This window comes from Passer domesticus, chromosome 2, assembly GCF_036417665.1.
Source record: "Passer domesticus isolate bPasDom1 chromosome 2, bPasDom1.hap1, whole genome shotgun sequence".
NCBI lineage: Eukaryota > Metazoa > Chordata > Aves > Passeriformes > Passeridae > Passer > Passer domesticus.
Genome location: NC_087475.1, coordinates 107,786,376 through 107,928,946, shown reverse-complemented (window position 1 = coordinate 107,928,946; position 142,571 = coordinate 107,786,376). Strand labels below are relative to the sequence as shown.

Here is a 142,571-nt window from a genome sequence, read left to right as displayed (position 1 = left end):
GGATATCAGAACAGATGTCAGTTCCCAGAGACAAAGATGATTTTAGAGATAGATAATGAGAACTTTTGCCTTTGAACAGTACCCCATATGCTGACACAGCCCATAAACACAGCTGTGGAAAGCTTGCAGAAAATAGGAAAGACTTCACAATGGAAGGGTTCCCCAGGCGGCTGCTATTTGTGAGAAAATTGAGAGCCACGAGAGAACTGGATTTTTTATTGTGGAGAAGTCTCCATAACATTAAAAAGAATGACTTCTCTTCAGTTCTAAGTGAACTGAAGAAAGACTATTCTAGAAGTACTAAACTGACTGAAATGTTAGGTTTTGTTTCTTTAGTTTGTCAATGGGTAAGAAAACGTTGTGGGAGGAAGAGAAGTATTCTTTGTTCTGATTCTTATTACTCTTTCTTTAGTTACTGTTAACAAATCTTTCTTTATACCCTTTTAAAGTTTTGAGCCTACTTTGCCTTTTTCCTAATCCTACCTCACAAGAGGAAGTGAGTGCACTGGTGATTAGCCAACACTGAACTCACCACACTGCTTAGTGCATTAATCGAGAAATCTCAAATTAACTAGCCAAAACTACTACACTGGGCTTGTACATATTAAATGGCTCTAGGTGGGTGAATCAGCAGCAAATTCTGTGAAGAGATAGGAAAGAACCAGTCTCATGCTCTCACAAATTATCTACATCAATCTGACCTCTAGTATGTCTTGGGAAAAAGCAAAAGGAAGAAAAACATTATGATAGTATGACAGAAAGGGCAAATGCATGCGGGTAAGTGCAAGGCTAGCAGATCTGATCTCTAGCAGTTGAAATAATCCTTCTTGGCTCAAGCAGAAGATTTTACTTGCAGGTTTAAGTACTGAAATTATTTGTCAAATTTAGGAGTCTTTACATTACGTTCAGGTTGCTGTTAGCAAGTTTCTTGAGCTAGGCTTTCTAGGGGGAGCACTGTTGCTTATAGTTTAAAATTTTGCCCTTGTAAAAGGTCAGTAATTAACAAACATTTTGCAATGTAATGTTAATACTTCTATGCTAGGTTTATATATATAAAATAAGAATGTGCTAAGGGATGTAAAGCTGTAAAGTCATACGAATTTAGGGATTACACACAGCATGCTGGTGGAGGTACCTTATGAATCAGTCTCTAATTGATTATTTGCATTTTTTTTCTTTCCCAGGACTGAGGAAAACAGGCAATGCCACTATTCTTTTTTGCTATTGATACTTTCCTTGCCAAATGTGTGCTCTTAGGTCTCATTTCTTTTAAAAACTACCTAAGTTCCGCAACTCACCTGGAATAATTTATTTCTGCAGATGTCCCTGGTGGTCTTACAAGAGTAGCAGAAAATTTTGCAAATATTAGTGAACTTCCAAATTTTCTGTTCAGTTGGAGAACTTAGATAGCTTTCATTACAGCTGGGTATAAAAATAAAGCTGTAATACTACCTCATTCCAGGTTACTTGCCTGTTTTTCTCTGAATTATATATAGTGTTTTGCCTATACTGGATATAAAATTATCTAGCTAAATTGGAGATGAAATGGAGTGTGACCATTTCATACAATTCAATAGAGGTCCTATCAGCAACATTTAAAATAAAATATGTATATGTGTATTTATAATACACATAACTCGCATTAGAAGCCTGTTGTAGCTGTCAGATGTTGTGAGTTTGATATAAGTATTTTTGTTTCTGCTGCCTATTTATTCAACTTATTCTTGTTTATATTCAGCTGGCTTCTGATTTTTTAGTCCCTTACTCACATGAAAAAGCTGTTTGGTTTGGCTAGCTCTTTCCCTGGATTGTCAAAAGATAAATAGCATATGTTCCTATAGTAAATTAGATCTGTAAACTGAAGCATAAGTCTTAGATAAATTCTTATTTAGTCAGTCATGGGTAATCCTGCAGGGAATATACATTGTATGGTCTGAGAACTGAAAGCCTTTCTCAGCATCTGCATTCATGCTACAGACATGCTGACTCTTTGAGGCAGGTCCCCAACAGTTAGAAAAAGGGAGCCCAGCTTGATTGTGGTTGGAGAGGGGTTCTGAAGGGTTGGCTGAGGTTTTCTGGGGGAACAGCTTTATTAGTAAAAGTGCTGAGAAATAGTTCAGACCAGCAGTCATGAGAGAGGACAAATGTGACTGTCATTAAAATGAGAACACAGATTTTCTTTTCTTTCTTTCCATAGTTTCACTTAGCACTTTGCAGAGAAACTGCATGAACTGTTGCAGGGCTGTCATGCTCACGAAGTGGTCAAACCAAATACAGAAATGCCTCTAAAAAGCAAACACTTCAAACAGAAGGGATGAAATGCAGACATAGGGATGTATAGGAAGAAGGAAAGCGTCAATAAATTAATTACAGAGGAATCAGCAGAGTCTCAGAAAAATGGTAGAGTCTGCAATGTTTTCTCCCAGCAGCTGCTGTTAAGAGCTCAAGTTTGTGTTTCCTTCTTTGCATACATGAAACTAAGACTGCCTTCTGTCTGAATTTACTTCAAACCAAAGGGCTGAGAGACGGGGCAGTGGTTACCCATTTCTGTCCCTGACACTTCCTGGGCAGAGGTAATGGGATGCTGCTGGTAACGTCATATAGACACCCACAGAACCACTTTAATACAGGCTGATGCTGATTCCAGAAATATGAAGCTCCTCTGACCTGCTGTGGGGCATGACATCATCAGTCTTCAGGAGGGAGGGCCTCAGGGCTGCTGCTGTTGTCTCTGTCTAACTTGGTGTCAAGAGGTTGCTGGTCCAGAAAGAGCTGGACCTTCTCCAAAAACATCCAATTCTTGCCTGACTCCTTAAACTCACCACCTCTGACACAAAACTGCCAAACTCTCAAAACTCCCTGTATGCAACCAAATAAAAAGCGCCGTCCTTGCTCTGTGGCTGGCTGCTTGGCAAAGAAAGCCCAATGTCTCTTCAGTGCATTTTAATTCCTGCCACCCCTGTAACTGACTCTGGAGCCTCCTCCCTTGGACTCCACCAGACATGGCTGGTCCTCACCTACCCTGACCAACATGTGCACTAATTAATCTGACGAACTTTGCCTGTCTGTCTCACTGGACTGATAATTTTGGATATTTCTTCCAACTGACTGCCAATTTTCCCAAGATTTATAGGCACTCCCTCACCTGTAGGTGCCCATCTACTTTGATTTTTTTTTTTTCAGCATCTAGTTAAAGTTACTCAGGAGAGATGCTGACAGCTGGATGATGCAAATGCATGAGCCTCATTCCTTAGAAAATTTATATGGATGCTCTGCCCGTTACGAGATACATAAAAGCTTTGTGTTGAAACCTGAGCTTTCCCTTTAGCCTGACTCTGAGCTGGCCCTGTGCTGTGAAGCAGAGGAGCCTTTCCTAGCTGACCTTCAGTCTCTACCTCACACACTCCCTGGAGAGCAGTAGTGTCCAGGACTTGACCTCTGCAGCACCAGAGTTTTGCAAGAATGCTGAGTCACTGCCCAGGAATGACTGTTTCCCTGGAAAAAAACCAAACCAAAACGAACCAAAAAACCCCACCCTTATCATTTCTCCATCCCTCTGAACTTCTGTGAGGACTATGATTTTTCTGAAAGACCAAAAATTGCACCTTTATCAGTAATGGGGCAGCTATGACTGAGGAGAGATGTGCTACACAGAAATCACCCCAAGTTGACACGGCTTGTCGGCAGCAGCTGGAATGAGGTGATTTGCAGTTGCTCTCAGCCATGCAAGGGCAGCTAGTCAATGCTCCCCCTGAATGACTTCTCCTGACAGTGGTTTGTTGGAATTTTAATAAGTGAACAAAACAAGGTGTGCAGCTGCATGAGCACAGACTGGGGCACAGCACGATGCCAGTGATGTATTTTATGGCAGAGGCCCCTCCCCTGATGGGGGATATAGGTTTCAATCCCCATCAAGCTAGCAGAAAAAAAATCTGCCTTAAAGAAACCTTGCTTGCAAGGTTCTTATAGAGAGTTCTGTTCTTATTCCCTCTCCTAAAAAGCACTCAGGAATTATTTCAAAAGTGACACAAATTCCGCATGTAAGGGTGTCAGGACCACCTAAAGCTGTGGGGATTCAGCAAACCTGGGAGCTGAGAGCCTGGACCTGAGACCCAGGCACACCAGCTCATTACTGCTCCTTGCTGCCACAGGTAAGGACCCACCAGTTTCACATGGATTTTGTTTGCCTTGACTCAAACTGCTACTGAAGAGCAGGGCTTCATGCTTTGGGGACTTCTGGCATTTTCCTTCAAGGCCAGGTAATGTGGTCACAACTTAGACATCTGGTCACAGACCTGCAGAGATGCGAGAGATGCATTCTCTTTGCAAACAAAAGGAACATTGAATTTTTGCAATGGAGTACCTCATCTGAGCTCAAGACCAAGCTAGCAGTCAGGGTGCAGTACTCAGAGGTTGCACGACCTTTTCTTTGACCTATCAAGAAGACAATGGAAAAGAAAGGGAATTTTCCACCTGTCCTAGGTGGTTCCTGTTGAGCATCCTCCTCTGTCTATATCATTCCTTAGGAGACAATCTATTCCTAATCACTGTTGTACATAACTATAGGATACTCACATAGCTCATGTACAGCATTTAAATATATTGTACAATTTAGTCGATGTCTATATAGTGTTATATAGTATATTATGAAACATGGTACCAACAGATAAGAGAAAGCAAGGATAATCTCCTCTAAGTGTAGTTCTCCTCTCCGGAAACTTGGAGCAGATGACAAGTATTCTCTGTTCCTTTTGTTCCTCACCAAGATGGACTCCCTGCTTTCTGCAGACTCACTGTGCTGGGAGCTTACACATGTCACCTCTGTAAACATCATCCTGAGGCAATAGTCTTTGACATGCTAAGAACTGTATTGTTTATCTTAATTTGCTTGCTAAATTATGTTTTGTTAATCAAGAAACTCCTCGTGGTACCTTGCATGGTCCCTTGAGGCTGATTCAATGCAGGTATAATTTGTTTTGGAATCACTCTTAGTCCTATAGTTTAGTAATTAAATGCAAAATTATATCGGGCCTACCTTATTTTTGGTAGACAGTTTCCCATCCTTCCACTGGATCTCTGCACCCTTTGGTAGCCAGTTTTGGTGTAGTTTCCTTGCTGGCTGAATTGTTTTCTGTACTGGCTGTTTTACAGAATGAAACTCAGTGACCAAAGCAGTACGTTATCTCACTCTAAGTGGATGCAGCAGTCAGATGTTTTGCACCCAAAAAAACCAAAAACCACCCCAAAGCCTCCACTGCAGGCAAACATTAGCAAGTGGGGGTGGGAGAGGAAGAGAGGTGGAATAGATGAGTGATGTAGCTTCCTGGGGTGCTGGGAAGAGCTGGTGGCCTCCACAAAGTGACTAAAGTGTTGCAGAATGGACTCCCTCTAGGTTCTGTACTCTGGAATAGCAATTTATGGTGGTTTTGACAAGAGGAAACCACATGCCTAGCCATCTTGTGCTTCTGAGAAATGCTGTGACAAACTGAATGGTTTACTTCAAACCACAATGAAGTATAGCCTTTGCTACTGAAGCTTCCCAGTGCAGTCTTTTTGTGCTTCTTTGTCTTCTTTTTGTCCTTTAAAAAAAATTATTATACTTTTATTCCTTTTTCTTTCTCCCAAGCTACAAAGAAAGAAAAACAGAAGAACCAGAAATATAATTTGCACATCTTGTTGGCTGGGGAGGAAGCAAGTTTTAGTTGACACATTGTAATTGCTGTACATTGCCAGAAAAAAAAAATCTCTGTAACACTTCAGGTGTCTGCAGCCATTTCATCAAACCTCAGAAGTAAGAAGTGTCAGGCAGTTAACAGAACATTCTAAGAACAAGTGCTGTCCCCTGGGAACGTGGAACAGTTTTGCAGATAGAGGTACACCACCATGGGCTAGGTCTCTGCTAAGTAGCCCCCTCCTTTGTTTCTGTTTTGCACTTTGCTAAGCAGTCCAACACCAGATTTCAGTAACAGAAGCTGTAACTTGCAGCTGACAGCAGGATATTAGCAGAGGGAGGGAGCCCAGTTTGGGGAGAGATCGCATACCTCCAATTCAAACATGACAAGGATAAACAGCTGGGTCTGTGTATAAATTACCCTTGTGTGCTCTGAACTGAAACAGGTGCTCAAACACAACAATTCGTCTGTAACCCTGCCCAAATGAGCAGCACAGGTCCTGCAGCATCCCTTGGCTTTGAACTGCCACAGCCTGTTCTGATGCTATGCCAGAGGCTGGAGCAAACACTGGTAGATGCGGCTCCTGTCCTTACCTAAGTGTACTGCAGCTCTCCAAACTCAACGGAGATGTAGAGTTATTTGCCATATGCAGGCACAACTGAAACATGTTATAAAGTTCCAGACCTGTTCAATTACATTCGACAAGCTGCTTCCCAACAGTGCTACCTACAATTAGAGCTGAGAAACCAGCCTCCAAAAGTCACTGCAATTCAGAAGTCAACGAAACCCTTTCCACCTGTTTTGTTCTCTTTACAGGCAATGTCTAGAGAGGTGGCACTGGATCCTTCTGACAAGGTAGGCAGACATCCAGTTGTTAACCTGGGCTTGGATGGCTGAAAAATAGTGGTTTAACCTGGTAGTTGACAAATCAATGTTTTAGACTATAATTGTGCCTGAGTGACTTCCCTTGGCAATGTTTTCTGGAAGTTCAGCTACATGAATTATAAATAGCATTAGTCACTTAGTCTGTGGGGAAATGCTGGCATTTCATGACTGTGCAATTCTTGTACGTCCTTTTTTAAATTTGCTCAGAACTAAAGAGAACATCCTGGTGAAACTGAAAGGAAGAAAACAATACAAATCACTGTGCTTTTCAAGCCATAGCTGCAGAACTACTTCTGCCTAATTTACCCCCAAGCTTTCACTGTCTTTGGAATGTGACTGAAGCTCAGGCATGGTGTGCAGTTCTCAGAAATGAGCAACTGGAGCTGGAGAGCATGGCATTTTACTGGCAAGGAAGAAGGTCTGTAATCCACCAAAAGTCTATGCAAAGATGAACAGAGCAGCCATTCATGCACTTAAAGATCCACTCACAAATTTCAGATAAGTGGTTGGGTTCATGGATCTCACATTATGAGTAAAATATTGTGTTTAAAGCAATTAATCTACTGCTGATGTTGTCTGGTCCCTGGAGAAAGGGGAGTGGTTTGACAGAGATGCTGCAGCAGTTGGATGTGCATACAAACACTGACTCATGAAGGCTGTTAGGGAGGTCCCTGCAGGCTCAGGTTCCCTGTGGCACCAGGAGCTGTCAGAGGAAAAGCAGAGCTTGGAAGGAGCAGCCAGCATACACAGCTCTTTCTCACCAGGGATGCCATAACAAATTAAAGCAAACAAATTTTTCTCACTGGCAGAGCCACCTCTGTCCTTTGCTAAGACTGAAAGTTTGCTCTTCATTGAAGTGTTTCCTCTAGCAGCACACAGTTTTTAAGGGTTCTGGAAGATCAGAGTGTTGCTGAGAGAAAATAAGTTAGTTAAAGCTGATAAGAAATTTTCCTACATACCAGTTGGGCTTGCAATTCTTTTTAAAATCAAGTGCAGTTCCTTTTGTGATTGTTAATTAGTGATCTCACATTTTGATCAGGCCAGAATGCCCTTCCAGAAATTTTGCAGGAAAGTGCAACTATGCAAGTAACTCAAGGAAAGGAAAATAAGATATCTCAAAGGAAAAAATGCATTTTTCAGACTTATGGGAATGAATTCTTGAACCTACTCAAAAGCACATCCAAAATGTTTCTTTAGAGGAATACTGATACTTGAGATGTTTCTGTTTTCAGATCAGTTGCCACTAAGGAGAAAAGGAATCATAAATGTGAAAGCATGTTTGAGAATTTTTTGTGTCACTTTATGGTTTGAGCCTGCTGACTTGCAACTGATTTGCATAACTTGAGGCTAATCTGTGTGGCCATTCAACTGAGGGAAAACATTTTATTAGCAATCATAGTCATTTGTAGTAGTAAGAATTTGCAAAAAATGTAAGCCACCTCATCAGAAGTCAGAAATGTGAAACACAATTTACCAGCAGAAGTTTGATTAGCAAATGAGGTCTCATAGTATGGCTGCCCCACAGGAGAGCCACCCATGGGCTGAGGGCTTGGCTGGTTTCAGCAGTGATCACAACCCACACCAGAAAGGGGAACACAGGCACAACAACGACACAGCAAAAAGGCACAAAAACAATGACTCAGACAAGTTGTATGACTTATTTTTATGTCATGTCAGGGGATGGTGGAGGAGAAAGTATGTGCTTGTGGAAGACAACCCTGTCTTTCCAAGGGACAGGGCTAGGGAAGGATCGTGGACCTCTGGAGATGGAGGCAACCTCAATGGAGGAGACGTGACACCCAGGCTCTGCTCCTTCCCTGAGAGACAACACATGACTTGGGCCCTGAGTCCACCTCTTGTCTTGCTTTGGTCTCCTTAGCCTAGAGCAAGAGTTGTGTTACAGAAGCATCAGCACATCCTGGGTCTTCCATCACCTCATCACTGAATTACATGATGGGTGCAGACCCCTAACTCTGAGTTACATATAAGGACATTTGTGCTACTCATGGCAGCATGCCCTTTCCTGGAGCTCAGGTCAAGGCCAGGGTGGCCTTTCCTCTTGCAACCCACAGACACTGGGTGCTGAGCCAGTTTCAAAATCTGTGCTTGTACTTAGGTGCTTATGAAAAACCCAACCTTATGGGCAAAGTGCTTGTGAAAAGCCCAATACCCCTGTCCGCTCAGCAGCACAGCTGGGAAAACCTGAGTTTCTGGTTCTGACGTTTGTTTCATGTCCCCTAAAATTCAGTTGTGTCATAGAAGCAGGAGGTTTTCACGAGGTGCCAATTACTGCAGTTGCCTGGTGGGGAATGTCCCTAGAGTAAGAGCAAAGCATTTAAGAAAGGGGAAGTGGCACTCAGTGGATTGCTCTCTGGTCTCTCTGAGCGCACAGCTAAGATGATGATGGTCACTTGCCTGCTCCTCTCCTGTGTCTGGACCGCTGCTCCAGGTAACTCCCTTGTCTGTCTGGGTGTCTGTGTCTTTATCCTAACAGCGTTAGGGACCTCAGTGGCTGTGCCAGCCTCCTTCTATGCTGTTGGGTGCTGCAGTCCCCACTTTGCACCCTCCTGGGGCAAACCCAGAGATTACACAGCACTTGTGGCACTGTACTATTTACCTTGGGCTCAGGCATGTCACTGCTGGTTGCACTGACAGCATCCACTTCTTAATTTAGCACCAGTGCACCATAAATTCCAGAGAGATGTATAAAGGTATTGTAATGGGCAGATTACAAATCAGGCAAATCATGCTTGTATGTATCTGCTCAGGCCATCAAAAGCATGGATGTATTACCCTGGTTTTGTATTTAAAAATCATGTAGAAAAGGCTGAATTAGTTTCAAACTAGCTTCCATGATCATGGTTTGTAGTCTGCCTATGGCACTGCTGAGATCTAGAAAGTGAAGTGACTGGCACAGCTTGACAACTGGCTTCTTGGTCTTTGATGGAAATCTGCCTGGCCATGGTCACAGCCAGAATCTCAGAGCACTTTCTTGAGTGGGTTAGCCTAGTGTACCTCTGGGCACTGCAGAGAGCCTCACCTTCTCTGCAAAGATATTTCCCTTTCTTGTAAATTGAATTATGTTTTCAGTGCTGCAACTGTTACTGCTGATATCTCTCTTCCCATGCTGACATGCACAAATGAACTTTGAAAATTATTATGCCAAGAGAACTGTTGAGCTGAGCTGTCAGCTTCACATTGCCTGTACCCTTAACAATTTTTTCATGTCTACGAATTGGAAGAAGAGACTGATTGTTTTGGTTTTTTCCCTGGAGACTTTTAATACCAAGGCATTTATGCTGTGCAGGCCATCAGTAGGGTCTCTTCTGCAGCTGTTTCTCAGCAGCATGACTTCAATGCTGAGATAAGAGGACAGTTTGCCTCAGGTTCTCCCTGAGAACCCTTCTTGCTTTTTTCTTCCAGTTTTCTGATCCTTGCCAATCTCTGACAAGTGTGAATACTTATGTGTATAGTGAGACACATAATAATTTTGAGCATTTTTACTGATTTGCTACACCCCATGCCACAGGAGGGCTAAGAGGGTGGTATTGGGCCAGCAGCTGTTTGGTTGTCAGCATGGCTGAAAGTTTAGGGAATCTCTCTGTGGGTGCCCATGGGATAGCGGTCCTAGCAGACAAATCAGTGGCTCCCAACACCAGAACTGCCTTTCTCAGTGGTGCTCTCTGCAGCATAGTTATCAGGCTAGCAAAATGCTTGGTGTGAGAGATGGCAGGCCCAGTGAAACTCTCTGAGTAGTTCTTTCAAGTTGCATTTTCAACTTTTCCCTAGATGGAGGGATAGAGAAATCCTCCAGAATTGCTCTGCTTGGAAATGAAGGTGAGGGGCTGCAGGGGCCTTTGCTGGGGTTGGGCTGCAGAAGAGTGTGAGAAATGCTGAGTGTGGCATCTGCTTCTCTCCCAGCCTCTGTGCAGGTGATGAACAGAAAGGTCCAGTCAGTCCAGGCAGGAGGAAATGTTACTTTTTCATGCCGGTCAGTCACGAAAGAAGATGTGATACAGGTGACATGGCAGAAGGAGATGGATGGAGCTGAAGACAACATAGCAACTTATAGTAGGATGAATGGCCAAAAAATAGCCAAGGCCTATGTAAGCCACATGAGTTTTGCCCACAGCGAGTTACAAGCCTCAGCCATCTCCCTTCATGGAGTCACCCTCCAAGATGAAGGATGCTACAAATGCATCTTCAACACATTTCCCTCAGGGGCTGTCACTGGCAGGACGTGTCTCAAGGTTTATGGTAAGCCACTGTGATTGTGTATGGGTGCTTATCTGAGGAGCAAGTCATTTTTCCTGCGAAAACCTTCCCTAACATTGCTACATTGATGCAGCATGGTTCTCCCTGGCTCTCTTCCTCTCTGGTTTTACCTCTGATGGGAAACCAGCATTCAACAGTTCTTTAATTTTCTTCCCTTTCAAGTCAGCAACAGCAAAATTCAAAACTGACATGTAACTCATTACTTCCTCCAAGTTTTGCTGGCCCTGTCCTGTGCTGACAGCTCCCTGGCCACAGCCATGAACCCCGTGCTCCTCTGCTTCCTTTCACCGCTGCTCTCACCCCCTAATCCTGGAAATCACACAATTTTTTACTTGTTTTGCATTTGGTTGTAAAAAAAACGCATAGCATTCAAAATACAAAGAGGCACATGCATTACTGGCATAGCTGGAAGCTCATTTTGAAGCTAGAGGAAAAATAACAGCAGTTGGGCTAGGGTCAGGAAAAGGATTAAAAATTTCTTTTTAAAAAGGGGAAGGCCAAAATACTGTACAGCTCATGGGATTTGACACATGAATATCTGAATATCTTGAGCAGATCAGCATCAACTAGCTTAAAGAAGAGAGTTGAAACAAATCATGAGTAAAGGTGAGAATATTTGTCACCTCCATATGAAATCATCAACCTGCAAGTGCACCATGAAATAAAGACTAAGAGACTAATAGATGAACTCAAAAGAATGAAGAGTAACAAGCTGCTTATCTTTTGAGGAAAGCTGCTGGTTTTGTCCAGCTGAGAAAGCTGAGACATTAAACATGCTCTGATGACACCCTGTTGGCTCCTAGCTTTCTCAGGGATGAGACTGCTGTGGGGAAACTGGCAAAGATCATATTCCGTGTGGTGACTATTAGTGTCTGTGCCTTGTCACTGGTGATATGGCCCTTGCAGAGTATTTTGGTTATTCCTAGTACCTTCTGCTGACAAAGACATGGACATATATGATCACACACGTCTCTGGAGTCCTCTGTGTGGAGAAAGGAAGTTCCTAACTTATAGGGGAAAGGAGGTGGTGGTGAAAAATACAAGAGAAAACCAAGTCTGGAACAAAATTTCTTTTCCCTCTCTTTTGGGAAAACTAGGGCAGAAAGACAAATGATGAGAAATTCATGTGGTATTTCATATATGAAGAGGAAAATTCCTAAAGAAAGCCAGTTCTGAGTCATTCAGAGGGTTAGCACTGATTATACATTACAGGAAAAACATGGAAGTGCCTTGCAGAGGGATCTCATTCTTTTAATCGCATAAATCTAAACATTGAGGTTTCTTTTGGGTTTGGGTTTTGGTTTGTTTTTTTATTCTATCCAAGTGGGGGAAGCCTCTCCCAAGCTCACCAACATTTTGGCTATGGTTCATCCTTCACCAGAGCACTAATTCTAAAAAAAGAAAAGGGATGTTTCTCTGTTGGCTCAGATGAAAACGCATTAACTGAGAAGGGTTTAACTTCTCTCATAGGCTCATAGGTCACTGCCAGCGGCTGCCTCACCGAGGTCATGGTAGCCTTCCTGTAATGTGCTGTATCAAACCAGCCCTGGAGGTCACCAGGAACAAACTGAGCGCTTGGCACTTTGACAGCAGGTTTTAGTTCGTGTATGGTTATCTCATTGAAGCTAATTTATATGATGCTACTTAAAAGCCACAGTCTTGCTCTTTACACCCTAACTCCTAACAATGGGAACAGTTTGTCTGAACAAGCCCAGAGGTTGCCCCATGAGGGAGAGTGAAGCCAGCAGGAATCTCCCAAGGCTCAGAGGTTCAGGGCAGGGTGAGCAAATCAAAGTCACCAGTTGATAATTAAACACTGCCATATCTTTGCCCTCAAGAGGGGACTACCAGGGAGTTTACAAGCTGGTAATTGCCCAATTACTGCAGCCTTAGCAAGCGCGGCTGTTCTGGGACAGGATGGGCACCATCGCTGCGTGATGAGGGGAAGTGAAACCATGTAAGAACTAGATACAACACTCTAAAAAAAACCAAAAAATCAGGTATGATTGGCAGGATGTCAGACCTGAAAACAGCAAACCCAGGAAGAAGCAGAAATGTCCTACCCTGTGGCAAAATCCATTTCAGAACGGAATAATTTCAAGCAAGCTTAGTGGGTCTCTTTTGAGCAGTCTGCTGTGTTCCCCCTTCATTTTACTTTGGAAATATTTTGCCAAACTTCATTGTCAAAGAGGATGAGAATGAAATCCAGGATGAGGATTGAGGGAGAGGTATAGAGAGAAGGGGATGTGTCACATGAGGATAGGCAAGACTGCTGAGTCACAAAATTCCCTGGACATTTGCTGCGCTGACTTTGGAGACCGCCTGCCTTCACTGTAGTTGGCAACATTTGTCTGGAAGTCTTGAGCCCAGTTGGAAAAATGCCATTGCAATTTCTGAGACAGGGAAACCAAGGCACAGTGCTGCTGGTGAACACCCGTATGGTTTGAAAAAGCTTTCTGTCATTGTGAGGCATATTGTGATTCCTACAATCTTTTATAATTCTCTGTAACACCACTGCTAAGCCTTTAAACATAAAAAAACATATGAATCAGGTCATTAGCAGTGTCTAATTTCCTTTAATTACAGAAAGTCATTACAGATTAAGCTATTTTCAAATATTTGGGAATGCTGACAGGGCTCAAATTTGGGAACATCTGCAATACTGATCTGCAAGAGAAACTAAAGCAAGTACTGGCACACAATATCTCAGGTGAAGCCTTTTTCACTGGAAACAGATATTTTAATGAAAGGCAAAAGAAGCAGTTAAGTGTATGCATCAAACATGAACAGCCAGCACATACTAGCAAACAGTGTAGCAGGTCTTTTCTGTAAGCACTTACAAGTTTTGACAGTGCATCTGTTACAGACATTTGCTAGAGAGAAGCTCAGCCCTACAGGATCATTCATTGGGGTCCATTGTGAGAAGAGAGAAAACAGCTTAGTCAGAAGAAGAGCAGTGTGGAGTGCATGTGTTTCTGGCAAGACACTGAGTTTTTCTCATCCTCTGTGGTAACATCTGTGACTTCTTCTGCGATTGCTTGTGAATTTTGCAACCTAATATTTGAAGTTAATGATGTGGGTGGATATGCTATTTTTATGCATCCCGTGAGTGAAAGAAGTTCAGAGTTAATTTATTAATCAAAACATGAAATGTTTGTGACACTGGTCTTTTCATACCTGGGAGATTTTGAGATGTTCCAACTGAAATCCCCCTAAACACTTTCCTTCTTTTTCTCAGAGGTTTCAGCAACTCTGTTGGTTGAGTTTTTGTCTATGTTTGATGCAAAAGTGAGAAATACAAGTTTATTTTTTCTATGCTCGCACAACCATAGTAAGTAAATGAGGTCAGGCTTGTAAAAAAATCAAACAACAAACCAAAAGCAACAACATTGTTGGTATACAAAGTCTTGCTTCTACCCTCTGGCCGTTATGGCTTGGAAGACACAGACAACCTTTTGAGGTGCATCTGGAATTGTATCAGGAGGTTATATGTGCCATTACACATCTGGCACGCTCCTTTTCCCCTTTTTGCAGTGTCTGCTACACCTCACAGGCAAATCTTTGTTTGCCTCACAAAAGGAAAAATCATTGTTTTTCCTAAGAAGAATGAAAAGAATGTTCGTTTGCTCATTTAAAAGCAGAATTGCTAAATTATAGAGGTATGTTCTAGTGTTGGGATAAAAATTAATTTTAGCATAAATATTGCTCTTACCAGAGTTATTTTTATTATGTAAGTAATAATATACACATGGAATTCTACCAATTATAGCAGTGGATGCTTTTTTTAAACAGAGGACATTCATGGTAATTCACACTTGATTGAAACTAGAATTGCCACTGAACTTAAATTCTTGAAAAAAGCAATATTCTCAGAAACAGAGACCTAGAAGTAGAGTGTGATTTAGACCCCTATTCCATCAGCACTGAAATAGAAGGCAGGCTGGTGAGCTGCCATGCACAAACCCATGGATTGCACTCCCAAATTACACACCTCTATAGATATTGTGCCTCTGAAAACTGACCTTATGAAACTGAGCAGAGGCTTGAACTAGACATTCTCCTGAAATCCTTTCTGACCTAAATTATGGCATGATTTTATGCCAAGGGTAAATAGGCACCAAGGGATTTTATTAATTTTTAATTTTATGCTAAGGGATAACTAGGCTTCTTGTGTGTGAGTAAGCATAAATGATGCCTGTAGTTCATCCTTCTTCCAGACTAAAATTAAATGTGACAGCATCCACAAATCTTCTGAAGTGAGAGTGTTCAAAGAAGTGATCTTTCATGATAGTTGAGTGATACTATGACGCATCCAAAACCTATTTACAAGAGGAAACAAAGTTCTACAAGCACAAACCCTCCACAGGTGGAATCCTGTGGTGTAACCACATACAAATTCACTATTACTGTCTTGCATAAATAGATGCACTTAGTCCTTTGATTTGCAACTCTACACACCTCAACAGCAAAAGTGCTAAACAGCGGTAAAGCTAATCCTGCAGGTAATTTTAAAGGAAAATAATTCTAAGTCATTTAAGCAGTTCAGCTCTTTCAGAGAGAAAAGGACATATGACTTCACAGTTTCACTGCCTTCTGCTTTTAACTCAGCCATAATCACCACTTCTCAGTTGGGAGGCTGCTGCTAGTAACAGAACTGAAACAGATGCTTCCACCCTTTTGCCCTTTCTCTTGTCCAGCTCTTCACTTCCAGACTACTGTCTGATCACCTTCGTATTTATTTGTCACTGCCGGGTCTTTGGGAAGGGGGAGCTAAGATTAGATAGCAATATTTTCCTCTAAGATAACTGTAAATACAGATGCTCTTTGCTCAAACATAGGCAGAAACTAATGGACTTTGTTACTTTTGTCGTTGTTACTTTTGTTGTTTACAGCCATCTCGGATCCCAGAGTGGAAACTAAGCTTATATCCACTCCAGGCAAAGCTGAGGACTCTGAGAAAATGGTGGGGATGAGCTGCTCAGCAACAGGGAAACCAGCTCCAAAAATAACCTGGCACCTCCCCAGCATCCTGCAGCAGAAGCCAAGGGAGTACCACATAAAGTTCAGCAACCAGACCGTGACTGTCATCAGTAATTTTACCCACACCCACTCCAAAATCCTTCAGGAGTACCCCATCACCTGCATGATCCAACACCCTTCTCTAAATGTGACCCTGGTCCTTCCCACAGACAGCCTGGAGCAGGGTCAGTATGTAACTCTGCTCCTGCTCTGGAGTAGGGCAGAAATTGGGAAGCACCTCCTGGGGCAGAATTAGAAAATTCCTCAGAGGGTTGGAAGGTGGGGAAGGCACCTGGAAGAGCAGCTGTGGCTGGGCTTGGGAGGGATGGAGGAGGTGCCATGGAACATCCAGATGCCCCGGTCAATGGCACATAATGTCTTATTGCTCCTCAGGTCCCCTTACCCACCATGATGTGCCCCAGCCTCCCTGTCTCTGTCAGGGACTATTTATGACAGGGTTTCCTGTCACGTAATGTGACAAACCAACACATGGTTTGTCTCGGTACCAAGCACTGGGTAGCTCAGAGGGGCTGGGTTCTACATGCCTGACCTTAACATCAGAACAAGCACAGGTCTGCTGGCAATGCCACTTGTGTGCATCATGCTGGAATGTGCTCCCAGTGCTCTTATCCACCTAAGGTATGCTTGAAATGGGTTTCAGGGTTTTTTTTCTACTTCATGCACAAACTGAGTACCTGCTGCTTTCCCCACAGGTCCAGACAGCAGCATGGCACTGGCCATTGCCATTGCACTGGGGGTCCTAGTCCCCCTGGCCTCCCTTCTCCTTCTCACCTGCCTCTTCTACCGCTGCCTCAAGCACCTACATGACCCAGAGAGAAACCCAACCTGGCCCTGCTGGGTAGGTCTGCCTTTCCTCAGGATGCTGCCACATTCACCCCCACAGGTCTTGGGGTTCAATACCATGACCTGGCTCTGCCCAACCACACCAGGGCTACCTGAACACTGCCCAAGCCAGGCTGAAACTGGGCTGGAGCGGGACACAGGAATGAGCCCCCAGACAGCTGGGAAGGTGAAACCTGATTGTGTATAGCCAGCCTACAGGTGCCCAAAAGTGCTGGCAGCTAGAAAACATTCACTGTGAAGTGGGAACATCACTCTACTATCATATTTGTGCACATAATAGTTGTGTAAGCAGAGGCCAGACCCTTGCATGGGTCTTCTGCATTTCCTGAAACAACCTCCCTCAGCACAACCAGTGCAGCTCACGAAGGCAGAAACTTTGAGGATGGGCCTCAAACAAAATGTGGTCTTTGAGGAAAACTGTGCCTCTGTGAGGGAAGCCCAGGGTGCTACGCTAGGGCATGGGCTGAAGTACTGCTGGTTGTACACCAAGGCTATCCTAGTGCAGGGGGTGCAGGATACAAGCTTGAGGTGGAGATAAACTGAGGTGAAGCAGCATCGTTTCAGAAAATCACAGTCCAGTTTTGTGAAGTCTCTTCATCCTCCTTGCCGTACATACCTAGCATGTGCACTCTGGATTCTGGTGAACATTTTGGAGAAAAAGAAGCAGTGGAGGAAATTCAACCTATGTCTTAGTGTTATACCTCTAGGTCCAAGCTGAAGACTGCTGGTGGGATTGCAAGATTAAAATTTTAGTCTACCCTCACAAAGAGATGCAAGGACTCACTTGGCCATACAAATATCCAGGATCCCTCATACTTAAAACATCCGTATATTTTGAAGAGATAAACACAACAACCTCTCTTTCATCAGGTACTTCCTGCCTGCACCAAGGCCAAGAAGTGCAGGCAGTACGGAGCTGCAAGCAGGTGGGCTCCTGCAGTGTCCCACAGCCTTGGTACGCCACTGAAACCTGAGAACTACACATGGAAGAACTACAGAAACTCTTAAAATGGGACCTCAGGCTTCCAAGAAAACCTCCTGTGACTTTCTCCAAGATAAAGACAAAAAGGGACAATTTATAATATATATATTTTTTATTTTATTAAACTATAATATTCTGTTTCATAAGAAAAAAATGTGAAGTATTTATTTGAAACTCAGGCTGGCTGTGTGGATGCATTTAGTGGAACTAATGTATTTTTGGGGTTTTAACATTGTTGACTACTCTTTGATATTTTAACATTGCAAACTCAAAAGTGGATGGGGGATTGTCTGAAACAAGGCAACATTTTGCAAGGCTGCTGGCTTGAAAAGTGTTGCTGATGGACCTAAGGTGCCCCTTACCAGGAGCTGGGCTATAGAAAACCTGTGGAACAGCCCAGCGCACTGCTCTGAACTTCAGATGTTGAACTTGTTCCCTAAAGGACACAAGAGATCAGGCCAAGACTGCAGCCAGCCTGAACTTATAACCCAGGTGCCAGGATTAACAGGCTTCAAAAGCCAAGAGTCATGAGGAAGTGCCAAGTCCAACTTCCAGTAACCTCTCCTGGAAAGCAAGGTAAAAGGCACATAAATGTTTCCTTCTTTCTCAGGGCTTTTCACAGCCCCCTTCTTAATATACCTGATCTATCACAGCTGCCTTGTGTTTCCTGGCATCCCACCGACCTGCAGGAGGAGCAGGGCAATAAAAGGGTAGTTGCAGGGTTAGTAGGTTGTCCAGTGCATTTTGTTTGTGTCCTGGTGTAGTGGCAGGTGAGTGCAGTACGAAGCGAGGCTGAGGAGGTGGGTGCTTAATTTATTTCCATGTGGGCAGATAAGTACAAATGCAGGGCAAGGAGTGTTGCCTATTCTGACTACACTTTGCTTTTAAGCAGTGAGTCAGATCTGAGCTGTAATCTCCTGTAATTCCCTGAATTGCACCATATGCTCATGAAGTCTTTGAGTTAGGGAAGGAGAAATGAGCCCACCTGGCTCATGCTGGTCTTGTGGGAAGCCACCAGTGCAGGCTGCTTCCTCTCATTCTGGCTTCCCGGAGCAAATGCATGTAATCTGGTTTTTCCTCATCCATGTATTTCAAACGGGCATCCCACATGAATCACTAAATTGTAGTCAAAAAGCCAAATGAACTAATACAGAAGTGAGTTGAGAATGAGTAAATCTGATCTTTGCTATAAAATACTTCTTTTAAACCCCCCTAATGCCTACAATTAGTGAGTGAGGGGAAAGAGGAACTGGCTGCAGCTGTTACAACTGTGTTTTTTTCTCCATAGCCCCCTAATTGTCAAAGGAGGAAGTAATGGTTTGTCCAAACTTTTCCACCATTGCTGCTTCGTTTCTTCCTCGATGAGGGAAGAGGCCGGGGAGAAGGGTTTCCCCTGGGTTTGTGGAGGGCAGGAATGGGGTGGAAAGCCCCTGGCACCCTTCTTGGGCAGGCTGTGTGGTCTCAGCCCTTGCCATTCTGCAAAATCTGCACTTGCAATTTAGAGCAGTTTGAGTTTTAACATGAGGTTTCTGCTAGTGTTTAGACTAAGGTTTTGTTGTTTGTTTTGTTGTTTTGGTTTTTTTTAATTAAAAAAATCACTTGCAGAAACAGGGAGTTTAGACATGAGTAAAGAAAAGGATTTCCTGAGGGAAGAGAGAAAGGCACAATGCCAGTGAGAAATCTATTCAAACCCCGGAAAATGCTAGTGATTATCTATTATTGTTTTCTACAAGCTGATCACCTGAAGTGTGAGAAAGCAGGGCTTGGAGTAATGAAAGTATCTGTTTATGTCTGGGATTGTAGTTTCTTTTACTTTTTAGCTGAATGTAGAAATTTTTAGAGCTTTTAGAGGTTTCTGATTATGAGCATGATAGGTCCAGCAGCTGGATGAGGGATGCAATGGCTTACAAGTAAATTTCTGTACGAGATTTATTTTTCATTCATGAAATTAGAATGAGAACATGACATCCAGTCACAGAACACTTAAAACCAATACATGTACTTATCTTCATACTATACAAAGTCATCTGCTAAGATGCAGTACCATAAAATGCTGTGTGCTACTGCTGTGGTGTTTGGTTTCACGTAGCAATGAAATGAATGCAAGAATACAGGCTATGGATAATTAAGTGGCTGATAGCTATGGGTCAAAAAAAGAATAAGAAATAGATACAAACCATCTTTTTTGGAACAAACAAAAGCATGACTGAGGGAATCAGAAGTTTTGATTATGAATGATGAACATCCTAACTGCTGTTATGAGATTTCTTTGTAATTAGCTTGTGCGTGTCTGTCCAGTTACTTCTGTTAACAATTTGTAAGAATTCCTTGGAGGTTGTATTTCAAATTGGTTTAGTATTTGTTTTAATAAATGTGTGATTTTAATAAATGGGTGGGTTTGATCCCCAACACCCTTTTCTTACTGTGGTGGAGGTGGTAGGTGAAATTGGTATGGAGCTTGAAATAAGAAATAGAAATAAAACTGGTAGGACGCAAGCAAATTTAAATGAAATGGACTGATTTATTTTTCTGCTCCGATACAAGGGATATGAAGCAGATTAACTTTGTAAGTAAATGGAAGCAGACCATATTTTTAAAATAAATTTTATAGGAATGTTCTGAGCTAATACTACCACCACCACAAAAACATTAAAAAAATTAAAAAAAAAAAAAAAAGAAAACCAAAAAAACCCCAAACCACCACCACCAACAAAAAAGCCCAGGATTTTTGCCTGTTTTGAAGCTGGACACTTGTCAGTCTCACCCAACTCACCTTTGACCTCTACGTGCTACTGCATTTTGTCCAGCCTCAGGACAAGTAGTGTTGAGGTAGGGTATAATTTCTCCTAACTGATGGAAAAAGGGCAAGAGGGAATGCCACCTTCCTGCTTGCCTTTCACTTAGATAAAACTTGTTTTGGGTTTATGTGTCTCTCTTTATAAAGGAAATGTAGCCTGTATCTCTCAGCTTTGGGATCCTTTGACCCTGACATTAGCTGGTTTGGGTTAAGATATTAACTCATGTAAGCATCCTTTTAAACAGTTGAGATAAAATAAAGTTTCTTCAGGCTGTATAAAATGTCCATGCTTCTGTTTTGGAGTGACAGGCTATTTCAGAGGTATATTATGTTGGTATTTTTCTCTGCCTAGATACTGGGTTCCTGGTTCTAAGAGAGCAGTAAGATGCAAACAAATTGGCCCCAACAGCTCTGGCAGAAGACGTGACTTTGAAAAGTGGCTGAAATGTTTGTCTTAGATATTTTAGGCACTGGTTGAAATAGGAAAAATATTCTTCTTTGGAAACCAATGCTGGAGAGGCATGGGACTAAGTTTGTTCAGTGAAAAGAAACTTTGTTTTGGTTATAGACCTTTGAAAGCATCATTCATCAATTCCCTTTTGTGTGACCCTGAGGGAATGATTCATCTAAATACCACACCAGTAAATTTTCTTATTAAATCAGACATGGAAGAAAATATAACCCATTGTTTTTCATTCCGTTTTCAACACTGAGCCCTTGGAAATCAGCTGAAGCAAGAGAATTGTATTAATTGATTGCATTTTTATCTTCTATAAATTAGGCTATCAAGCCAGCCAGATGCAAGTCACGTGTAATTTTGTTTTCTTTCTCAGTACACAAGAAATTGCTTATGTTTTTGGAAGCCATACAAAGGGCCTTCTCATAGCTCTGCTGCTTTCATCTTAGGACACATAAAGCTATGTGTGAAAGGAGCACTGAATACTAGTCCAACTCTTTGCGGATGGATTCTGTTGTAGTCTGCTCAACTTTGAGAAAAGCTACCTGAAATTTCTGGGAAGCCTGAAAAGATCCTCAGTCTAAGACCCCTATACAATACAGAGTTTTAAATTTCATAACATGTCAGAAGCTGTGGTCCTTAACCACCCCAAGGAAAAGGCAGCTTTGTCTAGTAAAATAGCATTTGAAATTGTATATGAGAGGCTAAGATGAAAACCTTGCAAAAAACCCCCTACACTTCTTAGGGGAAAAAAAAAAAAAAAAAAAAAAAAAGAAACCACCACAACAACTCTTTTTTTTCCCAATCAGAATATTTTATTTTATATTATCCTTTAGGTAAATTACAGAAAGCCCGTGTCTCATCCTAAACACCAGGCTTACATTTCAGTTTAAATAAATCAATTTGCTTTAAGCCTTCCTTTTTTACAGGAATGTAGCTATTTTCATACAGTAGATTGCTTGTGAGTTGTGGCAAAGCAGTGACACCTGCTGGTATCTCCACACTGCCCTCCTGATGGAGAATCATCTCCTGCTCTTGTTTGTGACCCCTCTGTGCCAGACTTATCTTCTCTGCCAGCCATCTCCATGCCTTGTTCTGCCTCCTCGACCACCAACAATGAAGGAAAATAAAGGCACTTCACCTGGAAAAAGGAAGGGAATGTGGGCTGCAGCTGTGTGGAGATGTGTAACATGTGGGGAGCACTTAGGGAAGGATGTGCAATTGTGAGAGGGCAGCTTGTACTTACACAGGTCTTGCTAGACACCTTTCTGTGAGGTCAAATCTCAAGCTAGATGAAGATGTCAGGATTTGAAACCTTCCCAAAGATTCCTCCCTGTGGTGCCTTTGTGTATGTGTGTGGTGGATGTGTGCATATATAGATGGAATAAATATCTACATTTGTGCATACACAGTATGTCTACACTTCTACAGAATTACTTATGTAGATCAGCAGTACACACATCTGGGGGATACCAGCAGAGCAGGCTCCTGGCAGACAAATGCTGGGAAAAAACATTTCACATAGAATATCTCCCTGGAGGATATGTGTCAGGAAGGATGAGACACTTCTCTTGTGATAAACCATCTTTTAGAAAAACAAACACAAATAGATCAAAAGTTCTGGGTTTTGATACAACCTGATACCAGGAAAGCACGAGACATTATCAGTATTTATTTAAAAACATAAAATAATCCTTCATCTTTGGTACAGTTATATTGCTACACTGTTCCTTTCTTTCCTTCAAAGAATAAATGAGCACAAAATTCTGAATGCTGCACTCTTGGTCCTAGACTCTGGAAGAGGACAGCAATAAAATACTGGCATCACTTCATGTTCTGCATGAACTTACTCATTTCTTTTTGCGGATGTTCAGAAGAGCACAGTCTCTCTCTTAATATCATCACATTGATACTAACAGCTGCATTGTTCTTACTGGTCTTGAGTGTAATGAGACTAAATAACTGCAGAAGGAACAATAGTAAGAATAGTTTCCCTTTTCTTGCAAATGAGGTGTCTTGCCTCTGTTCACTTTGCAATTTGCTTTTCTCTTTCTTCTTGGTATTTTCATATATGTATTATGGAAACCCACCCAGCTAGTAACAGCATCTTTAAAATAGCACAATTCACTCTAAATGACAAGGGGTGTACACTAAGCATCCTGTAACTAATTGACGGTGTGGATTTTTTCCCAGGCAGAAGATACACAGTGCACCCAGAATTCCTGCAAAGAAGACAGGCTTACAGCAAGACCTAGGTGCGACAGCCTCTCTGAGCCTGCACACACCAAAAGACCAACACATCCCTTACCGAAACGAGGTAACACAAGCACCCAAGTGATTATTCACATCCTCCATTAGGGGTCTCTGTCCTGCCGTGTTTTTGCTGCATGGGACGGCCACACCCAGCAGGGTTTGAGCCAGACCAGCCAGTCAGTCGGGTACGTATCCCAGGATGCTCTTAGATGTCTCACAAGCAGTCAGGCAGAAGGATCTGTGCTGTGGATGGGCCAAGACCAACAGAACTTGGCCATGACTGGTATTTGGGGAAAAGGAAGAAAAAAGATCAAGGGCTTGATCTGGGAAAGCTCCCTTCCATCTCTGTGTGTAATTACATGAGGTGTTTCAGAGGTGTGCTTTTGAAGTGCAGCCTCAACGCAGAGCACTGTCTGTGGTAAGCACCTAGTGAAAAGGAATTATATATCATTTACCCAAGAATCTCGGAGTCCCCTGAACTTTATAAGAAGTCATGCCCTAGTTGGCTAAGGAATTTATGTGGGGGGTTTTTTACTTAAATTTGTGTTTAACTTAGTGTCAGTAGAACAAGATTAAAAGCCCGAGAAAATTAAGAAATAGCTGAACTTGAACCTGCAGTGTGAAAAACACCAATCACTTGTTTTTAAGATTTTAAACGTTTAATAGTAATTAAATGGTTATAAAAATAGTAATAGAGTAATAAAAATTGAAACAATTTGGATTAGGACAACATGAGACGATAAGAACAAAGTGTTCAGGGTACCTTTTTCTGGGCAAAATAAACCCGAAAAAAGGACACACATTAACAGAAGATTAACCCTTAAAAACAGCAGCTTGTTGCACATTCAAACATCTCATACATCATGCATAAATTGCATTCAAACAAAGGATTCTGTCTGGTCATCATCAACTTCTTCCTCTTAATCCTAACCACGCCTTCATGACTGAGCAAGGTGGGAAGAAGATAGTTTCTCCTGATAAAAGAGCAATAAATTCTCTTTCTCTGAAAGATGTAGGTGTCCTGTGGCTGCTATCTAGTGTGAGTACCTCATTCATTTTTTAAAAAACATCTTATATAGCACAATTTCTATTTTAACATTATGTTATAACCTAAAACTATATTTAACATACTACTTAAGAAAATTAGTACAGCATAACTTTCTGACATAACGCATACAATATTCATTTTAATATTTGCAAATAGTCAATTTATAAAACTATACATTTTTCACATGCAGGTAATAACTACATAGACCTATACACCTAAGAAAACTTAATGAATAGAGATTTGTTTACTGGAAGCAAATTCAATAGGAAATTGCTTAGGTAAGAGGAGTTCTGGGTTATCTTATCTTAAGGTAAATGCATCTTAGCAGTGACTTAGTACAGTAAGATAAAAAATTAGGGGTCAGCAGAAATGAATTACATATGTGCTGGGAGCTGTCAACATGAAAGGTCATCCAGAGGGCAGGTGACGAAGACAATAACAAAGACCCTCTGATGAAGTAACAAAGCCCCCCTAATCAAAATAATAACGGGTAAAGGACATAATATGGCAGCCCTGCTACACACTAAGACAATATTGGAGAAGACACCTTGGATGTAATGGCTGGGCAGACTCTGGGAGGGGCTGTAAGGAAATCCTAAGTGTGACAATGTATTTAAACCCCAGGGAACTGTGTCTCATGGGACATGCTCATGGCAAAAAATTTCCAGCATGTCTCCAGCGCTGTGATAAAGGAATGCCCTATTTAACAGAATTTTACTGTTGGATTTAAGTTCTTCAATTCACTAGTTGGAGAGATTCCCCAATCCACTCCCTGAAAGGAAAACACCACCAGTGAGTCTTCCATTAAAATATTAACTCATCAGCATTGTGCTTTTCTTCTTTGGACTTTCAAATAGTCTCTTGGTATCTAACAACCTGATATCAATGAACTGCAACCACCATTACAACCATTTCGTATCATCAATGATATGAAATTACTTTTTCAGAGTTGTTTAGCAGCAGACCCTGACTGTGGTTGCTGGAAGAGATGTTGAAAGTGTTATAGATGGATAATGAGATGACTGGCTCTCGCATTTAAAGGATAACTATTGTGTGAATATTAAGAAAAGTTTTAGTGATGTATAATTATGTTATTGTAGTTTAGATATCCTCTGTTCTCCCCATAGTTCCCTTCCCCCCCGCTCTGTATTGTTGCCATCAGACAGCCTGGGTTGTCTAGGACAGGTAGAGAGAAGGCATGCACAGGTGTCCCTTACCTGGGGCAGTTGGGAATGGAAAAGCTTGTTGCTTAGGGGGTGAGGCATGGCAACATCTCATCTACAATCAAGTTACAAGAAAGCATTTATCTGTGCCATCAATAAATGGCACAGAAGAGCTGACTCACAGACTTTGGGAAGGGCCAGGGCTGGCTGATGCAACCCCCAGGGGTATAAAAAACTGCGCATCCATCTTGAAGATGAACCAGACACATGGTATCCAAAAGGGCAGTTCCCAGTGCTATAACTTTTTCCTTATGTAGTCCTTTTGTTGTATTTTGTTAAGGTTTAATAAATTTTTTTTTTAATTTTCAAAGTGAGCAGTTGTTTCTCACAAAAGGGACTGATGAAGGAACTTGGGCACTGGATATCAGTTCTTCTTTCCTCTCCTGGAGAAAGAGGTCTTTCAAAGGGTCAGGGAAAGGAATGTGGAAATATTCCCAAGTCTGTTCTCCACACTTCTAGGCTGGCCAGTGATGAATAAAAGACAGTGCACTGCTAGAGGATGTGCCGATTAATTAATTAATGATTTATGAGGTTTATGTCTGTTACAGGTAAAAATTGATCCAGCCAATTTAATAAAAATAAAAATGAAATTTAGTTGCGACTGATATAGAGTTCTGACAGCCAACAATCAAGGACAGCACCAATCCCAGGATCGAAGCTGGGTGAGCACAGATTTGACCTCCATCGCACCGAATCCCCCACAGTTCACAAATGCCTCTTGGCAGAGTCTGTTCTTATACCCTTTTTCTTGCCTGGGGTGGTAGTCCCTTTGTCTCTCCTCAGGGTTCCTCATATTCATATTGCCTCTATTCTCTGTCCTGTGCTCGTCTGGGAACTGATGTGTGTCCACTCTTCGGTTACCGGAATCCGTATTCAGATGTATGTCCTTGATGATCCTGTCTGTCTAAGATGAACATCTTCATGGGCCATCATCACTGGGCATTCTCCTGTTCATACCAGTGAGAACGACCATCTCCTGTGCAGGCTGGGTTCACTTCGTGTGTTAATGACACACCTCCTCTTCGGCTGCCAGCTGCAGTTTCACCACCCTGTGAAGCAATCCCCTTTTCCCTTGCTAGTGTGATTTTAAGGTTTTATATTTTATTCCTTTATATGTATATATATATATTCTATCAGCACAAATTACCATAATACACATAACAATGTCCAAAAGAAGACAGAGATGTCCTATAACTTTATTCAAATGAAGGGAAAGGCCATGTGACAGCTCCCCTGGGGTCTTTCAAATTGTTGAAGAGTACAGCCTCCTTTTTATCCTAATTTCCTGCTTCATCACCCTCTTCCCTCTCCGTTGGCTGAGGTACTTGGAAGGTACAGGTTTCACGATAGGGCCACTACATGTTCCCTTCTAATATGCACACAACCACCTTTGTGTCTTTGTTCTTCTCTGGGTTCAAGAATTTATCAAGGCCTTGGCTGAACAACATTCAGTGTCAATTAGTAACTCTTCTAAACAGTCTCTGCCCCTATCTCTTACGAGTCTGCTTGTAAGCCAAATTCCTCCCATTCCTTTCAATGAGAAATGGGAATGGCAGCCATTTGGTACTCAGGGAAAGCAGCCAGACTGCCTAAATTCCTCTGACAAATTGTGCCCAGGGTTGCCTCTTCACACAGCAGGATTTTATGCCACTGAGCTTCTTGGTGAATGGACCTTTAGAAAGTAACCTCAGGCTTCTTGGCCAAGGGACCTTTAGAAATTAATCTCAAGTGATGTTTTAAGCAAGAGTTGCTCAGCATTAAAGGACCATCATTCCTCAAGTTCTGAAAATCTCATGCTAATTCAGTTTGCCTTGAAATCTGTTATGTTGCATGCATGAAGGTTACAGTGAGGGCTGCAACTTGGTATTCTTCAAATTAGAGGTTGGGTTTTTTTTGGGTTTTTTTGTTTTTTGTCTTTTGGGTTTTTTTTTTTGGTAGAGAATTTATCTGTGTATTTTTTCATGGTTGTCAACAATGCGTGTGTGCTCTTCCCTTGTGGTTTTGATTGGAAGCCATCAAATGTATGTGTATAAACATAACACAAGATGTTGTTTAAGTACTGTTTTCCAAAGTTAACCTTTTTTACAGAAAAGTGGAAATTGTGGAAAGAGAATATGCAGGCTCAGTACTGTGAGACAGTAACCAGTGGTACTCCAGCTGAGTGATTCAGGAGACTGCAGAAGCAAGGGAAAAGGTATGGCTTCATCTCCATATTTCTTGTGGGGGCTGGATTTAGGTTTCTCAGTGAATTTCCTCCTGATCTTACCAGGAAGATGCTGGAAGGGGAAGGGGGCAGCTTTCTCAGTGAATAGACAGTGATTAAGACACAAAGGGAGGTGTCTGGTACCTCTGGCATTCCAACAGAAGCATTTAGGGGTTTGGGAGTTTTGAATGGGGGCATGGGCTCTACGCCTCACAGTTTGGGAGGCTGGGTGTGAGAAACAAGGCTCACTTTTTAAAATTAATTTAATAAGGGATAAAGAAAAAGTAACAGCACTGAGTGCGTAGCCATAGCCAGATGCACACAGTTAACTATAACAACTCTTCTTATAAACTTTTTCATTGCATTGGTCAAATGCATATTCTTGAAGATTATTCATATACATAACTCCTCTGAGTTTACATGTTCTGGGAATTCTTTACCTTAGTTCCAGGAATTCTTTAGTTTAGCTGTGACCTGATCTTCTTAAGAGTACAGTAAGCATACCATAGTGCCACAATGCAGATGTGATTTTGAGAGCCTTATATTTTATTTTCTCAGAAGGTCCTGTAATAGATGAGTAATGCGATGATTGACTCTCACAATTAAAAGGCAAATATCATGTATGTTATGGATATGATAGAAATTCGTGCCAATGGGTTATAGATATATGTATCAAACATGCTATTAAAGGGGGGCCCAGGGTTTAATCCTAGAGTGACACCTCAGCTGGCTGACAAGGGTGGAACTCGGCATTAACACTTTAAGTGAAGGAAGGAACCAACATGAATATGATGAACTTTGAAAGGAGACAAAAGAACTCTGCTGCAGGCAAGAAAAAGAGTATAAGAACTGTCCCTGCGAAGCAGCAAGCGTGGACAAAGGGGGGGTTCAGTGCGATAGAGGCCGAATCTGCGTCCACCCAGCCTGTGTCCCCGGGGTCTGCTCTGTCATTTTTTTATTGGTGGCTGTTGGGACTGTAATACAGTCGTGAATAAATTTTTGGTTTTGTTTTTATTACGATTGGGTCAATTTTTATTTTTACTTATAAAAATCTATATATGTTAAGAGAAGTTTTAGAGATTTATAGTTTATGTTTTACTATCAGGGGACAGCCTGGGTTTGGGACATTTGGGAGGGTCGACTTGTCACAACAACAACAACTAACAACAACATCTGACCTCCAATCAAGATTTAAGGAAGTAAACTCCACCACTGGACAGCAAAGGAGTCAATGGACAGAACTTTGGGAGGAGCTAAAGGGTTAAAAGGCGAAACTTCCATTGTTTGGTTGAGCACATGGTGGGAAAGATCCTTTGCTCCTGGTGCAGAAGTGTTTTCTCTATTCAGTCTTCTATTGTGTTTTTGATAAGGTTTTAATAAACCTTTCTAAATTTTTGGAAGAGAGTAGCATTTCTCACAGTCCCCTGGTTTGTGATTTGACAGTTACTGATAGCCAAAGAGTCAATGGTAGATTCTTCCTTGCTCTTTTGGTGCTATTTGCCGGGTTCTTTTCAATGTTATTCTATCATACAGACATCTTAGCCATTTTTACAAGTACTTTCAATCAATATTAGCTATTTCACTATGGTTGGTTAGTTAGTTAGTTACAAAAATAAAGGCATTAGTTATTATTTCACAATTACTTCCACAAAAGTTAATGTTATAATACACAGCACATAGCCTCTATTTTAATATTTTGCAAAAGCCTAAAGTCTGTTTTTTCACACTAAAATATACAATCTACGCAGGGATTAGAGCAACCATAAAAGGCTGGCAAATTATACTATATTAAAAGCAGTTAAAAAGAGATTACAAAATCTACTATAGCAAAATAATTTGTAAAACCCAATATATCATAGCGAAAGCCAACAATTGCATGTTTATTTATAACACTGGGGATATTGTGTGAGCCCAAAACTTCACTGGGGGGGGAGAGTCCTTCCCCACTTTCTGCCGTTTCTGTGGAGCAGAGGGAGTGGTCGCGCAGTGCTGTGGGACAGTTGTGCATTTGGCTCCAGGACACTGCTACGCTGCAATTCGGCACTACAGTCAAATGTGCTGGCTTCCCCTCCTTCTGCCGGCTGCTCCTTGGTAGTGCTGAGATCGAACGCTGCCCCTGAGTTTGAAATTTTCTTCTTTCCCTCCCGGCACCAGCTGAGGAGATCATGGTACACTTGCTGTCTGTGGTCATAACTACACCAGAGGGGAAACGTGGCGCTCAGCAGGTGCGAAACTTCTGCTTCTGTGGTATTGTCTGTTCTGCTCTCTTACACTCTACATACATACATATTTTCTAGTAAAGAACTGTTATTTCCTTTCCTGTATTTTTGCCTCAAAGCTCTGTAATTTCAAAGTTACAATAATTTTGAAGGAGGGGTCATCTTTGCATTCCAGGAAGGTTCACGCCTTCCTTTGCAGACATTTATCTTCTAAACCAAGACACTGTGTCACCAAAAACTGGGAAATAAATGATACAAGCAGTATGCTAGGTTACACAGTCAACAATAATTAATTCCTAATAACAACAAATCATATTATAAACATCAGTTTATTCATAATAATATAACTTGTTTGGTAAAAAAATTACCCCTTTGAGACTTTAATATAATTTCTTCAAAGTCTCATATCCACTTACTGTATTGGCCTAGTCTATACAGCAGTATGTATTGCAATAAGTAATCAACAGCATGAGTAAGAACAGCATAATAAGTGCAAAGAGTTGTTTTAACCATCCTAAGTTGGGGAGCCACAAATCTACTTCTTGCACCTTCACCAAGTATTGATGGTTAGCAACACTTGATATGGTCCCTTCCACTTTTCTTGGAGAGGCTCTTCAGTCCAGGTTTTGGGGTAATCTCTTGGTTGGTATGGATGAGCTGTGATGTCCAGTGTCATGGATGCTGCCAGCAAAATAAATGTATCTGCGGAGAGAAGACAACACCTGCCCATGGGATTTAATACATTCTGTCAGACGCTGGTTCATACCTCCTGCTTTCCCACTCAACTGAGGTCTCCATGAAATGTATAAGCCCCACTTTACCCCTAACATTTTAGCTGGGCTTTTGCTATTTCAGCAATGATGTGAACCTCTGTCTGGTGACATTCTTAGTCATACTGCAAACCTCAGAACAATTTCCTTCACCAAATCTTACTAGCTTTGTTAGCACACTTAGAAGAAGCTTCTGGCCATCGTGAAAAGGTATCTACCAGTACCAATATATACCTGTGGCCCTTTTACCATGGCAGCTCAGCAAAACCTATTTGCCAATAGTCTTCTGGACAATTTCCTTTTTTAACAGTCACAGGTGTGTGTGTAGGGTATGTAATTTGATGTGCATTGTTCTTTAAGTGTTTGGCACTTTTTAACAATGCTTTTTATGATACCAGTCATTTGTACATTTAAAACTTGAGGCTTCATTGCTTCTACCATAAACTCTATTCCTCTATACCCTACTGTATACAGCAGCAGCTGTATAAAAAACACATTGCATTGGAAACAGCGTTTCACAATACTACAAGCCCAGCAGCACTGCTAGGCTTTTTTCTTGATTTTTCTTTAAAGCTAAAATCACTTAAGGACCCCTTAATAACAGGTAACACTCTCTGTGTGTCTGTGTGTGTGTCTAAAACAAATCTACATACAACACCTTAACAATTATGCATTCCTCAGCTCCTACCACCTGCTGCAGCAGGGACTGTACTACCTGTGTGCCCTCCCGCCACCCATCTCTGTCTGCCCTGTTATGGACTAAAACTTTCACTACCAAGATCACATTCTTCTTCTTCCAATTCCACACCCACTCCATGTCTTTGTCTCCCCTTTGTGCTCCTCTTTCTCAATCCAGTCTCCCTTTATACATGGATAATTGACACTGAAATGAACTCCAGAATTTTTTTGTGCTTTTATCCCCACCCACATCTAACTCTCCCCACTGAGAAATCTTGTGCAGTTTGCGCTGGAGAAATTGGCAGGATATCAAACTTTAAACAATTTAACCTTTTCTTGTTTTACAGAAGTAAGCTTGAGAGACAGAGATGTGGCTTGACTTGTGATCAAGCGGTCAAATCACCAGCAAAATCACAGCTGGTGACAGATCCTCTGAACCAGGTTAGTCCTTCTAGTAGATCCATATAAGCATTTGCAACTTGAAGAGGCCTGAGCGTGATGATTAAGAGGGATATTGCTACTTGATGTGAGCAGAAGGGAGTTCAATGATGAAAGCCAGAAGGGAGTTCAATCAGCAGAACAGATGCTCTAATATAAACCTCCAGAAGCCATCCTGTAAAACCTACTGTGTTTGGTTTTACTAGAATCTATGTCACTGACTCCATTCACCCTTTTTTTTTTTTCCTTTCTGCTGTTAACGACAACTTGGACCAGCTGTAACATATATTTGCCTTAAGCCTGTACAGGTTTCGCTGGCTAGTGGTTCAAATGGCTCTGCTTATAAGTAAGCAGTCCAGAAATCAAGGGAAGAATGAAGAAATATATTAATAGTGAAATGTGTCCACACAGAAGGCCGAGGAAAGAATGAAAAATAAATCTCATTCAGGACAGAAGGAATTTTAAATTGCTTCTTCCACCAGCATATAGGGTGTATTACAGGTAAATAAATTTAAAAATATGAACAAAGACCTCTCTGAATTTTTGGACAAGAGTTCTGTACTTACTCTCTTTCTCACTAACTTCGAAGGATTTATAATACCTGAGAGTCCATGTCACCTTGGCTACCACCAGCTCCAGAGAACATAACATACAAAGAACCTTGTAAAGCTTGGTAAAGATTTCTGAGTTGAGACAGGTTCCTGTAAAAAGAAACAGTTGACATTCGAACATAGAATAAGGCAGAAGGGGATTTTTGTGCCTTTTTCTACTCTAAATATAAAAATAATTTGAATCTTCCACTATTGCTGGTTTGGCTGGAGTATTTTTATTTCCCTCTGTCTGCCCTGAGGTTACCTGTAGTCTTTGCCTACTATTTCAGAATCATCCATTCCCTGCTCAGCTCTGATTTATTCCCTCTCTTCCAAAGGAGCAGCCCTCTTGTCTTTCAGATCCATTAATCATTTTCTTCTTTCTTTTCTAGGTTTCTCCAACCCACTGTACAAGTAATAACATTTGCCTAAATACAGGCAATTTTCCACCTCAGTAGATGTGAGTTACTGTAATATATCACTCAAATCCCTCCAAAATCCCCTTTATTTTCATGAAATAAGAGCAGGAAGATATCACTGGGATTTCCCTCCTTTTGTTGCTTTGATGGCACGGGGCACTACTGGATACATTTATTTTAATCTGTGCAGTTATTTGGACTTCCCTCTAAAATCCCCTCAGCTATAGTGAAGGCACGTGAGCACAGGAAACTTGCTAACACATTTTTCTCATTAAAACAAAAAGAGTGTGAAGTGTTATTACATCAGTCTCAAACAACTGGTGGGTCAGTTGCTGGCCTGTTTTAGAGAGAACAAAAAGGGCAAGGCTGGTGGAATGAAATTTAAGTGATCTAAGACATAGTGATTTATCCTAAGAGATAAAAAGAAAGGTAGAAATAAAGGTAGTGGTAAAGTTGAAATTTTGTTGAAAAGCCAAGGGGCTTTGGTTAGTTAGTTGGCATAGGCAAAACGCAGCAGCACTAAATGCAGCACAGTGGTGGGGAAGGTGTCTCCAAGTACAGCTCTACCCATCCAGAAGAGACACTGCCCTGATCTCCAGACCCCAGCCACAAGTTGGGCCAAATCTGTTGGGGACAGCAGAAGTTTTCTATTTCTACAGGTCAAAAGGCGTTCCTTTGTGCACCAAGGTACTGAGAGCAGCAGGACAGATGAGGTTAACACATGGTGGGCCCGGGTGACCTGGGAAAGATGCAAACATCACCTTCTTCCTTAAGACAATTCAGTAGCATTGCCCCAAATATTCACACACATCTGTGTCCTAAATAGGAATGAGTTTCAGGGTTTATGTAGGCATCTTTGTCAGTTTTGGCAAGGGGTTGGAATTGTGGTGTTTGATTTTTGCTGTGAGCAATGATAATTTAAAATAGTGTCTGTCAAGATAAATATTGCAAGTGGTGTGAGCAGTGTATGAACGTGTACCTGTGTATGAAAGCACTTGAAGAAAGAGCAGGCACTGAATGTCCTGTATTGATCACCAAAAATGCTGTTTCTAACTAATCAGATAGAAATGGGTGTTTCTGTCAAGCCTGCAAGAAGGCCTGATAAGTTATCCCTGCCATAGTTTCATCAGCGCAAGATCCTAATCTAACACAAAAACAACACAGATTGTCCAGCGTCACTGCTGCTGCCCCTTTTGCTCCCCACCCAACAGGAAGGCAGCAGCGAAAGCAAAAGACCACTCTCAATTCTCTAAGAGATAGAGCCGAAAATAATTTGTTTCTGGCGTGTTATGAATACCCTTGAGAGAAAGGTTAGCGCCGGATGGGACACCAGCTCAGCTCTGGGACAAGGACGGCGACTCGGCGTGGGAGCCTCCGCCCGCCACGGATTTATTCCAGCTTTCTCCGTGTTTCCACGTACTTGGCCGTGAGTAACCATCCCTGCCTTCCCCGGGCGCATTCCTGTGTCTGAGGAGGGTTTCGGGCGGAGATGGGCAGGGGGTGCCGGGCGCGGGTCCCCGCCCGGAGGCACCGCCCGAGGCTCGCTTCTCCTTCCTCCGTCCTCCCTCCCTGCCCGGGAGAGCCGCCGGCTGCCGGGCTCAGTCGGAAGCTGCCTTTGGAAACCTAGGTGACGGCAGTAGGGGGAAGGTTTCTTTGAAGTTAAGGGAGGTTCTTCCCAGAAAGTGGTGGGGGGCGGTTTGTCCAGGGAGCGGCACAGCCTGTGGCTCAGGAGCGCTCCGAAGTGCGGTTTTGGGAGACGCAGTAAAGGAATGGGAGACGCAGTAAAGGATTTGCGCTTTACTTGCCACAATCTTTAACGCCTTTTTGGTTTTCTTTTTGTTTTTCTTTTTGTTTTTCTTTTTTCTTTTTTTTTTCTTCTTCTTTTTCTGTTCGTTTTGGTATTTCGTCCCTCGCTCCCTGCAGCACCCGTCACTGGAGTTGTGACCTAAAGGGACGTCTTTCTTTCTGTGCCCGGTACAGCTACACGGTACAGCCTCGTTCCTCATTGTGGGAATTCTTGTAGCTACTGTGGGAATTCTTGTATGTGCAATGGTGCACTATGGGCTTTAATGGGTACTAAAGCAGTGAAGCAAAGGATTGTTTTTGAAAACTTTGCTTGTGCGGAACATGTTCCCCTGCTTTATAAACAACTCTGTGACTCGGTAGTTTCTGCTTGCTATGCTGGCCCTTGATTTCTGCATGCTTGTGGCAATATCTGAATTTTGTACAGCCGTGCTCAAATATCTGACTACACAAGCTTTTTTCATTGGGCTTGTTGCTGATATGTTCTTGTTTCCTGATTCTACATATAACACCTTGCTCTCTATTTGTTCTTGCTTACTGGAGAGTTATATCAGGAGTTGTTTTAGCACAGTGTGTTTAAAATTTAAATGCAGGTTGTGAGTGTATGCAGTGTGTATGCAAGTTTGTTGGCAAGTTGTTTTTAAATACTTTTTTCTTCCTCTTATTTATTGATTTATTTACCAACCCTTCTTTTTTAACCTGTATAATATAGAAAATACTTTTCAGTTGACTGTCTCTTTTATTTTTGAATGTTGTGAAAATCTTTAAAAGGTTGGGCTTTGCTTAAATTCTTGACAGAAGACGGTCACAAGATGCTTCAGCTAGTTTTGCAGGCATTGGCAAAAAAACTCAACAGTGGGTAGAGTGTGTTGCAGAGGTATTTTTTCCAAAATTATGTATCCTCTTGAATATAACACCAACTTCAGTTCCAGGCAGGTCTACAATTCACTTGTAGGAAACAGGGCAGTAAAACTTGTCAAGTCTTGCTGTCTGACCCCAGAACTACATTCTTTTTTCACATGAAAAATCTACTGTTAATTTTTGCACCCTGAATTTACAATATCACCAGAAGATGATCTGTCATCTCTTCTTGTTTTTCTTTAGGCAAAGCAGATTTTCTCTTCCAAAATGACTTTACGAGCTCTGGTTTTGTGTTTGGCATATTCTGGGCTTGGAAAGGCAAATGGTAAGTGGAATTTCCTGAAACCTGCTTGAAATTGTTTGGGGAACTGGTTTCAGGTTTCTGAGGCTTCAGCAGAGTAAGAGACAAAAATATAGCTGAAATACAGATTGCTGGTGCTGCTTGACTTACATTCTGACATAGCTGAGAAAAAAACATGGAGCTGGTAGTTGTGACACAAATCCTCCTGGAGCAGCATTTAGAGATGGGAAGGACAAAAAGCATCCTGTATCTACAGTGACACTGGACACCATTGTTAACCTGAGTTGACAGCTTCCAAGAGTGGGGCATTCCAAAAGGACTTCCCTCCATCACAAGTGTGCCGTGAACTCTAAAACTACAAGAAAGCCTTTTAAAGGCATTTTGCTGTTTACTTCTCTGATAATGGCTTGGCGTGTACTTCTCTTATTCATTCAATCTTCCTCTAGCTCTCAGGAAAAAAAAAAAATTGAGTGTTTGCTGAGAATAGGAAGTCATGAGCTGATTTAGTAAAACTTAAGAGGAAAGTCTGCAAATATGGGTACAAAAATAGGTAAGTCTTTTTGTCTTTTAAGTAGCTTAGAAGAAAGGTAAAGCCTCGGCCAATGTAAATCAACATAACTTCATTGATTCCTAGGAGTATGCAGGAGATGGACTTTTTTGTAGGGGAAAGCCACAGAAATAATATGTAACTGGAGGAATTGTGTCTGTGGGTAATCCAGGCCTTACAATCAACATTAGGCTTCTGAATGTGTGTGATATCTGCCCATTTCATTAACTGTTTACTGTCATTGCAGTCATTCCGCAGGCTGGACACGCAAAAGTGAGGATGGGTGACAGTGTGACTCTGAGCTGTGCCCTGACAAAACCCATGGATGTTCTGCAAGTGACATGGCAAAAGGACTCAGAAGAATTACATGATAATATAGCTACATACAGTAAAACAAACGGATTAAGAATTCAGAAGCCCTATGAAGACAGAATGAATTTCACAAGTTTGGAACTCAACAAGACAAGCATAACTTTTTGGGACACTAGAATGGATGATTCAGGATGTTACAAGTGTCTCTTCAATGTTTTCCCTTCTGGTCCTCTCTCAGGAAATACCTGCCTGAGTGTTTTTGGTGAGGTTCTCTGCAGGGATATATCTCTAGTGAAATAAGAGGTGTTTTCTCACCCACATTCTCCTTGAGCAGATTCAAGAATTTCAGTGATGGGAGCATCCCTTGGTGGAACATGATGTAGAAACAGAGCACTGCTGCTGTAAGCAAAACGCTGTGGGTCATATTCAAGATTATTGTGGTTGTTTTGGCTGTTGTTTGTTACTCCTTGAGCAGCAGCTGAAAAGCAAGGAGTGGAATCTTTTTAAGTCTTTGATCAGTCACAGCTGGAATGTGGGCAAACCAACACTGCCCATTAGAGTTTCCTTTTGGTGCAAGGTACAACCCCAGTGCTATGAGCTGCTCTCCCAAACCTCACCATTGATAGGGAATTAGCAGATAGGACCAATAAATTATTTTACTTAACAGATTATTTTAATACTTTAGATTGAGTGAAATCTTTGGGGTATATTACTTCAGTGTGGGGGAAGGAGTATTGAGTCATGGAGGGGACCTGACCCAAGGAACTCTTCTTGCATTCCTTGCCACTGGGCTCAGGGTGAATCCAGTAAGCTTTGCTCTGGTTTGTAATGGTTAGGCTGCTACTACTGCTTATGACCGACCAGGTACTCACTGTGGTGATGACTTGTCTCATTTGTGTGTTGGAAGGTCTCAATGTATCTGTCCATCACAACATTTCTGAAGATCATTTGATAGTGATCTGTAATGCTAATGGCCTCCCAGAGCCCACCATCACCTGGAACAACCTGTTCAATTCCACTCCTACAGAGAAGACAGTCAAGCACAAAAACGGGATTGTGTCCATCACCAGTAAACTGGAAATCTACAATATTCAGAGCATCAGTGCACAGGATTTGATCTGCAGAGTAAGCAACACAAATGAAACATTTGAAATGCCTGTGAAAATAAAAGGAGGTAGGTGAGAAGTACAAGCAACTTGTTAGCATTCTCTTGGTTTCCATGTTTTACAGTAGCATATTTGGATAGAAATCTTCTGGGAAGAGCAGGGAATGAGATATTTATATGTTAGGAAATCCTATTTGCATCCACTATTGTCTTTGAGATAGTAACATACCGGAGTCCTGTCCAAGTGGGGAAAAAAGCCAGACTAATCAGCTAGGGAGATAAGGGGTTTAGAGACACAATGCAGCATGCACCATTGTGCAACAAGTTGAACTTAGGTTTCCACCTCGGCCTTCATTATTTTTTTAACAGCTTAAAAATAAATATAAATATGTCAGCTGATATCCATGAGTTGAATGATGAGTAGAAACTCTGTGGGTTGCTTGATGAACGTGGAAATTTTGAAATTCATAACAAACTGTATCTGAATCAAATGTTCCGGTTCAACTTACTACATGTTTTGTTGTATGTAATATGTACATGGTGTTTTAGTTTCTCTGATTTTTTGCCAAGGCATATATCCACTGCAGTAATGCTCAGACAGGAACAGTACTTTCAGGCATACAGGGAGGGGGTCAGTTGAAGATACTTATGTTTGGTTTATACAGAAATCTTAGATATATTAATGTAACATCTGAATATCTTACAACATTCTGTTCTGCTGGAAAGACTTTCACCCTGTTTCTTCAGATAAGAAATTGAAACATTAAAAGCTGAAGAACCATTTTTAGTTCATACAGGAGCATTGACTTGAGTGGTCTAAAATTCATGTGTCTCTATATCCAGAGCCTTAAATTGAAGACCACTTGTAAATTAGCAAGACAGGAAAAGCAGCTCATAGCTGTGGATTGATTCTGAAATTACATGCTCAAGAAGTGATTGTTACAGGGATAGTAGTAAAGAGCAGGATCTGATTTTTAATATCTGCTCTCTAAACATTCAAAAGCAATTTAGTTCTTAATTCTGAATTACATTACAATTCTGAAAAAGCACACTAATCTTTTTGTCCTGTCTCCAGTATTTTTTTGTTTTGGTCTTTTAAAAAAGCAAATGCATATCTCAAAAACAGAATACTAAATAACTGTTTTTATTTCTAGCTAAGTGGATAAAAAATCAGCTAACAGCTTGTTGTTTTAACAATCATATATTTTAGAGGACAAGAAGTTCAAATGAATAGTTCAACATATCTTTGTTAAAAGACATGATCGTTTTGGCTTGAGTCAAATAAATTTCAAGTCATGCAGTTTTCCAGCTGATGTCAGTGAACATTGAAATGAGCCTTTTGATTAACAGCAGTCAAATGAAGTGGAAATGTCTAAGCAGGGAGGAACATTTACACTCAGTTGTTGGGTAGAGCTATTTGCAGGCAGCAAATCATAGCCTATCTTTTTTTTGTTAAAATTAATGTTGCCTTTTCAACAGTGTTAAGTGTTTAAAAGTAAGAATAATAAAATTCTGGGTGAACAAGAAAACTCTTCTGAAAGTGTTAAGACTTGTATGAAGATCTGCTTATGTATGTATGCCAATCCCTGTATCAGGTATAGGAATGGTTCTTTGCCATAGGCACATCTTTTCTTCACATTTTGTGTGGACAAGTAGCTTTGTTTTTGAAGATACACAGGTTTATTTTATCTTTTAAGCAATTGCTCTTTCATTTATCCTAACAGTACCTTTAACCATATCAGAGGAACCACTGTCATTAATCAGACATCCTTGTGGCTCATTTTGCTTTTTTTCACAATGAGATTAATTTGCTGTGGATGTTTTGTTGTTTTCTTTTCACAGAAGAGGTATCATCATTGCTTTGGCTGGTGATTATTGCGGTGCTTTTAGTAGTCATCATAGTTCTGATTCTGATTATGCTGTTCTGGAGGAAGATCCTATGCAGGAGGAGTTGAAGTGGTGAGTTACCAATGTGTGGAAACATGTGGTTTTCCTAGAGCCCATAATAAGGTCTGATCATCTGCAGAGAAGAAGATTTTGTTGGGATATCATTTGGGGGTATGAGAGTGTCATACTGGACAACTTAGTAATAATAAATAATCATAGTAATATGGTTACAGTTTTCAAGTTGCATGTAAGTTTAAGAGCTGTTTTCCCACTGCCAAGGGCCAATCCAAGGCTGAGAATTGTGAGGGAAGGATCCAAGCAGAGCAGAACATGCTGCTCTTTCTTTGCTTGGAAGTAGCAGTCTCAGCAGAAGTAATTCGCTCATCTTTCACATTTTCCTGGAAGCCTACGAAGTGTAGTATGCTCAGATAATTTTTGGCAGATGAAGTAAAAACATTGGTGAGGAACCCACTCATGCAGAGTGATGTCCCTTCAGGGGAACCATTTTCTACTGGTTATGGCACCATCTTTATTTTTTTTTAAGACAAACAGTAATATGATGACGAAGTGTGCTCAAATTTGGCACGAGTGTGCTTCCTAATGATGAGTTAAGGAGAAGTTGCAATCAGTGTAATGTCTCTAAGTTGTACTGACCTGGTCATGGATAAATTCAATTCTCTAGTCTTAATTAGTAGTAACATAATGAACAGAAAAAGACTGGGGGGTGGGGGGTGACAGGAGGGATACCATAAGCTTCAGAAATCACAGAAATTTGATGGTCATTGGTGGTTTCACTGTTGTTTAACTAAATCTAAATTCCATGTCTGGCTTTAATTCCACTGACATATTTAGAAACACCAACACATATTTACTCAGTTCCTGGTGATGTACTTTAGGGCAATAATATGATATAAAAAAATGTTTCAAGGAGTATCACACCTGTCTTGTGAATTTAGACCTATAGCATTTACTATTAAGAGGGTTTGACCTAATGAATCTGCTACTACCAGAGACACAAGTGTCTCCACTGAGAAGAAAGAGAAATGAACACTTACTGCACCGCAGATATAATGTCTTAATTGTAAAATGTATGTGAGGCTTTCATTGATCCTATAAACAACTCAGAAGATAAAATTTCTGGTTGAATTTTCAGACCAACCTGGAATTTAAAGTGCAAGAAGTTTGTTCTTAAATACTGCTTTTTAAAGGACCAGAAGAAAAAGGTGAAATTCTTACAATAAAAATGTATCTTTATTCTAGAACAACCATTCCAAACATGAATGAGCTTGTACTAAGAATACTGTGAAGGAGAGACCTTGAGATGGAGGTGATTTAATAGAGCTTTGGGATCACTCCCTGGAGCAGATCTGAGACTGACCAGGAGAAGAGAGTGCCAAAAAGCACAGGTGCTGCTTTGCAGTGTTTTAAAGCCCCTTCTTTGCATGGCAGATGAGAAACATCCTGGGATGCTGAGTCTGCGCTGGGGCCCGAAGCTGGACCGGTGCCACTCAGTGCAACACTGCCTGATAAGACCAGGTTGTTCATGTTTGGAGTAGGCTGAGGATGTTAACATGTCCTAGCATGATTCTGGCCCATGGATATTAGTAGTTCTCTGGGAAATGTGATCATGTGGGTTCAGCAGTAATTTGTAACATGGCCATCCCCAGCAGGCAGCAGGTTTCTTACACCCTACACCACACGCTAGGTATCAGGCTTGGAACCCCTAAGCTGTAGATGGATGGAATGTAGGAGAATAGAGATAGTGATGAACGTAATCTCACCCCTAAGGAGTTACAGCTGTGCTAATTATCAAGCATTAAAAAAAGGACTGCCCTTAACAGGCCACAGCTAAATACAATTAAGATAAGTATTGTAAAAGAGTAAGTTAGCTAATCCAGAAGTTAAATAAAGTTTGTTAGCTGTGCTAAAAAAAAAAAAAAGTGCTGTGAAAAGCTGCCCAGAAGAAATTGCCAAAAAAGTACAAAACCTTTACAATAAGATAGAAACACTAAGCCATTTAGTGTATCCTTGTGCCCTGACATGGGTAATGTAAGACATGATTTACTGGTGTGGAGACACCGCACATGCAACAGAGCCTACAGTATCCATTATTTGGAAAATATCCCAAATTTGGAAACAGATCCTCCTCCCCTGCCTTGTAAGGAAAGCATAAGACACAGAAAAGTACTGTGCTTTCAGTTTCAACTGAAAGCACTGTGACTCTTTTTCCTTAGCTAAAGGCTCAAAGATTTAAGTCCCTCTGTGTGTCCAAGAGAAATGGCGTCTCATGTCCTGCTGCCTGGGAAGACGTCAAGATTCCTGGCCCCACATGCATGCCAACATGTCACAAGGTCAAGACTTAATGTAAATCCCTGTTTGCTGGAGCAGAGGACATAAATTAGAGCAGTGTTTAGTAGTGGGTGTTTGTTGGATTAAAGTTTATCAAGAAAACCAGGATTTGAATGACATCAGTTGTTTGTGTTCCTTTCCATTTTTTATGGGTTTTGTTCAACTGTGATGGGAGGATGTGATTTCTGCAGTGAGGTTGAAAGTCATTAAGTCTCTGTTTATTTAATGTAGTCCAGTTTTTATTAGCTATAGTTAGTATCTTTTCAGTCGCTCTTTGGCCTTGAGTTTCAAAAATGTATTGCACTGACCTGGATCAGTTTTGAATAAAGGCAACATTACTTTATCCAGAGAAATTTTAACCACCTGATCATATTCCTTCCTATGTTACCATCTAAGTGAAATGTGTAGTATGTCTTTTTAATTTACACCTGTTTCCCTGAAGGCATCATTAATTAGTTTGCTGTAAAACTTCAGTGGTGGTGCAGTTTGATCCCTCTGTCACCATCTGATTTTTTTCCCCCTCTCCCAGGATGCTCTTTTCTGCTGGTGGCTAAGGGTTACTAACAGTTTATCTTGTAAAGGATTCCACTTTCACTTTCCTGGGCATCCTTCAAATATCTGTGGAGTTACAGTAATTTTTAACACTGTACTTACAGTGTGTTACCACTCCACAAGTACTATGATGAGGATATCCCCTAAACTTCTTATCTTTGGATCCTAGTCTGGTTTTGTGGTGACTTGTTTTTTCCTTGATCATCTGTAAAATATGTTTATGCTTTTTAAAGCATTGGTTGTAGTTAGTTCACCCAAATAATATCTTGCAGAAAGCCCTTTTCTGGTTTTACTCTCTGTTGTCCTCAGACTGGGTGGAATGAGGAGGAGCGCCCACGCATGTACTTTTCAAAGTGTTGTTTGTAACACCACAAGAGAGAGCTAACAATAGAGAGCTAATAGCACTGGCTCAAGAATACCAGGGTCTGTCTGGGGTTCAGCACTTTTTTTCATTCTGCACCAGATAACAAGCACAGCCTTCCAGGCTTGTCAAGATACTCAGTTCTTAAAGTAAAACAGTAACTTTTTATCTGGGTGTCTGGGGAGCCTTCTCTGACAAAGTTTCATCAAAGTGCTTTTGCATTTGAAAGTATGGTTAGGTTTTGCTTTGCTTTTATTTTGTTGTTCCCTTCCTCTTTATGGTAGATACTTGGGAACCAGTATGGGCTGAAAGTCAATGTCCCATTCCTCAGGCATTTGCCTTGTGTACCTGTTACAGAGCATACACAGACTTTGGCTCTCCCTGAAAATGTCCCCAGTGAAGTGTCTTCACAACAATTGTGGATAAGTGACTTATTTGGAATCAAACCGAGCAGGCTTTGTAGCAAGTGCTGACACACAGGTTTGGAAAACTCTCATCCTCTACCAAGTAGGCAGGCAAACCCAGCTGTGCCTATCATTCGATGTAAGTGCAATGAGCAAACCGCAAAAAAATCACCAGGCATAAATTCTCCCATGCCTGAAGTTTCTTGATAATATTCATCTGATAAAAAGTTAAATACTGCTCATCTGATAAAAAGTTACATCCTTTCATTCCTTACTCAGCTAATCAAGTTTAACTGTAGACCACACTGAGATAAAGCAGTCCAGTTAAGAAGCCAAGTACCTGGGTAGAAGCAAAATAAAAGCTATTAGCCTGAATAAATTCCTGTGAGTTACCTGTCATTTATGTCTCTTCACTTTAATGCTTTCCGTAACATCACTTGCTTATTTCATGGCTTGCAGGATACTCGTGTTTCAGCCTGGCCAGTTAAAAAGCTTTATAGTTAATTCTCAGGACATATCAGTCTGCAGGGGGATAAAATTCCATGCATACATTTTTTCTGGAGGCTTGTGGTAGCCTGTGAGGAAGGACTACTTCACAGATGTATATAAAGGCCAGAATGTTGCTTTTTTGGTGGCTTTTTTAAAAATTTGGTTTGTTTTTTAGGAATTGGTATATTGATCTCTCTTGGGTAGCTTATGCAGGTTTTGCCATGTGAATATTCAGAAATATTCAAATAGTATACTTGTGTTTAAAAAAAATATAACAAGGGGGGGAAAAAATTGGGGCTTCTAATTGAGCAGATATGATACTGAATAGATAAGAAAGCTGAACAGAATAGGTTAACCTGGAAGAAGAAAACTTGAAGAGTCATAGAAGAAGAGAGTAGGCCAGACTAAAAATTCCATTCTGCAGAAAGCAACACCATAGAAATCTGTTTTTCCTGTTTGGAAATCAAAACATTCAGGTTCTCCTTCAAGTGGAGATTTTATGGAACTCAGATGTAAGCAGCATTGACTTTACCTCTTAGTGCTATGGATTACTTGACAAGGTGGTATTTGGTCAAAGGTTGGTCTTGATGATCTTGGAGGTCTTTTCCAACCTTAGTGAGTCTACAATTCTGTTTGTGTCTGAACACAACCTGCTGTCTGTATTCTAAAGAAATGCTGAAACTCAGTGTGCTTAATATGTTAGACAAGTACTCCAAAACACGTTCAAATACCTCTTTGTTACAAGCTGGAGATCACTGAATACCCTGAATAAGAATTTAAGATTCCCTGATTGAATATTATAAGATTTAATATTCCCTTTTGAATTTGATGGTTGTTACAAATAGTATAGAATCAGGTCTGCTAAGTGTAGAATAGCAGCTTGGCTGATCAGCTATAATATGTGGATATGAGAAACCCAAATTTTGGTGGCCAAATATGTCCTGGAAGGCTGGGAAATACATACTATGCAGGAATTCCAGTTTTTGAGAAAATTTATAAGAACAACTACTTTGTTATATTTTTCATTTCTTTGTTTATAGTAAACATAGTAATTAATTCTGGAAGAGTCATTATAGCAGTATTCTCTAGTCTGTATTCAGTTTGGGGAAGGCTGTTTCTAAGCTCTAGCTTAAAAATTACAACAATCTTATTTTATCTTATGACTTCGCATGTTTCTCTAGTGTTTTCTTTGATATCTGTTTTCTTATTAGTGAGAGACTCAGTAGTTGAGAACAATACAGTAGCAGCTTGGTTTTCGGAGAATTTCCGGAGAAGCCCACTAAATACCAGACTTTCAGATTATAAACTCAGGATATAACTCCTTCTTTTCTAAGGAAGATGGATATAACATACTTTCTCTGCTCAGAGGAATGGGTTTCTGGCAGTCATGTCCCAGCTGTCAAGGCTCATTCTAAAGTAGCCGTGGTTTCCTCTCAAGTGTGGCCTTAATGAGAGTAGGAGATTAGATTTGTCCTATTTTGAATTACTGAAAAATAGCAAAAACTATGCAGTGAATATACAACAGCGTCATTCCTTTACCCTTCTTAATACTAAACCCAAGCCAACCAAACAAACAAAAATCCCAAAACCCAAAAATGCCACAGTGTAAAAACAGTATAGACAAACAGACCTAAACAGAGCTACTGAGGGGAGTAATAAAAAAACCAAACAACCCTCATGACAAAAATGTCAGTTAAAGGGTAATTCTGCCATCAGGCTGTCCATCAGGTTTCCTGCAAGCATAAATATTTTGCAACTCAAGATGTTTTCTGGATTTAATCACACACTATTTTAAGACCGCTTCTGTTACCTGGCGATTACACCTAATTTTCTGTTCACAGAAATGTGCCTGGCACATCCTCTGGTCTGTATCATAAATAGAGGGAGGATGGGCACACTTTGCAAACTTTCCATGCTTTAGTGCTGTCTGTTTTCTTTGTGGAGGAGAGAGATGGCTGGTGTTTTGTTTGTTCTCCCTGTCATGTTTTTCTGGGAACAGCATACTCCTTATCCTGCCTTCCTTTTAGAAGAGCCAGGAAAGGGGAGTGGCAGGAGGAGGAAGGAGAGGGAGGTCATATGGGTGAATTCTGGTCTCCTAGGCCATGGCTGCTGTTTTTGTCTGGAAGGATTAAATAAACACTGTTTTGCTACTGACAGGATGAAGGTAGTGGTGTAGGGAATACCTTGGAGTTTGTCCTGTGCATCCAAAGGAGGCTATGTCACAGGAACACAAAGCCCGTTCTTTGCAAACAGGGAGGCTTTTAGTATATGTGACTAGTACAGCTCCTATCCTGTGCATCATTTTTGTGCTCATATTGCATTACGAAGTAATTTTCTGGCCCTTCCCTCTCCTTTTTATTCCAACAATAGGGCTTTGTATATAACAAGGAAATAAAATGGCTGGCAGCTGAAAGGGAGAACAAATAGCATTCCTGTAATATGTGAACAGTTGCCTCATTATTTTTCATTCACTTCCTTGATAAAAATTATTTATAAACTAGATTCCAAAGTACTTTACAAAATACTTTGTCTGAATGAAGGGTTATTAGATAAGGAACCTCTTTCATACTCCTCTACATGAAAAGTAAAGATGCCATATATTTTATTATTGTCTTCAAAGCCATGTAAAGGTAGAGTTGTAGACTGAATCTCAAACATATAAAAGATACTCTGAAATATCAAATTACTTAAACACTCAATATATGTGCGTTAATTAATAACTGGTGTTTTATTACTAGTGAGGAAAGTTGGTTTACTTTTCAAAGTTTACAAATAATTTCAGGGTTTTGTATATTCTTTATGTCACATTCTGAATTCTGCAGTGTGTGATTTCCAGAATTAAAAAAGCAGGGAAGTTGTTCACCAAAGGGCAGGTTGCTCCCCATTTTCTCCGTTGTGCATTTCTCTTCCTCCTGTCCCAACAGCAACTAGACTAAGCAAAACCTGAGACAGCAACAGAATGGCCGTGACTCATCCTTTCCTGGGGTTGTTTTTGTGTTTCCTAGGATCCTGAGCATTTCCATCCATCTACCAGATCATTAGAAGCTATCAGTCTGAAGAGAACATTACACATAGTGACTTGACTGGCTGGAAAGAAGCAGCAAAAAAAGGAGAAGACGTCATATACACTGCCCTGTCTGGAAGCCGAGTTGATCACTGAAATTACTAACACAACATTTGCTATCTGGTCTAGGCCCTTAATGTTAAAATGTAGGACTGGAGGGACCACTTCGTCTGCTGCTCTGCAGAGGAGGAGGTTTTGTCAGGCAAAACCTTCTTTGCCCGTGCCACTCTTGGTACTGCTGCTGGGCAAAATGTATTTGTCTTCTTCCAGCTGAGTATCGAAAATGTCTATGGGTTGAAGCTCTGCAGACTCTCTGGGGATTCTCTTCCAGTGCCTAATTGATCTTGCAGTAGAGAGGGATTTAATTTTTGCCAACATCAGTCTGCAATTTCACTTGCAGCAACTCTTGAGTTCATCACTCTCTTCCTGTCATGATTTTTCTTCTCTTAACCAGTTGTTATAGCTCCTTTTTCTCTGGAAAGATCTGCTGGACTCAAAATCACAGGGCTCAAACCACACATTTGGCAAAATTATTGGGGAAGAGCAATAGGTCTCCAAGTAGGTGACTAAATAAAGGCAGTAGCACCCACAATTTGGGAAAAAGAATTGTAAGTAATTTGTACAATATATAAATAATTTACTTTCCTTTTGGCTTTGATGAGCATTTGTTCATGCATTTGAAATACTCCTTCATACCAGAGTGCATAGAATTTTGGATTGTGCCTTTTATGTCATATGTTTACTAAGGGTACCAACTGTCAAACTGAAAAATCAGCAATGGAGATTTAAAACTTAGGACTCGGTGCTCAGAGCAGGTATTTTGCTGGTTCTAGAGCCATGGCCTATCCAGAGTCTGGTAAAAACTTCAGTGTGTCTGTCTGCTTGAGTTACTGAGGATGTGAGGGGTGGTGTTTGCTCTACTACTGTAGATGCAATATGAATTATTTATTTGTACCTTTCACTTTTTCTAATTAAAAAAAAAAAATCTGATCCAACCAAAACACCAACTGGTCCCTTTTTTTTATTTTTTCCTACTTGTTTGAGATACCAGAAATGTGTCATTAAAAGCTGGGCTTTTTAGTAGTTTTAATTTATATTTTGCTTCCTTCCTGAACAGAAAATGGGACTTCATGGGACTTTTAGGGTGTTTTGGGCTAATTTTTCTTTTTAAAAGAAGGTTTTGAACAAAACTTTTGAGATAAATTTACAGAAGTATTTTTGACCACAGCAGCTGCAGTTTAGTTCAGATTTGAAAATAACTTCAGTCAATTAAAACAGTGTATTCTTTATTTTTACACTTATTGTCTGTGTCATGTGTGTTGCTTAATTATTTTTTATCTAAAGTTATGTGTTCTACTGATACATTGTCCGTCTTGTTTTCTGTATTTCCTTGGACAAAAAGAAGCCAAATAAAGGATATTGAACATAAGGCCACACCATTTCTTTCATTTGTAGCACAGTGCTTGTGAGATTTTATAAATCAATGAGAGAAGCTGTTATCCATGAACTCTAAATGTATGACTATTTACTTTAGGAAAAGCAGTTGTGACTCAGTGCACTCTTTAGTACATGTGGCCTTTTTTAGATTAATTGTGAAGCCACAATGGTTTTTGTTTGTCATGACATTAGCTTGAACTTTTCTTCTTAAAATATGTGGTAAAGAGAAACTTGAATGTAGTTAAAAGGATGTGTCAGTGCTACTGTATCCCTAGAGGAGCTGAATGTCATGGGATTGTGTCCTAGATGTGCTTGTCAGAGCTATTGTTGGTGAAATACAATAGGCAGTGATTTCCAGAGGTTTTCCAGAGATTGCAACATGAATTTTTTATTTTCTCAAGGCTACAGATGGCTGCTGGTGATGGTTTCTGAGGAGCTTTCTCCTGGATGCTGGCCAAAAGTGTAAGTCTTGCTGCTGCAATACCTCACTCACCCTGAGCAATGGGAGATTGTAGCTCCTTCTCCTGAAAATTTGTTGCTATAGAACAAGGCATAACAGTTTTAAACTAAAAGAGGGTCAATTTAGATTATATATAAGGATGAAGTATTTTATAATGAGAATGGTAAAACACTGGAGCAGGTTGCCAAGATAGACGGTGCATGCCCTATCCCTGGAAATATTCAAGGTCAGGCTGGATGGGTCTGAGCAGCCTGGTCTAGTGGAAGATGTCCCTGCTCATTGCAGGGGGGCTTGGACTGGATGGCCTTCAAAGCTCCCTTCCAACCCAAATTCTTCTGTGATTCTAAGAATCTGACACTCTCAGATCAGAAAGCAGTGAGCCAGCAGTGCTGCTGCCCTGAGCACAGTACGGGGCAAGCCGTGGTTTCCACAGGAAGAAGAGCAACATTTTCCATGCACAAGAGCAGAAGGGCTGTTTGCCTGGCCCAAGAGCTCCTGGCACAGCTGGCTCAAGTGCTCCTTAAGCCACCAGTTGCAGGGTGGGTTGTGCTGGCAGAGCAGGGCAGGAAGCAAACTGTGGGCTGAGGTGGTTCAGGCTGGGGTTGCGGTATGGTGTCACAGTTAAATGTCATTAGAAAGAGTAGATTGGGGACCCTTAATTTCACAAAATGTAAACATACGCAGAACAGCATGTTTCCTCAGGGAAACCTCAAGGTCCCTGTAAATCAATAAAAGGTTCCTTTTTAGGCTGACAGCCTGGTCCTTAGAGCCTGTCAAAATGTTTGCTTTGGTTTTCAAGTCACAGTGCATTGTTTAGTTCCTACAGATGTCTCCTGTCTGTGTTATTTTATCCCTGACATGCTCAAGGATGTCATTACTCTGAATTGTGCTGACATAACAGACAGGAAGGTAAAGTGTCTGTGAGAGGTAACATAACCACAGGGATGCAGAGAAGGTCTTCAAACCTCCAATATGCAGAGCTTGGTTCCTATAAAAGATAGAATTTGAAGAAAAAAAAATATCACTTCTGATCACACTGTGAGAATGACTTCCTTTTTGCCTTGGACGTTTTGAGTGCTTTCCTGTTGCCTTGCCACACTGACTACCCAGCCCAAGGTCAGGCAGCTGCTTCAGCAGCCTCTGAAGTAGTGAATGCATGCTTGTGTTTTTATCTTTTATCCTTTCCTTATCCTTCACCAACCCATGAATTTTGCCTCTGCACATTGTTCTCAGTTTCCAAGTCTGAGAAGTAGACTTGGTATGCTTCTAGGTGACTTTTCCATATCATGTCATGCCACGTGCCTGCCTGCTTCACTTCTGTGGCTCCCAGCTGCTGCTCTGCTAACTAAAGTGCTGTTTGCTTTGAAAGCATGGTGGCAGCTGCACTCAAAGTCTGTTGCATAGCAAGATGTCAGGGAAAGAAGTTAAGCTAGAAGCTAAGAGGATGTATGGTGGGGGTTTGTCTGAATTTTTTTTTCCTTAAGATGGATTGAAGTTAGTGGCAGCATCCACACTGAACAAGAGCTTGCATGTTGATAACCAGTATTTTTTCACCCAGAAAGGCTTAAAAGTCTTGCAGCTTCAAGTTGAAAGCACTTAGATTGTTTTTTGATGACCATATTCAGTGAGCATCCTGGGAGGTGGTAATTAAGTGAATTTGGTGCTTTGCGTCACTTTGCCTTGCGAGAAGGAAGTGGACAGGCAGAACTGGAAAATAAAGAACAGGATTGCAGGCCCAGCCTTACTAATCTGGGTTTTCCGCAGAGGAAAAGGAGGAGACATATTTCCAGAAATAATTTATCAGACATATTGCAGTCTGATAAATTACTTCTGGAAAACAATGTATCTGAGTGTAGTGGTTGACAAAAGAAAGTTTCCCACTTCTCATTTAAAACAGAGGTTAAGCAGGTTGGTCCTTGCTGATGAAGTGTGGATCACACAGATTGCCTGTTTTTGTAAGAGTTTGTTAATGTAATTTGATAAGGAAACACAGTGGGAGAATGATTTATGTTATATTTTATCCAGTCCTAAAGTGATCTTGATTACAAGTTCCTCCTGATTTTGCCCTTCGCTCTTCAGGCTTCCCTGATTTATTGTTCCTCTTGGTCCCGGACAAGTTCCTTCCTGATCATTCTTTTTCTTTGCAAATGACTTGGTCTGAAGCGTGCTCTTTTCTTGCTCATGTGGACACCCTCTCCATCTGATTTTCCCTTTCCCTCTCTGGTACTCTGTTCACAACAGTCACTCCATCACTGGAAGGTGTTTTCATCTTCCTGGTTCACAGTAACCACAAAGTGAAAATAGCTCCTGTGAAAGCTTGTAGTTGTTTCCAAACCAGGAGGCAGACCCTCACGGAAAGACAACATGGACACCAGTATACAGACCTAGGGAGAATGTCCCTGCTCCTGTCTGTCTGCAGGAGCTCCAGAGAGCCCAGATCCTAGGCACACACTGCCTGGAGCTCATGTGGAGCCCACTGACATGTGTTCACCTCCCTTCCTGAGCTGCATGATTATTCCATCAAAATATACAGAAAAAGAAAATGTGCACCTGGGGGCCTGAGTAACATGGTCAATGTCTCATCATGGAGTAAAAGGAAAGCATACTCTCACAACTGTTGCATACGTTAAATTTTATTTCTGTTAAGCAACTGGTTATTTCAGCTGACTGATCCTATCTAGGGATAATAAATATTGGCATTCTCTGGTGTCCTTTATCGCGTCACAGCCTGGGATAAGATGGCTCAGTTAGAGCATGGTGCTACTGGAGCCAAGGTGGAGGGCTCCATACCATATGGGCTGTTCATTTGAGACTCGGGATTGATGATCCTTGTGTGGTGCTTTCCTGCAACTCAGAATGTTCTGTGATTCTGTGATAACTTTGAAATTCACTTAGTAAGTCTTATTTCCTTTCTGGACTAATTAACCTGGGAGTGAGAAATCTGTGATGATGAGAGCAGCAACTAGGAGAACTCATTAGGCTTTGATGGAAACACAAAGGAATACTTTCTTGGACAACATGGAAGGCATAATGTTGGGAACAAGAGATTAGAAGACTTGGGGTGAGAGAAAGCTTGTGTGTTTCCCTGACAGCTCTGAGTGTCCCAGCATAGAGTGGTTGCACTGGTGAGATGAGAGAGAGCTTATGTGTCCTGCTCTGTCTCCAAGTGATGCACCTGGAGTCAAGTAGCTACTTGTGCTGTTGTAATTGAGTCAAACAAAGGTGAATGTATTCTGTTTGGCCTGAATTGATAGTAAGACCTCAGATTAATTATTCAGGAATATTTTTACACTTTGGTATTTAGTGCTTCCTGGGATTGATATTTTAATTTTAGAATTTTCAGGGAGTTTGTCACAATGTTATTTGTCATCAATAGGGTAAGTGTGCTGTTGGCTAGGGTTCTTCTGTTGTGAACAGTTCCCCTCTCCCACTGCCCTTAGCACTCCCATCTCTTCCTAATTTGCAGCTGAGTGTCCTACCTTCTAGACTGATTTCGGTGCCAGAGGAGATAAATCTTATTTCAACTTTTAGTAGTAATCATGAGCTGAAATCCTTTTCCTATTTGCTTCACTGGAAAGAGGATTTGTTGCTCTGCCTGCACTGCCCAGCCATGTTTTGATTTGGCTGTCGTCAGAACTGCAGTGTTTGTACAGTGGCAGTCTGGCCACATGAGAAACTGAAAAATTGTAATTAGAGAAATTTAGTTCCTTGAGTAAGTTGGCTGTTTCCTAGGCAAAAGTTGAGTTTTCCCTGGAAGAGCAGAAATCCCAATGTCAAGGAAGAGAAAAGACACGAGTTCATAAGGTTCACATAGAAGCTATTTGGTGGTCTGCCAAGAATGAGAAGCATTGAGGGGAAATCCTTCCGGTGTGGTCCTGTCCCCTACAAATCAGTAAGGGAGCAGAGGTGGTGTAAAGACCTGTGATGGACATACAGCATCAGGCTGTAGAGATTACTCTGCATGGCCTCGTCTGACTATTCAAGGCTGAGGTTTTTGCCACAGTCTCCCAGCTGGATTTGCTGTGAAGTGCTTTTTGGGACTGTTCAGGATCATGTGAGATGTGGACTCTGAGTCTTCAGACACATTTGTATTTGTGCTGTGCAGACCAAATTTCTGTGAGAAATGTTAATCTGATATTAAATTTGGGAAAGATTAAACTCTCTGTCGTGGGATAACTGTTGTGCGTAACAGTCCATATAAAGGGCTTATTATGCTTTTATTTTTTGTCATGTAAGTAGCACTTCTATCTATGGGAATAATCTCATTCCTAATAGGAATATTGTATGTGTCTCTGTTGGCAGCCCAGATATTTTCCCTCTCCCTTCTACACAGCTTTCCATGTTAATGTAGCCAACAGAAGAACCTGGGGTAAAAATTAACCCTAGAAAATTGTATGGGCACCTGAAAAAATTTTATGCTAAAACTAGGGAAGGCAGAGCCATTGAGAAAGATCGGATTTGGAAATCACAAATGTTTTACGTAAGCAGCTGATTGAATCAACTGGAAGAGATTTCTGGTTTCCTGGAAACAGTTGTCATGATGTTTTTTCCTTGTGTTTAAAATGAGGTTTCTGCTTCAAGATCTTCCCTTCTCAGACTTTCCTGTATTAGTTGAAAGGTTGATGCTTTAATATAAGAAGGAAGACATTCCTGGAAACTGCACAATTGCTTCTTCTGTTCGTCATGACCTTTTTAAAGTCTGAAAATTTGAGAGGTTAACTGCTAAAAAATAGGCATAAACTTACTTTCTATTGGCCTAATTTGCATTATGTGGTTAATACAACAAGTTATTTAACAAGTTATTTAAATTAGCTGGAAATTCTCTGCTCCATGGTTTAACTTCACTCTTGGGGTTGCACAGGAAAGCTCAGTTCAATATCTTTGCTTTGTTTGCTTGCACTGTGTATAGTGGCTGTTTGGATGGTGTGTGCACAATTCATGCCATTATGGAGTGGGTTTGGGCAGGCACAGCTTTCATATAGTTAGAATTTTGTATTTCTAACTGGTCATATTGGTAGACATTTGTTAGCCTTTCCTGCCAAAATATTTGGGAGAGTTTTAGACTTAAAAGTATTTATATCCTTTTGAGAAAGTAATTGGCTTGGAGCTGTTTCTCAGAGTAAATTCCCCTGAGCAGACATTTGGAGAAGTGGGTCTGTTTTTATAATTCCCAAAACACTGTTTGTTTTAGTTCAGATTTGGTATGATTTAGCTGCTTAAGAAAGCATTTTTTTTCTGCTGGCATACACATATATGGTGCATTCTATTTTTGAAATTGAGAGTTTATTCAATATTTATAATTACAGTGTAAATAATGTTGACTCAAGAAAAAAAGTATTACTTCACCATCTTCACTGCTAGAACTTTTGCTTCTAAAAATAGGGCAAGTATAAACAATTGTGGGGTTTTGCCGTTCCCACTGAAATGGTAGAAATTTCCTTCTGTGGAATAAACAAATATCTTCCAAGAGAAGTATTTCGAGGTTTAATAAGTCTTTTAGTTAAAGTGTTCCTTAATGTTTGATTTTAACTTTATAAATTGCTATGAAATGTTTTATGCTAAGGGTTAGATAGCTTGTGAACAACCCTAAATAATGTAAGATTCTACATCTTCGGACTCTAAATTGCTGCTCTGGTTGAAGATAAGAGACTACAGTCAAGGGAGAATATAGAGCAATGATTAGGATGTACAACAAACAAAGTAAACTTTTCTCAGACACTAGGTAGAGGTTTTAGAATGCCACTGAGACTTTAGGTAGAAATTTGACAAAGCCACTGGGAGATACATAAAAATATAGAATATAAAAATGAAATTATAAATATATGAAAGAATAATAAATGTTAATGAGGTTCATTAAAATACGAAATAAAAATATGAATTCATAAAAATATTAATATCTTTTCCCAGTGGCATTCTCAAACCACTAACTATGTGGAAATGCAATTGACTCTTACCTGACTTGAAGAAGAATTGTCTTAAAGGAAGAGCCAAGAGCAATCTCTGCATGACTCTGTGTCCTTTTCTTCAGAGCACTGACAGACACGATGGTGGAGCCAAGCCCCCCGGGTTAGAGGAGAGACTCTGAGCCTGCCCTGTGTCATATGGGGTGCCATCAGCACTGGGCTGTAGAGCAGGAGAGGAACTACAGCAGGTAGCGGACATGATTACAGGAATTACAGAGGATTATGGGGAGAGAGAGTTTACTTTTGTGAAGAGGAATTGAAGGAGGCCACTTCTTTCTGTCATGGAGAACATTTTGATGGGAGTGCAAGTCAGAGATCAGCTGCAATTTGAAGTACAGGAGGAGAGAGCCCCCCTGGAAAATATGTGCCTGTAGAAAGCTGATACAGGACTTCGGATTTCTGCTTCCTGTGTGAACTCACCTGTTTTGAGGTGGTTTTGCTAATGGCTTCTGTGCTAAAACATCTCAAACCAGACCCACACATATTTTCATGTGTACAAGATAATTTCTGTTTATATGACTTTAGTTCTAGATATGTCATTAGCTCTAGCTAATAGAATCAAATAGAAATATGTGGAAATATAGATGTTTAGGGTTTATTCTTGCAGAAAAACTTAAAGAATACTCCAGATTTCTTCTTGGGGTACATGTAGTCATATATTGCCCTCTATTTCAAGATGAACATACATACATACATACGTGCATGCAAATAGTGCTTTAATGCGCCGCTTGCCAACTTCTGTGATAAAATCCTGAGATGACTCCAGCTTTGACTTTAAATAGCCCTTTAATTCCCTAGACAAGAGCTTCCACTGATAAACAGAATTACTTGTAAATTTAAAAAAAAAAAAAAAAAAAAAAAGTAGGTTTCTAAAAAGAGAAAACTGAAGTGACAGAAATAAAGGGCCTGTGTGTATCCTGTTGTGTCCTTGTAGGCAGGTCCTTGCTTCCAGCAGTGCTCTCTAGGTGCATTGAGTCCAGGTTGTCCAGGATATCTTGTCTTCCAGAAGGAAAATATCTGATTTTGCTATGTATTAGAGATTTTAATCTTTCCTAGTAGGCATTAGAGAAATAGTCAGGCCACTGAATCTTCTGGGAGAAAAATATATGAAAATAGAAAATGTGGTACTAAGAGATGTGATATAACCCAGTTGAGTAAATCCAATAAATTAATCAATGCTGGAAAAAAATCTTTTGGTATTAATGTGGAGATTTAGATTTTGTTTCTCATGTTATTTTTTCTCCATATGATAAAGCAGTGTAGTGTAGAAAAGTACTAAGAATGACACTTTTCTGCCCATAATTGGAAGAAAAATTGTTTTGTCCCATGGGGGTAGTACTTACAGTTTTTTTACTAAATCCTAATTTTGAGTGTGTGTTTTCTTTTCCATTCATAATCTCCAGGGAGTTAGCTTCCAGCAATACCCTTGGGCTTGGCTTTTCCACATCCTGAGAAAGTTTAGATTGCTTTCTTCACAGTATTTCTTTTTCCCTTCCCAAGCAGTTGTGCAGGGAGGGGTGCAAATTTGCCTTGTTGCTTGTGAGTAATGCTGTTGATACAATGACCCAGTCCAGAGAGAGACAGGAAGGGCTGAAACATCTCGGCCTTGCAGCAAAGTTTTTGAAATGGTTAACGCTCATCCTTTGTTTTTCCTAGAGGTTTCTGGTGGCTACCACTAATTTCCTACAAGCAGAGTGCTGAGGAAGGGCAGATGACAGATGTATATGTGGGTGTGGGTTGCTTACTGAGCTATTTTCTTATTTTGTAGCCTTCACTACTTGAATCCATAAAAGGTATTTGAAAATTACCAGGTGGAAGAGAATGTGCATATGTGAGTTTCAGGTTGCAAGAAGTGATTGGGAGGGAAGGGCGAGTGAGAGCCCCAGCAGCTCATTGATGTGGGTAGGAAAGGAACTTCTATGGTGACTTTCCTGGTTCAGATTCACAGACAGGTTTTCTCTGTCCCCATCCTGTATATTCTCTGTTCTTTTGCCTTAACTTTTTTCACTACCCACATTCTCTTTTTTTTTTTTTTCACTTCATAATTTGTTGGCCTTTTTGACTGTTCACTTGCTATTGTTTTTGTTGTCCCCCAAGGCCACACACAGTGCAGTGAGAATAAGCCAGCTGTGCATATTTTGGCTCCCAGTGGATTGCGTACATCTTGGAGATGTTGCTTGGATGCCTGCAAATCTTCATTGGTGGGTTTCAGGCTGGTGTGGTTGTAATGGAGAACATTTGCTTTGAGCTGAAGAAGGGTGTGGAGACATGGATCAAAGAAAGACTTCATGCCATTTATTTTCAGCCATGAACAAACGGACTGTGAGTGTTGTGGTCAGTCCAGTGCATGCCATCAACCCTTTAGCTGAGCATTTATAAAAAAATTACAATATTTGTACAATATTAAATATTTAAAATATCAAATGTTTTAATATTTATTTTAACAATAAAAGGCCAAAAAGTGGGAGGGAGCCCCATTTTTTCCAGAACCTGTTACTGTAAACATGATGAAAAGATAATTATAAAGGAAACTAGCGCAGATTGTACACCCTAGTATTTCATAAGTGACTTTTATCTGAATGACTCTGTCCATATGAGAGAAAAAAAACATGGCATTAAAGCGTTTCAGTTCCAGAACTGAAAAGCTGTGATTAAATGTCATAAACTGTAACTTTCCTTGTTATTTTTTCCAGTTTGGTTTTGGTTTGGCTTTGGGTTTTGGGTTTTTTTGGGTATGTTTTTTTTGTGCTGCTATGTAGATGTTTTGCCATTTTCTTTTTTAAGTAAGAGCAATTGAAAAGCTGTGAAGATTAAGAAGGAAATATTTTGTGCCAGTACTCATGAGGTTCATTCTGGGAAATAATCAATTATAAATCAGTTTTTAGGAAGATAGGGGAAATGTTTTCAGACATGTAGTATAGTACCACATTCTGCTTTCACTTACGTAAGTGCAGCTGTGCTGAAGTCCTGGAGCAGCATCAATGCTGTGTGTACTCTGTTACCTCATTTTACTTATGCCCTGGGATGCCTCTGAACAGTGGCTATATGTTAAAAACCAGTGGAAAATCCCTCTTTCCAGGGATAATGAAGCTGACTAGGTCTAGTCCCTTCCCTCACACGAAGCTGCTGCACAGTGCTGAGCTAGACTTTTGGAAAACCTTTGGCAGGGTAAGTGGATGGTACCTTGTTGGGTCTCATGTGCGAGGCAGAGATGCAAGAAGGCACATTCTATAAGGAGCAGCTAAGACTTTTGTTTTTGTCTAGTTTGGAGGGAAGGAGGCTGAGAAGGGACCTCATAGCTCTCTATGCCTCCTTGAGTAGAGGGAGGGGAGAGAGGGGTGCTGATCTCTTCTCCTTTATATTCAGTCACAGGACAGTGGTTGAAAGCTGCTCCAGTGGAGATGTGGACTGGACATTAGGAAGTACTTCTTTATTGAGGAAGAGGTCAAACTCTGCAACAGTTCCCTAGAGTAGTGGTGGATGCCCCAAACCTGCTCGTCCTTTTACCCCAGGGAGAGGAGGAGGGCGGGAACCCAAGGACCACCAACCAGGCACGGGGCGGGTGGGTCTCAGGTGAGAGGGACACCTGGATGGGCCAATGGACCCCCAGGGGGTGGAGAGCATCCTTTGAACCTGCCAATCACTCAACGGTCCTCTGGAATTTCTGGGTTGATAGTGCCCAGCAGGGGTCAGGGTGGGGGAAAGGAGAGGTGAGTGACACCTGGGGAAGGACCGGTGTAACTGAGGCAAGTCATGACGTCACACCACAACAAATATGTTATTAAACTATTGTGTGATGTTCAGATGAGACTGGGGATATGTTCCGTCTTGAAGAGATACAAAAAATATCCTTCTTGTTATGGGAATGCATATTTGGGCTGCCCCATGTGTAACCTGCCATTTTGATATGATAAGAGGCCATCCAATCTTACAGATGTCAGTGCCAGTAAAGATAACCACCAAAGTACATAGAACTGGATGTAATGCTCTTCATGAAAACAGAAAAGGCTCACTAAAACTAAACAAAATTTATGTATCAAAACCTTCTGAAATGTTCTGCAAGCCTTTATATTCTTTTCTTTGCTGATTTAGTGGAGTCCAGGATAAATTCTTATTTCTATTTACTTTAACATATTTAGCAAAACCTCTGCTAGTTCTCCCCAGGTCCTAGTTTGCCAACTGGCACCAATTTAAGGGCAAAAATAGTTAATTATATGGGTAGCAGTTCTTGGCTGACCTAGTCTGAAGCTGAGCAAAATCAACAAAGAGATCCCCTCATCTACATCCTATCAAAAGCAGTCACTGTTTTAAAGGCAAAACTCCCTTGTGTTCCCAAAATGTGTAAGTAGCTAAATTGCATGGGAAGTGGGGACTTCCTGAAAATTGTGCTCAAAATATCCAAATCTGGGTGTTAGGTAGCAAGAAAATGCGTTTCAGTTTTGGCTGCAACTTACTTCACTTCCTGGATTTGCTTGGACCAGAATTTGTCCAGTGAAGCCACAAAATACTCTGTGAGGCCCAAAATATAATTTGGGGAGCTGAAGAGGAAGACTGCTGCCCTCAGGGTGCTGTTACAAAGCAGTTCATGGAGGGCATCAGGAAAGGCAATGTTTTTTCTAAGTGACTGTGGCGTTTTTCTAAGTGATTTCTTAAACTTCAATTTTGGTTACTTTATTGGCAAGCCTAAAGGGAGTTGGCAACAAGGATCCTGCTGAGGAATGGGCATCAAGCAAAACACAGGCAAAGGGTGTGGGAATTCCTCTTCTGCATTGACCGTTTGAAGCATGAAGAATGAAAAAGGCACAACCAAAGGAAGTACCATCTGCCCTTGAATTAAAAAGAGGCAAGGAGATCCTAAAAGAAATGTGTTGCCCAGGTAACAGGATGAATTACAGGGAAACCAGCATTATCCCCTTGTGTAAATGGAAGGCATGAAATTGTAAAATGAAAAGTTTATGCATGTAGTTTGAACTTTGCCTCCTTGTGTGGACTGAATGAGCAATAATCTCAACCTACGTTTTTCCACTGAGCTCTCCCACATCTGGTGGTTGGACAGCACTCATCTGTTTTGATGTTCAAGATGTGTTTTTCAGTGACTTTCACCACTCTGAGTGTTCTGTGTTTCAGAGGCCCATCTCTTCCTGTGTTCTTCTCCTCTCCTGAAGAAGAACAGGGCATGGATATGCAGAATCTTCTGGAGTTACATGAGAGCCTGGGGGCAGTTGGCTTTGGGCCTTGGCAGAGGATCAGGAAATGAATATCCTGCAAACAGGTCCTTTGTCTTCTCTAAGGAATATGAATCATCATGGAGATAGACAATGATTTTACAGTGATGGCAGCATAAAGATGGCAGATTTCTGTGCCTGTCAGAAAAGGACTATTTAACTCATCCTGTCATTTCTTAGCCAAGGCAACCACTTCTGAAGCAACAGCTGATATGGTAACAGGCTAGCTGATTTCTAGTAGGTGTCAAATCAAGCCACACATGAATTAAACCTGCATTTTCAAATGAAGAGAATAAACCATCTCTTCAGACAAAGACGAAATGACATTTTACAGTCTTGCAGAAATGTGTTTTATTCTTTTAAAATCAAAACAACTTATATGAAAAGAAAAGGTATTTTTCATTGGGTAATTTTTTTCCTGAACATTTCCATCAGCATTCTAGGGAAACTTAAGAGGAGACAAACTTTGTAAAGCTTTCCTATGGAAAAAAGTAAAGGGATCATTTAAGATGACTGCATTAAACATTACAGGTGTGTACCACTGACCTGAGCTGCAGTGTAAACTATTGAACAGAGCTGTCAAACACCTTTTGTGTTTCTTTAGATAAAATAGCTGTTTTCATACACCTGATACATTTCAAATCTTAGTTCCCCCCTCCTAAAGTGCTTGGAGCCAGTTTGGCACATTGGCAGTCCAAACAGAATTCCAGAGGTTGCCATGTGACTGCGGTCTGGCTTTGTTGACCCCTTCCTGCCTTTCTGGGGCCACTTGCCCTTCTGCACTTCCCTTTTCTTTCTGTGGCTTTGACAGAGACTGAGCCTGTGGCCTAGACATAGCAAAGAAATTATGAAGTGACACAGACACCTATGTGCTTGTGAAAATTATAGGTTATTGCTCTCTGTGTGTCAAACCCTGCTAATAGTCCTTCATCCACTGCAAACATAACCTTCTGCCAGGAACAAAACAACATTTGCAATAAATTCAGGGAAAACAAGATGACATGGTAGGAGAATTTTTTTTTTTAAAGGAAGGACATTGAGCCCTCTGTTTGGCATCTCTGCCTGCTAATTATTCCAAAGAATTGTGCAAGCTCTGGACAGTCTCAAAAGGAACTAATTGTTTATTTCTCCTTATCATAGACTTTCCGTTCTGGAGAGGGCCACAACACAGTAATGATTTTTAAGAAGAAAATCAGAACTTCATCATTTAGGTCTGTTTTTTGTTGGAAGACTTGCCAGGTGCCAATTGCTCCCATCTGCTCTAAGAGTGCCCATTGAGTGCTGCCAGTGCAGAGAGCTTCACATGTTTCTGTGGGTTTTGTGAACCCTGAGTTTGGAATAAATCCTAACTTGCACCAGAGCTGTGTGCCAGATCAGATAACCTAATGAGAGCTTCCAAGTCTTCCTGTTAGCTTTACCTGTCCTTAACCTCAGGGACATGCCTGAGATAGCCCCATAAAACACTGCTGCCTTTGTTTCCTGACAGCCAGCAGGCATAAGCTAAGGGGGCCCAAATGCAATGTGTGGGTAGGGGATGAGTATTTCTAGCTTGGCTGATTGCAAAGGTCATCTCTAAATGAATGTTTCTGACTGTCTGCCACACTTTTTCCTTGGGAATGCGGATGTCTGAGTTTCTCTCACCAGTGAATGAAGCTCTGTAAGAAAGACAAATACTCAAAGGTCAAGATAGCCTCTCAGTATGTGCAACTTTCTCCACAGTAACTATAATGTAATGGTTGGTGTTGGAATGACATCCAAGTGGTGCTGGGAGTACATGTGATAGTAGACAATTTTTAAAACAAGTGTAACTGTACTTAAGAAACAGACTAAGCTACTAGAGAGTGTATCTACTCTTTCATAACACAAAAACAAAAATTATTAAAACGTAAAGAAAATCTAACCCTGTAGAACTAGTAAGCAAAGGTACTAGTAAGCTTTTTACAGAAAAGGAGTAGCTAGCAAAAGAAAAAAAAAATATTTAGAAAAAGAAATGCGAGAATTCTACAGAGATTAATTGTATATATCTTGTTAAAAAAAATCAGAATTGATTTTGAATAGTCTCCCCCTCCAGATCTAGATAAATTGCAGTTCTCTGGAGGCTTGTAATAGGTCATGTTTGTTTTCTGTTCTTTGGGACATAAGTGATATTTAAGTGCAATAACTGTTTTTTCTGGCTCTGGAAAGCTGTATTTGCTGGGACCGTCCTTTGGGTAAGGCATTTTAGAAGGATTAGAATAGTAAATGCAGTGCGAAAATTTCCACACTGCAGTCTTCCTCAGCTCAGATCCCAGGTGCACACTGCCAAACACAGAGTTGGCTGCTGTTGGGGTTTGATACTGGCTAGAAGGTGGGCACCCACAAGAAACCATTCACTCATTCTCCTCTACTATAGGTGAGCCGAGGCGGGGGAAAGAAAAAATCTGAAAGACTCATGGGGTAAGATAAGGATTAAGAGAAAACACTCTGAGGGCAATACAGCCTTAAAAAGGCGGAAAGAAAAATGTATTACTAGAATTCAAAGAGGATAATAAGATCTAACATAAACCTTTAAAACACCTTTCCCTCCCTCCCTCCAGCCTTTCTTTCTTACCAACAGCGCAGGGAGACAAAACACATGGTTTTTCGTTGGTTTGTCACTGTGGAGACCCTGGGGCCCATCCCCAAAGTTAAGGAGATACAAGAAGCTTCCCTCAAAAAGCTGTTAAGATCCCATTGGTTCCTCACCCTGTTCCTATGTCCCTGAGCCACTCCCTCCCTATTCCATGTTTGACCCTTATCTGTACTGCCCCGAGACCAGGTCGACCCCCAGGAAAACACCTGGAACCTCCCCATGAGTGTGCCTGGACCTGAACATCTTACCACGTGGCTGAATTAAACATGTCTGGAATTATGCAAAGGCTCTTTTTGCTTCCTTACCCTGGACTTAACTAGCAGCTATTCTGGCTGCAACCGTCACTTCTAAAAATCTTTCTTCTGTTCGCTTAGGGAGAGGAGTCTCTTCTGCTATGTCATGGTCACAGACTGCAGGTAGACCTCTACATCTCCCCATGCACTTCATGAATCACAGTGAAAGAGTTTGTTGTACTATAGTTCTCACCACAGCTTGCAGAAGAATCTCAGCTCTGACGCTCAGAGCACCTCCTCCTCCCTCCTTTTCATTGCCCTTAGCGTTGCCACATAGTTCTCCTCACATGTCTTCGCCTTTTTCTTTTCTCTGACTTGGGAGAGAATTGGTGTCCATAGGTTCGTTTGTTCTCAAGTTCTACCAATTGAAAAGTTTATATAGATTTTTGCAGTGCTGAAATGTTGGTCCTGTCTGGGCTCTACATTGGGGAATTGCTCGCCGTGCCCTTCACTGCTGATCACTTGGTCCCTGCTGGCCCCACTCAGGCCGCACTGGCTGCCCTTGCCTTTCTGGTTAAAAGCAGCTAAATAAATAAAGTTCATTGCAAGTCATGCCAGGACGGCAGCAGCCGCGTAATTCCGGCTGAGCTGCCCCGGCTGTGCCGCCCTGGCCACACGGCTGCTCTTGGCACTGGGATGAGCCAGGATGGGCTCCTCCCAGCCGTGCCAGGAGGTCTCCTGGAGGCCTCCTCCCTACTCCTCAGAGGAAGAAAGAGGGCTTGCACGCATTTTTTTGTTCTTAAATATATGCTCACAGAGGCGTTGCTGTGATTGGGCCAACAAATATGTCCATCATCAGAGCCTTCAGGGACTGGCTCTGCTGGACATAGTAGAAGTTTCTAGGCGCTTCCCTCTCAGAAGCAGCATCTGTGGCTTTTTCTCCGCCCCCACTAAAAGCCAGGTTGTATTAAACTAACACAGCTGCTCTTTCCATGCTTGCACTGTTCTCCTGGGTGGAACTTGAGTGAAATTCCATTCCTTCCTTGTCTGCCCTCCTTCATTTCTGCAATTCATGCAAGAGAGATTATCCTAAATGGCTGACCTGGTATTTTCCTGACTCCACAGACATCTCTCTTTGATGGTTCTTCCAGCAGCCCTGTCTTTAGCTAAGGAAGAAGGGGAGGAGTAGCAGTTCAGGATTTAGTCTTGACTTTTCCTTTACTCTCTACAGTGATGGATGAGGGTTTCTAATGTTTGTCTTTCAGTGATTTTAACAGACTTGGTCTCACAGTAAATCATCCCATGGAATTTTAACATTCTTGCTCCCACATATTTTAAGGAAGTTCCATGATGGAAAGAGGTTAATTCTGGATACAAAAGCTTGCGTGGTATGTCTGCTATCCTCAAATGCTCTCTGCTTAGACAAATATGAAACAATGAAAATGCTCCTTTCTATTATTATTGATTTTCTTTCTTCTGGCTCATTTACCAAGAACCTCAGAAGGTGCTTATGCTAGAAAATGGTCAGGAAAAAGATAATCAATTTTTTCTGTGCAGCAGAAAACAGAGACTCAACCTCTTGCCACCACTAGCCTTTATACTCATTTCATTTGATATGAAAACTAATGTTAGACCCTGTAATGACCTACCCTGAAGAGGATGGCAGCACCCTACTGTTCCATGTTTACCTAGAAATCTGGTATCTTGCTTCGGATGCCACAGGGATTAGAGGACACCTATGATCTGGCCTGAAATTTTTTGTGCACACAAATGTTGTATTTCTTTTTGCTGCCACCTTGATGTTAGGGGGGAAGGCAGCAGCTCTGTTCACCTGTACTGCAGAGCAGTGGGTGCCAGCTCTTGCACTGAGACCTTCCTTGTGTTACCTGCTCAGTGCTTTGAGCTCCTGAGATCAGCCCTGTAGCTTCAGTTGCTTCCAGTCTTCTGTGTTTGAAGGGCTGACAGGTACTTTCTGCTGTGGTTCACAGGTGCTTTGCTTCCTGCTCAGTTTTTGTCCACAGTTGTAGTAGGACACTCACACGGGTTGAGGATCTTCAGTCCTGAATGTAGATCCAAAGGATGTCAGACCCAGCAGACAGATCAGTGAGCAGATCTCAGTGTTAGACCTGCCTTTAATTGATCCTTGTGGATGTTTTTTACAGCAGTTGGAAAGGAGGCTTGCAGAAGACAGAAAATAAATGTATGACAGCAGATGAAAGGAATTTGGTAAAGCTCACAGCAAGGTCACTGGGTCCATACTCGGTGCATGGGAAGGCTTCCTTCCCAATCAAGGAGTGTATCAGCTAATCATGATGATGTGGTGATTTATCCAATGTCCATGTAACTATGATGTGCACAGATTCTGAGATATGATTAATCTTTCTCCCATGAGTCTCAATGGAGCCTTTTGGTGCCTGCTCAAATACAATATGCCACTGTAGTTGTCTGCAATGAGTGGAATGAATCCCACACCAGAGCTGGGCTCCAGGGAGAAGATGACAAGATCAGGTTTAAGAGGCTTGGTTACATCCCATATGACAAACAATACTTTCTTTTACATTGGATTAGTTGCCTCCTGAAGGAAGAAGAAACTCTGGGAAAAGACAGATATGTTTTGAAATACTGTATCTGTCAGGAACAAATGAAGTTGGTGTAGAAAATGCAGAGAAATTAAATTCGAAAGAAACATGTTATTTTGAGAAAGTCTAAAGAAGTCCATTAGTTTAACCATTTGTTTGGGACAGCCAAGTATAAGTGAGCCCTGCAGATAGGGCAGCCTATTAGGAGGTTGCAAGGAGGGACTGGGACCTGTGGCAATTGGAGATTGACCAAAACAAAAGGTGTTAAGGTCCCTGACTTGGCTTCATATAGCCAGGCACAGCCAGGACTCAAGGCAGGAATGGGGCAGGGGACAACTTTCATCCTTGTAGGCAATTCTTCTGGGTCCATAAAAACAGGAGGTAACAGAGACATTGTTGATAAGAATATTGTTCTGTTTCTATTTGGAATAGAACTTTTTGGATGATAAGGCTTCTGACTGACACCAGAGTAATGAAAAAGCCTAAGCTTAGAGAAAAGACTTGAAAATGGATAATTACAGTAAAATTGTTTTGGTGTGCTTTAGTTTAACAAAGGAGAGTTGTTCTGGATAAAAATGCAAGTAAAAATCATATCTCAGTTGGTAGTGCTGTAAACTGCTCAGAGTAAAGATGTTTAGCCCTGAAATTTCAACAGTTTTGTGGGATTTTATCTCTGGACACATAACACTGCAGCAAAAAGAGCAAAAGATTGAGCAATTAAGGATATAATATATGTTTCTGTGAGGACTTCGGCTTGTTTTTAATTCATGAAAATCACTTTCAGCTGGTGGCACATCAACCTGTCTTACAGAGAAGCACCTGCTCTTCCCGCATCACCACGATGCCACACTTCAGTGGCATCTCAAAACAGGTGCCATGACTTCTTCTAGCACAGCAAGACAACTAAGCAATACCAAAAAACCCCCAAAATACCACCTAAAAATAAAAAGAGGAAATTAATTCGAGAGCCGTTGAGTGTAGAGGGGTTGTGCCTGTGCTCTGATGCACTCAAGTGAAGTTAAGGAGGAGCGTTCTACAAGCTTGATTTCAGCTGGGGCCTGAGAGAAGCATAAGGGGTCCCTTTTGCAGGGGAGAAAGGCACAGTTGGTGCTCAATCCTTGCTGTTTCTTGCCATCTAGTGGCCTGCCGAAGCACCAGTCCTAGGCCTCACAGCTCACGTCTTTAAAACCCTCATCAGAAGGGAGGGAAGGTGCTGTATGCCCAGGGAAAAGAACACTGAGAGCCGGGTTCTGCCCCTGCACAGCCAAGTCATCTCCACCTTCCCCTCTCGCTCTCCTCTGCCTGTTCTTCTTTCTTCCCTTCAGAGAATGGCCAGGTTGCAGAGGCTTTTGTCACTTGTAACCTTTTCTAGGATGGAAAGGGCTTTAAAGTTTACCTTTGGTGTTTCCTGAATAACTAAGTTGGGCTTTGGCCAGCACTGAAGTGGAGGATGGTGTAAACACAGCAGGGTTTTATTTTGGTCCTTGGTGCTCGTGGGCTGGGTGGAATAACACACTCCACACTTGAACACCTTGATGTGGTCAGTCTGACTATGGGTGTGGTACAAGCCATTCCCTTGTAGAAACAGACAGATAAAATTCTGGCATACACTGGGCAAAAATTTCCTGGTGTACGCAATGCACCCCCACCCCCCCCACCCCATGTGGCCTTCCTTGGTATTTGACATCTCTCTTTTCTTTAGCATCCACTCTTCTCGTGAGATTTTACCATTGCTTAACTATTTGGGAATAACTGTTAGATTAGGAAGGTGAACTTGGATGTTGACATCTGTTGCAAGAAAAAATGCAAGTGAGTGCATTGGTCTGACAGTTCACCGAATCCCCCATCTGTGACAACTGCACAAGTTGTTTTATCTGTACACTTTTGGCACAGTGAAAATGTTTCAAGAGTAAAATTAAAGAGTTGGTTTTTTTGTTTTTGGTTTTGTTTTTTTTTTCTGCAAGCAGATTCAGCCTATCAGGATTTTTTTTAGTTAAAACATTTCCCAGAGGAAGTAGGATGCTTTGACACAGTTGTCAAAAAATTCCCTGCAAGTAGAAAATGAAAGGGAATAGTATGCTTTGAAAGTCTGGTACTTTCCACCATACCTTCCACAGTAATCAGATAAAGTAAAAACAGGAGATTACTTTGTCTTTTTTTATTTAGATCCTTTCCCATCACCCACACAGAGAAAACTGAGTGTATCTAACAGCAATGGAGTGGGATTCCAGATGATTTTTCTGCCGCTGTCAGAGTGCAGTAGGGCCAGGGTTAGTTCAGAGCAGCAGAGTGAGTCGGGCAGCCAGGACTTGTCCTACCTCCCTGCCAGGAGCAGGGCAGGCAGCAGACACTGGGGGCACCTCTCTGGGGATGGGGACAAAGCATCAGCCCCCAAGTGGGGTCTGCTATCAACCTGTGCGAGCCACAAATTATTAATACGCTCTTGGAGACGTGGAGAGGATGTTCATTATTGTGGACAGAATGAAGGCTGGCTATGATCCCAGTAGCAGGCAGTCTTGGTGGGTTAGGTGCTATGCTCCTCACCCATTTTTTTGGAAAGAAATGCTCTGTCTACTGACAGTGGTTCTTTTGGACGAAGGGGACAAGAGCCATCTGCCTCTCACCTACCAAGTGGCTGAGATGGCTGTGGCTGCTGTAGTGTCCAGTCAGGCAGTGCAGACTCCCCATCATTCATGAGCCTCTCCTATGCTTCTGTACCCTGTATGTCTAGGAACATGTTTGCAGATAGCTTTTACATATTTTAGATAATTTTTCAAAATTCTAAGCTAAATTTTTCTGAGATCTGTCTTCAGGATCCACGTCAAAGCATGTGACTCGATCACCTTTGTTGGGATGGGGTTTGCAAAGAATTCTTGTGGTCCTAAACCACAGAGCTTGTAGCAGATGTATTTGTGAGCCAAGCCACCACTGAAAGAGCTCAGTTATATATTTGTCCTAATCAGTATGCATTTTTCTGGCTTTAAGGTAAAAGTATATTATGTCATCAGGAAGGAAGGAAGGAAGGAAGGAAGGAAGGAAGGAAGGAAGGAAGGAAGGAAGGAAGGAAGGAAGGAAGGAAGGAAGGAAGGAAGGAAGGAAGGAAGGAAGGAAGGAAGGAAGGAAGGAAGGAAGGAAGGAAGGAAGGAAGGAAGGAAGGAAGGAAGGAAGGAAGGAAGGAAGGAAGGAAGGAAGGAAGGAAGGAAGGAAGGACTTGAGGTCATGAAGCAACTATGAGATGTGAGATCTTCAAATAAAAATTCTCCTCTGTGAAGAGGAGGAGAATAAATATTCTCTGTGTCTGCTTCAAACAGAGTAAGAAGTAACGGCTTTAAGTTTGTGAAAAGATTTTCAGGTTAAACATATAGGAGAAGTCTCTGTTGGTAGTGATGATAAGATTCTGGCATGTACGGTTTTGAATGACCAAAACCATCACTAAAGATCTTCAGAAATAAGTTAGTGAATGCCGAGGGTGGCTTCAGTCTTGTCCTGAATGATCTTGTCCTGGATCATTTTCCTGGACCATTTTGTCCTTCACAGTATTCATTCTCTTACCTTTTACTCTGCAGTCATAATGTCACTCTGTTCATTGTGCAGACAGGAAGGCTGGAATGATAAAAAGTATCCAGCCCTAAGCAGCCCAGTGTATTTTCAAAGCCGACCCTAGTTAAAGTACCAGCTGGACAAAAGGGGTTACCAGAGTGCTCCATCCAAGTGATATCTCCTGTGATGTTAACATAACCCTAGTTGAGCTGCTCTTTACCAAGAGCAAATGCATATTGAGTAAACAATGTGTGCATATGGCTTTTGGGAAGGCAGTACCCTTTCATTATGGGAACTGTAAGCCAGGAATTGTCTGATTTCCAAGCAGTTAGCATTCACATTTCCTAGTTGTGAAATGGGTACCTTTTCAGCAAAACATGCTGAGAAACATGTTGCAAAGGCTATTTCAGGAATGTCTTAGGTTTCCTTCCATTTTCGCTAGGGAAAAAAATTTCCTGGGCTTGCTGTGCTGGTAACAGATGCTGCAGTGCTAATTCTGATACCAGATATCCTTTTGGCAACAGGCATGTGCTGCAAACCTTCAGAAGATGAGGAAAGGAAGCCTTGCACATCCACCTGGCCCAATTAACTTCTCTCTCTGAGTACTGGTCATCTTGCACTCATCAGTGGAAATATGAACTTCATCAAGGGCTATGCCCTTGGAATGCAGTTGTAAAAAAGCATTAAGTTCTTCAGGATATTTGGGAGAGCTTTTCTCCTGTTTTGTTCAATTCTGTTCTGCTCTTGCTTCCTGGCAACATTTCTGTAATTTGAGGTCAGCCAGAATACTTTAGCTCTTCTGATTTATCTCTGGTTTGTGTTTCATTTCTCTTTTTTAGGCTTAGAGCTCTGTAGCCCCTCTAAAAAAGAAAAGAAACCACACTGGAGGAGCAGAGCCTTGCATGGGTGTTGGAAACCATTTGTGCTCAACCATTTGTGTCATCACGACAAGTCGGTGTCCAAAATCAAAACATGCTTATTACTTCCCATCTCTTGCACATAATACAGGACTGCTGTTTTAGTAAAGTTTGTTCTCAGGCTGCAGAGAAGAGGAAGCTGGTAGGTCACAGGGGTTTTCAGGCTCTGACCAAGGTAGTTGGCCATCATGTGCATATGTGAGTTCCTCAGCTGGGAAGCTGGGAGTCATGTGTTAACCACAAATTAAAATTTGGGTTTTTGTGCTTTGCTTTCCCATCATGAAGTCAGATTTTTAAATGTGACTTCCTTGAGAAAATGGAGGGTCTACAAGGCTATCACTTCTCTGGAAAACTGATATTGCCAACGAATAAGATATGGACAAAGGAAGCTGCAAGCTACTAAAATTTCTTTTACATTATTAAATGCATTTGAAATGCATTTCCCAAAAGTTCTTAGCCTTTGTAGAATTTGTAAAATTTCTAAATTCCTGATTTAGAATTTAGTTAATTTAGTAAAATTAACTAGTAGACTTCTGTGTATTAACAACTTAAATAGCTTTACAATGCTTCCTGTAACCCAGAAACACTATAATGTAAGCAAGTTTCTTATTACACACCAAATTTCAATAATCCTATCTCTTGTACCGAGAGAGGTGTTGTTTTGGAGAAGATTGCACAAGAGAAAATTATTGCAGCTTCTCAGACTTCAACCAGAAATGTATTCATGTTTTACTGTCCAGGGGCACATTAATTTTGTCTTATCTTTTAAGAGGATTGTATACTGTGTGGTTTGCTTTGGTGGGTGTGACCAGTCTGCCTTGCAGGAAGAGATTACAGTGAAGGGCAGTAATGTGCTTTGCTGGCATTAACAGACCTTTAGTTCCACAGATTTCACTATTTTCCTTCTATGTTGGTTAGTGGGTTTGAGAGCTGTACAGCTTTGTTTCTGTTCTTTGGGCTTCCTGTGTGACTATACCTGTACAGAATATCTGATGCAAAAATAGTAAAAGAAAGACAAGTCATAGGAAATAATGTGTTATGAATTAGAGGCCCTTGGACCATGTCTTAGGGAGGCTGTGCAAGTGCTGTACATCTCCCACAGAAGGGGTCCTGAGCCTATTTGTTTCCTTTTGTGCACTGTTGTGATTGTGTGGTTTCACTGTGTGTTTTAACCTAGTAGTGGCTCTTTTCAGTCACACATTGAGTGGACAAGGTGAATCAGGAGGCTTCCCTCCTCCCACTGGTGTTCTCCTCCTTAGCAGGATGCTGCAATGGGAACATATAAAATCTGGAGACCATCCACTGAGCCATAACACAACTGTTGTTGGGTGTGATGTCAGATGTGACAGTGTTATCAAGAGGCACATGAGATGGCGGGGATGAATAATGTAGCACCTAAAGTGACACAGTACAGTCCTTCCATTCACTGGCCAGTTCTACTGCCAGTGGATGGTTGTGAAAGACTGCAAAGATTAATGTCTTGAGATATTTTGAGATACCTGTGCGGGAGAAAGGGCAGCTCAGGCCCTGCCCTGTTGAGGCAGTGACCTGTCCCACACCTCCCACCCCTAGAGTCTGCTTATCTACAAAAATCTCATCTTGCAAACCAGATTTGGCTCTCTGGGGATCTGATTAAGTCAAGGCTCAGCCTTGCTGTACAGGTGAAACAAACTACGTTTAGATTTCACTAACCTTCACACCTTTTGATGGCAAGACACTTCTTCCGCATGTGTTCAGTCTCATTCTAGGCCCCAGGTGTCAGTTGTGGTTCTGGGGCTGCTCTGAACAGACCTGGCAGTGCTTTTCAGCTGCCTGACAGAGTAAAGGCTCTCCAGGCCCAGAGAAACACACCCACTGTTGGAAACCCAAATAACCAGAAACCATTCTCAGCCTCCTGGATGTCTTTGGACTCTTCCCTACATGTATTATGGCATGGGCAGAGTACTGCAAAGTATCTTCAAGAACAATATTGTTTCACATGTATGTGTTCTCTGTAGGGATGGCCTTTCCCTCATTCCTGCAAGGTCATGTGAAGCCATTAGAGAAAGTTCATGCTTTTTGTTCTACTGCATTTAGGCTCTTCATTAAATCACTGTTCTTAATGGTCAATTTATGGTGTGCAATCTGGACCAGAGAAACAAAGTGAAGTGAAAAGAAAGAAAAAGAAATATAATTAAGTAAAATGAAGGAAAATTAAATGGAACACAATGAAATTAAATGGAATGAAGTGCTGTGAAATGAACTGAAACTTAATGAAATTATATTAATTGAAAATGATTTAATTTCCTTTCATGAAATTAAGAAGTTACAAATGAAATGAAATGAGAAATCAAGGAATTAAATAAAATTAAAAGAAAGAAAAGGAAATATAATTGTTTCATAATGCTGTCTTGACTAATCTGTGTCTGTTGTGATGTTCTTGTATGTTATAAACAGGACTTGGATATCTATAAGCAAGTAGAACAGTTGTATGCAATAATAAATAATACTTAGTCCTCAGATACATATTTCTCATTTTCATGTTTTAAAAAATATTATTTTCACAAAGAAATATTAGCTCAATTCTATAGCTACACAAATGAAAGCAAATTATAGTGCAGCCTGAGGGGGAAGGGGGATGCACCACCACAGACCCTGAACTATTTACTTCACTTTCTATAACAAGGAAGTTGTGCTGTGATTAGAAATCCATTTTCCCATTTCTCAGAGAAATTGCCAAGCCTACACTTGGGTTTGCTGGGTTGAATTCTAAATTTTAGCCACTGACTAGTCTTACTGTGCTCTGGTAAGATTAGTGACCGGAGTAGTGGCAGAAACTGAATTTTATTACTGAGTTGTATAAATATATGTACAAGACGTACTATACAGAACTAGCACTGAAGTAGAAACCTTGTACTTCAGCTTTCAGACAACCATTAAAACTTCCAGTCTGTAATTTGTCCTCTCTGTAGCTGTGCTGTGTTTAAATGCTCTGAATCGGTGGTGCTCCTTTTGATGTAGTTATCAGGCACTTTTACAGGTCCAAGGCACAATTAGAAAGTTTATTTGTCAGAAGGAAATGGTGTCCTTCTGAACAGAATGGTGAAGCAAGGGTCCTTCCTGTACTGGGTGATGTGCTTGGGTCACCACAACCCCGAGCAGAGCTCCAGGCTGGGGCAGAGTGGCTGGAGAGCTGCCAGTCAGGAATGGTCCTCGGGGTGCAGGTCAAGAGCAGCTGCACATGGGCCAAGTGTGTCCAGGTAAGCAAGAAGGTCAAAGGCACGTGGCCTGTACCAGCAATGGTGTCCAGCAAGACCAGCACAGTGACTGTCCCTCTGTGCTGGGCACTGCTAAAGCACCTCCAGTCCTGGGGTCAGTTTTGGGCCTCTCACTATCCTTATAGATATCCTTATACATTGTAGTGCTGGAGCACATCCAGAGAAGGGAACAGAGCTGGGGAAGGGTCTGGAACACCAGGAGCAGCTGAGGGAGGTGGGGGAACAGCCTGGAGAAAAGGAGGCTCAGGAGGAACTTCCTCACTCCCCACAACTCCTTGACAGGAGAGTAGAGCCAGGTGGGGATCAGGATCTGCTCACAGGGAACAAGGGACAGGACAAAATAAAACAGCCTCAAGTTTTCAATGGCATGGGGCAGGGGGGTTAGATTAGATACTAGGAAAAAAGGGATGTCAAGCTTTGGAACAGGCTTGTCAGAGAAGTGGCCGAGTCACTATATCTTCAAAACCCACTATGTTCAAAACCCATGTGGATACAGCACCTGTTTAATAGTGAACATGGAGGTGATGCGAGGTTTATGGTTGGGCTTGAGGATCTTAACCATCTTTTCCAACCTTAACAATTCCATGATTCAAGGCATGCTATTACTGCCCTGAAATCTCTGGGCAGTAGTGTGGTTATGATTGCACTCTCTTTTATTCCATTTTACAAGGAGCATACTACTATGGAGTAATCTAGATAAAGAGTACTCATCCATGAAAAGGTATTAAGGTATCTGCCTTCAGATCAGTCACTGACCTTGCAAGGAAGTAACTTAGAATAACCAAAGTGATGAAACAGAGGCAATGATGGGAGTTTTAGCATCAGTAACTAAGAAACAATACAGCTTGTTCCCTACTCTGTCTTTTCAGTTAGACTTTCTTGATACCAGCTTTAAATCCTTTCCATTTTCACCTACTCAAAACAAAAGGTCAAGGAATTTCTCCTCTGGCAGCCCAGCATTACCTGTTGAAAATATAGACTTCAGTTATCAACAGCTAAAAATCTAAAATAATAGCTGTTGTGGTACAGCCAATTGACCATGCTACAAACTCAGCATCTGAAAATCTATATAATTAATTTCTAAAATAGTTTATCACACACAGGAAGAGATAGCAAACCAGAGACTACAAGACTGACAAAATTTATTTATTATTTATTCCCCACTTTTATTGACTTTCAAAGAAACCCACCATAAATACCATCCAAGTTGGAATATATGCTACCACTATTTTAAAAAAAGGCATGAAAAAAATGTATAGTTGAAGGCTATTAAATTCTGATACATCTGGATGTTCACTTAAGAGTCCTTATTATTCTAGGACAGTGGAAGTACAGTAGACATTTGGTGATAGCTAATTTGCCAGCCCATGAAGACAAACAAGAACTGATCAGTGCATCTGCCTTCTCTTTAAAAGCCAATCAGCAATAAATAAGATGGTGTCATTGTCATGCAGGAATGATTGTGGTCTTTCTACTTAGTTGGGCTTCTGGGTTTTCATGATTTTAGGCTACTGGATGGTTGGGGAAGTTTTGGCAAAAAGAAACTTTGAAAGGTGAAAGTTCACTTTATTAGAAGAGGCTATGTTTAAATTTTATGCTCTAACAGATTATCGCCATAGTTTCATGCCTTAACATCAGCAACAACATTCCTTCTTCCCCCCCAAAAAGGGACTATTATGAATGCATTATAATCAAAAATCAAATCTTTATACTACCTATGTTATATTCAGCTATTAAGAGGTATCACTTGGGTTAATTACATAACACCATGTTAGAATATGCCTAAAATAAGAGGTTTTAATTAACTATGCTGTGGCTTAAACACCACTTATCAGACATAACTCCACATTATTTCTGAAATTTTTAATATATCTTAAAAATATACCAATTAAAATAAATTATTGTTATATACTTCTTTATATCAAAGAAGAATCTTCAAGTTTACAAAAAGCTAGTCCAGCGGTGTGTCATACTCCACTAGTGAAGAATTTAAAGTAACTGACATTATTTCCAAATAGTTAACTTCTTTCAACATACAGTTTATTGCCTGCTCTTTATTTCTTATTTAGCTCACAGAAAGAAGAACAAACTTTTTTTTTCACAAGAATGTCTCTCGACAGAGTGGACACGTGGATTTGTTGCTGGATGAGAACCATTTGTACTGAAAAAGATAAACACATCTGTTTAATATACAAAGGCAAGCTGAGTAGAGAAACACTAGTACATCATAAACAATAACCACTATTGCCAGGGATCTGTGTTAAGCTGCACCAGGGCAGATTTAGACTGGACAATAGGAAGAAGCTCTTCACAGAAATAGTGATTGGGCTGCCCAGGGAGGTGGTGGAGTCACTGTCCCTGGAGATGTTTAAGAAAAGACTGGATGTGGCACTTAGTGTCATAGTCCAGCTGACAAGGTGGTGTTAGGTCATAGGTTGGACTCAATCTCAAATGTCTTTTCTAACCTAGTTAATTTTGTGATTCTGTGAATATAATTATCAAAACATTACCTATACATTAAAAAAAAAGAAACAGTAAAAAAACCCTTTTCACTTGCACATTATGCATGTGTATATGTATATATGTATTTCTATATATACCTATTAGAACATACACTGTGTAGCAGCTCTTCTTTCATTACCTGCCCTTACATCTTAGTACAAAATCCACAGAAATAATTTATGAGTGCAGGTAATCCCAGATACTCCAATGACAAAGTGGAAAATTGTTAGTAATACAGTAGAAGTTTCTGGTTTAAACTATATGGACAGCCAGGCTGGATGGGGTTTGGACAACCTGGTCTAGCAGAAGAAGGATGGAACAGATGAGCTTTAAGGTCCCTTCCGACCCAAACTGCTCTATGATGCTAAGGTATTTTGCCTATTAAAAAAGAATTACTCCAGGTACTTACCAAGCAAGCTGAATGAAACTTCTTCTTGCATGTTCTGCAAGCTTTTTTGGGAAGAGAATAGTTTGAACCGTGAATGACTGAAAAACAGATCATGCAATCTTCAATGCCTTCAAAACGTTTATCCACATTATTTTTCCACAAAGATAAGCCTTCCATAATACTTCCATTCTAACAGAGGGAAAAGAGCTGTTAATACTGTAGAACTCCTTTAAACTATTCCTGCTGTAGTCATAAAAACATGAAGGAAACAAAGCCTGAAGGATTTATAATCTGAAATGATATGCAATACATGCAGTGCATCATTTATAACACTCTGGTCTGTAGAAAAGTGAGTATTCAACAATGCAGGATGAGCGTATTCAGGAGCACTTAAAAACAGATTTTGAAATTTTCAATCACTGCTTTGTTTTGGTCTAACCACAGATGATGCAATTTCAGCAACCATCAGTCTTTTAGAGAATTCCATAGATGGGGTTTTTTTGTTGTGATTTTTGTTGTTGTCGTTTGTTTGTTTGTGGTTTTTTTCAAATTTTAGTTGAGATGGTACTGCCACGCAGGACAAACACTGGGCCACATCTTAAGAGATCCAAATTTTCAACTTGGGCTCTGGATTTAACAGGACTTAGTAGGCGGATCATTTTACCTCTGTTTATGTATCTGGAGGAAAGCAGATGGCAAGACTGACCCAATTCTACGAAGATCTTTGCAATCTAATGAGACCTATTACATAGATCTATACAATACTGCATTACTAGGAATGTTTTTCTTATTAAGTTTTCAAAACTAAGAACTTTATTGAAATTCACCTGATGTGTAAGATATGTGCTTAATTGTAGCATCCAATTGCGCCACTGCTGTACAGCCACACCAACCCTCTTTCCACTCTCAACTGTTATGGATCCCAGAGGATAATTTGATGGAAGCTGTATTATTAGTTCAATAAAGATATCATCAACGGAATAGGTTGCAATGACTTCTCGTGCTGCAGACCGAGCTTTTACCTTTGAAAAAAATACACATATTAAAAAATGCCACTCAGCATCTCTAGTCTTTGTGTGTCTATATATATATATATATATATTATAAACACATTACTATACATATTATTTTCTTAGATCACTTTTTTCAAAGAAAACAAAAATCTACTCAAATCTCAGTAAACTAAAAAGGAATTACCAGCAAGTTTTCAATCTACTGATTGATTACATCTTTTAATAAACAAAAAGTAGTATATTGATAGCAGTACTTTACACTTAACTTCCTCAAATTCTTCAACATCCTGAAATCCATTATTTCATGTTTTTTCCAAGCAGAATATTAATAAACATCAATTTACTGATACCAAGCAAAATTTTGTTTAATCAGTCATTTAGAACAACAAAATTGCAATCATATAAAACCGAACCACAGTCTGGTTCTGAGAAGTAAAATTTCCTGAAATGTTTGCAAAAAACTCAAGTAAATAAAAAGAAAGGACAAAAAGTCTTACTGTCATGCCATTAAATAACTGTGTGCTAGTCTGAACAGAAGATATTTCCTGGGAGGAGAGCACACTGCTGACATATTTGCTTGTGAATTTATCCACAACATTGAAGACACGCTTCTCACAGCTATTCCACCACAGCCTCACCATGGCTGGCAGATCTTTCAGTGTTATATGGTACACAGAGCAGGCCAAGTGTGGGATCTGGGATGACAGCGCCCCTGTCCCTGGGAGGGAAAGAAAAGGTGTTGAAATACTCTTAATACATCATGGATATTGGTGCCTTTATACCACATACAAAATTCTGATTCCAGTATAATTGTGGTGCTTAGAATTTCATGTACATGGTCCCATTATTGCTATTCTAAGGGCTTGTTTGACTCAGCCCTTCTTCACCCAGCTGGTTTTTTTGTTCCTTAGCCTGATACTCTACACCTCAGAATTCACCTTCTAATTTAGAGACTGAACTCCAAGTGGACACCAGGAATCAACAATAATTTTATATTGTAGAAATCACAAAACACTCACTTTGGGGTGAACAAACAGTAAGGTGTTTGGAGGACAACTGAGCTTTGCAGGCATGTCAAGTTTCACAAACAGAAGTTCAGGTTGGATATTAGCAAATAATTCTTTGCTGAAGGAGTGGATAAACATTGGAACAGGCTACCCAGGGAAGTGGTAGAGTCACCATCCCGGGTAGTGTTCAAAAAACATGCAGACAGGGCACTCTGTGATATGGTTTAGGGGACATGGTGGTGTTCAAAGGGTGGACTTGGATGATCCCAGAGGTCCTAATGATTCTATGATGAGTTAAGGGAAGACTTTCCCTTGGGATCTCATGTTAGTAATTCTTTCTTATTGTCATAAGTAAGTCTTTCTTATTGTCACTGCAACATACAGTGATGTCCAAGAGAAAAACTAAGAAATGGAAACTCCATTTCCTTGCTTATATCTACACAGGTACATTAAAAAAAAATGAAATGAAGGGACTTAAAAATCAAATTTCCTTTTTCATGTTTCTCAGATAAAAAAAGCAGCATATCTTCTCTCATCATCACTGATTACCTGGGTCTTTTGAACAGCATGACAAAAACAATACACAACTTAACATCTCAAACATTTAATAGATATATATCAATATTTTTAATATTTTGAATTTATATATTAAAATACAAGAAAATATGTAAAAAATTATTTAATATTTAAAAATATCTCCAGAAGCAATGGTTCCAGAATAGATCACACATTTCTAGTGTTTTGGAATTGTTCATGATTCAATAGTAGCAATGTATTATTCCTGAGTTTTGTTTTTCTTGGTTTCTCTGATAAACATGTCAACTTTGGTTAAATTTCAAATGGGGAGTGTTAGCCAAAGATTATTAAACTTATGTATGTATTTGCCTCTCTGTGTATTTGTTTTATAGGTAAGATTTTCTAAATAAGTATTTTTAAGAAGAAAAGCTTATTCAAATATAACAACTCTCTCAAATGAAAAAATACAGTTTTTACTAACCTTTGACATCTAAACGAAGCTCTTCAGTAAAGAAGGTTTTTGTGTCCTTATTTGGAACTTCTGAAGTTGGCCCAGAAAAGACAGGGTTTTCAGGCATAAGCCTGAACAAGTGATAAAGCAGTTTATTCAAGCTTTTAGTTCTTCTAAGGTATTGTGAGTAGAGAACTCGTAGCTGGTAGCATTAAAAAAATCACAAAAAAAACCAAAACATGGTAAATACAGCTTACTCTGTAAATAATACAAATATGTCCTTGCAGGGAGGAAGAGCAACACTGTAATTCAGAAGTAGTGTTTAGAAGACAAGTTTAGTTCTCTGCACCATTCTGAATGACTAGAAGATTATAATATGTACCAAGCTTGTTTGAAAATGCAAGAAAGAGTAATCTTTTCATGAGTATAAGTTACTCGTTACTCTAATTTTACCATCCTCAAATACAGTGGTGCAGAAATCTAAGTCTATTGGTGCTTTCAGAATTTTCACTAATTTCACAGAAACAAGGAATAAGAAGTTACATAATTAAAAGAAAAAGGCTGGATGAAACTTTGAGACTGAAACTAAATAAGTAGGTTGAAAAATTCAGTTAAAAGAAAAGACTCTGAAAATATACCTGAGAAGAAGCTGCTTTAAAGAAAGCTAATGTTAGCTTCCAAGTGAGAAGATATCCTAGAACAAGGCAGAACTCATCGCTCAGGGGCTGAATAACTGCGAATTCTCCAACCGGAATGCATTCCAGGATGTTTTCTAGCAAGAGTTCTTGAGTGGCCAGGATAGACATAAGAGCTGCTGGAGGTGATCTGTGGAAAAATATTATCTGGAATAGTAAAATCAAATCTTAAGCACAGCATGAACTGAAATTAAGGTCATAGCCTTCCTAGAAAGTCATGAAAGTACAGCCATGCACACAGAATATAAAACAAGCCTTGTATTACAGGAAATTTACTCTTTTAAAAATTTCTTCTTTTTCCCTGAATAGGACAGTTGGTGTTTTTACCTTCTTAGAAGACATATTTAAACTGAATGCTGATCACTTCATCTGGGAGTGGTCTATGGCTGATCTAACCTACATCATGGATAGCTGCTTTGCTTGCTTTCTCTGGAGTCACACCAACAAAGGAGCAACTGAACAATGATCTCCTAATCACTGCTGGCTCTGGGTTCAAAAGCCTTTTACATCTCTGCAGTTAGGAAAGGTTTTAATCATTGGGCTGAGGTTAAAAAGGAGTTTTAACCAGTTACCGTATTCCCTCTTCAAACCAGAGAATTCACTGGATTCAAGCTGGCTGACACTGGATTCACTGGATCTCCTGGCTGACAGCCATTCTGCTGCAAATTTCAATCTTTTAACACATTTTAAAAATATGGAAGACAGTCTTATAAAAAGTGAGGGAAAAAATACACACAATGCCAATTCCTCCTCTTCATCACCATAGGACTTGAGATCTTCATCATCAAATTTAGGCAATTCAGGCATTAATCTATAGAAATATGGAAAGGAAATCAGATTTAATTTAAAAATAATTTTAATAAACTATTTTAACATATGTGATGCACAGTTCTTTGCTTATCAACATCAACATTCTGACAGGCAATAAAATAATGGCAATTATTCCTTAACAGCAACACAGAATCTTTCAGAGACATGTCACCATTGCAAAGATGGTTCAAGAGTGGCAGCCAACAACGTATCCTTGCTCACTTCTCTTTCCAGACCCCTCTTCCTGAGCCATGCTAAAATAAAATTCTCTATCAAAATAATGCTACTACAACTTTATGCTTCAGTATAAGTGAAAGATAATGGTGGCTGGCTTAAGCCATCTGCCTTGCAATCTGCATTTTGGGGAGCCAAATGCACATCTTTTACAAACTCTGTATTGTCTTTCTGAGTATTAGAAATATCCAAGAAGTTCACAGCAATACTACCTATCTATATTCACTTTCTTACCTAAATTAATGAAAATAAAAAACGTCGTACTATTTAATGGTAGTGTCAGGCCCAAATAAAACCCAGAATATTTCAGTTTACATTTTAGGATTCTATGAGTGCTAAAATAAGGGCTAAAAATAAATACCTTTCTTAATTCTGTTAATACAATTAACTTTAGCATTCATAGTCTTATATAGTGTGCTCCAAAAAAGAACATGACTTGCCCAGTTAAGGATTTTCTCCCATAATGGAACATGATTTTGCTACAAGTGCATATTCTATAGCAGATTTTTTTTTTTAAAGGGGCAGGAGGGTTGAGAGGCAATGAGAGTAAAAAATTTGGTGCTTCTTACTTATGCAGCATATGGTAGACAGCAACCTGTACAGGTCGAGCCCGGAAAAGCAACAATGGACAGAGTGTGTTCAGTAGAGTCTGGAGTTTATCTGGAAGATTTGTCTTCTGGCCTGCCACAAACTTCGGTGGCAGCTTATGGTTTAAGAACTGGTCCTTTGAGATGTAAGTTAGAGCTTCACCCAAAGATGATAACACAGAGTTCTGAAAAGAGCCTTCTGATGCATCTTTGGTTTCTCCTATTTAAAAGAAGATAAGCTGTGATGCAGAACGTATAGATGATACCATAAACAAGTTCTGCTGGAAACAACTCAAGATTGCACTTGGCAGGTTTCATCTAATCTTAACAATCTCTATGTTATATGCAATCACTTTACTAATTAATATGTGAATGTTAAAAAACCTGAGTTGTTATGAACTCTATTTACATTATATTTCTGTAAATTCAAAAATGCGGCCTGTTCAGTTCTATTTCAGAACAGCCTGGCTGTTATGCCCTTGTCATATACTTGCCTGTGATTTTCACCAACAAGGGTAACAGCAAATTGTGAATTCCCTCAGAAAAGAATTCTTTCCATTCACTGACCAAGTTCTTAGGAAGATTTGCAGTATTGTCAGGAGCTGCAGCCTCAAAGTAAGCGCTAAGGGCAGATGCCAAGTCACAACTGACACAAGCAAAAATCTGCACAAGTGGAATATGGTAAAGCAAATGGCTTTCACTTGTTGTCTAGAAGGAAATAAACACAGAGGAAGATTCCTTAACCATAAGTTTACTTTAAAATATGTTTCACATTTCCTGTCTACACCAGAAAGTGTAATTTCAAAGACAATTCAATTGCAAGAACCATTCAAAAATTCTGTGGGTCAGGGAGGTACATTTACAAAAAGAATTTGTACTTCAATAGGACTTCCTGAAATAAATTTCCAAGTCTCACCAACATTTAGAACCATGGATTGTTTCCATTATATAACCTTCCTTATAATGACAAAAAGAAAATTCAATGGACAACATGCTACTAAAAACGGGAAATTATCTAAGTGGCTATCAGGCAAATATTTCCTCTCCCCCAACACAGCTGCTTTCTTTCTATCTTTGTTCTTACTAGTTCTGTCAGAAAGGAGCATCATTATCAATTAAAAATATTCCCTACTTAGTCTACACAACAAGTTTTTGTTGTAAGTTTGTTGTTTGTTTTTAAACAAAATACTTAGTTTTGAGGCATGTACCATTAGGTAAGATTAATCCTGAGACCAAGAAAGGTCACATGAAGTTTCCAGCCTGCCCTTCTAAATGCATAGGTGACAGAGTGACAGTTTCTGGATATTTATTTGATTAATCAGGAAGTAGTCATCTGACTACTGACACTACTGTCCTCCTTCCTAACAACACTAGAATATAACTTTGATATTTCATGTGATCAGTTAGATATTGAAATGCAGACACTGCTTTTGATTCCACTAATTTTGATGTATCATGTTAAACTGTGTTTTAAAGAAATATTATGTTTCAAGATAGAGACCTACAGCAGATATATTTCAAAATTATTCTCCAATTACCAACACCATTATTAAATATCGTATTACTTGAAGAGTGAGCTGATTTTATCTCCATACACAAAAAGAAACAGGACAGTATAACTGCTTGTGGTTTAAAATCTTTGCCCAAAGTCCAACATAAACAGCATTTTGTGCAATTCTTCTTATCATTGTGTCAAGTATTCGGCTAAGATTACAGTGTCATTGCCATATTCAGGGAATAATCAAAAGGGTAAGAACATTAAAAGTGAAGATGCTTCCATATTACCTCTAACCAAGCCAGCATGGAGCACATCAAAAAGTCCCACTCATTATCAGCCAAAGGAGCTGCAGAATATTTCAGCAACAAGGGAAGGTAACGCATCATCTCAATGTTGAAACCAAGCAATTGAGCACTTGCTTCTTTCAGACTGCTATAATAAAAATACAACCAAAACTTATATAGATTCATGTTGTAGACCTGAATATTTATATTCCTGCCTTCACTCCTCCTCACAAGACAAATTTGTCTGGCACCACCATGCTGTGTCCTATGTGCTTTTGATATTATGTCTTTCAAAGGCAGAGTTAGCTGCCAAGTCTAAAGAAGAGTCCTAAATTACAGATTCATGCATTTCTACAATTTAAACATTTGCTCAATTGATATACTGACATAAACTATGAATTTCAGCAACTTTAATTAAATAAATGCAAGAAAAACAATTATTTTAAGTACTGATTTAGGAAAAATTATTAGCTCTCAAGTGTGCAAATATTATATATCATATCATAATATATTATGTTATATGTTATAGGATTAGATTAGTAGGAAGAAATTCTTCCCTGTGAGGGAGACTCGGGCACAGATTGCCAAAGGAGCTGTGGCTGCCCCATTCCTGGAAGTGTTCAAGCCCAAGTTGGATGGATCATGGAGCAACTTGGTCTTATGGAAGGTGTCCCTGCCCATGGCAGGGGTTGGAACTGGATGAGCTTTAAGGTCTCTTCCAACTTAATGGTTATGGTTAATGGTTTTATGATTATTTTGAAACTTTGTTGTCTGGATTTTTCTCACTATAGTAAAAAAAAATTAATCTCACAACATTTTCACTCCTTGCTGGAAGCTTTTCAAGTTACATTTTTGGGTCCAGAATTTTAAAAGATAGCTAAGTCTGGTATGCAAGTGTTTCTCCCGCTACCAAAATAAACAATCAGAACTTGGAGCTGAACATCCAGCAACACCTACAAAAGTTGGTCCATTCTGAATGCATTTGAAAACAGCTGACATCTTTTAAAAGCATTTACAATGCCCCTCAGTTTCCCAGCCTTCCAGGTACTTTTCTGCAGTATGAGTTAGTGATTACCTAATGACAGATATATTAAGCCAAGGTTTCTACAAAAGTTTAAATATGTAATATTAGAGCAGTAGATGGCAATTGTACAGACTGATTTTATTTTAATTAATAACTAGTCTGTATTTTTAAACTCTTGTCTTAGAAATAAGAAAAAAAGTCAAATTATTTATCTCAAAGTTGCACCTACCAGCTAAAGAGAAAGCTGTCCTCATTATCATTTTTCCAAGACATTATGATTTTCAGTACTGCAGGTAGTAGATGATCACAATCAATACTTCTGTCCTTCAGGCAGGAGTTCAAAATGGAAAGACACCCAAATGCTCCTACGATGTAATAAATATGTAAACTCAATAGTCTTAATTATCAAGACAAAACAAACATTAGAATGTTTGTCAACAGAACTTAAGTTTAATATTGCAAGACAGTTTGGATAATACCTAAGCTTTCTTCTTTGAATCCACAAATGTCATTGTTAAATCAAAATACAATAACTAATCCAAAGTTTTTTAAATAAACAGCTCCTATAAGACTAAGTGATAGTTTATAAAATCTAAAAAAAGGAAAGATACCTGCTAATATTGATATTTCTTCGTGCTGCTAAAAATACAGTAAGCTAAACAATCATTTGGGCAGATAATTAAGACAATGCAACTGAAAGTTTGAATTCTAATATTATTGGAATGTTAATTGGAGTTCTAGTCAGAATGTTAATTTTTACTTTTAGAGTGAAGTACAACTGTTGCATTAGTACTAAATTAGTACTAACTTCTTAAAAATTTCCATTTTTAAGAAGAACTGTATTTATCTAGATTTCTTGGAGAAAATGAACATTCCCAACAAGCACAATGACAAAAAAATAAGGTAAAGTATCACATATGTATAGCAAAACCAACTAAACATACCCCTGCTTCACTTAAACAAGTTCAGCAGCATTTTTTTCAGCTGCTGAAATGAAAAGACAACATTGGAATGGTAAGCCTACAACCTACATCCCACTTAATGGGAATTTGGACATATGTGTTCTGCTCAGGATTCCCTAGAAAATTGAGAAGTAGTAGAAGGGAAGCACCAATTGCAAATAAAAGGCCACCATAACAGAGGTGGAGTGAGGATTCTTCCATTTTCTTCTGTTCAAAGTTTGACAGACACATTTGTTTGCCTCACTGGTTCACTTAGAAAGGCAGAAAGCCCCAACTAAGTTGAAAGAGTAGAAAACTACAGTAGAGATCTTTAAGATTTCTCTCAATTTCTGTATGGCACTAACACTGATCATTTTCACACCTGAATAACATCCATTTGAAGAACTCATCTGAAATCCTGAGAACACTGCCAAGGGACAGATGTCCACAGTTTAAAGTAACCAAAGATAGTTTTTTTTTCAATTTAATTAAGCACAGTTCTGTTACAAAATAAAAACCATAGTTTTCATATAGACTGATCAATAAGAGTATGCACAAGTACACACAAAAGCAGTAAGGGACAAAACCAGAAAGGACTTTCCTCTTAAATGACATCTAATTCATACAGATAGAGGGACTGTATGTGAGCATTTCCAAATAATTTTCTTGAAAAGCAGCAAGTTTGTGAAAATTTAGATCCAAATAGAGTGGCTATAGACCCAAATTAAGTGGCTGTATTCAAAGCAATATCATAATACATCTCAACCACCTCTTAGGTAATTTTCCAGAGCTGCAGACATTTAATGTAGTACAGTTTTCAGCTGGAGGAGCTAATCAAAAATTATATGTGTGTAAACTGTGAAAGAGTTCTTGGCAAACTATCTTAAGACAATCATGACCAGTTAACAATAGTAGTATTTTTGCATGCTGTGTAAAGCCTAAATGGTTCACTGAAATCTTTGATGTTTGCAGACTTGCTTATATAAGATAGATCAAATTAGAAGTACAGCAACATCAGGATGCTTTTAATAATAACAGCCTAAGATATTTTCCTTCTAATTTTGTATCTGGCAGTCAGGCTTTACTTTCTGAATGAGACAGAAAATTACTATGCCAAACAGTCTAGAAGAAATAGGCAAACTGAGAAAGCATTTCTTTATAGGAAAAACTATATTATAGTACATGTGTTTTATCTAAAAGGAAACTTCATTGCAAAATAATGTTCTTAAATTCTAACGAACTAGACTGAGGTAAGAACATACTCACCATCAGTGCTGGAAAGCTCTGTCTGTGTACATGTCATAAGTTTGGCCACACAATGGAAGACAAGTTCCCTCTTTTCTTCCTCAGTTAAGAAAGATGATAAACACTGAAGTGTATGCAATCTGCCCTCTGTTAATGGAAGGAACCTATTCATACAAGCAAAACACCACGAATGAAAGGAACACAAAAACTGAACTAGGAAACAAAGTATCGGTTCATAATGAGGTAATATCCTCTGACATAACTAATCCCAACTAAACCAAGTCTGACTTTCACATGCCATACACAAGTATCTTCATTTTCAGCTTTCAGCTGCAATGGTCAGAATCAGGATCATTTCACACTATCAACATTCACAACAAACTGCAAGTTTATAGGCAGCAGTATTAAGATACCCTTCTGTTGTCTTGAAAAGTTCTTTCCTCTCCCAGGATACAGCATTCTCAGCACTGATCACTTTGGCCATGGTTAAGGACCAGAGTCTTCCATGTTCCTCTGATCTTCAAAGAAGAAGAAATACTCTGGTTAATACATACAGATGCTCAGGGCTCACCACAAAAGCATTTGTGGTGAATCAACACACATATGGATATATAGTGGCACTCTATAAAATACAAACTGTGCAAACAGAGTTAAGAGTTGTTTCACTTGTTCTCACATACCTGTCAAATATAGTTTGCTGCAGGCTAGCTGTACTACTCAGAGTACTGAACTCCTCATATGTGATGTGCATCTCTTCTAACATATGAAGATATTCCAGAAGCAGACAAGGAGGATTCTCCAATTCTTCAATCCATTGTAGGGAATATAACAGTTCTGCAACTAATTAAATAACATCTGTGGTTTACAAATGACTACTGACTGGCATAAGCAAGAAGTTTCAAGCCAAGTTTTTGTTGTTCTTTTAAAATATGTTTTTAATGCATTAAAGATATTATTTTTACATGCAATCTCAGGTGCTTCAGAGCACGAACTGGATATTTGCCATTGTATCATAACATACAAGAGAAAAAAAGCTACAGTAATCTGTTATAGATAGTCAAGAAATTTTAAAGCATATTAAGCATGACATGACTCCTCTCTGTTCTCCCCCTTTTCTTTAACATATATTTCTTGCAGACAAGGCAGTCAATACCTAAGTCCAGAAGAAAACCAAGTAAATTTCATAAGAGCTAGCATGTGGTTCCTTCGTCAGCTTACAAAGTCCCACAAAATAAAATTACACTTCTCATCATGGTCAGAATTCTGCAGATAGAATTGTTAATTTAATAATGCTGCATTTAATTTGAGCATTCTTGAAAATAAAAGGAAACTAGACTCCACCTCATGGAATTAAGAAAGTTGTTGTCTCAAACTATCTTTACATTATGGTTAAGCCCTCAATGGAGGGATGCAGTTCTTGTTGCCCACTCATGCCAATGCACAGTGTGTTTTGGCAATGAACATATCTGAAGTTTTGAAAATTCATACTTCTCCCAGCTCAAAGTTCTATTGAGACAGGATGTATATAACTAAAAGAGGTCCCAGGAATATAAAAACTACTTTTAAAGGCGACCTGAACATTAAAAAAAAAAAAAAAAAAAAAGGGCAACAAAAAATGAGATAATTTCTCATTCCTCTATGCCAAACTTTAACTATGCATTTCTAATTTTCAATTCAGGTTACAACTACTACAAAATAAAATTCCTTTAAGTTTTACCACTGTAACTTACTTATATTAGCAATGTTCTTTCTTTCAGCATCGTGATTGCCATGGACTACACAATTTTTCAGTTGAAGTAGTACTATTTTACTTAGTAAGGCTGAAGTACACAGATGGCCTGGAAGTTTAGTTGTGCCACGCAGCTTGACACTTGATCCCAGAGGTTCAGAATTTATACTAAGCCTTCCTTCCAAAAGAGGCTTGTGCATCCACTGTAATATGTGCATAAAAAGAGTATGAAAAAATACTTTGATCTGTTTAACCTTGAAAATTCAGAATCATTAAGAAACAACCATGAAACATACACATTTGTATCAAAAGCACAATGGTGAGGATGACCCACTCCAGTGTATTAAAAACCTAATTGCACAGCAGTAATTTGGAACTGTACTGCTGCTCAGCAACAAATACATTTCTTTAGAACTCTATGTATTTTACAAGAAACTGTAGGGTTACTGGTGGCTGCATGGGACTTTTATGTCCTTCCCCACTCTCTATGTCAGCATTTTGTTAATAGACAGCAAACCATATTCTTCTCCAGATATTGGTGTTTTCACAAAATTAATCTTCATGTTTTTATCTTCAGATAAAAACATCTTCACAATGTATACTCTGTCAGATAAAATTCCTGAACTGTAAAGCAAGTGGCTGGTGTTCTGCACAGAAAAGGGTAATTTAATGGATTTGATTTTTCTCCAGTAGTACTGGATGGGTCCATAAACAGAGATTTTATCCTCTTTATAGACAAAGGCTGACAGGAACCTCTGCACGAACATATGGTACTCATAAGTGCAGTGCCATGTCATAAGAAAGAAAGCTTACCACCCTAGGAGACAGAGGCTTGAGGAAAGATTGACCACACTGTGCAATCCATTATCATTCCCATACCTCAGAGCACAGAGACTCGTGCAATTTCCTCCACTCAATTTTGTTCGGTGTCACATGCTCAACATAAGCTCTCACAAGATATCCAGACTGTCCATCAGCTTCCATGAGCTTCAGGAACAAATCACTGACTGCAGAGATCAAAACCTGAAGACTGAGAAAAGGAGAAAACGCTGCAAACAAGTTTGGCACTACTCATTAAGAGCCACCTGCCTATTTGCCATTGATACAATGCTGTACCAGGGGTGGTGTAAGTTCTGCTCTACCCACTGCCTCCAACAGGCTGAAAAGTCTCTCAGTAATACAGATGTCAATTAAATAAAGGCTATTATAGCACTGATCCTGGTTTGTTTTGGAGAACGACACATTATGGAAGAGATGTGAATCCCAATTACCTTTGAACATCCAAAGAGGAACACTGAACTTGGTTCTTGACCCACAGTGCAGCTTTAAGCAAAAAGGTGCTCTGTTTCTGAGTGCCCTGAAGCTGATGCACAAGTGAATTTACACCACACATCCAAGTGTGTTTCAACTTGCATACAACTGCATCTATTGTAGGGAAAAGAAAAAAGAAAACAAAACAACAAGTGGACAAGCAAAACTATCACAAACAGGTAAACTCTAATTACAACCTACAGCACATAGCAACAATCACATGTCTAAAGGTCCTGCAGTAGGAAAACAATTCTCTTTTCTGTGGTTACATGCAAAAACGATCAAAGGCACATACATAGCTTTCTTGTTGAAGAGCAATTTTAAATTAACTATGACTCACAGGTAAGATCTAATTTAATTCAGAATTAAGAGTTCTTGTTGTTGTCTGCTACCATATGTCCATACAGTCTTCAAAACCACAGATCTTTCTACCAAGATGTTGAACATTCACAACATCAACAATCATTTATAAAGCAGCAGTGTCTTCCAAGCTAGTACTGTCCTACTTCACTTCTATGACAACACTGAAACATTGTATTTACTTGCAATAATTTCAGTAAATGCATGTATCAATTAAACCCTCTCAAATTCTGCATTCAAAGCATATAAATCAGCATCTCAGTCTGAACATGGATAGTGAGAGGCATGGATCAATTTGTCTGGGCAACTTGGCTAATACAAATGGTTTCAGAACAAATACATGTTATCTGTAAAGAAGTGATTGTACACATTTTTTCATAGACTCCCCAAACTGCAAAATGAACAAAAAAAAAAGTTCAATGGTGTATTTCATAGACTTTAAACAACTTCTGTAACAGTCCAAAAAGTGTGCAATATCATAGCCTCCAAGACAACATCTAAAAATTAAAAAAATCTTTGTAAAGATGTTCAGGACTTGATGCTTAGTAGTAACTATGGGCACTGTAAATTAAAGCACAGATTTTCATATCAGTTACAGCTGCAAATGCTCAATGTATGTGAACCCAGTATTCTATCACATACTTGATTCAGTTTCACAGAAAGGAAGAATTTAGACGTAATCATCACCTATGAAAAAGCTTGGCTGAAATATTTTTTCCAGATTACCTGTCAAGTGTGCTGCATCCTGCCTCTGAGCACACAGCTGGAAGATGGTAAGGAGCAAGTCTTCTGAGGCTGACATCAGCAAACAGCCTTTCACTGAGCTGAAAAAGCTTGAGGCCACGTCGCAGATGAAAGATACTGATGGTTCAGTATCTCCAGCTTCAGAAAGATCCTTCGCTTTAGACAGAGCTGCTTGAAGTTTATCAATAATCCTTTCAACAAAGGTTTCACCAATCAATGATTCTATTGGGCAGAGGAAAAGACAATATGCTTTGATTGCTTGATAAACACGACCATACAAAGATGTCATATTAATACAGACCAATTTGATTTTTATTTAGTAATTTTGAATGCAAAATGAAGTGCAAAACAGTTTCAGTCTAATGGATTCCTAAACTCTTCTATTTCACAGACACCAGCCAACATTTCACACTGCTAAGTATCTTTCCTCTAAACCAGCTGAAGCAGCTTTGAAAAAGGTATTTAAGATAGAGCAAGTGCAAAGTGATCCTTCCCCTTTTATGCCCTCCTAGCTTCTGACAACCAACTGTGAGCCCATGATTTCACTGTACTATTGCATATAGCCACAAACATGCTTAGATCCTTTTTCATGGGATACAAGCAAGCCAATTCCATTTATCCTCAAACTCTGCAGTATCCTCTGGCAATGAGTTCCATTATTTAATTAGAAACTGTACATAGAACTATACTATTCTCAGCCCTCAAGACTGCTGCCTAAGCATGTGTTAGAAATTAATGTTCTTCCACTGAAAGAAACAATGATACATTTCTCACTATTTGCATTTTCTATACAAATTGAGATTTTATGGCTTTCAAGCACAACCCCATCCCTAATAACTTCCACTAGAAGCTGACAAATTCTAGTCTGTTTTCTTGCTTCTATAAGCAGAAGCCACTTCTTGTCTAACCATCCCTGCCAGACTTCTTTGGGCATATTATATTACATGCTTTTCAAAAGCATATAGAATATTGCAAGTGACCAAACTTGAACAAGAATATTGCAGTGACCAAAACTACAAGCAGTATTCCAGATATTAACTACATATTCAGTATACTAACTACATGCTATAATAAATTTCATTGGTCCTCTGTTCTTTTCACAGTAGCTCCTAATAAACTGTATTCCTCTTTACTGTTTTACAACCTGTCACTTACAGGGAAACACCACAATGACTGAAGATCTCTTTTTGAGTTTTGACAGGTCAGAGTCTATCACTGAATTGATACAGTTACAACTGTGTTCTTCCCATGTATACATGTAGTATTTATTGGCTTTGGATTTCTTTTGTAATCTTTTGTATCAGTTAAGCATTCAGTATCACAGCACATTGCTATGGGTCTGTGAGTTTCAGCAACAATTTTCTTCCTTCCACTATTTATCCTTTTTCCCATTTAATTCCTGTCATCATAGGCTACTGATGCATGAAAGGCTCTCCTAGTCTCTCCAAGACAATATGCTTAAGAAACTTAGATAAGAGATCTCATTTAAAAATTCTTTTGAAAGTCCACATACTTTACTTTGGTTTTAATGACTAAGTCAAGAACCACCACAGCTCCTCAAAATCTCTTAGGCTGCAATCAGTATGATTTAAAAACAGGTCACCCACCACCCAGCAGAAAATGAACTCAGGAGTGCCTCTGGCTCTGGAGTCAAAAAGCAAAGTCACTGGACAATCAGGCCTAGAACATCACACACTCACAAGCACATTTGTTGAACTCTCTGTGGAGAGACAAAACAGGTTTTCCTGATGGTCCTTTACATCAGAAGTTCCAGTAACAGAAAAAGCAATCTTAGGACACCTTCAGGATTCCTTGTCTAAGAACATGCACCACAGTGAGCTGCCTGCATGTATTTTTGTAAACACCATGAACGTGCACAGCATCCCCTGACACTGAAATATGCCACCACAGGGATCAAAGCAAATGCTGAGTTTACATGGAAAACATGAAGAAAAATGAACTCCCCTGAAGTCTATATCAGATATTAAAATTGCAAACAAATTAAACAGGGTGCTATTAGCAAATCAATTGGATGCTATTAATAATAGCTATTAATTAAAAAATCAGAATACATATACAGCATAAGAGCATACACGGAGTTTTTTAAATACATAAAAATAAATGGAAATGGCTAAAACAATTCCAAGGACCTGTAATAAAACATTACTAAAACACACACAGGTCCATAACAACTGACTTGGTATTCCAGTTTTGAAGGTAAATTTCACATGGTATGGTTTAAAAATTCATATTATTTTACAGCACATCAGCTGATAGATCAAGCTTACTTACATTTTCCTCAAGTTTTCAAAACGTGCAAATCCGAAACTTGTCTTTAAACATTGCCTTTGTTTAGCAATGTGGACTAAAAAAATGGCAGCTACTGCTGCAAGTTAGTGTTTACAAAATTAAATTGGATGTAGTAAACTGGCTTAAGTATTAAAAAAGCCCAAAACTAAGAACAACAACCCCAACAAAAACCAATCAACAAAAAGTCACCAGGAGAAAGCCTAAACGTTCTACGTGAAGTATTCTGGAAGATCCCAAACTCTTTCAACCTGATGCAAAGCATAAGTGCAGCATTTACACTTCATGAACTCCAAGGATTATATATGCTCACCACTTTTAACGTGCTGCGACAACACCAAGCTCAGGAGGGTCCACTTTTCTGAAGAGGCTGATCCTGATGAGGCTGCTCTAGGTTTTAAGCTCAGGTGACACAGATCATCTGCCAGCATTACCAGTCTTTCTCCAAGTGTGTCTCCTTTCAGCCAGTCAGAGACTAAGGAAAGTTTTGCTGTGCTTGAGCATGCCTGGATCACAAGAAAAACATTCTAGGAATCTTTTGAGGGTATAAAATAATAGAATGATTTGGGTTGGAAGGGACCGTAAAAATCATCTTCCAAGTTCCAATTTAAGTACCAACCCCCTGCCATGGGCAGGGATACCTTCCAGTAAACCAGGCTGCTTCAAACCCCACCCAATCTGGCCTTGAATTCTTCCAGTGATGAGGCAGCCACAGCTTCTCTGCACAACCTGTTATTAACTATTAACTTTATTACTAAGCATAAGATTAGTATGTCACACTTGCACACACAGAGTGAGAATTATATAATCTGCCACAAACAGCCTTCAGATTTTACAACTGCAACAACATCCCCCAACTTTCTTTTTGTCAGAGACAGCAACTTATGGCTGGGTCAGATCTCTATTGCAGAGTGAAAAAGTCGCCTTCTGAAAAAGCTTCCTTTATGTTTCTCCTCCAACTATAGAGCCCAGGAAATTCCTACACTGGAATTAGAAAAATAACTTCTGGATGACCAAGTTGGCTGAAATAAAATCTATTTAAAACACAAAAACTGTTTACAGCACCTGAATTTCTCAAAGAATAAATAGAAGGTCACAAAAACTTTATTTTGCTGATGAGCCACTGTAAGTTACAAAATCACAAAAACTCAGTATTCCTAAAATACACAACATATGTGAGGGAAGATCCTGTGGTCTATGTACTGGACTGTAAGTCAAGGACTATGAGTTCTTGTCAAAAAATTCATCATGCGCTTCCTATTTCATCCCATGGAATTACTTAAATGTCAGTGGGAAAAAATGGAATACTACCTTTTCCTTATAAACACTTTGTAGGGATGATGATATAAATAATAATTTAAACTATTAGTCTAATCCCCAGCTCCATTCTCTCTAGCTTAGAATAGATGATCCACAAATCAGGAATCCCTCTGGCTCAAAAAGCAAACTGACCAAAAACAGACAGGACAAAGATTCTTTTGTTTTGGCATCATCACTTAATTTTTAAGACTGTCCCCAGATTTAAATGCATTTAAATCAAACACTACTCTGAAACAGTAAGATTTTAAAACTATGGAAATTACCACTACAAACACATGTGAGTCTCAAACTAATATCAGAGAATTATTAAAAATTACACATAACAAGAAAAGATCTTAGTATTTACCTTTTGAATTATCTGGAGAAAAACAACCCACTTCAGATCCATCTGAAAAGAAAAACAAAATTCACCAAGATTTAATAAAAATCTTTGCTGAACAGGAAGCAATAATGCCATTTTATCTGTTCTGTAGGCATAAGCTGATAAAATTCAGTAACAAAGTTATTGATTGTATAATTTTTGTCTTGCAAATCTTTCTCTCCCACAAAATTGAATAAGGGACTGTATTTATATGAAAGGCTACCAATGACTACTATTAAAGTACACTGTATAAAGAAGCAAGAGCAGAGAATTTATGATGATACTTTTAAAAAATTATTTAGACCATATAGAAAGGGACAGAACCTTTCACTGCAACACTACCACGTCCATATTTCCAAAAACTACCTTCTTTACCTGCTGAACTTAACCCAAATTCATGTAGAATTATCATCCATGCAACAGTGCCAAAATAAGATTATTAGTGAACCATAGCCCACAACAACAGTAATGACTCTGATAAAAATTAACATCATGTACAAGTCATACCTTTACTAAATCATCAAGAATGACTTTCCTTTCATCATTACTGTTGCAACAATGAAGTACACTGTATAAAATATCAACCAGGAAATGGGTGTCTTTTCTCCAGTCTTCTTTCAGCCAGGTTATTAAATTCAGATACAGAAATTGTACAGATGGACTTCGGTTATGAGCTTCCACTTCATTTTGGGATTCAGCTTGAGCAGGTCTTACATCATTTCCCTGCTCTAAAAGTACTTGGAAAACTCTGTTTGAGGAAAAAGTGTTGAGCAGGGCAGAGAGAAATTGCAAATGCTCTTCTGACTTCTGTTCATTGACATACACAATGCTCAGCTCAGCCAGGTTGCAGACTAAGTTCTCCAGAGGTTCTTTCCTTAGGCGCGACATTTGCTGCAAGTCAGCCTGAATTTCAGAGTCACCATTTCTCACCTCCATGAGCATTCGACTCTCAGTGTTCCTTTCAGATTCAACCTCATCTGTAAATCTGATTTTTAGAGATTTTCTATGGTTTGGTTTCATAGCACTCTTTGTATTCTGAAGAATTTCTAGCATACCAGATATGGCAAACAGTAATTTCTTGTCAGCATCCAACCTATCAACATGAAGTATACACATTTTTAAAAGATGGCCCCAAAAATCTGACAACAGTTTCTGGAAAACTTCATCTGTGCCATCATCGCTGGAGAGTTCTGCTTTAGCTTCCCAGGAACTCAGCATTTCTGCTATTTGATAAAATAATGGTCCACTTTGTAACTTGGGCTCCTTAAGTACAGCATTGACAAAAGGCATTAGCTATAAAGACAAAAAAAATGTATTAAAGAACAGTGATCCAATTTAAAAAATCATTTTATCCTTTATAATGCCAAGAAATTATATAATTCTGAAAAACATTCTGGAAACAACTCTGCAAATATCAGAATTATTTATGTTTGAACATTTTATAAAAACACACAGGATGGGAGGCACTTTTTCCCCCTTAAATATAACTTTAATTGCACAGTAAAAAGGATGATTTCATAGGAAGAAAAAACCCCTAAATTCAGTACCTTTACTTTTCTTATACATTGCTATCTACAACTCCCTGAAAGGAGGTGGGGGTGGGTCTCTTCTGCCATGTCTCAAGTGAAAGGATGAGAAGGAATGGTCTTAAATTGCAGCAGGGGAAATTCAGACCAGGTATTCAAAAACAAAAAAATTGCTGGAAATGCAGTCAGGCATTGGAATAAGTTGCCCAGGGAGGTGATGCTTAAGAGACACCTGGATGAGGCCCTTGAGGACATGGTCTGGGGGTGATTTTGCTGGTACTGGGCTGACAGTGGGATTGGATGATCTCAAAGGTCTTTTCCAGCCTGTGTGTTTTTTTCCATAAAATCTAGGGAAACTCTCAACAGAGAAGTAAATCCTCACCTAAAATTCACATTTCTCTCTAATTTTGACTTATTAAATGTACACACAACAAGAATTTCTGATTAATACCTGGTCACATATAAGCATTTGATGAATTTGGCTTTGGTCTTCTCCTTTCTGTAGTACAGCAAAACACAGGCACTCCATAAATGCAGTTATAATTGCTGAACTTTCTGAAGGACTAGCTGTTGTCCTCTCACTTGACAACCTGTGAGAGGACACAGAAGAAACCAAGTAACCCAGTTTCCAAGAAAACCAGCATGAATGTTATCAATGTACCCTCAGTTACACTGTGCTGATCCAGACACCACTATGAGAATACAGGATCATAGAGTCATTTACAGGAGTCAGATCAGAATAAAGTCAATTCAGAAAGTTGATAAACCCAAGCATTTAACAGAACCTATATCAAAATAAATTCTTCATTTGGTCTTAGCATTCAGAAAAAAAAAAGATCTATGTGAACAGAGAAACCATATACAGCCTAGCAGCCTGTCTCCTGTTTCAGATGGCTGTCAAAACTCTTCTGCAATTTTCCACACACACCACAGAAGTTCAGAGAGTGTCACTTTTTGTCATTACAGGAAAAAAAAGAGGAAGAAAAAAAAAGAGAAAAAAAAGAAAACCACCTAAAGAAAGACTCCCCAGTTTTGAGTCAGAAAACCTGCAATTCCTTTGCTTTTTAATGAATACTAGATCACAAATGATCACAGAAATAATTACAATCATTCTACTACCTATAATAAAATTCTATACACATTTCAAACAAACCACTACGTAACTCTCTTCTCCAAGAGCTCTGCTAATTTCCACACCAACATCAGCAATGATTTTTTTTTTCATTTATTTTAAATAAATAAATTAGTTTTCAGCATTTCATGAAATAATTTCTATATGCTTTTCAGTACGCAATGCACAGGTGCACATTTAAATTACATTTGATAGAAAGGTGGTTTTGAGGTATTTTAAAGGCACAAAGTACAAGCGGTTTCATCCTTTAAAAACAAGTATTGTGAGAATTACAGTTCATGCATAAAGGAAATGTCACTATCACAAGGCTAATCCCCTATGTAAGAATTACACACTGGTGAGAAGAGCCTGATTCTTAATTATAATAATGTTCTATATTCAAATTTGTCATGGAATAGAAACAAAACTTTGACAAGGAAAGATAAGAATGCTTCATGTACAGAAGCTGTAGTAAAATCAAAAGGAAAGCTGAAGGTTTAAGATGACAGGAACAGCCACAAAGGACTGACTCCAGTTTTGGATTTTGAAAATAATTTTAAAAATACCATCTCATTTATCTTCAAATGCTTAAAGATTAGTTTTCCTTATTTCCAAATGTAAAAGAGACTGATTCCAAATAAATAAATTTGTGGTCCGTACCCTTGAATTATAGAGCTGAAAAAAACTCTGAAGTATTCCAGCTTCGGCTCCACAACATCAGGAGGCACCTTGCTAATGAAGGGCAAGAGGTTTGGGTAGATAACAGTAGCTAATCCTCGCCCACCTTCTCGAAGCACTGTCCAGAGCTTTGGCAGAACTCCTTTTCTGGCATTTACATGACTCCAACAGTCCTATAGAAAGAAATTCACTTACTATAAATTAATCAACAATATGTTGCCTCAGAAGAACCCCCAAGGTAGCCATTTAACCTACATCCCCATATTATAGCTGAAACAAGTAATTGTGAAATTTAAATTCTGTTAAGTTACTCACCTGCTAGTATCTTTAAAATCACTTTCTCCCTATTTTGGCTTGTGAAGTTAACATGATAAAACTATGTCTGCACTGTTTAAAATCAATTGACCTTTCTTATTAGCCAACTGCAATTAAAGGTTTCTCTTTAATCATGCTTTCATGATGCTTCATAGGAATCACTATTGTAATTAATACTGTATTTAATTTTAATTTCTCATTATCAAGGCAAACCAATGACTGAGTTCGGAAGCATCGCTAACTGCAAAACTCTCCTCAAAAATTTTCTGATGGTTAGAAATTGCTTTGGCACTTCCCCCTCCCTAATTTTTTTTGTCATCTATTTTATTTATTATCATATAGTTCAAGGTACCTATATTTATAATAAGCTGAACAAAGACTATTTAGGGGTTTTTCTTCGAGAAAACTTCTTCCCATTCATTCCAGCAGTTGCAAAAGGGAGCTGCAGCATTAAACCATCAAAGCATCCCAGTCTATGGTAACAACTCATCCTGCTAATAAATTCAAAGCCAGTGTTTCACTTAAAATTAATCTATAGAGCCCTTACATCTGAAGGGGAAACAACTAACCAAAAATGCACTGCAGGTCTTTTTCGTAACTGTCTGTAACAAAGAAAAAGGTTTTAAGCATTATTTGACTTACTAGTAACTACATTTAATGAAAGGGTTTCAGGTTAATTAAATTAAATTCATAAAACAACTCTAATTTTCAGATATACTGGACATGATATATTTGGAAGTTACACTGAAAAAAGGAGGATGTAGCCTTATGGATTTCCTGTTATTAATCATAAAGAAAACCCAGTCAAGAATATCTTCCTAATTCTACACAGAGAACAACACTTGATGAAAAGTTAAATTTGATGAAAATATCTGCCCCTTACCCGTCCCACATTACCTCAATAGTGGTGATAGTATAAAGCACTGCCTCCCAAAGAGCAGGACACACCACTGCATCACTGTCATCAATGCTGAGAAGAACAGCAGGACAAACTCTTGGTGCTTCAACTCTCACCACCTCAGGCAAGTGCTGGCAAAAAGCAGAAATCAGCTCAAAGAAAGCTGAGCGAACCTGACAGAGGCCACAGAAGGAAAAACAGAATTTGTCACTACATGTAGTTAGTAAGATTACAACACACCATGCCTGTATTTTATCACATTAACAAAGGTTAAAATATTATTAAAAACCAAGAAAAATAAAGCAGTTATTAAACAGTCTTATCAAATATTTTAATGCCATTTGTTTAGTGATGAAATGCTGGTCAAAAGTTGTATTTTTATATACTTCTCAAAAGGCATTTTTTCCCAAAAGCAACTTAAAGCTTTTAAACAAAATACTATTGCATTAATTCATCATCTACGTACAGACTAAAGACCAGTAAAATTGTTTAAAAAATGAAAACCCCAAAGCACTAAGAACATATGCTGTAAGTTGACAGAGTTTGTATCTTTCACATGAATTTTAATGATGGCAGATTGCAAAAAAGTAGATCATGATGATATGGAAATAAAAATTTAGCCTACTGGATAAATTTTCAAGCAATATTGTCTATATTGAGTTTGGCAGATTTTTTAACATTTAAGTCTGGTCAGATATTAGTCCCAGATCAAAAAGATTTATAATTATTTTTACTGAACAGTTTCTTTAGCCTTTCTGGAATCTACCTAGAAACCTGAAGGCTGTTTCAAACCTAAGCAAAGTACCAAGTTCATCCTTGTAGAACACAAGTAATTAATACTTCCTTAGGTTAAGGGCATTACCTTTAACAAAAACCAAGCAAAATAAAGAAGAAATTAAAAAGTCACCTGTGATACACTGTTTTTGCTATATTTCCAAAATTTATTTTGGGACAGAAGTGACATTAACTTTTCCTCCAATGAATGCATCTCTTTCTTTGGCAACATGCTGAGCAACTTTTTTAAAGCTAACAAGGAAGACGTCAGAATCCGGAAAAATTTGGCTTCCCTTTCTTCTTCTGGTACAGTTCTCAGAAAGCAAAACAAACAAAAAAGTTAAAAGTAAACCACAAATAAACCAGCAGGCATCCCAAGTTTGTCTAAACTAAACTGCCTTCATTTTTTTTATGTTCATTTTTTGAAAGAACATTGCCAGCAATGTCAATACATAAACTTTCTGTAAGTTCTAAATTACACTATAAAGTGTTAGCAAAAAAGATCTCATCTTCCAGCTACTCACAAATGATATTCTTAAAAGAGCTAAAACAAAATTAGATAACTGATAACACTTTCAAAACCATTTATACTTAAGTGTTGTAGTAATTAGCAGCTGGGACTCAGTTTTATCATGCAGAAAAAGCTGACTGTTTATTCACAAAGCTCACATTGATAGGAAATATCAGAAAGCACTGTGTTAGACCAAACTGGCTAACAATACACTGACACTCAGTTTATTGGTCAGTAAATGGCTAGGGTATCCATCTGTCAAATCTCTCAATTTTTGGTTAGTTTACATATTTTGTTCACTGTTTCCTATGAGACAGATTTTTTGTTTATTGTAGGTGCAAACAACTGTCTTATCAGAATACTCTGTTAACTGCCTATATTTTTTGTGATTTTTCACATGGGAAGTTAGCTAGCTGCACTTAGAAGAAGTAACAGGCTAGCTGGTAATTTAGCAGAACAAGGCCTGGTTTTATAGAATAAATATACAATATATAATAAATAATATCATATTAATATTTATATAATAAATTTTATATGTATATGTATATATATATGTGTATATATAGATATGTGTGTATATATATACATATATATATGGCCTTTATTTTATAATATCTCTACTTGTATGCAACACTTAAGTCCCAAACAAAGTAGCTGAGATCTGGATTCAAATAATTATTCTGTCTCCTGAAATAAAACTAAATTCACTACTTCCAGGGACAGAGAACCCAATAAAGACCAAGATTTAAAGAATTAAATATACATTTAAGCAGGCAAACATACTGAGGGTCACTGAGTGTATCAGCTGTTTCCTTCAGAAGGTGATCTTGAAGTACCTATGGGAGAAAAAACATGCATATAAACACAAAGAAATCTAATACTTATATGTGAACAATATAGTTCACACATTATTCAGAGACAGCCCCACAATAAAATTTCACAATCTCCGAGTTGTCTTTCTAATATTTTTAGACATGCTAGTAAACATGCTAGAAGAGAATTTGACTCATGGTGAACATACTAGCTGCGGTACTGTTTGAATTGAGTCCTCCTAACCCTTAGTAAATTGCAGCCCTATGCCAAGGTATTCCTGCTAAAAAGAAGCCAAATTGAAGCAAATCAAATCAGTTAGGTTTGCACATGATGGGCCTGCAATGCAATCTTTGAACTTTAATTCAGTCCACTGAATTTCATATCTGACTGGCAGAAGAGCATAATGGCCAGAATTAAACTTGTAGATGCTGAAACACTGCTCAGCATTCTGTATTCTTTTTCACTATAGCTAAACTACTCCAGCATCATTATTCCATCTGTCAGCAACATTATGTGTTGATTGAACATCGTTACGTAGGAATGCACACAAGGAAATTCACTATTCATTCCTTTGGTTCCAGTCATTCTCATCTCAAGTCCAAAAAAAACAAGTATTTTTTTCTCTGCACTCCTTATTATTTTTCTTTTTCATATTTCCTTATGGAAGAAATTCTTCCCTGTGAGGGTGGTGAGGCACTGGCAAAAGTTGCCCACAGAAGCTGGGGCTGTCCCATCCCTGGAAGTGCTCAAGGCCAGGTTGGACAGGGCACGGGTCTAGTGGAAGGTGTCCCAGCCCATGGCAGGGGGTGGAACATGAAGACCTTTTAAAAGTTCCTTCCAACCCAAACCATTCTCTTCACAGGGGCAAAGTTTCAGACAAGAAAGAAATTTAACAGTGAAGAACAGACAGGGGAAGGATGACTTTTAAACTTATAACAGAAGTTGACATATACAAAGGCTTAAATAAATACAAAAGTAAACTCACATTAAGAATTTCATCCTTACAGAACACTAAGGCTTCAGGTTGTTTGCTCGAAGGAAAAGCTTTTTCAAAAGCTACTTTTGCAGCAGAAGCAGCAGGGGAGTAAGTGTCACACTGAGCAATCAGCCAGTAACCCATTATACTTTTTAAGTAAGGAGCTAAGTGTTTTTTTACTTTAAGAATCAGTTGCTCAAAAGATTGCTGAGTTGCTTCTCGAACACGGCGATCATGATCCTGTTAAACAAAGAAAAGAAGAAAAAAGATAAAGGTTTGTTGGTTTAAGAAATGTACCTTTGATTTCAGGCACTTCAAAGCAAAAGTGGTGATTAAAAAGCCATATTTGCAATTAATTGGATTTGAAACACAGATTTGAAAAGACACACCAATGACAAAAAAGTTGTGGTATCCCAAGATATGGGGAGAATCCTAATTTAGTAGCATGATATTACCAAACTGTTGTACACTCAGATTGTAACCTTTCCCTGATATCCCTAACAACAGTTTTTATTTCCAATTTATACATTTTACAGACAGACAAGAGGAAGGAGAAACAGGAAGCCTTGAAGACATCTTCTGAGTCAGAACTATCATAAGCTGTGCATTGCTATCCTTTATTTGAATATGAATTTACAACATGATGATTTTCTATACTCTTGACTCCAGAAAGAAACAGTAGGAACTACTCTAATGGGTAAGAATAGTGATTCTTTTTGTTCCATACCATGTTTTCAACAGTAGGCATTCTAGACAGCTTGGAAATAGAATAAATAGATCAAGAAACTTATTGCTAATCTGGCTACACATGGTCTTTTCATATTTGGGTTTGGGGGTTTTTTTTAATGTTAAGTCAGGTCAGATATTAGCCCTAGATCAAGAAAGTTTATAATTATGTTAACTCTCTATCCTTTTTGGAATCCACATAAAAAAAAACTTTTCCTAAGAAATATAGTACCATCTTTTAAACCTAAAGGTCTAACAGACCTATCAAGGAAGAACAGCCCAGAATCAACAGTTCAAGATTCCACCCACTGCCAATAATGAAATATGTCCATAAAAAGAGCAGTATTTTCCTTCAACTCGATGTTTCACCTAGAACAAGTCAATAATTCCAACAAAGGTAGATAGGTCAACAAAGACCACCTTAGAGGTAGTCACAGGAAGTAGATAGATAATTTTCTAATTTAAATACTTCAATACTTACCAGTGAAATTTTACAATAAATTCTCGGCCAGTAAGGAAGAACACCTTTAACAACTTCTGCTTCTCTTTCCTTGCACATCATCCCAAACTCTTGCATAGCCTAAAATCAAAACATTAAGAGCATGACTTCAGAAGTCAGGTAGATATGTTCTGTAATTTACCAGTTTGTATCCAAAACTGCAACTCCCTTTCCCAAAAATCAAATAATTTCTTGCAAATGAGCACCTATAGAGTGCATGATAGGCTATCCAGGATATCATCTGTATTGCAGTTCTAGCAAATCCACCAAAGTGAAATTAGTTACTTCCTCTTTCTCCCTTAAGAAAACCGTATTATTCTCCGATTAAAAAAAAATAAATTATGGGGGGCAAAGGATACACCTACTTTTAACTTGGTTGTGACATCCCTTTTAGAAAGTTTCCGCAACACCATTCGGAAATCGGCATCCACAAGGCTGTTTACTTCCTCTGCTCCTTGAATTGCAGGAACATATCCTAGATCACTCTGAGATGTTCCAAAGCCAATAAACCCAGGCACTGTTCCACGTTCTTTGGCAAGGAGCTCTGCAGCTCGGCCACTGCTAGAAGGCTGACAAAAGAAAAGGGACGGGAGTCAATTATCGATTTAGTTTTATTTTGCACACATTATGCTTTTGAAAATATGATTCTATTTTTATTTTATAATTAACCTTCTAATTAACGTAAAGCCTCTCAAAGAAGAGTCCACCTGTGCTTTAAACACAGAAACCTAGAAAATTATTCTTCTCTTCAGGATCAGGCTGAGAAATTTGGGGCTGTTCAGCCTGGAAAAGGCTCCAGGGAGCCCTCATAACATCCTTCCAGGATCAGCAGGGAGCCTACAAGGAAGCTGGAGAGAAGTCTTCATCAGGAACTGTAGTGATACGACAAAGAGGAATGACTTCAAACTGAAACAAAACAAGTTTAGATTACATATGAAATTCTTGCCTGTAAGGGTGGTGACGCCCTGGCACAGGCTGCCCAGAAAAGCGGGGGCTGCCCCATCCCTGGAACTGTTAAAGACCAGGTTGGACAGGGGTTGGAATAACCTGGTCTAGTGGAAGGTGTCCCTTCCCATGGCAGGTGTGACTGGATGAGCTTTAAAGTCCCCTCCAACCCAAACCACTCTGTGAGTCTATATGATGATTCTGTGAATCAGAATTCTCTTTTCTCATAAGGCATGAATATTTATGGAAATTTTTCTTGCTTTTATTGCTTTATATCGATTTTTCACTATACAAAAAAGCCTAACAGAAAATTCCTTCTGCAAGCAAACAATTTATTAAGAACCTATAAACAACTTACTAAGAAACTATTTATCCTCCTTCACTATTTCTGGCTTTCTAGTTTTTATCATGGGCCAATACAGCTCCCAGGGAATGCTCCTTTATTCTCTGAACAAATAAAAACACACAGACATAAAGGATTCTCCCAGTAAAAATTATTCGGCTTGCGGCCCAAAATTATTTAGAGAAATGGAGCAAAAGCATGCATATGTAATGAATACAATAAATATCATGCATATGTAACAAATACAACAAATATCATCATACAGTGTGTTTTGGAGCTCAGCACCACTCTTAGTTTACCCCATTTGCCCATTGTATTGTTGGCTGAGGTTTGTTTCAACCACGCTCTTTTAGAAAGACTACCCCAAAACTGACTGATGCTTAAATGTCTTCTGGGACACCTCACAATGCAAATACGCTTAATTTCCTAATGGCAGCAGCAGTTTAGTGAGCTTGTGGGGTTTAATTAATCTTTTCTGCATGTGAGCTGTTAAGGATATGTTGCTTTGCGTTCTCTCGTCTTCCCTAAATCCAGGGAGGAATTAGGGAACCTTAACACCAGACTTCTCCCACAATCCTGAGTGACAGGGCAGATATCACGTCATCTCTGGCCTTTTGGCAAGAGTGTATCCTAAAACTCTGCACAGAAAACCACACCGAATGTGCCACCGGCGCCTTGCTGAATCTACACCCGCGGTGACTTTGCTCCCTCTCCGTACAGACACCGCAGCAGCAGCGCTCACACTCCCCAAAGCACAGCCCAGGCCAAGAGGCGGCCCCGGGCCCGGGCCCAGCCACCACAACCGGCCCCACAGCCCGCGCTGCCCTCCGCGGGAGCCGCGCTCCGGCACCCGGAGCGCCCGAACCGCGAGCCCCCGAGCCGCGGGCCCGGCCCCCGCTCACCCGCAGGTTGCCCTTGGTTCGCTGCTTGTTCTTGCCCCCCATGGCGGCGGCGCCGGGAGCGGGGCCCGGCCGCAGCCACCGCGGGCTCCCGACACTTCCGGGGCGGGGCCGCGCGGCGCGGGAGGGAGCCTGCCCCGGCCGGCCTCGAACTCAACAACATCCTTTGAAGAAAAAAACCTAAATCCATCGATCTTCAGCTTCGAGCGTCCCGTGGGGCCTTTACGGAGTCGCAGCCTTCTTGTACATTTACAAAGACTTTGGATTTGGGAAAGTTTCACCCACGCTTGTCGAATGGTATCGCTGTGAAGTATCTCTTCAAGTCCATACCAGAGAGTTAGCGATTTTACAGGATGTGTACAGAAACGTATTTTTTTTATTTAATCAATATTTAATAAAAATATTTAATCAAAAGAAACCAATGTCTGCTTTTTCCACCATGGGATTTATATACAGTATCTGGAAAATCAGCATTCATTGATACAACTTTGTCGAAATCCCGCTCAAAAACACACGCAACATAATGCATTTCGTATTACAGGACTGAAAATTTGGGAACTCAGAAGGCTGAGGATCGTTTCAGAGTTTTTGAGCATGCCATAAGGGAACCCGATCCTTGGTACACTGCTGCTTTTACACAAACCAAAATAACAGATGCAGTGCAGCCACCATGGTGTGAAAAATGTGTATTTTATGATTGGCTTTTCGCAAGTATTAAAATGAATATTGTATGTGTATGTTAGAAAGTTATGCTGTATTAAATTACTTAAATATAGTTTTAGTTATAACATAATGTTAAAATAGAAACTATGGTATGTAAGATATTTGTTTAAAAAAGGACTCGCACCAGATAGAAGCCACAGGACACCTAAATCTTTCAGAGAAAGGGAATTTATTGCTCCCTTAGCAGCAGAAAACGAACTTCTTCCCACCTCGCTCAGACGGCATGAGGATTAAGAGGAAGAAGTTTACAGTGACCAGACAGAATCCTGTGTTTGAATGGAATTTATGCATCATGTATGAGATAGATGAATATGCAACAAGCAATTGTTTTTAAGGGTTAATCCTCTGTTAACGGGTGTCCTTTTTCGGGCTTATTTTGCCCAGAAAAAGGTACCCAGACATCTGTATCTCTTTGTTTTTATTGTCTCATATTGTCCTAATCTCAAATGTTCAAATTTTATTGTTCTATTACTATTTTTATAACCATTTTATTACTATTAAACGTTTAAAATTTCAAAAACAAGTGATTGGCGTTTTTCACAATGGTATCTATCTTACCTGCACACACACTTTTACCTACAGAAAATACTTATGCCTTAGAGTAGGCATCCTAACTCCTCTTGGCAGCATGAGTAAGACTCTTGTAAACTTGCTCCCTTTGTTCCTTTTTTAAAAAAATAATGATCTCATGGCTCACTAAACTTTCAGGTTACAAGTAGAAGATTGCTTAGAAAAGAAGTTTTCATGAAGTGTATGTAAACAGTAACAATTAATGTAAACATTGTGTTCTCATTCCTGAGATATCCACACTGCAATTTTGTCTTTTCTTATTTGTATATTCATTCATCATATTCCATCTGTTCATCCATCTACAATTCTGTAACTGTCCAGTAGGTTATCAAACACATTTTCTTTCATTTTAAATAGGTATGGATCCTAAATCTTCTTAACACCAGAAAGTGCACAAAGCATTCATACAGTCATTTTCATTATTTAGGATTTCGTTGGATATTTGTTTATATTGAAAACTGGATTCATCACATGAATCATGATTTATTAATTCCCTCTCTGATCAACTGTTGCAGAAAAGCTAAGGAATCTGTTAAGAAGATTAAATTAGAAATGTAGCTGCTGGGGTCTCTGCTGATCTTCAACCCCTTGAATGCCCTTCAACTCCAAAGTACATTTGAAATATGTCAGCACATCCTTTTTCTTCTAAAAAATTATATAGTTGCCCCAAGTCCATATGATTTCCCCGAGCACCGTGTGCATCAAAACATTTTTCTTCCAAAGTGGGGAACTTTCGTTGTTTCTGGATCTCAGCATGTCCTCCACCTTCCAAAGAAACATCTTCTCTGTGCCGAATAAGGATTCTTTTCCATGTTAATCTTCTTACCCTGAAAGCAATTGAGGAAATATTAATCTACCTATAAAATAAAGACTGTTTTGGGAAATATTAAGGAATAAATACTATCACAAAAGTCAATAAATTCTATTTGTGTATATATATCTTGACAGAGATGGTCACATGGTTCATGAACTGGTCACAGAAATACTACTCACATGCAAACACTTATAAGCAGAAGCTTGGGAGTTTTTTATCTCCTCAGGACTGGAAACCTTTAATGCTATTCCTCACAAAATAATTAATGAGGATGTGGTTTCTATTTCAGGGCTCACTTCTGTCTTCCCTGTGCTAAGCATTCTCATACACTCTTAGCTGATACAATCAAATTACAATGCTTATTTAGTCTGCACCACCCAGAAGTATAAAAGATGTAAGGAGAATTAAACACAAATGTAAAGTGATATAACAGCACACATATCTAACACAACTGGAGTACTGCAGTCCATCTCTATAAAAGTGAAACACAGAGGAAAATAAAACAGAAATAAATGTGCATCTTGCAGTACCAGTTTCTTTAACTGTTGCAACCAACAGTACAGTGGATATTCAGAGTTGTATATGCATTATTATAAATACAAATACTTTACAGATCTTCACAGCTTGGCAGGTGGTTGAATTTCCCACCTTCTGGCCACATGTACAACATGACAAAATGCAATATTCTAACTACTAATGGCATTTAAGTATAAAGAAGAACTAACCTTGACCAGAACTCTTCACAACTACTTTGTAAACCTTCTACACAAACAACGCCTGGTTTCCCTGGCATGCAAAACCCTGACAGAGAGAGCTCCTTGGCCCAGTCAATAATATTTTTTCTTTTTTGCTTGTTGTAAATGTGATGACTGTAGATCCACAATCGAGTGAACACGGTGACTTCTGACTTCGTGGCATCTGAGGCTGTCATTGAGAAGGATGAAAGATCTTTGTCAATGTAACCAGCTGCATGGTCTTTAACCCATTCCCTCGCACTCAGCATGCAGGGCTCGCCACTGAAGTTTTGCATCAAGTATGCTTTTAGATCAGAGTTTAGGAGAATCTGCTGAGAGCGGCTTAATAACGACGACCTAAAGAAAAACATAAATGCATATAAATATGTATGTGTTTACAATTTACCATGCTTTTAAAAACACAGAATAATAGAATCCTTAGGTTTAGAAAGACATCCAAGATCAAGTCCAACCTTTGGCCGATGATCACCTTGTCAACCAAACCAGTGCACTGAGTGCCATATCCAGTCATGCACTGACCACCTCCAGGGAAGCGACTCTAGCACCTCCCTGGACAGCTCCTGCCAAAGCCTGACCAACCTCTCCATCAGGAAATTCTTCCTTATGTCCAACCTGAACCTTCCCTGGCACAACTTGAGGCCATTTCCTCTTGACCCGCCACTGGTTCCCTGGGGGAAGAGGCCAATCTCCACCTGCCTACAGTCTCCTTTCAGGTAGCTCTAGAGAGTGATAAGGTCCCCCCAAGTCTCTTTTTCTCCAGGCTAAACCACCCCAGCTCCCTCAGCTGCTTCCCATTAGGACTTGTGTTCCAGACACTTCCCCAGCTTCATAACTTTTGAAGTTTTGCTTCAAGTTGCCAAGAAAATCAGACATAGCTAGATAATACACACTTGCTATTGATATTTAACTCATATTAGTTATGAAAACATCTTAATAATTATTTAATTGGTGTGCTAGCTCTTGAATTCACAAACAGCACTCCCAATCTGTAAAATAAAATCAAGAAAAAGGTACTTGAAAAGTAAGTGTGGTGGCTGAACTAATCTCCTGTAATACACAAGTCTACTTCTTTAAACAGAAATAAAAAGAACAGAAGGCTGGAAGAAACAGCATTGTGACAAGGGAAGAGTAAGACCTTTGATTATCTTTTCATCCCTTTAATTAATCTTAAGCTTTATCAAAATAGACACATTTTTTTCTTGAGCATCAGACCTATGAACAGTATCTACATGTAACCCTTCTGCACAGGTGATGGCTCCTTCACTTTTCCCTTTCCCTCACTTATTTGCTGAGCACAAAGAGAAATCATAAGCTTGTATATTTGTTTTTTCTTCAGCACTATTGTCAACCTGTCTTAATTCAGCAGTAAACCATAAAAAAAAAAAGGACTGCTTTCTCTGATCATAACCGTATTTGTGCAATACACTCTAACTTATAAATGGTTTTATTAGCAGTTGTACCTCACAGTAATTTCTGGGAGAACAGTTGGATATTTAAATGGTAAAGCACAGGCCATAGAGAATTCCACCTAAAAACAAATGAGGAAATGTTTACTTCATGTAAGCCATAAAACCCCACAAAGTAGTATTAAAAAAGAAAAAAAAGTTGTTTACAATACCATAGAGGCATTAGGCATCTCTTTCTTTACATTCAGTGTAAACTGAACTTTTGAAGATGGCACCTCTGCAGACTCATTTTCAACATAGTGTTTCAGTTCAGCCAGAGCCAGCTGGTCTGTGACAGCAAACTCTTCCTCGTAAGGAAACATGCTAGACAGCAAATCTAACTCTGAAATTTGTATCTCTGCTTCTTCTTGGTTGGCCATTTTTGTTGTTCCCTGAGCAAAGAAAAATATAGGGAAGAAAGACATCGCTTGAATAAGAAATAATAATATATATAATATATAATATATAATATAATATATTATATATAATATAATATATATTACATTATATTGTATTATATCATTGTATATTATATATATGTAATATATAATATATAATGCTATATTATATATTATATATTGTTATATATTATTGTTATATGCATTATATATAATATAATGTATATTATACAATATATATTTTATATATATATAAAATATGAAATGGGACAAAATTCATTGACTATTCCTATGCAAATCATGTTACAGAATCACAGAACACACCGAGTTACAAGGAACTCACAAGGATCATGGAGTCTGACTTCTGGCCCTGTACAGGACACACCTAAGAGTCACACCCCGTGCCTGAAAAGCATTGTCCGAGTGCTTCTTGAGCTCGGTGCAGTGACCACTTTCCCGAGGAGGCTGTTCCAGTTCCAAATCACCCTCTGGGGGAAAAGAACCTTTTTTTTTTTTTAAAATATCCAACCCTAAACCTCTCCTGCTCGGGTCCTGTCACCGGTGGCCAGAGTGCCCGCCCCTCCCGAGGAAGCCGCAGATTAACCCGCATTAACAGTCATGAACCAGCCCACCATAACCGGCTCGCGTCCGCCAGGCAGTCTGGCTCACGCACACTGACAGCCCACGCAACTACCACCGCCCTGAGGCGGGACAGGACGCGCTGGTGTGTCACCAAACCAACGCAGGGCTGCCGGTGGGCTGTCCTGCCCGTCGAACGTACCGGCACCGCTCCGCCGCCCCGGGGCCCGCACACAGCACAGGTCGGGAGAGAGCCGGAGCGGCCTCTGCGCATGCGCGTCCGCGTCCCGCACCCCGCCCCCGGTCACGGCCCCACAATGCAGCGCGCCAGAAGCACGCATGGCAGCCCATGACCGCCGCCTCTCCACCGGTGATCGAGGTAAGAGGTTGCCGTCTGCCCCGTCTGGTGGAGTCGTGCGCCGCCAAGCTGTTCGCCCCGCCGCACCGACGGGTGACGGACGGGAGCCCCCCCGCTCCTACCACCGCGGCCGCTCTCCTCCCAGTGCGGGACTCGCTCCGCCGGCGCGCTGCGGCTGTCCCTTCGGCCGCGACGTGTGGGGCTCCTGATTGGCTGCGGCAGCTGTCGGTCATGGCGTGGGCCAATCGGAAGCAGGCAGGGCCGGGTCGTGGGGCCGGGCCGGGGGGCTGCGGGCTCGGCGCTCCCGGCTCCCTGCCGGCCGGGAAGTGCCGGCCGGGATCCTGCCTGCTCCCCGCCGGCCGGGATCCTGCCGGCCGGGATCCTGCCTGCTGCCCGCCGGCCGGGAAGTGCCGGCCGGGATCCTGCCTGCTGCCCGCCACAACCCGCGGGATCCCCGAGCGAGGCTCTCAGGGCTTTTTCCCAGTGTGTCAAATGCAGGTGCGCGTTTGGTCGTTTACAGACCGCACTGTCTTATTAAAAAAAAAAAAAAAAAATACATAAAACGGTTCGGTCGTTTCGGCTGTGCATTCCTGGTGAGGGCTTTGCCGTGGTGCAGAGCCAGTCGGACGAGTCTGCCCAGGCGTAGCTTGGGTTAAATTAACAGCCCCACGTGTCGATGCTGTCCTGCATTCCCGGCAGGAGCGAGGACAATTTGGAAAGGATTTTATTAATTAAAATTGTATCTACAAGATCAAGTGTTGTAGCTTTTTGCAGAAGAATGTGCTGTAGAGGAAGGTTGTTGGGTCAGCAGTTACTTCTTTTTCTTAACAAGCTGAATGCTAAGTTGCAGAAGTTGGTAATTCTGATGAAGTGGCCGCCGAGCCACCACCAACAATTGGGTCATCTGCCCTAAGAGTCTGCTCATGCAAACATGCTCCTGTGTGTAAATGGCTTGTCATACAGAACGTCCTCTGTGAGCATCATGACTAAGCCCTCCCCACCTTAATTCTTCTCTTTGGTTCTGTTATGAGAAGATTGACCAGGCCAATATTCAAGCAGCAATCAATTTATTAATAAAGATGGTGAAGTATGAGCAATACAGAGCTGGGTGCAGTGGGGGAAATTTTCCCTCCAACTGCACACCGATAGTTGGGGCTTACAGATATTTATAGGGATGTTCATAAGCTTTCTCAGCAGTTTCTATTCCCAATTTTTACATCACAATTCTATACACTATTGTGATTTAGTTTTTCTCAGGATGTATCTCAGCAAAGAGTATCCCCAGATGGTGGGGTCCAGCTTCCAAAAGAAGAAAGAAGTCTCCCAGCTGGTGAGGTCCAGATTCCAGATGCAGGTTCACCTTTTAATTGCAGGGACTATAAATCTCATACCAGTGATGTCCAGCTTCCCTTGGTCGAACCTATCAATCCTTGAGTTGATGTTCATCTTCCTTTCTCAAGCTGCTTTTCAATATTTTGTTAAGGCGTTGAGATAAGCATGTTTCCTTTTTATATATTCTAAAGCTATAGTTTCAAAGATACTTACTACAAGCGATATTCTAAAATTATACTTCAAAAGGTTATTATTGCAAAACTCTTTTTAGCTAGAAGCAGAAAGTTCCTGTCAAACAGCAACATCCTTAAAGCTTTAATTCAAATGCTCCTAAATCAACTTAACAATTGTAAAGGTTAATTGCAAACAAAGGCCTTCTTCCATGCTTTACTTCCTCAGTTATTTATTAGAATTGTCTTTATGACTGTCCCATGGTCAGTTTCCACATATACAACAATCACAGATACTACATTTCCTGTATGTACCTGACACGAAACACAGCTTGGTATTTCACAGTTCTCTTGGTATGACTTAATTATTTTGGCTTTGACAGCTCCAAGCAGACAGTGGTGCCCTGGGTCTTGTGTGCTGCCACGTGCAAGCAAAGAAATTAATTTGGAAGGGTTCACTGATACAGATTTGATGCTCGTTGTGTTTACGTGAAGGGTGGGCAGCAGGGTTAACCTGTCCTGCAAATATTAGAGACTTGATTTTGAACCCTTTTAGCTTCCTTGTTTTCATTGTACAATGTGAGTTTTAAGCTTACCTGAGATTTTTGGATTATCTTTTGTCAGGTAAGGTACAGGGGCTGCAGACTTGTGGACACCCAGGGGGGCATTCCCTGGTTTAGGGAGACACAAGAAAGTTACCTCAAAAAGCTGTTAAGACCCCATTGGCTCATTCCCCTGCTCCTATGTCCCTGAGCCATTCCCTATTCCCTGACTGGCCCTTATCTTTGTGCTGCCCCAAGACCAGGCTCACCCCCAGGTCTCTCAGAGACTGAAAAGCTTGGTCCCTCTGTGTGTGTGTGCCTGGGACCTGATCTTACTGGGCGCCTGAATAAAACATCTGTGGATATTATGCAAAGGCCCTCTTTGCTTCTTTACACTCTGGACTTTGCTAGCAGCAATGCAGGCTGCCACACAGAGTAGAAACTGAAAATGTTCTGTCACATGGGCAGTAGCCACCTATCTGAAGCCAAGCACTGGGGTTAGGACTCCAAAGTGGAAGATCACTCTTGTTGAGAAGGGTCCACAGGTATCGTGGATAACAGACCTGTCTGAATTATTTGCTTGATATGTAGGGAAGGTGATGGTAAATCTTCCCCAGAGAAGAAATTGAGAAATCGCAATTCCCATGGTCTATGTATTTTCAAATATGTTAAGAGTATTTTACTTGTGTCAGATTTCATCAAAGACACAGGAAATTTGCAGTCAACAAAATAAAAAGGTTGCAAATTCTTCAAGATTGAATTGGGACAAAACCAATTCTTTTTCATAAAATTTCTGTGGTGTTGCTTTAAGTCCTTAAAGTTTATAGGATTTTTGATAATGAAGTTTCCAGTCTTGTTATTTTGTGCAATGCTTTTGATTTAACATTTTAAATCATTTGGGTTTTGTAATTCACACTGTGATCTTTTCTATGCAACAGTTACAATTGTTTAATGTTAAACTATAATTAATATTTTGTTTGTTTTGAAAATGTCAAAACAAGTTAATTCACCTCAAGGCACAGCTTTGCCATATAAATAACTTGTGTAGCAATGAAGAAGGACAACTAAAACTACTTTCTAATCTTACTGTTTTTCTTTTTTAGGTCACTCTTCCTTTTAGGAACGATTACAGACATCAAATATGGGCAAGAAACGCATCAAAGGCAAAGCTGCACAGTCTGATGAGTCTTCGGATATACTGAGTATGTTTCCTTGAAGAAGTTTGTGGACCTAATGTTTCTTTTAACCTCAGAGAAGGCTTGAAAGCTGATTAATATTAGAAGGCCTTCACATTACTCACTGACTTTGAAGTCGCGTGTACAAAATCTGGATTTTTAATTGAAACCAAGTCTAGCAAGAAATATTGTTATCATGACTTTTCTAAGTATGCTAGAAAATAATAATCCTGTCTTAAAAGCTGAGATTAGTTTCTGTTTTTTTTTAGGAAACTCAAACACAGTTCTTTAGTGACACAGATTGTGTAAAATTACTCAGAATATAAAGGGTTTGGGGAGTCAGCTGCCAAGCTTAAGTTGCATTTTCCTAGTGAAAAGTTTATTGCAGAAGATTCTTGCTTTAGCAGTAAAAGCTGTGACTAAAATACTTTTCATGAAGCAGGTTGCCTTTATTCTAGCAGCTACTTTGGTACTGACTCTGGGCATTTCAGCTCTCATAGTGTTTTTTGGTTAAAATCTCTTCTTTCTGTCCCAAATAGTTCCTAATCCCAGATACTAAATTTTACTCTCCTAGCTCCATTGGACCTCACCTGTGAATTTTTTTTGTCTTGTTTACCTTGGTTATTGTAGCTTTTTTTTACTTATGTTGAGTAGCATTCTCTTCTACTACCTTATCTGCCAGGTCACAGATTGTGTCTTTCTCATCTTTTTTTGGGAAGTCATTTGAACCAGATTAACTTAGTTGAGGGAGAGAGGACTTGTAGTTTGAGGAGGCTTGGTGGAATGGCCTGTTTAAGTACACTGTGGTTTGGTTTCCTGATTGTCCTGATCTTCTTGTGTTAGCTTCTGTCTCTAATGGATGCCTTTTTTTATCTGCTTTTGTCTGGTTTGGTTCTTGGGGATGTTGGGGGTTTGTTTCCTGGAGTCAGGGTCAACGCCTGCTGTAACTGTTCCTCTTTTTCTCCTGCAAAGAGACCAGTTATGTTCTAGTTGCTGCTGGCATCTCAATTTTTTGCCCATGAATAGGTTATCTTATGACTACAAAGACCTGTAAAGCTACAAATGAAACTAAGACTAATCATGGTGAATAATTCCACTTCAACAGTAGTTGCCAATATACAAAATTTTTTTGTTTGTTTTTTAAAGGACAATTTTGTAGATGAAGCTTATGCTTTTCAGAAAGGCTAAAAGAATGCTGAATATCTGTGTTTGTCTCTTGTTGGCTAGCATTAGCACTGTGATGAAATCCTGTAATCTTGGATGGAAACAGAACTGGAGGTACAAAATTCTGCACCAATTCCAGTTTATGCCAATGGAAGTTTGCAATCTTGAGGCTGTAATCTTGCCAAAACAAAGATAGTGTGACAGGTCTGAAACTATCTGAGAAATAAAAACAGCTCAAAGTTTAGATGCAGCAACAGTATCCCCATATTGTCAGTGGTGGTAACAAAAGGTTTCTTTCTGATACTCTGATAAATTGTCTGTGTTTCATTGGCTCTAGAAAGACTATTCTAGCTTCTGGATTACTTCCAGTCTCTCCAAAGCTTCCATTTTTTATGCTACCTACATCCTTCTTGTGCTTTTCAATTTGTAGAACCTGTGTGCAAGCATATTCGTAAAGGAGTGGACCAAGGGCAAGTGAGAAAGTCGCTGCAGAATGTGGAGTGGCATGTTTGTCAGGACTGCAAGGCAGACAGTAAGACACAAGAGAAGGATGAGGAGAAGGAGACTGATGAAGGCACTTCGATATGGTTATGCCTAAAATGTGGCCATAGGGTATCTCTTTTGTTGTTAATTTGTCTTAATACCTTTCAGTGTTTTATGGTGCAATGGAACAAGAGAGTTTCTAATTAAATTCTTATATTCTCTTTTTTGGTTGTAAAGATGGTGCTACCTAGATGACTTTGTATACTGTAGAGTGTGATTGAAAAATGTCTGCTCTGAATGTCAAATGAAGTACTTGGAAGATGGCTTAAAGCCATTTAGCAGTCTTAAGGCTAAAACAGCCTTGAGGACTGGTTTTCCTAGAAAGTTTGAATTATTTTGCAGAGAAAATAAAAATACTCCTAATTTGTATTAGGGGTATTTTTACAAGATATTAATGCTCATGTTAGTTCATGAAACTTAAAACTCTGCATGTGAAGATGTTTTGGTTCTGTTTCATTCTTTCAGGTGTTTAGACTGGAATTCATTCATTAAATGTTCAGTCCCATAGCAGCTTTATTCTGCACCCAGTAATTTATCCATGTGCAGAAATAAATATTTCAAAATAGATGTCCATCTGTTGATCCCAGTTAATTGAACATCATTGAACAGTTTTGATTGTAATACTTTGTTTTTACTCTGAACTTACATATGTTTCATTGGCAGTCAGATGGATTTTGTGACACTTGTGGTTATCAATATTGTAGGGCTGTGGCAGAAATTCTCCAGGCCAGCATGCTTTAAAGCATTATGAAAAACCAAGATCAGATCCCCACTGTTTGGTTCTCAATTTGGACAACTGGAGTGTATGGTGAGTCATCAGGCAGCACAAGACAGAGCTGGAGGGCAACAGAGGCTGGAATATAGTTTATCCTTTCTTTGGGAATTCTGAGATTTCTCTCTAGGCATATATTGAAGTGTTTCCAAACATGTAATTTCCAGCAGTCTTTGCTGAGATTTGCAAAATAAGTGTTATTTTCCCGTAAGATTTATGATTAGAAAATTTTCATAATTGAGGTTGAACTTGACCAGCTAGTAAATGTGGTTGACTTAATATTTTACTGTTTTTTACTTGGTCAGAATACTGACACATGGACACAAATGTTGATCGGTAGCTCCAAATCTTAAGTTTTGACCTTGGGAGAAGGTTCTTTTCTGATGTGGACTTAGTGACAACCTTACTTTTATCTCCTGTGTAAATAAGAGTTTTTAATACTACATATAGACAGGAAGCATAGCTAGAATTACGAGATGCTTCTGGATCAAGCAATACAAAATCCACATCCCTGGTAGTTTTTGGTTCTCGCAAAAGTAATTTTATACTTGTATATATGAGGGGGAACCCTAATTTTCTAAACTGTGCTATATAGAAATACTGTAATTGACATAGAGTTTTTGTTTTGCTTAGTAATGTGGTTTTGCAACTTAGTATCTGTCACTGTGTTCATTTTACATAACATTTTCTATTTGATCATACTTAGCACTTACATATTATGATTGCTACTTTTAATGAATTCTAGAACGGAAATGGACATTGTCAGTTACATTATAACTAATGAACTAATGAGCTTGTCTTTGTAAATTTAAATTAATGTTAAAATTGTGGGTTTGAAGTGCTCTATTTTCCCTGGTTTTTAATCAAAATATTTGCAAATAAGAGGAAGTTGTGGAAGTAAGATGTTTTGACTTCCTTCCAGAATTTCTTGGTTGTACAAACTTGCCCAAGAAATGATTCAAACATTGATATATTGGCTATAAATTAGTTATAGATCAAACCCACTGTAAAGAACTGTATTTCACAATGGGTCTAGTGCAGAAATTTGGATCAAAATTTTAATCAAAATTCTAATTCTAATAAAAATTCTTTTATTAATGATATGAATGTTTGACCAAATCTCTCTGTGGTGTGCATGCACATGTGATTCAAATTGGATATAAATAAGAACTGTAAAGAATTTAAAGATGTGTGGAGAGGAAAGGGAGAGTTCCAGGTATTCACTAAGTTCTGCTCTTTTGGGTTTACAACTGCTGTTGTACTTATTTTCAGTGCTGGTCAAACAGCCATCACTAACAAAACCTTTTCCAATACCTTGATTCTTTCAAGATTGTCTACAATCTTTTTGACAGGTAGAAGGTTATGGTGTTGAAACACACAATGGAAGTAACTATCCTTTTTTACTGCAGGAGTGAGAATATCTATTTTTATTATTAATCAGATAGACAATAGACAAGCAATCAGGGATCAAAAGCTGAGTCAATTTTTTTAATGAAACATGAGAAAATGTGATGACTATAGCTAATGCCAAAGAGGCTGGAGATCTGCAGAAGCACTTTGCTGCAGACTTCTTCTGCTTTTAATATCAGAAAATTGAGGCTGACTTATGGTAATCCTGAAATCTGCCTAAGAACTGTAATTGGTGCTTTCCAAAATGCAGAGGTATCAGTACTTCAGAGAGTTGATTGGGTGGAACTACAAAATTGGTAGGTGCAAAACTCCTTCAGATGTTTGTGTCCTGTCATGGTTTTACCCTTCTCGAGCCTTTATGACTGCAGCTTCTCCTATGCTTTTCTCTAAAGCACATTAGTGGCACAACCATATGCTTCTTTCCTCATAAAGAGACAAATGGTGTTTGTATCAGCAGTAAAAGAGCAAATACAAGTCTGCAGGTTTAAGGGTGGACACTTGAATTATTTCTTATCTGACTTAAATACAATTAAGCTTGGCTAGAATATTCAAAATATTTTTCCATGCCATAATATTCAAAAGTCATTTCCTTTAAGGCTTGATATCTTAGTTTCTTGATTTTGGCAAAGTTTCCAAGCTTTTCCTTTTCTTGTTGCAGGTTTCTAAGCATATCTTGTAAAAGTCTAATTTATACTTGTGAACTGCAACCGCCAGTCACCAAAATAATTTACTGAAGATAATTTTAAAGTGTTTTATTTTTGTGACAAGTAGATTGAATTCTTCTCTAAGACTTATAAATCTTACACTAAAACCTTGCAATTTTATAACTTTGTGTAATGAATTGCATTAAAAAAAAGTAAATAGCTTAGGATTTTTAAATAATAAGAAAAAAAATAGGATTAATTGTTTTCTTTTGGGGGCGGCGGAGACAGGTGCTACCTATGTGATAATGAAGTTCCATATAAAACTTCAACCCTTTTCGGCCAGACTGTGGATTTTGTTAGAAAACAAGTTGGTATTGACTCATCACATGCAGGTAAGTAATTATAGTATAGATAGAGTAAATCAGAAGGTATCCTAAGTGTTGGAGACAGTACTATAAATCCAGAATTTACACTAAATTAGATTTCACTCCCTATGGTAAAGGGAAAAACTAATTTCTCCCCTTTTTTAGTATTCTTTGTCACAATTTTGATAGCTTAAGTAACGTCCTAGCCCACAGATCTAATTAGATCAGGATTTTGCTCATCATCCCCTAAACATTTACAGGCAAAACATATGAGAATAGGCAGAAAAAAGACAGTTTTACTGTGACTTTTTAAAATGCGACATTCAGTTTTTCTGCAAAAAGGCATTTCAGTACTTAGGGTGCCTTGTTTATTCATTGGTGTTGCTCAGTCTGTCTTGAGACTAAAGAAAAATTCTCCTTGCTTAAGGATAATTTTATATGATTTTTCTGAAGTATTTTTGTGGTTATTTTTGAATGTATTAGGAATGACTAAGTCTCCAGCTGTTGCAGCACATATCCTAATGGAAGGAGTAGTATACAGAGGTTTTGTCACTGGATCTGTACGTTTAGTTTAGGCAGCTGCAGTGATTTTAGGACTCTAAAATATTGTGTTCAGTCTGCAGTCTATCTGTAAAATACGATTGTTTAAAAGAAAACAAACCCAGGAAAAACCCTCTAGTTTCCATAATGGCAAAACTAGTTTTGTACAAGGCGTTTCCACTAGAAAAATTGGATGAATTTGCGTATGAAAATAAGTGCTATAACAAATGACTGTAAGAAATTCCAACACTTGGGTGAAACCACAGGCCTTGTGGGAAATGGAACACAAACATCCAGCAATGCCACATGGCTGGCTCTGAATTCAATTTTTTCAGAAAGCAACTGAGGTTTTCCCATAGGGAGCAGAGTTTTTTGAGTGGTCAGTCTTTCCCAGACACACACTTGAACTTCATACCAGTTGCCAAAATTTTCTTCTTGGATTTGAACTGGAAAACCAGTGAATACTTGAGTGCAGTTGTTGCCTGTTTCATGTGTTCTGTGTGTTGTTGTTCATCCATCTGTTTCTTGTCCTAAGGTTGTATTGTCTGTTTTCCTTGCTTTTTCTGGACTTGTATTACTTGATTTTACAGGTAGTATTAGCTCTCAGCCCTATTTACCAGAAACCTAACCAATAGCTGACTGCCAAACTGGCAGAACCAGTGTGGATGTTATTTTGAAAATTGCCTGGACCTCCCTTACAGCTTTATTAAACAGGCCATTGAAATTTTCAGCAATGCACCAAAATAATTTGGGGGAAAATATTTTTAACTCATCTTGAAGACTATAAACCTTTCAGGATCATCTGTTTAGGTACATGAAATGAATATGAGAGTGCTTTAACAGTGGGAACCAGTTGGATGTTGTAGAAAGCCCTCACATAGGTGATTTTGACAGGAACATTCCGAATTCTGAAGAATTTCAGAGTATGTTGGCATAAATGGCTCGTGTGCCAAGAGATGTTTAATTTGCTTGCTGATTTGAAACGGCATTTCAGGGGGTTCGCGATTTGTTGTTTTGTTTGTTTTTTAAATTCTATTACCTAGACAATTTGAGAGGCTAAACCAGTAGTTTTGTATTTAAAAATTAAAGAATCAATTGTATAAGCTCTAAACATCATAGATTGCTGCCTGCTATAATAATCTTTCCTAGCCTATATCCTATAACTATGTTAACATGTGATATGTTTTTATTATTTCAGAAGAAAAACAAGAAAACAAGGAAGTTGAAAATAAAAAAGTAGAAAAAGACAGCAAAAATGAGCAAGAAAAAGAAGTTTCACTTAAAGAAGAAAATTCTCATTCAACTTCTAATGGAGGAATCACTGTGAAAGGACTTAGTAACTTGGGGAATACATGTTTCTTTAATGCGGTGATGCAGGTACAGGACTTGCTGTTGATTTTAGAAGAACTGTGAATAGGAAAAAAAGCCACAAACAAAATGAAAAACAGCCCACAACAGCCCTGCCTCCAGCATTTTACAGTGACACAATTAGAATGTGGTTTTTTTATCTGCCAGGAATGATGGCTTCTTTCTAAAATAGTGTGTTGGCCCAGAGAAATATGAAGAAATGGAGCTGCAGGTTCAGATTTGCTCTAAGGGGAAATACAATAAACTGCCTTGTCCTTGAGGGACAGCATTTTTCACTGACATAAATAAGCTTGCCAACTTCCAGTTATTTTTTAAAAATATGAAATAGTCAGACACATCACCCCTGTGACCTCATAGATTATAAGAGATTAGTACTCAAAAACCATGGGTGTTTATTGTAATAAAAATGTCTCTCTCAGCAAAAGGAAATCAAAATGAAATATTGGATGAAAAAAACAGGATAAGCAAGTTGCAGGCATTGCCATCTTGTGTGACTCGTTCAGGTCAGAAATGTATAATAAACTTGTTCTTTCATGTGTATTGAAACTAACATTATCTTGTGCTCTGTTTTTTGATACTGAAGCTTTACTCAAACAAAATTCCCACTGTACTTGCAGATTTTAGTATACTGCTTTTGATTTACTTTTAAGCACTTTTTAAACCTAGCAAATACATACATTGCATTTTATCCTTTGAATTTTTAGAAACAGACACTAGTAAATACACTTGTCAAAAGATCAGTCTGTATAAAAAAATACATTTAGGGTTTCTGCAATATGAAGTAATGCTTATAGAGGGCATTGGAGGTCCTATTAGCTATATGGAATGTACCTTTTAATCTTAAACACAGGTGGGAATTCTAGAGTGGTAATTAACCACTTCAGTTCTGTGTTTGGGAAAATAAATTGCTGCTAAACTGATTGCTACAAATTCCATGACTAGAAGAGTTCAACTGCCCTTCCTGTTGTCCCCATTTTCCAATCTCTTTCTGTCTTTTGTGTTCTACAGAATTTATCACAAACTCCAGTCCTGAGGGAGCTGCTTAAAGAAGCTAAAATACCTGGCACAACAATTAAAATTGAGTCACCTGAGCTATGCATGGTAATATGCTTTGACCTCTGTAGTGTGTGTCCTCACCTTCTAGTCTGTTAAGGAAACCAGCCATACTTATCTGTCAGTTTTAAAGCTGTTCCTGTTGCCAGCTTCCTACACACAGCACAGCCAGCCAGCAGACTCCAACTCCATCCCCAGCAGACTGCCCTTGGCTAGCTAACCCACTCTTTTATAACACCCATCCTCACTGGACAGGCAAGGTTGTTTCCACTCTTTGATAATTAGCACAGCCATGATTCATCAGGGGCAGGGTTGCTTACAGTCCCTTCTCCTACATGTCCCAGCTAAATAGTAACAAGATTAGGGTGTAAAATCGGCAGGAGTTTCACCACTGCTTTCTATAAAGCTGCTTCTGAGGTCAGTGGAGATATTTTGTTCAGAGTGTAAGAGCAGTGATTCAATACTCTGATAGAAGGAGCGCTTGCATTATGATGATGTTATTTAAAGGATGAAAATGTGTAACTCTTGCTATAGTGCCACTTGTCTAAATGCAAAATAGGAAATTAGAGGATGTCTGTAGCACTGACTTAAATAGCACACCTGCCATTACAGTTAGAGATTTGGATGACAGAAAATGCACAACCTTTTTTAAGAAATTGGGTTTTTTCCCTAGTAAAGGTAAGAAATCCAGACTTTGAACTAAGCAATATATAAGTGAATTGCGCTATCATTTCATGATAAACCACACATCCTTTTTGTACGGTTAACTTATTGCCATTTTCTAATTTTGGGTATTCTATTTGACAATAACATTTTCAGGAACTGAAAAGGAAAAACTTACTGCAAAAGAATCTGCCACCGAATTAAGGCAAAATTTGCTTTTCTTCCAAACAGGAACCTCAGCTAATAAAACTAGATCATCCGGGTCCTTTAACACTAGCCATGCATCATTTTGTGACAGAAATGCAAGAGACAAAAAAAGGGGTAGTGACTCCTAAGGAACTTTTTGCTCAGGTTTGTAAAAAGTAAGTATCTGTACAATAGTAGGTATGAAAAAGTTTGTTGTTTAAGACTGTCAGTTTTCCCTCTTTCTTATCTCTAGCTCAGAACACAGCATATAAAATTTGTAGAATACTTAATTTTTGAAAGATGAGCAAAATAAAAATAAATAGGAGTAAAATGGAAGCTAGTCAGTTACATACTGAGTAGCTGGCATCATATTTTTAGAAAATACGATATGTAAACACTTGTTGCTTTTATATACTTACATTCTGGGGACTGTCCATGTGTGTTTGCCATTAATCATTTTTGCTTTATCTCTGAGTTCAGTTATACTTTACAATTTCATTTAACAGAGCAATACGATTCAAAGGTTATCAGCAGCAAGACAGTCATGAACTGCTTCGTTACCTACTTGATGGAATGAGAGCAGAAGAAATCCAGGTGGGTGCTGAAGTCATAGTTATGCATACCTTTCTCTTCATAACCTGGACCCAGACTCTTTCTTCTGCTGAGGGGAGAAAGAACAGACTTCCTGAGATATGTCAACTTCTGTAATGTGGTTGTGCTGTCCGTAGCACTCACTTGAAGCTTATTAGCAAAGAGAACCCACACAAAAAGTGGGTTTGGGGTATGTGTGGGCACCCTAAAGAATATCCTTACGTTTTACTTTCTGAAACACACTTGTAGAAGTTCCTGGCTTTTTTGCCAGTTTTAATTTGGGCAAGTATTTAATCCTTAGACTGATTTTCTTACATACTAATTAGAACATTGTGGTTGCAATTCTCTGTTGATTCTTTTTTTTTGGTATCTACAGGAGCTATTGTGTAGTTCTGCAGGTATTTGTGTTGTTTGTATTGATTCTCTTAATTGGTGAAGATTATCCTTTTTCCTCCATATGAAACACATCATAAAATGAACTAGCTAACTGAATTATTTTAGGAAATTTTACAGAGTATATTTGTTTTGAAAATTTCAGCAAATAAGTGTTGGAATGCTAAAGGCGCTGAGTGACTCTAACAAAGAAAATGAAGAAGAACTTAAAAAGAAAATTAAAGGTAAATTATCACAGCATCAGTAATTTGTAAAATCTCCTCTGTTGAAGTATATAAAGTAACATTAATAGTATCAACTAAAAGATACATGTTTATTTGTACAACTTTATGACCTCTTGAGTATGCCTGTATCTAGAATAAAATTTAGTCTATATTCAAAATATTTTAAATTTTAGTCTCTATTTAAATGTCTTACTGAACTTTGTTGGCATTTCCTTCTTAACAGGATAAGAGAGAGTTGATTCTGTAGACATCATACATTAAAATATGTTTGGGCAATGATTAATAATTCAAATATGTAAGAAATTAAAATACTAGTATGTTAATATAATTTATGCAGCTGCTCACAGTTCATTGTTACCTAACAGTAGTATAGAAAAACTCCAAACAATGAAAAGAAGAAATTTTAAACTTTTCAACATGACTTAGGAGATGATCTGACAATTTAAATTAAGACTGTATTACTCTGAAATTACAACTTGAGGAAAATGGTTTTGTTTGTCTGGCAAAAGTTGGTGCTCATTTTTTAAGTTCAGATAGTTTTTCAGTCTTGAGAGAAAACAGGAATTCTTACTGCGACTCAGTACTTCTAAGAAAATGCATTTGAACAGAGAAAGTGGTAGAGGTATGGTTTAACGAAGCTGTGTTCTGGGAATGTGTTTTCACCCCCATTATTTTGATACACAAAATATTCTTAATTTAAGAATCTTGCTGTACTTGCTATCCTGAGGAAACCAGAACAGGCCAATATGTCCCATCATACATCTTGCATGTTATATTCTCCTTTTTTATTCGGTATTCCAGTATATTGTGTGTAATAATTTTAACTTTACTATATACTTTTTGAATTCTCAGAATATGAAAAGAAAAAGGGAATACAAAGTTTTGTAGATCGAATATTTGGTGGAGAATTAACCAGCACAATTATGTGTGAGGAATGCAGAACTGTAAGTAAACTGCTTGCTTTGAATAACCTAGAGTGTTATGTCCTGTAATCTGCAGGAGAACCCCAAAGTGACTATCTGTAGAAATAAGACTTGACTAGCTGCATGCTTTTCAAAAAGGAGAATGATTTGCTGGAATCTTTCTTTCGTTGTGTTTTAAAGTTAATTCTTTAGTGCCTTTCAAAAACATTCCAGAAAAAGAGGGCAGCAACAGCAGCTGCCTCTGCCAGAATTCTCTCCGAGATTCCCAGTGAACACCTTCCAGTGGTACAGATCATAGAGCAAATTAATTGTTATGGGGCCCTTTCCTTTTTCATTCAGGGGATTATGTTTTCCCCTTTTCCACAATGAAAAGTCTGTGGGAGTGCCAGGAGAACAGTTAAGAAGATGCTACTGGGATAATAAATCCTGAGAATGAAGTAATTGAGTGTATTAGCAAATGGACTAGTTGAATATCACCATGGATTACAGCTATGAGTCTCTTAGGCCCTAAGGTGCAGTCTCACTAGATAACTGAAATTCATAGAAGTATTTCCTTCTCATTTCTGTGGCAATGTGACTGCTGGATTTTTGGTCAGTGGAAGCTATTGTGGAGGTACATGAGCCATGTTTTACAGTTGAGTGCACAAGTAAAAGGGGGCCTGGAACGCAAATGTGCAGATACACTTATTGACAGCAAGCCAGCTGTTTCCAAACAAAATTAAATTTGACTCTTGATTATTCATTTAAAGGTATCCTTGGTCCATGAGTCTTTCCTTGATTTGTCACTTCCCATACTAGATGTTCAGGTAAGAAACTGTACACAGGTACTTTTTAGCTTTTATTTTTTTTATTCATATGAAAACACTTATTATACAGTCATTATGAAGAGTATTTAAGCTTCTTTCTAAAAGTCTCTTTTGCAAGTCAAAATGGCACAGAAAGATAGAGAATAAGATTTTTAATGAGAGTCATTCCTGTAAGTTGTGGCTCATAAATTGTCTCTTGAAAATCACAGATTGTTTGAGTTATTTGGGGGTTTGTTTTCACGTTTTTCGTCCATTTTCCTGCACCGAGTCCAAGAACACCTCTCCTAATACTCAGGTTATGGAATAAAGTTAAGAAATGTTAATAGGGTAGTATGTGAATACTTATTTGATCAATCTCCAGACACTCAAAGTACTTTATTTGCTTTATGTTTTGTGTTGATAATCCGTATATGTAATATTTCAGATTTTTTGTATAGCACTGTTTACTCGTAAACATTGGAATGGAACCCCCAGAGCCAAATGGCTCCTGACTTCTGCCAAAAATGAGTTTCCTTTTAGCAGAAGCAAACAAATTCTGTGGCAGGCAGTTCAACAGAAAATGTCTCTGCTTGTGTAAAACATTACTCTTCAGTGCATTTAATGAGATCTGTTAGAGGCAGAGGTGACGTTGTCCCTTTACAGGTTTAGATTTTGGCCCTTGATAGCCTTACTTTTCATACTGTTTCAGTCTGTTTCATATAGACTCTCTGAAGTGAGACACTCCTTCCATTAACATCAGGGTGTGAGTTAGTTGTATGTTACATCATTAAAACATTACCTTAAGCTGAAAACTCAGATAACATCTCTATTTTCGTGGCTTTTTGGATTTTTTAGAAAGGGAAAATTGCAAAGAGAGAAAACACTAAAAAAAACAAAGAAAAGGAATCTGAAGATGAAGAGGATAAAATCAATGACCATTACCTTAAGCAGAAATATGAGCCCTGTGGTACAAGTAAGCACCTTCAGAAAAAAACGAAGAAACTGGCCAAAAAAAAAGCAAAGGTTGGTTTGGATAGGTATTTCACTTTGTGCTTGCTGTTTCTGTTCAAGAAATTCTTTTTTGTTTCCTTAGTTTACATGAAGGAAGAGATAGCTTAGAACTTCTCCTCTTTTCAAAATACACAACTGAAAAGACCAATTACACCATGTCTTTGGTGTTAAGAAGTTCTGTTGAGTGTTGCTGGGTAGGAATAATACCATCATATCCAGTAGAATTTGTTGCCTGTCTGAAAAGCCTTAATTTGTATCAGACTGTTTTCCAGTCATTGATTGCAAGAATATTCACAAAACTTTAGAATACAGACACAGGAAATACCAGGAAGATAGCAAGAGCATAATTAGCTGTCTTTTGATAATACTGTGTAACAGGGAGCAGTGGGAACTACATCTGAGTGAGGATAAATTCAGTATTAGTAGAACTGATTACCTCTGATCATTTAATCGTGGATTATTCTCCCCCCCCAGTCTTGTGCATCTATGGTATGCAACAAAGATTATAAAGAAGTGGTAAGAAATGCTAAATATAATTTATACTTACTTTTTTTCTTTGTACTCTTGTTTATTATGTATTCAAATGAGCAGAGCCAACGCCGGCAGGAAAAACTTCAAGGAAAGGTGCTTCACTTGACAGATCTCTGCACAACTGAACAGCCAGAGACAGATGCCAAGTACAACCAAGAATCAGAGACTGAAATGAGCTTTGAAACTCCTGATAAGAAGCAAGAAGAGGAATCCTCACATGATTGCAAAGATCACTGCTTAACTCAGAAAGACTTGAGTATACAGGGAAATAGTACAGAAATTCAGAGCGGGCATGAAAATGGAGGAAAGCCAGAACAAGAGTGGGAAGAAAATGAGTCTCGCATGGATCTCTCTATGGAACGCTTAGATTCTCCTGTGAAGTTTGTCAATGGCCTTGACAATCTGTCTTTGAAAGAGGAGGATGAGGACAATGAAGATGAGGAAGAGCTTGCTACAGACTTTTCAAAACTCTGCTTGGGTGCCAGTGACACAAGTGCCACAAATACCTTGGATGGCCTTCAGGCTGTTCCTAAGACATGCGAAGTATCTACAGATGACCCCGAAATGGCATTTTGTACTCTAGCAAGCAGGGAAGAGCTGAACCATGAGGAAGATTCAATCCATCATTGTTTGTATCAATTTACCCGTAATGAAACACTTAACAAGACCAATAAACTACTGTGTGATGTGTGTACACAAAGGCATTGTGGACCAAAGAACAACATAAGTATGACAGACTTTTTTAAAAGACAACTTTAAACATATCCCTGTCTGCCTCTTGAGTGGGTAAAGGGTGGGGGGATTATCCCTTCTATAACTTTGTCTACTTTCATTCATTGTATCAAAGGGGAATGCTCAGCTTCTCAGGTCTTGTAGTAGATGACATTGTAACAGTATAAATAGGGAAAATAAATTCCTGCTGTAACATTTGTTTTGATTTAAAACACTTGTTTTAATCTTTGGTGATTTTTCTTTTCTGCAGGTGAAAAGGAGAATGTTTATACGAATGCCAAAAAGCAGATGCTCATCTCTCTAGCTCCTCCAATTTTAACTCTTCACTTAAAGAGGTTTCAGCAGGTAAGTAGCACATGTATACATGTATATAGCCTCAAGGTAATAGGTATATATGTGTACATATGCATGTAGTATTACCTTAACTTGAAAACATGCTAACATTACTTTTATTTTCTATAAAACTAGTTTGGTTTTTTCCCCAAAGTTCGGAAGGCATTAGTGTGCAGCATTGTGTTTTGTGGTCTTTGAGGCACTAAAGGGTGTTTCCCTGAAAGAATATTCCCTTAATTAAATGGAAAATACTGTTTTGTGAGTGCATTCACAACATATTCCCTCATTATTCTTACTGCTTACTGTATTAAGCAGAATCTTAGCATTAATGGTTTCCTACTATTACAGCTGCTCATGGGCTCCTATATTTCAGTAGGTATAGGTAAATAGGATCCCTTACTAATAACAAATAAATAACAAGTGGGCAGAAGTGGAAAAGAGGATTCTGAGCCTTGTGGGGCAGAAGGAAGGATAAAAGGAAGGCAAAGTAACTTAAGTTTTATTTACAGACGCTGAAGTCACTTACCTGTTTATTCCCAAGTTGTAGAAAAATTTTTGACTCAAGGCTTTAGCTTTTCAAGAGAGAAGAAGGAAAGGAAAGGAAAGGAAAGGAAAGGAAAGGAAAGGAAAGGAAAGGAAAGGAAAGGAAAGGAAAGGAAAGGAAAGGAAAGGAAAGGAAAGGAAAGGAAAGGAAAGGAAAGGAAAGGAAAGGAAAGGAAAGGAAAGGAAAGGAAAGGAAAGGAAAGGAAAGGAAAGGAAAGGAAAGGAAAGGAAAGGAAAAAGGGGAAAGGAAAAAGGGGAAAGGAAAAAGGGGAAAGGAAAAAGGGGAAAGGAAAAAGGGGAAAGGAAAAAGGAAAAGGCAAAGGAAAAAGGGAAGGGGAAAGGAAAAGGCAAAGGAAAGGGGAAAGGAAAAGGCAAAGGAAGAATGAAAGGGGAAAGGAAAGGGCAAAGGAAAGGGCAAAGGGCAAAGGAAAGGGCAAAGGAAAAAGGAAAGGGCAAAGGAAAAAGGAAAGGGGAAAGGAAAAGGAAAAGGAAAAAGGAAAGGGGAAAGGAAAAGGCAAAGGAAAAAGGAAAGGGGAAAGGAAAAAGCAAAGGAAAAAGGAAAGGGGAAAGGAAAAAGCAAAGGAAAAAGGAAAAAGCAAAGGAAAAAGGAAAGGGGAAAGGAAAAAGCAAAGGAAAAAGGAAAGGGGAAAGGAAAAGACAAAGGAAAAAGGAAAGGGGAAAGGAAAAGGCAAAGGAAAAAGGAAAGGGGAAAGGTAAAGGCAAAGGAAAAATTAAAGGGGAAAGGAAAGGGCAAAGGAAAGGGCAAAGGAAAAAGGAAAGGGGAAAGGAAAGGGCAAAGGAAAAAGGAAAGGGGAAAGGAAAAGGCAATGGAAAAAGGAAAGGGGAAAGGAAAACGCAAAGGAAAGGGGAAAGGAAAGGGCAAAGGAAAAAGGAAAGGGGAAAGGAAAGGGCAAAGGAAAAAGGAAAGGGGAAAGGAAAGGGCAAAGGAAAAAGGAAAGGGGAAAGGAAAGGGCAAAGGAAAAAGGAAAGGGGAAAGGAAAAGGCAAAGGAAAAAGGAAAGGGGAAATGAAAAGGCAAAGGAAAAAGGAAAGGGGAAAGGAAAAGGCAAAGGAAGAATGAAAGAGGAAAGGAAAGGGCAAAGGAAAGGGCAAAGGAAAAAGGAAAGGGCAAAGGAAAAAGGAAAGGGGAAAGGAAAAAGCAAAGGAAAAAGCAAAGGAAAAAGCAAAGGAAAAAGGAAAAAGCAAAGGAAAAAGCAAAGGAAAAAGGAAAAAGCAAAGGAAAAAGGAAAGGGGAAAGGAAAAAGCAAAGGAAAAAGGAAAGGGGAAAGGAAAAGACAAAGGAAAAAGGAAAGGGGAAAGGAAAAGGCAAAGGAAAAAGGAAAGGGGAAAGGTAAAGGCAAAGGAAAAATTAAAGGGGAAAGGAAAGGGGAAAGGAAAGGGCAAAGGAAAAAGGAAAGGGGAAAGGAAAGGGCAAAGGAAAAAGGAAAGGGGAAAGGAAAAGGCAATGGAAAAAGGAAAGGGGAAAGGAAAACGCAAAGGAAAGGGGAAAGGAAAGGGCAAAGGAAAAGGGAAAGGGGAAAGGAAAGGGCAAAGGAAAAAGGAAAGGGGAAAGGAAAGGGCAAAGGAAAAAGGAAAGGGGAAAGGAAAGGACAAAGGAAAAAGGAAAGGGGAAAGGAAAGGGCAAAGGAAAAAGGAAAGGGGAAAGGAAAAGGCAAAGGAAAAAGGAAAGGGGAAATGAAAAGGCAAAGGAAAGGGGAAAGGAAAGGGCAAAGGAAAAAGGAAAGGAAAGGGCAAAGGAAAAAGGAAAGGGCAAAGGAAAGGGCAAAGGAAAAAGGAAAGGGCAAAGGAAAAAGGAAAGGGGAAAGGAAAGGGCAAAGGAAAAGGCAAAGGAAAAAGGAAAGGGGAAAGGAAAAAGGAAAGGGGAAAGGAAAAGGCAAAGGAAAAAGGAAAGGGGAAAGGAAAAGGCAAAGGAAAAAGGAAAGGGGAAAGGAAAAAGGAAAGGGGAAAGGAAAAAGGAAAGGGGAAAGGAAAAGGCAAAGGAAAAAGGAAAGGGGAAAGGAAAAAGGAAAGGGGAAAGGAAAAGGCAAAGGAAAAAGGAAAGGGGAAAGGAAAAGGCAAAGGAAAAAGGAAAGGGGAATGGAAAAGGCAAAGGAAAAAGGAAAGGAAAGGAACACTACTTCTAAATTTAAGCCTGTTTGGTGTTTTTGGTCAATATACTTGAAAAATAGAGTAGGCAACTTTAATTAGACGAAAACCAATTTCTTATAGAAAATGGAAATGTGTAGCCTCATCCAAGAGACTGTAATATGAAGAAAATAACATTTATCATCATCTCCTTTTGTTTTTCCAGTTTGATACTGGACGATTGTTTGATTAAGGTGGGAGCAGTTTGCGTCAGTTCGGATGTTCTAAGATCAGATCCTCAGGCATGTTACAGTATCTGAGAGGCAAGAGTTGTCCTCATAGTTACTGAAGTGCATTAGAGCTGATTCTTTTTCCACTTCTGCTACCATTACATTAATATATGAGTGAGCTGAAGAGCCGTCTTAACTTGTGCTCCAGTGCAGCATGTGGGGGCAAGGACATAATGCTGGAATACTGGACATCAGAGAAAAAAACTTGCTTTTTCCCAGTTTTGTGTAATGTAAAACTAATTTGTATTGTTGAAACTTTAACCTGAAACATTTAGTAACTAAGCATGGTTTTAATATGCTCCATTTTAACATTATGGGGTTTTCCCTCTACTTTGGTTGTTTAAGGCTGGATTTAATCTGCAGAAGGTTAACAAGCATATCAAGTTCCCAGAAGTGATAGACTTGGCTCCTTTCTGTACAGCTAAATGTAAAGTAAGTGGGAAAACAATCAGATTCTCTGTTCTCTTGTTCTAATGTGCTTTCACAACATAGCATAGCAAAATCTTCGTACAATGTTTGTCAAGCCTGTTACTTTGTGTGATAACGTGTACTTCGCTGCTCATAACTTGTAGTGCTTGCATGAGTCTCTAATGATCAGTTTCCATTTCATCAGCAAAAAAATCAAAGAGTTTACATTCTTTAAAACCCAGCACTTGACTGACATAGCTAAACTTGTGGTTTTCTAGAATGTGGCTGAAGGGAATACAAAGGTCTTGTACTCTCTCTATGGAGTTGTTGAACACAGCGGAACAATGAGGTCTGGGCACTACACTGCCTATGTTAAAATGAGAGCTATGAACAACCACCTCTCTGATCTTGTCCTTCGAGGACAATCTCAAGGTAAATAATTAAATATTTTACAAATTATTTCTTACAGAATCACAAAATGGTTCGGGTTGGAAGGGGCCTTAAAGATCATGTAGTTCCAACCTCCTGCCATGGCTGATAAGTTCTCTGAGAAGGGCAATGAATCTAGTGAAATGATATAAGGATTGGCTGAGGGAGCTGGGAGGGCTCAGGCTGGAGAAAAGGAGGCTCAGGGGAGATCTTATCACTCTCCAGAACTGCATGAAAGGAGGGTGTAATGAGGTGGATGTCCAGTTCTGCTCCCGGGCAACCAGTGACAAGATGAGACTAAATGGCCTCAAGCTGTGCCAGGGGATATTCAGGTTGGATATTAGGAAGAAAAGAAGACAAAATGGTGGTTAAGCATTGGAAGGGGCTGCCCAAGGATGTGGCAACATTCCCATTCCTGGAGGTGTTCAGGGAACAACTGGATGTAGCACTCAGTGCTCTGGTCTGGTTGACAAGGCAGTGATCAGTCACATGTTGGATTCCATCTTGGAGGTCTTTTCCAACTCAATGATTCTATGATTGTACTCTATGATTCTTACTGAAGAACAGTAACAAAACTGATTGCTTCAATTCTTTGTAATAACTTTTGCTCCTAAATTTTTTCTTTCACAGCTTCAGAAACTGAGCCAGTCAAAGGTCAATGGTTCCACATCAGCGATACCCACGTACAGCCTGTCTCTGTGTCCAAAGTGCTGGGCTCCCAAGCCTATCTTCTGTTCTATGAGAGGCTGGTGTAACTCATCAGAAGAGCCTTCTTGTGTGTGCAGCCACCTCTTTTGGAGGTCTGAGAAGGCAGACTTGCAAATCATGTTGTTAACATGTTGGAGCTGCTGTATAGGAGGAAGTCATTTTATGCATTTTTGGCACACTGACGAGCAGTTAACTTATACTTTTTCCAGTGTTTCCACAACTTTTCAATAGAAGGTTTTTTTCAAAATTACAGCTTTGTGTTTTTGTTGAGTAATTTGGTTTTGTTTAGTTGACAGACTACAAAGGGACTATTATGGCCAGCACTGCCTTTTCATTGTAGGACTTTTTCTTTGAGAGCAGCTTCTGGACATTTTGAAGCGGTTTGGGATCTTCAAGAGTTAGAGTGCAAGATGGTACATAGATCCTGAGGGAAACTGCATATCTCCAGGGAGCTGGATGCAGTTCAGTGGGTGCAAATTACATGTTGATGGCTGATGGCACGGAAGAAGTTCTAAAAGGAAGAGGCCATGCTGCAATTGCTTTTTATTTTGAAGCTTATAAACTGTACAGCAAACAATGAAATGATTCCTCTTCCTTCTCTGCTACATGCAGGATCACATTCTGTCAGTGCCCAAGAGCCAGGATCCACAGCTGAGCTCTTGCCCCCACACTACTCCCACATGAATGGGGCTGGGCTAGAAAAGTGCTTGTCTTTTTCCTGGGCACTGTCAGTGCTCATGAAAATAACCACAGCATGGCAATGTCTACTCACAAAACAAGGACACTCACTGAGCCCAGCTCGAAACTACCCCCAGGACATAGCAAAGTCAGAAATGTCCCTGCTCTCAAATCAACTGTTTCAGGACAAAAAGATTTTGCCAATCCTCCCTTTCCAAGTGGATACTTTTCTTTGCACCACACTCAAAGGCCAACACCAACTCCTCTGCCCTAACAAATTTTTTCACTCTCATAGAGTCTGGTAACAAACTTGAAAACATCTGCCAAGAGTAGAGCCCGTAAAACTGTTGGTGGAGAAAGCTCTTTGCTGCCTACAATTTCAATTGCACCCATCAAACTACAAACACACACCCTGCTACTGTCACTTTCCTTCTCAGCTCTAGGTATCATCGTAAGCCTTCAGTCTCACAGAGTCAGGATCCAAATGGACTGGCACCAGGGACTGCTCACACACTAAAGCTACAAAGGGGACAAAAATTTATCCTGCAGAGGCTTGGCCTCTGCATTCCCACTGACAGTTCAACAACTCTAACCCAGAGAACTGCCTATTGGGAAAAGCCTTTAAATTCACAGAGACCACCAAAGTGCCCATCCAAACTTGCTTTCTTTGCCAAAGAGAGGAACTAGACACCCATCTCAAAATAAATAGCATCCCCTCCTCCAAAATCCAAAACATCCAGGAAGTGATCCTATACAAGGGTGTCAGAACACTGGTGTTGGGCATTACCTGCGTGGGGCTGTAGATCCACTGCACACCAAGACCCAAGCTTTTACCTTGTCCAAAAGGAGTGTGCTGCAGAATTTCAAGAAGGCTGCCTTGAGCAAGTGGAAAACACATGCCAAATGGATTCTTGCAGGAGGGAGGCCGCCTTCCAAAGATGGATACCGACTGCATGATTGTACAAATTGAGTCAGTGCTTCCAAACCAAATATGCCAGGATAGAAAGTTGCTGCCGCCCTGAAGCTGCACGACACAGCTTCTTATCTACACCTCCAACACTGGGGCTAAGCTCTTTCCTTCCCATAAGACAGCATTGCTGTTCTTGTTCAGGAACTCATCAAGCAAAAGTTGCATAGCATGTCCAGTACTGACTGTCCAACAATGGCTCCTACACAGAAGGGGCAAGGACAGAAATGTCTTGCTGGACTATGCCTCCCCACAATACCTTATCAGCTGCCCTACCAACATTGCCACCATATCTTTTACTTCCCAAGGAAAGGCACTCTAAGTCACTTGGCCTTGCCTCCAGTACCATGCCTAGTTTTCCTAGCCTATGCTTGCTTTGCTTGCTTGCCTATGTCTGCCTTGCCTGGCCCTGCAGATAACTTGCTGGCTTGGCTTAGCCTTGCCTACTGCTCTCTGCCTTGCCTTCCATGCAGGTGAGGCAGTGCAAAGCAAGTGTAAGCAATTGTAGGCAAGTCAAGGGAGAGGTTGGCAAGGCTGGAGCCATGAGGGGAAAGCAAAAGGAGTGGTAGGTGAGAGAACGCCCAGAAGTTAGAGGTAAGGCTGGGCATAGGAAGTAATGCCTATTGCTTCCTATGCCCAGGGCTAGGCAAGGCAAAGGCCTGGAGGAAAACTGTAGGCAGGTCAAATGTGGGGCATGGGAATGCAAAGCAATGGAGAATCAGCAGGGCAAGGCAAGGGAACTGCTGGGTTGCCAAAGCAGGCAAACGGCAGGTACATTCATAGAATGCTGGTACACAGAAGTGGCCAGGACAGACTGTTCTGTACAGCCTTGATCTTGCATGGGCCATCTCTAATCTGCACCTCAGACTTGCGTTACCCATTTTCCTTTGTATGCAAAAGAACTGTCATTCTGGTCCTGAAGCCCAAGGGTGAAACATTAATTTTGTGTCCAAAATTCAAGACATGTAAGGATAGATGTCAGAAGAAAGCTGCCAGGACAGTGCTTGCACATGACCTCCTCCAGGCTTCTTCTCAGATGCTTCTGAAACACTGAGGCCTTGAGAAAAAAAAGCCAGTGAAAGCCTGGAGAATCCTAGGAGAAGCAGGCAGAGCAATGCAAGTTGAAGAAATTCCACAAAAAGGTATTGAATTCCAGGTGGGGGACAGGTGAGCAAGGTCATGGAAAGCAAGGAAGGGGTTCAAGGGGCAAGGCAATACAAGTGGTGGCTTTACAAGGCAACACAAAGGAGAGGGAGGCAAGTCAATAAGAGTCCTAGAAGGAGAAGGAAATGAAAGATTGGAGCTGAACAAATGGAAAGGAAAAGGAGGTAAGGTGAGCAAGGCACTGGATTGGTATGAAGGGGAAGTGGAAGGGAAGGGAAATGCAAGGTTGGGTAGGAAAGGCAAGGCAATGTAGGGGAGGGGTAGGCAACACAATGGGTATCTTAAGAGGAAATGTCCATGCATGGCAAGGCCAAGAGAAAAGTCGTGGAGAGGTCAAGGTAGGGGATAGGTGAGTGCAGCTGAGAAAGAAAGAAAGTGCATTGCTCTCTTGTGTATGTATGTCAAGTTTGCAGAATGTAAAGCAAAGAAAGCTGTCTCTTGATTGTGGAGTGAACAGATGTTTTCAAACATAAGTGGCAAGGTCCAAGCAACTTTTTCATACTGGCACATCTGTATGTGTGAGACATAGCCAGAAACTTCTCCGTTTAGATTCAGACTGCAAGCAGGACACAGAATGTGATGGTGGAATAGCTGAGCAGGAAAGCACATAACATCAGCATAACAGCAGAAGCAGATTGTGCAAGGAGGAGATGGACGCATGGGACTCCAGCAATATGACAATACACTTAGCTGAGAAGCAAAATGCAATGCCTCAGTGTGTGCTCTGAAAATAAAAGGCTGCAAGGAAGAGGCAGGGGGACAGGTCAGTGAAAGCTTTCTGTCCTGGTGCACTGAGCTGTTTGAAGGTGAGATGCTGATCAGTTTCTAAGGACTCGGCGACACTGAGAGGATGTGCTTTTCCATGTAGCTGAGAAGGAAAGTGGGAATCACCAGTACGCCTGGCAGAGTTTGAAGGCTGCGAGGGGAAGGTGAAAGCCAGGCCTGGCTTTTGGCTGTGGAACTTGTTGCAAGGAAGAAGCTGCTGGATATTTTAAGCTTTTGGGGATCTGCGAGAGTGAAAGATCTCGCTGGTACCTCATTAAACTAATGATTGTTGATCATCTGGCTGATCTATGACATAAACCAGAAGGGAGATTTTCCCCCATTCACCCCAATTTTCTCACCTTTTCATTTAGTAGTCTGAGGCTTTTTGAGGATACTGTCAAACACCCTGCCTTGAAAGCTAGAAGTGTCTCAGTCCACCTGCTAAAAACCATGGAAAACAGCTAACGTCAATTTCAGAATTGCCCTGAGCAGAGCTGGTGTATCAGTACCTGAAATTACCATTGCGAATATTTGCAAGAATCACCATTTTATTACACAAACATTTGAAATACAGTAGCAGCTTCATCTTGCCATTGTAGTCCTTGGAAATTTTGCTATTTACTGAAACAGGAAACAGATCAAACACAAGAAGCTTAATAATCCAAGCTCACTGGCAATTGTGCAAATAGCACTTGATTAATTCAAGGTACCATTGTAACCTATAGAATGGCTCTGTGCAGAAAATTGAAGTGTTCTTCTTCACGAGGGCAGAAAACCTTTCTACCACATGAAGCACATCGTGCCTCAGTGTGCTGTGGCTGGTCAGAGAGCTACACGATGGGTCTCTGTGCCCATGGCACTCTCAGGGCTCAAGGCCCCACATGAAGTCCCCACCTTACAGACATACAAGTAAAGCCCACCAAAAATGCAGTTCTCCAGACAGCTCACTGAAACCAGGAGTTCCCAGCATCACTCTGGGCAATTCTTTCCACAAATAGCTTTGGTTTTAACGAGTCCAGAACAAAGTTGCATTTTTCTAGTCTTTAGAAAAATGTCTTTTTTACCTCTACTAAGGTATTTTATGTAACACAGCAAGAATAAATTTGTTTAGACAATGATAAAGAACAGAGAGGGTATTATACATTTGGCTGCTATCTTCATTTGATGCCCCATTTTGCTTGCTTTGCTATCACTTTCTGTCAAATAAGTGCTAGCGAAATACATCCTCGAGTCTTGCTGTGAAGACAGACTGCCAGAAAGGTAGAGAAACTTCGAACCTTTACAAGACCCTTGTGCCATGTGTCTTGGTCAATTTGTATGCAGATCCTTTCTTCCAGCAGGACTTTTTTGCACCGTTAGCGCACATTGAACTGAATCCAGTACAAAAGCAGCGAATATAGGAACCGTTCTCTTTTAATTTGACGGGTGATAAAAATGCATATCAAATAAAAACATTTTAGAGCAGCAGGAAGATTTTATCTGTAGCTAGCAAATATAAAAAGATGCATATTTACAGGTTGGGTTCCTTTCAAAATTTACAAGAATTCCAGGCAAAAAACATAGCTTAGTAAACGGCAAATCTAAATCACATTATCTGGAAAGGTGACATGAAAAAGAGCAAGAGGAAGGAAAACAAAAAGAAAACCAAAGGAAGCCAGAAATAAGGCACAACCTCTCCTCCTTTTCTGCTTACTACAGTACCTTAGAAGTACCTTCGAGTACCTACAATCATGTGAGTAGAAAACTGTGCCAAGAACAATTGTGGAAAACTGTGCTATCCAAACAGAAAATTTGGTTTGCTTTCATGACGATTAAATCTGCATGCAATGCATAAGATAGGGGTGTGTTTTGTATATTCAGAAACAATTTAAAAATATTTCCAAATTGAAGGAACTACTTTTTATTTGTTTTTAATTACTTGGCTAAATATGAAACACATTAAAATACTGCAGACATGTCGTTCATTTTAGAGTTGGCAACTGCAAAGGAGGGAAGAATTTTGTGTGCTTAAAAAAGTAAAGTATTGGAGAGTGCTTTTGTTACTTGCTTAGAAGGTTAGAATATGCTAAAAGATGCTAGCTGGGGACTTAAAATTAATGAATGATTTGCTGTAAGTAGGCAAAATGACATTAGCTTTCAAAAAGAAAAAGTAGTCTTATTCCACATGCCAATTCTAAAGTAGATTAATAACCCTTAAGCACAATATGGATATGAAGAGGGATATGACATAAAAGGTTAAGTAACACTGTTGATGGCAAAAGGCTTACCTGCTTCACACAGACACAGGAGATAAAATACTATTTTTACACAAACATTGCTATTCAGAGCTTTCCTTGAAAAGTTTCAATGCCAATTATGACAGTAAAATTCTGAGTGACAGCAGGTGACTCAATCATGACAGTAAAATTTATTCAATCATGAGTAAAATACTTAGTGTGAGCTAAGTACCTTAAGCAAAGGGTAGCTCAAGCATGACTTGTATTTGATGCATAAAAAGGCAACTTGGCCTGCATTTCTCACATCTACTCCATTAAAAAGCTTACTCTGTCTCAGATTCCTTTTCAGAATACCGACACAAGCCGTGAAACTGCATGAAAAAGATGATTCCAGGTGGTGCAGAAGACAAGGTGAAAATTAGACTAGGTTATTAGAATACACTATTAGAATATTTTCCTTACTAATTCTACATTTATATTGTCAGCTAAGTTTAGGCCAGGAACAGAAGAATCCATTTCCAGCTTTAGGAGGAGAAGAAGCAGCCAAACTTTTTAACTTTAGCTTTTGTTGGGTCTGCAGAGGGCCAGAAGGATCTGAAGAGTGGCTATGGGTGACTAGCTCAGTGGAATCTAAAAGGTGGGACAATACCCTAAGTGAGGTCCATAATGGGACAGCATTTGGGGACAAAGAAGGAAGTTCATGGTGACTTCATTCTTCCAAACTCGTGAATTCCTGCGGCAAGGGTCGGGGGACATTTGCTGTGCTGGCACAGTTTCTCCTGGCTACACGTAGTGGAAAAGCTTTTCACTAAAATGCAGGCAACAAGAGACATGGAAGACGGGGCTTTGGAGCTGTCCAAAGGTAAGTGCCGCTGCCGGGCATCTTTCAGCAGAAGCAGCGCCCTGGAGCGCACCGCGACCAGCACCGTGATCTGTGCGCGAAGAAGCCGCTTCTTCCCATCCGGGAGATGGAGAGCATGGCAACTTCAGGAGGTGGAGACTTGCTACATTCTGGTAGGTACTGTCTCCTGCCTTTCCTGTTTAAAATTAAATGGCACAGCACTCATGGGTGTAATTATTGCTGAGAAGTCAATGCTTCCAGCAATCGTGGTTAACACTGGGCAAAGGATGCCGGAGTTTTTAAGGAGAATCTGATAAAAAAGAAAGGCACAACAACCTTAAATACAAAGCCAATTGTTTTCTTTCAGAGAATAAGCCTAAAAGATGTTGTGGTTTTTGTCTGTGCTAATGATGTCAAAGTTCATCCTTCGCTGCCCTGCATGCTGGGGCTTAGGGAAATAGTCAGTTAATGTGTTTTGTTTTGTTTCTTTTAATACAAAGAATATGAGCAGACCAAAAGGATTTTCTAAACTCGACTCCTGGTGTAGGTAGAAAGATATATAACAAAATGAGTGACAGATTTCCCCAGCACATTTAAAGCAGCAATATGGATATTTCCCCTGCTAATTGAATCATTAGCTTATCCGTCCTCAGTTACAGGACTTGTGATAAAATTACTGCTGTGATAATCAGTGATATGATCCTTTTCCAGCTCTACAGAACAGTTCTCTTGCCCTCTTTCTACTTCTGCTTTCCCATCTACAGAGGTGATAATTTCCTTTTTCTTTTTTCTTTTCCTCTAAAAATAGGAGACTAACCTCAAGAAAATGACTTTTTTTTTTTTTGGATGGAAGATAGTGCATCAGACAAACTATTTGTGGGTATTAAACTTCAAGACATATGTGTGGTTTGTCTTCTTTTTCATCCAAAGGATAATGAATTCTCAGGTCCTTTTTTTTCAAATTTTTAAATAAGGTTTGGAAGTGCATTGAGCATTAGGTGTGTCATCATTCTAATGTTGTTCTGCAGTGCCAAGACCACGCAGGTAAATTAAAGCCCCTTTTATCAGTCCAGGGGAGGGATCTTTTATCTCTTCATTTACAGGCAGATGTTGCTGTCAAGGTCAAACTACAGCAAAAATAGGGAAGAAATGCAAAACACATCCTTATTAAGATTAAATTAAATGCTCATAAAACTATCTTCCCTCCAAAGCAAATGGTCTGCTTTTTCTGAAAACATGGAAGGCAGGAGACAGAGCTTGAAAAACATTCAGTCCTGCTAGCATGCCTATGGGAAATGCAGTGGTTCCACATGCCTAATCCCTACAGAGCAGCTTCTCCAGCTAAAGTAGATGGCCAAAACACAGCTCTTGTTATGTACCATAGCCTGAAAAGTCTTCGGTGTAATATAATTGAGCAAGAAGGGAGCCTGTAGTTGGGACAAACCAGGTAATCTGAAACAAACAGACTTTATTGCTTTTTTTTTTTCCCCCTGAAACACTTAAATGGCTCAAGAATACAGTAAGTTTTCATTCATCACTAAGCAACATTGTCAAAACTCAAGGATCATCTCTTGGACTGTTTTCTTTGCAACTGCTTTCACAACCTCATCCAATCTTTGCTGTTTCAAGGTTTCTTTTCACAATAAATCAGTTCTCATTCTATCCATGAGATATCTACAAACAGGTGATAGGCATGTGGGAGAATTTGCACAACTTTGCTTTCATTTATGTTTTTGTCATTCACCACTGCAAGATTTAAACTGAACTGTGTATCACATAGATTACCATTTTTTGTTGCCTTTGAAGTTTATATTATTATATTGTCTGCCTAATAATACAAAATTTCCCCAAAGCACACTTCTCATGTATTAAGACAATAAAGAATTTCCATTCTGACCTTGACTGATCTTACCTGTACAGATAATTTTTGGATGCCACAGCTGGGGACATCTTCCTTCATCCTAAGCCTGCATGGATGAAGTGAGATGAGAATTATAAAGGTCACAGGGAACCATAATAAAACCCTTCATCATATCATATCAGAGCTCAGATACTTCAGAGCAATGATTTCCCTGCATCTCCTTCTGAAAACATGCAGAATCCATGAATTATCTTCTACTAACCATTTATTGAATCCACAATAGTGTCTCAGTGAATGTCACAAATATAAAAGGTCAAGCCTCAAAATAAAACCTTTTTTTTTTTTTTTTTTTTTTTAATGTTTGAAACACTTTCCCTCTATTCAGGGCCATGCAGGGTACCCCTGTAGTGCTATCAAAACAGATGCCAGATGAGCTCACATTTGTCTCAGTAGCAGTCTAACAGAAACAGAAACCCCTATTTAAATTAGACCATGTGTGATTTTTGTGGCACCTACCTGCTACCTAAAGAAATACCTTTATGGAAACCTTCATGCTACACTCCGTGTGTGACAGATCGTTGGTGTGTCCTAATTTCTTAATATCAAAAATGTGGTTATTCAGTTAAATTTTGTATTTTGTGCATGGTCAGACTGCATGCCTGTGGTTTTATATAGTACACAAAGTTACTGAGAGAAATAGCTTAGAGAATATTCATTTGCTATTAAAGGGTCATTTCACAGAAGTTGTTCATAGAAGCTGTTTTTCCAGGTATTTCCACCAGGCTGATGAGATACAGGCTCAAAGGAGCTGCACCAGAGCCCTGAAACATGGAAACAAAGGCACCATTAAGGAATAACATAAGTGGTTAATGTGTAACATCACCTTTTACTGGGCACACAAGATCTGACTTTAAGACTGCATTTTATATTCCGTGTTTACCCAAACACGCCTGAACCTGTTCTGAGGATGTTTCTGATCAAGCCAAGAAAAGTTGAGTCTGTGTATGTATCACCTCTCTGTCACAGCCATAGTGTCTAAGCTTTCTTGTTTAGACACCTCCTTCTGGAATACCACTTGTTACAAGCCTTCCTTATGCTTCATTCTCTTCAAAAGTCTGTTTGCACTGTGGATTAA

At 39.6% G+C, this 142,571-nt stretch overlaps 5 protein-coding genes and 1 long non-coding RNA gene across 32 annotated transcripts in view; 3 read left to right on the top strand and 3 right to left on the bottom strand.

Annotated features, from left to right (window-relative positions):
- Positions 1-29,078, top strand: part of LOC135294795 (OX-2 membrane glycoprotein-like) — a 38,884-nt gene extending 9,806 nt beyond the window's left edge. The window contains exons 3-13 of one of the 7 annotated variants that reach the window (XM_064410514.1): positions 6,489-6,527; positions 8,950-9,006; positions 10,347-10,394; positions 10,479-10,814; positions 15,725-16,036; positions 16,565-16,710; positions 17,586-18,467; positions 23,145-23,268; positions 26,024-26,137; positions 27,564-27,669; positions 28,784-29,078. In XM_064410514.1, the coding sequence (XP_064266584.1) occupies positions 8,955-9,006; positions 10,347-10,394; positions 10,479-10,814; positions 15,725-16,036; positions 16,565-16,710; positions 17,586-17,723 (1,032 nt within the window). In that variant the 5' untranslated portion in view covers positions 6,489-6,527; positions 8,950-8,954 and the 3' untranslated portion in view covers positions 17,724-18,467; positions 23,145-23,268; positions 26,024-26,137; positions 27,564-27,669; positions 28,784-29,078. Of the gene's footprint in view, positions 1-6,488; positions 6,528-8,949; positions 9,007-10,346; positions 10,395-10,478; positions 10,815-15,724; positions 16,037-16,564; positions 18,468-20,846; positions 21,718-21,859; positions 22,112-23,144; positions 23,269-26,023; positions 26,138-27,563; positions 28,658-28,783 lie in introns of those variants that run through there. The other 6 variants (XM_064410515.1, XM_064410516.1, XM_064410512.1 and 3 more) reach the window with 6 other exon arrangements.
- Positions 29,079-29,192: 114 nt separating this feature from the next.
- LOC135294804 (uncharacterized) lies at positions 29,193-34,343 on the bottom strand. The gene is made up of 3 exons (XR_010356822.1): positions 34,213-34,343; positions 32,385-32,484; positions 29,193-30,599 (listed from the first exon to the last, which is right to left on the bottom strand). It is a non-coding gene; the product is annotated as an uncharacterized LOC135294804 (long non-coding RNA).
- LOC135294799 (OX-2 membrane glycoprotein-like) lies at positions 32,768-48,256 on the top strand. 5 transcript variants are annotated; one of them, XM_064410527.1, is made up of 7 exons: positions 32,768-34,218; positions 34,716-34,779; positions 35,700-35,781; positions 36,552-36,878; positions 37,524-37,790; positions 39,564-39,680; positions 40,869-41,082. In XM_064410527.1, exons 1-6 carry the CDS (start codon positions 34,082-34,084, stop codon positions 39,674-39,676), a joined length of 990 nt encoding a protein of 329 aa, XP_064266597.1. In that variant the 5' UTR covers positions 32,768-34,081; the 3' UTR covers positions 39,677-39,680; positions 40,869-41,082. The 5 variants fall into 5 exon arrangements, with proteins under 5 accessions (XP_064266597.1, XP_064266595.1, XP_064266599.1 ...); XM_064410525.1 differs by lacking the exon at positions 40,869-41,082 and adding an exon at positions 46,769-48,256 and having other exon boundaries at positions 32,784-34,218; XM_064410530.1 differs by lacking the exons at positions 32,768-34,218; positions 40,869-41,082 and adding exons at positions 34,330-34,419; positions 46,769-48,256.
- A 25,918-nt stretch (positions 48,257-74,174) lies between these two features.
- LTN1 (listerin E3 ubiquitin protein ligase 1) lies at positions 74,175-105,543 on the bottom strand. 3 transcript variants are annotated; one of them, XM_064410491.1, is made up of 30 exons: positions 105,394-105,542; positions 103,569-103,772; positions 103,186-103,284; positions 101,988-102,218; positions 100,973-101,025; positions 99,812-99,992; positions 98,904-99,077; positions 97,674-97,864; positions 96,354-96,492; positions 94,884-95,669; positions 94,362-94,403; positions 93,009-93,201; positions 90,371-90,610; positions 89,245-89,398; positions 88,853-89,003; positions 87,975-88,176; positions 86,925-87,084; positions 86,658-86,762; positions 86,266-86,408; positions 84,288-84,423; positions 83,038-83,182; positions 81,747-81,960; positions 81,235-81,472; positions 80,358-80,432; positions 79,565-79,751; positions 78,957-79,128; positions 77,450-77,670; positions 76,767-76,961; positions 75,961-76,128; positions 74,175-75,210 (listed from the first exon to the last, which is right to left on the bottom strand). In XM_064410491.1, the coding sequence occupies exons 1-30, from the start codon at positions 105,433-105,435 to the stop codon at positions 75,148-75,150; spliced, it is 5,304 nt and encodes a 1,767-aa protein (XP_064266561.1). In that variant the 5' UTR covers positions 105,436-105,542; the 3' UTR covers positions 74,175-75,147. The 3 variants fall into 3 exon arrangements, 2 of the variants coding, with proteins under 2 accessions (XP_064266561.1, XP_064266562.1); XM_064410492.1 differs by lacking the exon at positions 105,394-105,542 and adding an exon at positions 103,873-103,889; XR_010356817.1 differs by lacking the exons at positions 74,175-75,210; positions 75,961-76,128 and having other exon boundaries at positions 76,788-76,961; positions 80,194-80,432; positions 105,394-105,543.
- A 1,589-nt stretch (positions 105,544-107,132) lies between these two features.
- RWDD2B (RWD domain containing 2B) lies at positions 107,133-111,066 on the bottom strand. Of its 7 annotated transcripts, XM_064410522.1 has the most exons (6): positions 110,877-110,894; positions 110,439-110,583; positions 109,871-110,089; positions 109,713-109,780; positions 108,223-108,588; positions 107,133-107,510 (listed from the first exon to the last, which is right to left on the bottom strand). In XM_064410522.1, exons 2-6 carry the CDS (start codon positions 110,445-110,447, stop codon positions 107,264-107,266), a joined length of 909 nt encoding a protein of 302 aa, XP_064266592.1. In that variant the 5' UTR covers positions 110,448-110,583; positions 110,877-110,894; the 3' UTR covers positions 107,133-107,263. The 7 variants fall into 7 exon arrangements, with proteins under 7 accessions (XP_064266592.1, XP_064266588.1, XP_064266590.1 ...); XM_064410518.1 differs by lacking the exon at positions 110,439-110,583 and having other exon boundaries at positions 110,769-111,066; XM_064410520.1 differs by lacking the exon at positions 110,439-110,583 and having other exon boundaries at positions 110,877-111,065.
- Positions 110,917-133,194, top strand: USP16 (ubiquitin specific peptidase 16). Of its 9 annotated transcripts, none has more exons than XM_064410496.1 (18): positions 110,917-111,053; positions 114,180-114,278; positions 115,846-116,027; positions 116,663-116,766; positions 119,073-119,176; positions 120,888-121,066; positions 122,066-122,158; positions 123,005-123,135; positions 123,466-123,553; positions 124,089-124,167; positions 125,020-125,111; positions 125,840-125,896; positions 126,731-126,898; positions 127,478-128,144; positions 128,400-128,494; positions 131,745-131,831; positions 132,086-132,239; positions 132,867-133,194. In XM_064410496.1, exons 2-18 carry the CDS (start codon positions 114,218-114,220, stop codon positions 132,989-132,991), a joined length of 2,466 nt encoding a protein of 821 aa, XP_064266566.1. In that variant the 5' UTR covers positions 110,917-111,053; positions 114,180-114,217; the 3' UTR covers positions 132,992-133,194. The 9 variants fall into 9 exon arrangements, with proteins under 9 accessions (XP_064266566.1, XP_064266569.1, XP_064266574.1 ...); XM_064410497.1 differs by lacking the exon at positions 110,917-111,053 and adding an exon at positions 111,506-111,530; XM_064410499.1 differs by lacking the exon at positions 131,745-131,831.
- The last annotated feature ends 9,377 nt before the right edge of the window (positions 133,195-142,571 follow it).

Coding starts and splice junctions, on each gene's coding strand:
- LOC135294799 (XM_064410525.1), top strand. CDS start 34,082: ATGAATACCCTTGAGAGAAAGGTTAGCGCCGGATGGGACACCAGCTCA. Junction 34,219..34,715: donor GTGTTTCCACGTACTTGGCC/GTGAGTAACCAT, acceptor CGCTCCCTGCAG/CACCCGTCACTGGAGTTGTG. Junction 36,879..37,523: donor TACCTGCCTGAGTGTTTTTG/GTGAGGTTCTCT, acceptor GTGTGTTGGAAG/GTCTCAATGTATCTGTCCAT.
- LTN1 (XM_064410491.1), bottom strand. CDS start 105,435: ATGGGGGGCAAGAACAAGCAGCGAACCAAGGGCAACCTGCGG. Junction 99,993..100,972: donor GATACACTCAGTGACCCTCA/GTATGTTTGCCT, acceptor TTGCTTTCTGAG/AACTGTACCAGAAGAAGAAA. Junction 93,202..94,361: donor TTCTCCAGATAATTCAAAAG/GTAAATACTAAG, acceptor CTTGTGATCCAG/GCATGCTCAAGCACAGCAAA.
- RWDD2B (XM_064410518.1), bottom strand. CDS start 110,948: ATGCGCAGAGGCCGCTCCGGCTCTCTCCCGACCTGTGCTGTGTGCGGG. Junction 110,090..110,768: donor TAGTTGCGTGGGCTGTCAGT/GTGCGTGAGCCA, acceptor TTCTTTGCTCAG/GGAACAACAAAAATGGCCAA. Junction 108,589..109,712: donor CTCCCAGAAATTACTGTGAG/GTACAACTGCTA, acceptor GTTTTTCTTTAG/GTCGTCGTTATTAAGCCGCT.
- USP16 (XM_064410496.1), top strand. CDS start 114,218: ATGGGCAAGAAACGCATCAAAGGCAAAGCTGCACAGTCTGATGAGTCT. Junction 116,028..116,662: donor GCCTAAAATGTGGCCATAGG/GTATCTCTTTTG, acceptor TCAATATTGTAG/GGCTGTGGCAGAAATTCTCC. Junction 125,897..126,730: donor TTCCCATACTAGATGTTCAG/GTAAGAAACTGT, acceptor TGGATTTTTTAG/AAAGGGAAAATTGCAAAGAG.